The sequence below is a fragment of the Leptodactylus fuscus genome, chromosome 8 (genome assembly GCF_031893055.1).
Source record: "Leptodactylus fuscus isolate aLepFus1 chromosome 8, aLepFus1.hap2, whole genome shotgun sequence".
In the NCBI taxonomy this organism is placed as follows: Eukaryota; Metazoa; Chordata; class Amphibia; order Anura; family Leptodactylidae; genus Leptodactylus; species Leptodactylus fuscus.
In genome coordinates this window covers 60,159,854-60,304,032 of record NC_134272.1, presented here as the reverse complement: position 1 = coordinate 60,304,032, position 144,179 = coordinate 60,159,854, and the positions used below count along the sequence as shown (strand labels likewise).

General features: G+C 43.0%; 1 protein-coding gene across 2 annotated transcripts; it reads right to left on the bottom strand.

Annotated features, from left to right (window-relative positions):
* Positions 1-27,795: 27,795 nt before the first annotated feature.
* On the bottom strand, positions 27,796-131,519 carry RHBDF1 (rhomboid 5 homolog 1). 2 transcript variants are annotated; one of them, XM_075286036.1, is made up of 19 exons: positions 131,319-131,519; positions 92,634-92,772; positions 87,430-87,560; positions 82,322-82,432; positions 77,993-78,206; positions 77,703-77,909; positions 75,891-76,013; positions 74,552-74,718; positions 71,613-71,864; positions 68,724-68,835; positions 66,530-66,604; positions 61,464-61,625; positions 60,421-60,524; positions 59,795-59,858; positions 56,177-56,271; positions 55,019-55,094; positions 53,488-53,588; positions 52,443-52,596; positions 27,796-28,576 (listed from the first exon to the last, which is right to left on the bottom strand). In XM_075286036.1, exons 2-19 carry the CDS (start codon positions 92,745-92,747, stop codon positions 28,157-28,159), a joined length of 2,682 nt encoding a protein of 893 aa, XP_075142137.1. In that variant the 5' UTR covers positions 92,748-92,772; positions 131,319-131,519; the 3' UTR covers positions 27,796-28,156. The 2 variants fall into 2 exon arrangements, with proteins under 2 accessions (XP_075142137.1, XP_075142138.1); XM_075286037.1 differs by lacking the exon at positions 82,322-82,432.
* Positions 131,520-144,179: the final 12,660 nt, after the last annotated feature.

Genomic DNA, 144,179 nt, shown 5'->3' with positions numbered 1-144,179 from the left:
CTTGCCATAAAGCAAAGGTGATAACTAAATGGCTCAGGGAACAAAACATAGAGATTTTGGGTCCATGGCCTGGAAACTCCCCAGATCTTAATCCCATTGAGAACTTGTGGTCAATCATCAAGAGATGGGTGAACAAACAAAAACCTACAAATTCTGACAAAATGCAAGCATTGATTGTGCAAGAATGGACTGCTATCAGTCAGGGTTTGGTCCAGAAGTTGATTGAGAGCATGCCAGGGAGAATTGCAGAGGTCCTGAAGAAGAAGGGTCAACACTGCAAATATTGACTTGCTGCATTAACTCATTCTAACTGTCAATATAAGCTTTTGTTACTCATAATATGATTGCAATTCTATTTCTGTATGTGATAAAAACATCTGACAAACACACATAAAAACCAGAGGGCAGCAGATCATGTGAAAATTTAATATTTGTGTCATACTCAAAACTTTTGGCCATGACTGTACAGTGGCGGCCAAGAAAAATGCACAACCAGTGGATTTTGCCAAATGTATGTGATGCATATAAATTGAGTCCCTGCAGATGATATGTATACCTCCTACTACAAAATCAACTGAAAAATGTATTGTGACATCATGTACAAAACTGCCAAATACGCGTCATCTAGGAGAGAAGAAGATAGAAATGGAAAAAGACAAGAAATCATTTTCGCTACATTCATTACATTTTATGAAATGGTGCAGGTTTTTTTTGGCTGCCACTGTATTCTACATTGTATCACCTTCATTTCTTAAATTAAGGACTCTATTTCGGAGAATTTGCTATTTCTACTAAACATATTATATGAGAAGTGATGAGACAAAACATCACCGCTGAGATTCCCAATAAGTGGAACCTCAATGGAGGAAAGACCAGGACACTGGAGTGTTGTTTTGTTGTATACATGTTACTATACCTTATCATTTATATGTGTTTTATTTACAGTGAAAACCTATTGGTGATGTATACTACTAAATACTGTATCTACACAGTGGCATTTTAACAAGTAAGAATTACATACCTGTAAGCCGATGGCTGGTCTAGTAATGGAGGGGGTGTATATCTCTCCCAGACTACTAAGGTGGGTGAGATGAGAAAACTCCAGAAAGAATGTTTCTCAGCAGATAATTCTGTCTGCTGAGGGTTATTTCAAAGTTCCGGTTACTGGGCTGGATTTTTAGGAATGGCAGGTAGGTTGGTAGTGGGACCTGTCATTCCACCCCCCTCCAGTCCACACTTTGGGGATGTTCCGGCAGCGACTCAGCTGCAGAGAGTCTCCTCGTCAAGGAGGCTTAAGAAGTCAGCTCCAGCAGCAGACTGGGGGCAGAGCTTGGCTGAAGAGCCAAAGAAGGAGGTCATATTTTTGGAGCTGTGTCCTGAATGATTCTACTGGCTTTTGATTTCTGTAATTCTAGGTGAGGTAACCTATTCTATGTTTAGATAGAGATTAGCCGGGCAGGGATTTATTTTTGTATTGCTTCCTTTTGTTGCTGCACTATATTTTTGAGTGAAAATAAAACTCTACCTTTGTTTTGGACTAAAGAAACTGGACTTGTGTGTCTATGCCACTCCACCTAGCAACCCCAGACCCTGACAACCATAATACTGCAAAATTTAAAACAACATATAAAAAAAAAACCACATTGTTAAGAGTGTTAAATTAACCCCTTCCTGCTGCGACCATTTTTTTTTTTACTTTTTTTTTTTTTTTTTTTTAACTCCCGACTAAAAAAAGCCATAGCTTTCTTATTTATATGTTTTCATAGCCATGAGGAAGCTTTTTTTGTGGGAGAAATAATTGTACTTCATAATATTCCAGACAATGTACTAGGAGGCAAGAAAAACAAAATGGGATGGAATTAGACCAATACTGCAATTGATCCATGTTTAGATACCTAAGTATGTAGAATGAATGTCAAGACGTGGTTACAGATTATTACGTCATGGTGTGTAATAGGTTAAGTGTTAAGATTCCTTCCATTTTAAGGGAGCCTTCACACGGAGCTTATGCTCGCTCATTCTGAACATAAAACTCGTTTAGAGTGAGCGGCGTAAAAAACAGATCCCATTGACTTGAATGGGTGCCGGCATACGCGCGCTACCCATTGAAATCAATGGGAGGCTTTTTTACCTATTGCTTTCAATGCGATACGTGCGTATGCCGGCACCCATTCAAGTCAATGGGATCTGTTTTCTACGCCGCTCACTCTGAACGAGTTTTACGTTCAGAATGAGCGAGCATAAACTCCGTGTGAAGGCTCCCTAAGTGTAAGATCTATATTAGTTGCATTTAAATGACCTAAAATACCTGTGAAAACTTCTCTTCAGATCATTGTTCCTAAGGCTGTAAACTAAAGGATTTAGCACAGGCACAAATATGGCGTAGACCAAAGTGACATGTCGCCCTAGAGAAAAATGCATAGTGTTTGGATGGAAGTAATTTATAGCACTTGTACTGTAAAATATCAGAACTACAGTCAGGTGGGAGGTGCAGGTAGAGAAGGCTTTCCTCCTGCCTTCAGTCGTACTAATTCCCAGCACAGTCATTAAGATTTTAATGTAAGGGAGAAACGTAATAAGGAAGGCGGCCAGGCCCAAGACTCCTCCAAAGACAAATATAAGCAGGATATTGAGAAAACTACTGCTGCATGAGAGCTCCAGCAATTGTCGCAAGTCACAGAAGAAATTCTGGATAATATTTGGCCCACAGAAAGATAGATTCAATGTAGAAAGCGTATAGAGCAAAGAATATAAGATACCAACCACCCAGACAGCAAGAACAACCTGAATGCAGACCCGCCACTGCATAATCTCACTGTAGTGTAATGGATGACAGATGGCGGTGTATCTATCATAAGACATCGCAGCGAGAAGGAATGTTTCAGTGCTTATAAAAGTCAGGAAGAAGAAGAGCTGGACGATGCACTGGGCTACGGATATAGACTTCTTCTCTCGGAAAAAGTCAAACAGTAAGCGAGGGACGGTGACGGTGGAAGAGGCCACATCTAAGAAGGCCAGGTTACTGAGAAAGAAATACATTGGAATCTGAAGACGAATGTTGGTGATGATTATAAAGAACACCGAGAGGTTGCCAGTAAGTGTCATGATGTAGATGAGGACACACAAGAGAAAGAGGAACTTACCAATCCCAAAATCATCCAAGATCCCTAACAGGAGAAATTCAGACAATGCCGTGCTGTTTTCCATGTATGTATCTAATATATTTTCAAAAAAACATTTAGATCTCCTGAAACACACAGAGTAAAAGCCATAGATTTCATACTATTATATAAAATATGTATCTAGCAGGTACTGGCTGTGTCATGTAATATGGTATGGCAACTATTCATGCAAAATAACAAGTCGACTGCCCGAGCACAAGGCATTTATATGTAGGCTGTGGTCCTAGGGGCATGAATAAAGGCTTGTCTTACTTAGACATCTAAGTGTCCATTCACATGGAGGAAAATGGTGAGGAATATAGTGTTAAATTTTCCACGCTGAAAAAAAAGCCTCCCATTGATTTCAATGGGTTCTGCTGGCTTTTTTTTTTTTTCCACTAGCAGAATTTTCCATTAGTGGAAAATTCCGCTAGTGAAAAAAAAAAGCTAGCAGAGCTCATTGAAATCAATGGGAGGCTTTTTTTTCAGCGTGGAAAATTTAACACTATATTCCTCACCATTTTCCGCCGTGTGAATGCTAAACAGTGGAGCATTCATGAAGCAGCATCACTGAACTGTGGCTCCTTTACTACCCTGCCTTTCTTCCATTGTATTTCCCCTGACAACACATTACACTATTCTTCATTAATTAGAATGATACCTGACATCTTTTCTGTTTATCCTTCTCGCCATCTGTAAATTTTACCAGCATTTACATTTCTCTTTCCTACTCTACTTAGGCCTAAACCCCCAAGAAGACTTTATATATATACATATATATATATATATATATATATATATATATATATATATATATATATATATACAGTCCTATGAAAAAGTTTGGGCACCCCTATTAATCTTAATCATTTTTTGTTCTAAATATTTTGGTGTTTGCAACAGCCATTTCAGTTTGATATATCTAATAACTGATGGACACAGTAATATTTCAGGATTGAAATGAGGTTTATTGTACTAACAGAAAATGTGCAATATGCATTAAACCAATATTTGACCGGTGCAAAAGTATGGGCACCCTTATCATTTTATTGATTTGAATTCCCCTAACTACTTTTTACTGACTTACTGAAGCACAAAATTGGTTTTTTAACCTCAGTGAGCTTTGAACTTCATAGCCAGATGTATCCAATCATAAGAAAAGGTATTTAAGGTGGCCAATTGCAAGTTGATCTCCTATTTGAATCTCCTCTGAAGAGTGGCATCATGGGCTACTCAAAACAACTCTCAAATGATCTGAAAACAAAGATTGTTCAACATAGTTGTTCAGGGGAAGGATACAAAAAGTTGTCTCAGAGATTTAACCTGTCAGTTTCCACTGTGAGGAACATAGTAAGGAAATGGAAGACCACAGGGACAGTTCTTGTTAAGCCCAGAAGTGGCAGGCCAAGAAAAATATCAGAAAGGCAGAGAAGAAGAATGGTGAGAACAGTCAAGGACAATCCACAGACCACCTCCAAAGAGCTGCAGCATCATCTTGCTGCAGATGGTGTCACTGTGCATCGGTCAACTATACAGCGCACTTTGCACAAGGAGAAGCTGTATGGGAGAGTGATGAGAAAGAAGCCGTTTCTGCACGTACGCCACAAATAGAGTTGCCTGAGGTATGAAAAAGCACATTTGGACAAGGCAGCTTCATTTTGGAAACAAAAATTGAGTTGTTTGGTTATAAAAAAAGGCGTTATGCATGGCGTCCAAAAAGAAACAGCATTCCAAGAAAAACACATGCTACCCACTGTAAAATTTGGTGGAGGTTCCATCATGCTTTGGGGCTGTGTGGCCAATGCCGGCATCGGGAATCTTGTTAAAGTTGAGAGTCGCATGGATTCCACTCAGTATCAGCAGATTCTTGAGAATAATGTTCAAGAATCAGTGACGAAGTTGAAGTTACGCCGGGGATGGATATTTCAGCAAGACAATGATCCAAAACACCGCTCCAAATCCTCAGGCATTCATGCAGAGGAACAATTACAATGTTCTGGAATGGCCATCCCAGTCCCCAGACCTGAATATCATTGAACATCTGTGGGATGATTTGAAGCGGGCTGTCCATGCTCGGCGACCATCTAACTTAACTGAACTTGAATTGTTTGTCCAAAATACCTTTATCCAGGATCCAGGAACTGATTAAAAGCTACAGGAAGCGACTAGAGGCTGTTATCTTTGCAAAAGGAGGATCTACTAAATATTAATGTCACTTTTCTGTTGAGGTGCCCATACTTTTGCACCGGTCAAATTTTGGTTTAATGCATATTGCACATTTTCTGTTAGTACAATAAACCTCATTTCAATCCTGAAATATTACTGTGTCCATCAGTTATTAGATATATCAAACTGAAATGGCTGTTGCAAACACCAAAATATTTAGAACTAAAAATGATTAAGATTAATAGGGGTGCCCAAACTTTTTCATAGGACTGTATATATATATATATATATATATATATATATATATATATATATATATATATACAACATGTCTGTGCACACAAGCTCCCCATCATTCCCGCCTGCTGTTAGTGCCTCACACATAGCACTCTTTTCTCCTTTTGTATCACAGGCTCCACCACAGAATCCTCCTTGACTATATACTGCTAATTAACCAATATTCTGCTTATGGATTCTCCTTTCTGAAAGTGGAAGGTTGTATATATATATATATATATATATATATATATATATATATATATATATATATTCTCCCTCTAGATCCCCAGGAGGCAAGGATAATACATTTTCAAGCTGACAAAAGAAATAAGATAGGAGATCAAAGAAATGTAGCCATTCCTAGTGTGGTAAAGGTGACCATTGGGCTACCTTGGCTTTTAGAACTGGTTGAACTACGACCACTTTAATCCCTACAGTTTGAGATTCCCTCTCAAATACATTCATATTCCCTAAAAAAATTAAATTGCATGGGGTTATCTGTTGTCTAAATCAAAAAGGAACGCATTTTAAGACATTTAATAATAACACGCTGCTAAAATTCAAAAAGGTAAAAAAATTGCTTGTTTTTAAATTTTTTGAAACCTCTAAAACAAACAATACATGTGAGCTCCATCTGTCATGACAAAAGTACCAATATCATGTGGATAGACAAAAGATACAAATACCAAAAATCTGTGTACTAAAAACCATTGATGCTTAATGGGATGTTCACGTCTTAAACATCTTAAAATGACTAATGTACTTCTGATGCCTTTAACTACTGGAAAAACAGGATTCCCATCTAATGTCTCTCGATTTATTAGTAGACAGGGCTCTTATACACATGTAGAGACTATAACTAGTGAAATCTTTGCTCACAAATCTATACAGATGTAGCAGAGTTAACCCAAACTTCTCCAACTTGTTAAATTGTTGCAGCGCGTTAGCATATCACAAAACAAAAAAAAAGCAATAAAAAGCCATTGGAAAAAGATTTTTCATCATCTTTTGTATTGTTTTTTGACGTCTTCTGTGACAAGATATCTCGCTGCAGCAGTTTAACCAATTGCAGAAGTTCAGGTTAGCTCTGCTACATCTGTATATATCAATCTGCTCTAGTTAAAGTTAAACTGGATGCTTGTCTTTGCTTTTGATGCTCACTATGTTCTGCTTTAACAAAAAAATAGAGTATTGTGTAATTCATACCTTGGAGATTAGGAACAGCCGCAAGCTTAAAACATCAAATAGGTAAAAGGAACCAAATATCACAATATATAAAGCTGATAAATATATAAATGAGTTAACATGTAGAAAAGGAACCTGCTGCAGTCTGACAATGTGGCCATAAAACGGCGTACAGCAACCGAGCCATGTTATATAGACAGCAGTAAATCTCTAAAGCCTAATTGTTACTGCGTTACATATGTCATTCCCCTAGGCTCCGATCACTTGGTGGTTTTGTGTCTGAGTTTACACTAAACTAAATTAGAATTCTATCAATTTACTTATCTGTCTTACTATCTACCTGACAGCAGCAGAAAAAGTTATGTGTGCAAGTCTGATGCAGATGTGAACATAGCCTCCACATTAGATAAAAAATAAAGCCCTATTTAACAGTCTACATTCACTTTACAGTGTACCTAAACACTTAAAACTTTTTTCAGAAGCAATATGGGTTAAAACTATCCCTAAATAAAGCAGAACTTAAAGCTGAACAAACTTCAGTGTATAGATTTGATCTGAGAAAGGAAGAGGGACATACGTAAAGAAATCAGAACTTTTATTTGATACAATATACCGTATATACTCGAGTAGAAACCAAATTTTTCAGCATAGTTTTGTGCTGAAAAAGCCCCCCTCGGCTTATACTCGAGTCAAGGGGGGGGGGGGCGACTATGACCAGCCGCCATATCAATATATAGAATCTCCAATAAAATAGTGAAAAAAAAGAAGCTTTAAAAATATAAAATAAATAACATTTCTAAATCCCTCCTTTCCCTAGAATACATATAAAAGTAGAAGATTACTGTGAAACACACACATTAGGTATCCCTGTGTCTGAGAGTGCCCGGTCTACTGAATATAGGGTATCTGCAGTGCTCCTGTTCCATCAGGAAGAGGTTAATAGGAGCACTGCAGATACCCTATATTCAGCCACGCTGAACTCCAAGTGGGGGAAAAAAATCCTGTCCTCAAGCTCAGGGAAGGGGCAGACAGACAACCAAATCACCCCCTCCCCTTCCCCAGCATCTACTGCACCCAAAAACTCTGACCATGTTAATTTTTGAAATTTTCCAGTAGCTGCTGCATTTCCCCCCCTTGGCTTATACTCGAGTCAATAAGTTTTCCCAGTCTTTTGTGGTAAAATTAGGGGCCTCGGCTTATATTTGGGTCGGCTTATACTTGAGTACATACGGTATTTACAAAATTTACTATTCCGTCCTTTCCAAATGATTTATGAAATTTAAAAAAAACTTTTAAAAGTTTACACACACTTTAAAGGGATTCTAAACTCTGAAAGTCATGAATAAAAACATAGAGCTGCATGATACAGATTATCTCCAGATATGTCAGATATTTTGCAGACATACTGTAGATTGGGAAGACACTGTTTCCTGCCGCTATGCAGTGCCATTACTCTCTGGAGATTGGCTGCAATCATGAGCATGACAACATAGGAAGTTCAGGAGGAGGCGGGGCTTATTATTCAATCTAATGATGTAATTGAGGGTCATTGAGTGTAATGCATACAGTGCAGCTCCAGAGCATGAATTACTCCAAGAAGAAGGGAGGATTACATGTGGGTGATTTTCATCTAATGCATACAAATCACCTAGCATCCCCAGATTCCTGAAAGACAAAATTAGCTAGTTGTTTATGTATAGGTAGCTTTTGCTTCAGCAGCAGTCTGATTACACAGCTTTATTGGGGTCCTGAAATATACATTAATGAAGTTAAGGAGCAACTTATGGAGCAAGGAAGAGGGTTTACTTAGGTTAGCATTACTTGGCAGGGCCGCCATCAGGAATTTTGGGGCCTCATACAGCCTAAGTGTCTGCCCCCCCCCCCCATTTTAAAACTACCTTATTTTGCGACATACCAATTATGTATTAAATTTCCCTTTATTTAGCAGCATTACAAGGCTTAATCAGATTCTATTTGCAGGTAAAATCTGCTACGTGTGACAGCTCCTATAAAGAGCCAACACCATCTATAAGAGCCCTCCTAATAAATCCTCAGGGCTTTTTCACATTGCGTTTTTGGCCTCCCTTGCCGGGATCCGTTGGTAACCAGTCAGAATGAGCTGTCAACTTATCCCTGCACGAAGAACTGGGCATTAAAAAAAAGGGGGGCCTGCAGTTCTCCGTGCAGGGATAAGTGGGGAGCTGATTGTGACTGGTTACCAACGTATCTCAGCAAGGGAGGCCAAAAACGCAATGTGAACACTCGTTTAAAGTGAAAGTCCCACCCCCAAACAGGCTGCTATGCTAGTAACATATCAGCCTACATCATTATTAATACAAAGCACACATACCTTTGGAGGTATTTTGTGCTTTGTAGTTCTCCAGCTAAAAACATATATATTATATATTATTGCCCCAGTTCCCTCTCCGCAGTGCCGCACACCCGATGCCCCAACAATCCCCCCCCCTGACCACCTTCTAACATCTTGCCATTGCCCCCTGTACCCATACCTCCCAACTTTTGAAGAACCAAAAGAGGGACAAAATGTGCGGCGCGCTTTGCGCACTGCGGCAAATTTAGCCCCACCCACTGTTATGTTGACTCCGCCCATTCTCATTAATTTTTCATGTGCCCGCACACAGTACACTCCTACAGTCACCCGTAAATTATATGTCCCCCCTCTATCTCTCCCCCAGCTTCATATACACCCTTCATCTGCCCCCAGTTTCATGTCTCCCCCTCCATCTCTGCCCCCAGATTCATGTCCCCTCCATCTCTGCCCCCAGATTCATGTCCCCTCCATCTCTGCCCCCATATTCATGTCCCCTCCATCTCTGCCCCCATATTCATGTCCCCTCCATCTCTGCCCCCATATTCATGTCTTCTCCATCTCTGCCCCCATATTCATGTCCCCTCCATCTCTGCCCCCATATTCATGTCCCCTCCATCTCTGCCCCCATATTCATGTCTTCTCCATCTCTGCCCCCATATTCATGTCCCCTCCATCTCTGCCCCCATATTCATGTCCCCTCCATCTCTGCCCGCATATTCATGTCCCCTCCATCTCTGCTCCCATATTCATGTCCCCTCCATCTCTGCCCCCATATTCATGTCCCCTCCATCTCTGTCCCAGTGTCATGTCCCTCCATCTCTGCCCCCAGATTCATGTCTCCATATCTCTGCCCCCAGATTCATGTCTCCACATCTCTGCCCCCAGTGTCATGTCCCCCCATCTCTGCCCCCAGTGTCATGCCGTCCTCTCCATCTCTGCCCCTAGTGTCATGCCGTCCTCTCCATCTCTGCCCCCAGTGTCATGCCGTCCTCTCCATCTCTGCCCCCAGTGTCATGCCGTCCTCTCCATCTCTGCCCCCAGTGTCATGCCGTCCTCTCCTTCATCTGCCCCCAGTTTCACGTTCCACCTCAGCGTACACGACATTACACTTACCTTCTCCTTCGTTCCCTCGCAGCTCTCTGCACGCCTCTCTCTCACTGGCGCACAGCTGTAGACGCGATGTGACGTCATCACATCGCGTCTACAAGTCAGTAGATGCGGCAGCGCGAGGAGCTGACACAGATCAGCTCCTCGCTTCAGCCGCATATGTGTCAGCGAGAGAGGCGCGCAGCGGCGAAGCGAGGAGCTGACCTGTGTCAGCTCCTCGCTTCGCCGCTGCCGCCGGCTACTGGCTTGTAGACGGATGTGATCACATCGCGTCTACAAGCCAGTAGCAGCGGCGACGGCGAAGCGAAGAGCTGACACAGGTCAGCTCCTCGCTTCGCCGCTGCCGCCTCTCTCGCTGACACATATGCGGCTGAAGCGAGGAGCTGACCTGTGTCAGCTCCTTGCTTCAGCCGCGTATGTCTTCAACTCAGATCTGCGTCCTCTGGATGCAGATCTGAGTTGAAATAGGACATACACAATGACTGCTACGGGCGCCAGGGGGCCGGCACACGGTGGCGGGCCAAAACCGGGCCCCCCCCATTTTTCAATTTGGCCGGGCCCCTGACGCCAGTAGCAGTAGTACTGGCCTATCGGCGGCCCTGTTACTTGGTATGCTACTCAGTACTCTCAGGGTCCTGAAAATCACATCTGACATGATATGGCACAATCATGTGGCATTCCCATTCATTTCTCTTTGTGCTTCCATCACAGTATAATGCTCCTACAGTCACCCTAATATACTGTATGCTCCCACATTATAATGTTCTCCTCAATTTGACCTCACAATATAACATCTCTCTCCTGGTGCACCCACAGTTTAATGTCCCCTCCAGCTGCTTCATATTTTAATTTATCCCTCTAGCTGTTTAAACTGGGGTTGACTAGAGGGGGACATTAAACTGGTGGCAACTAGAGCAGGAAATTAAACAGGGTGCAACTAGTTGGGGCATTAAACTAGGTCAGCTGATGGGGGGACACTAAACTGGGTAGGCTGAAGAGGGCATTAAACTGGGGCAACTGGAGGGGGACATTAAAACATGGCGCAACTAGAAGGGGTCATTAAACTGGGTCAGCTGATGAAGGACACTAAACAGGGGCAGCTGGAGGGAGACATTAAACTGGGGTAGCTGGAGGGTGACATTAAACTGGGGCAACTGGAGGGTGACATTAAAATGTTGGGGCAACTAGAGGGGGACATTAATGTCCCCCTCCAACTGCCCCCAGTTTAATGTCTTCCTCTAGTTGCCTTCAGCTTTTTGTCCTCAAGTTTCTCCCAGTTTAATGCCACCCTCTAGTTGGTTCCAGTTTAATGTCCTCCTCCACTTGTCCCCATTTTAATGTCCTTCTCTAGCTGCCCCCAAAGTTTAATGTCTCCCTCATATGCCCCACCCAGTTTAATGTCCCTCTTTATATGCCCCCACAGTTTAATGTCCCTCTCATTTGCCCCCCAGTATATTGTCTCCTCTCACTCTGCCCCCACAGTTTAAGGTCATTGTTGAGGTGCAAAATTTTAACATAAAAAACACTAAGAGTGCTTTCACACGGAGTTAACGCTCTGCTCATTCTGACACGTAAACACATTCAGAGTGAGCGGCATAAAACAGAATCCCATTGACTTCAATGGATTCGGTCTTACGTGCGCTACCCATTGAAGTCAATGGGAGGCTTTTTTACCTATTGTTTTCAATGTGAAAGTAACAATTGAAACTTAGTTAAAGGAGAACTGTCCTGGTGCACTAAGAAAGCCCTACTACCTGCTGGTCTGATTTTCAACCATTTATGTACTGCCTTGACCGAGCACCACATAAATCCTGGAAAACTATTAATCAAGTAACCCCTTCCTAACTGATCTTTGATTTCACTAATCTAACACTTATATGATTAACTCCACTATGCACATTATCCACTAACAAACCAGACTTATTCATCCTGTTGGCTGACACTAACTCCCCAATTCTCAAAGCTGCAGAAATAGCTACTATGAAAGCCATCCTGAACAAACACACCTCAAAATCGTTCTTACAAACCCACGGAAGGATTTTTTTTTTGTAGATTCTGAGCCCCATTTAGGGATCACAATGTACTTTTTTTTCTTATCTGTATGTCTTTTTGTAGAATGGGAGGAAGATACGGGGAGAACATACAAGCTCCTTGCAGATGTTGTTCCTGGCGGGATTGTAACCCAGGACTCCAGCGCTGCAAGGCTGCAGTGCTAACCACTGAGCCACTGTGTTGCCCACCTCCCCTCTCCTCCCCAAACTAAAAGAAATAGGTCTCCTTCTAGGACACATGTAGGTTGCTCAATTGATCACAAAAAGAGATCCATTCCCTCAATGCGGCCGAATAATCAGCCCATGTTCTTGGGGTTAAGGATTTCCTTAAATTATCAAAAATCATTTATTTTTTAATTTTATTTATTGCTTAATTTTTCCTGATCTTCCCTGGCAGCACAATACACATGGGTTATAGCTCCCTAGGTACAACCACATAGAGACAGGTTAATTAAGCAGTAGTCAAACAATTAAACAATCAGACCCCAGGCATAAATAGGACACAGACAGTAGAGCACAGTCTTATTTTTCTTTCACAGGAGACAGACATGGAGAAAAGGATCTATATCCCAGGAAAATGGTGTATCAGCTACATTGGAGGCAGATGGGATGTTTTTTCTGCAATGTATACAGGGTTGATCTCTGTCCCTCTAGCTCCGTAGTTAGGTGGCTGAGCCAGACTCTGAGAGCCCTGGCCACTTGGACAGAGGCTAATGCTGTTTTACTGGTCCCCATTGCAGAAGTATATGATTTTCTGATAAGAGAATCAGCTTTGCGGTCCCTTGGCTCCCAGAGAAGAAATATTACATTCACTTCCCCTCTTGAAAACTGCTGTGAGTTTTTATGACTCACAATTAGAATTCATAACATTTTCTTCCAGGTCTCTGGCCCTCTCATAGGCAGAAGAGCTTTGTGTCTATCATTGAGGTCAGGTTATAATCTGTCCAAGAACAACTTTTGCAATTTACCATTCCAGCCAGAGTACCAATTGGGTCCTCAACTCTGTAAGATCCTTGAATCCTTGAGTGAAAACAAAGGCAAAAAATTTTCAAATGTGAAAAATTTAAGGAGTTCCTTTCCTTGAAAAAATAAAATAAAAGGAGGACATAAAAGACCATCCAGGTGTTCTGATGAGAAATAATTTTCAGGAACAGAAGTCAAATTTAATCTCCCCTCAAAAAGAAGTCCATGAATCCCAAGACATATGACGCCAGGCCCATAGGAGCATGACTAAAAAACTTTTGCTTCTCTTTGGTCACGAACCACTTCAGACACATGGGTCATGTCAACGATCAAAAACTGATACTCCTCAAATTCTGTAAGATTCCCCCCCCCCATCTTTTTATGCTGAAGTCACAGAAAAATCCAGTGATTCTTCAGTTAATATAAGAGTTATGAAGCAAAGCAGCCATAGAAGAAGTCATACCTGCAGAAAGATGGCAAGGTGTTTAACCCGAGGTGTTCCTGGTACTCAAGCCAAGGGGCAAGTAGAGGCTGGTGATAGATTTCACCTCCCTAAACCAGTTTTATGGATAAAAAAAAATTCAAAATGGAGACTATACTCTCAGTAATATTCTTATTGGAGAGAAACAATCAATAATCAATCTCACCTAGGCCTATCTACATGTTCCAATCCTTTACAGTCACAGAGAGTTCCTTCAAATAGCTATGCAGGGGCCTCAGAAAATTCGTCATTTCCAATTAATTTGCCTCCATTTTGGGATTTTGTCAGCCGCTGGAGTTTTTACCAAAATTTTGGTGGTTATGACAGCAGCCTTAAGGGTAAGAGGAGTCAGTGAGGTCCCATATGTGGATGACTAGTGAGAGCCTCCTTGAAAGAGCTATGCAAGGCCTTATGACATCATCCATAGAGGCTGTATCATGGGCAAAAGTGCACCTAAGGTGCCTGCAGATCTTGGGAGAGATTTCCAAAATCCCTAGATGCAACCTTCAAGAACTCAGCTGCCACCATCTTGGACCTAAAGTTGTGAATTATACATCAGTCTCTTCATCAAGGGTGACTTCTGGCTCACACAGCCCCAGAATGTCCTAATTTTGGATGCATCTTCCTGGAGTTGGGGTGCACATTAGATCACAAATGGGTTTGGAGAAGTTGGGGTTCATCAAACCAGAGCCAGTTCTCCAATCTAAAGGAGTTGAAAGCGGTCAGGTTGGCCTTGATTCATTTTCGCTCCCACCTACTCAGTTGCAAAGTCTTGGTCTAATCAGATGATCTTGCGACAGTTTTCTATCTGAATGAACAGCAGATGTGTTGAACTGCAACAGTCTTCAACTAGCAGAAAGGGAACTCAACTCTGAAATATTCTACAGGGTAACAACAACATGGGGGGGGGGGTTCCATCAATAACTGTAATTGCAACTTGCCAGAATGCCAAGTTGCCTCTATTCTAAGCCCTGATGGTGGACGGTTTATCATTTCCTTGGTCATGGAAACTGATCTCTGTCTTTACTTCGATCCCCCTGATTCCGAGAGTTCTGGAGGAAATCTGCATAGAGAAGGTGGAGGCTATTGATATTCTTCCATTCAGGCCCATGGGGACTTGATTCACTCTCACATTCAGGCTTTTGAGAGGCAGATTCTGGAAGCTTCCAAAGGCGAAGTATCTTCTTTCCCAGAATGGAGTTTACCATGAAGACTGACTGTGAGATGTGATTAACATCAGTGTCTCATGGGTTGTCAAGGATAAACGACCAGAATTCAGGAATAACACTGCGCTGACTCCAAACGTGTTTAATTCAAACAATGCACTTTATTGGATTTCAAACACACGACACCTTCACCAGCGTTTCAGGGATTACCCCTTTATCAAGTGTACAAGAACAATACACCAGTATCCTATTGATACATAAAACAATAAAAAACCACATTACCACATAATAAAATACAAAGTTCAATATACTATTCATTTGTCATATAAAAAACTGTTATCAAATATAATGCATTCCAGAAAAGTGCATTTATTCACATAATGATGCAACTAGGTGCTTCCCATAATAAAATACAAAGTTCAAAATACTGTTCATTTACCATATAGAATAAATGCACTTTTCTGGAATGCATTATATTTGATAACAGTTTTTTATATGACAAATGAATAGTATATTGAACTTTGTATTTTATTATGTGGTAATGTGTTTTTTTTATTGTTTTACTAGAGGGAGGACCCGGCTTCGCACGGGTATATTACATGTTATGTTTGTGTAGTGGCCTCATAAGAATTGTCCAGTTTTGCACTGGTGTATTTTGTATGTGGTTTGTGTGTATGTCCATAAGCATCATGTGATTATGTGTATCTCATTTTGGATATCAGTGAAAAACCTGTGATCAGTTGTTATGGATACCTGGAGTAAAGCTGTATCTAATCCTTCCCCATGCAGTACTGTGTTTAGACGCAAGTATCTAATCCTTGATGGTGTGGTACTGTGTGCTGAGACGCGTATCTAATTCTCTGGCTTGTGGTACTGTGTGCAGAGGCATGCATCTAATCCTCCAAAGTGTGGTACTGTGTTCACACACACGTATCTAATCCTCCCCTGTGTGGTATTGTGTGAAGAGGCGCATATCTAATCCTTCGGCGTGTGGAACTATGTGTAGTTGCGCGTATCTAATCCTACTGCATGTGGTACTGTGTGCAGACGCGTGTATCTAATCCTATGGCGTGTACAACTGTGTGCAGACGCGCGTATCTAATCCTCTGGAGTGTGGAACTGTATGTAGACGCGTGTATCTAATCCTACGGCATGTGGTACTCTGTGCAGACGTGTGTATCTAATCCTATGGCGTGTACAAATGTGTGCAGATGCGCGTATCTAATCCTCTGGAGTGTGGAACTGTGTGTAGATGCGCATATCTAATCCTACGGCAAGTGGTACTGTGTGTAGATGCGCGTATCTAATCCTACGGCATGTGGTACTGTGTGCAGACGCGTGTATCTAATCCTATGGCGTGTACAACTGTGTGAAGACACGTGTATCTAATCCTCCCCTGTGTGGTATTGTGTGAAGAGGTGCGTATCTAATCCTATGGCGTGTGGAACTGTGTGTAGACGCACATATCTAATCCTCCCCCGTGTGGTACTGTGTGCAGACGCGCGTATCTAATCCTCCCCCGTGTGATACTGTGTGCGGAAACGTGTATCTAATTCTCTGGCTTGTGGTACAGTGTGCAGAGGCATGTATCTAATCCTCCAAAGTGTGGTACTGTGTGCACACACACGTATCTAATCCTCCCTTGTGTGGTATTGTGTGAAGAGGCGCGTATCTAATCCTTCGGCGTGTGGAACTATGTGTCGATACGCGTATCTAGTCCTACAGCATGTGGTACTGTGTGCAGACGCGTGTATCTAATCCTTCCCCTGTGTGGTATTGTGTGAAGAGGCGTGTATCTAATCCTAAGGCATGTGGAACTGTGTGTAGACGTGCGTATCTAATCCTACAGCATGTGGTACTGTGTGCAGACGCGTGTATCTAATCCTCCCCTGTGTGGTATTGTGTGAAGAGGTGCGTATCTAATCCTAAGGCGTGTGGAACTGTGTGTAGACGCGCATATCTAATCCTACAGCATGTGGTACTGTGTGCAGACGCGTGTATCTAATCCTATGGCGTGTACAACTGTGTGCAGACGCGCGTATTTAATCCTCTGGAGTGTGGAACTGTATGTAGACGCGTGTATCTAATCCTACGGCATGTGGTACTCTGTGCAGACGTGTATATCTAATCCTATGGCGTGTACAACTGTGTGAAGACACGTGTATCTAATCCTCCCCTGTGTGGCATTGTGTGAAGATGCGCGTATCTAATCCTACTGCGCGTGGAACTGTGTGTAGACGCGCGTATCCAATCCCCCGGCATGTGGTACTGTGTGCAGACACGCATATCTAATCCTATGGCATGTGGTACTGTGTGTAGACGCGCGTATCTAATCCTCCCCCGTGTGATACTGTGTGCTGAGACGCGTATCTAATTCTCTGGCTTGTGGTACTGTGTGCAGAGGCATGCATCTAATCCTCCAAAGTGTGGTACTGTGTTCACACACACGTATCTAATCCTCCCCTGTGTGGTATTGTGTGAAGAGGCGCGTATCTAATCCTTTGGCGTGTGGAACTATGTGTAGACGCGCGTATCTAATCCTACTGCATGTGGTACTATGTGCAGTCGCGTGTATCTAATCCTATGGCGTGTACAACTGTGTGCAGACGCGCGTATCTAATCCTCTGGAGTGTGGAACTGTGTGTAGATGCGCTTATCTAATCCTACGGCATGTGGTACTCTGTGCAGACGTGTGTATCTAATCCTATGGCATGTGGTACTGTGTGTACACGTGCGTATCTAATCCTACGGCATGTGGTACTATGTACAGACGGGTGTATCTAATCCTATGGCGTGTACAACTGTGTGAAGACACGTGTATCTAATCCTACGGCATGTGGTACTGTGTGTACACGTGCGTATCTAATCCTACGGCATGTGGTACTGTGTGCAGATGGGTGTATCTAATCCTATGGCGTGTACAACTGTGTGAAGACACGTGTATCTAATCCTCCCCTGTTTGGTATTGTGTGAAGAGGCGCGTATCTAATCCTATGGCGTGTGGAACTGTGTGTAGACGTGCGTATCCAATCCCCCGGCATGTGGTACTGTGTGCAGATGCGTTTATCTAATCCTCCCCCGTGTGATACTGTGTGCTGAGACGTGTATCTAATTCTCTGGCTTGTGGTACTGTGTGCAGAGGCATGTATCTAATCCTCCAAAGTGTGGTACTGTGTGCACCCACACGTATCTAATCCTTCCTTGTGTGGTATTGTGTGAAGAGGCGCGTATCTAATCCTTCGGCGTGTGGAACTATGTGTAGACGCGCGTATCTAATCTTACTGCATGTGGTACTGTGTGCAGAAGCGTGTATCTAATCCTATGGCATGTACAAATGTGTGCAGATGCGCGTATCTAATCCTCTGGAGTGTGGAACTGTGTGTAGACGCCTGTATCGAATCCTTCGGCATGTGGAACCGTGTGCAGATGCACGTATCAAATCCTTCAGTGTGTGGAACTGTGTGCAGAAGCGCGTATTTAATCCTCTGGTTTGTGGGACTGTGTGCAGACGTGTGTATCTAATCCTCTGGTGTGTGATACTGTGTGCTGATCTGTGTATCTAATCCTCTGATGCGTGCATCTCAGTTTGGATATCAGTGTTGTATTGTGCATGTGGAGTGACCGTGTGTATTGCAGTTGGAATATGAGTGAAAGTCTTGCAGGTTTGTATTGGCTAAGGGGGGGGGGGCACTGTGTTTGGAATGCTGTATCTCAGCAACGGTACCTCTGAGTGAGTTGCAGTCTCATCTTAAACCTTCCCGGATATCTGAAGTATCTCTGTGCCAAATTTGGTGAAGATCGGTCCAGTCATTTGGTTCGCATTAGAGAACAGACAGACAGACGGACGGACGGACGGACGGACAGACAGACAGACAGACAAGAATTCATTTTTATAATATAGGGAGATGTATCAATAGGATACTGGTGTATTGTTCTGGTACACTTGATAAAGGGGTAATCCCCGAAACGCTGGTGAAGGCATCGTGTGTTTGAAATCCAATAAAGTGTGTTGTTTGAATTAAACACGTTTGGAGTCAGTGCAGTGTTATTCCCGAATTCTGGTCGTTTATCCCTGTTATACCACCCGGTGTGGGTGTTGGGTTTCCTGCTGCTCATCAGTGCTCCAGTTCATTACTGTCAATACCTCCAAAAGGACTGTTGGAGCGGACAGAATTTGGTCGCTCGGTACAATTGTTTGTTCCATGTTCATGGGTTGTCAACACTCTATTGCTTGCCAGAAGGCCATTCACAGTGAACGTTTATAAAGGGATATGGTCAATTTTTAACTCCTGGTGCTCAAAACATGATGCACAGGTGGTCCTGATGCCACGTCTATTTCTTGGGCTGAAGCAAGCTACATTCCTCTTGAGCAAATTTATAGAGTAGCCATGTGGTTTTCCATCTCAACTTTCATCAAGCATTCTAGGATTGATGCATTGGCAGCAGAGGAGGCATCATTTGGAAAACGAGTGCTGGATTTGGCACTTTCTAACCCTCCCAATTAAAAAGTACTGCTTCACAGGTCCCATGTGTATTGTGCTGTCGAGGACAACCAGGAGAATGAATATTTAACTCACCAACATTTTTATTTCATGTAGCCTGAGGCAGCACAAGTATCCTTCCCTTTAATAATTTTTTGCACTATAGTTTGCATCAGAATACACTGTATCCTACACTCTTTGTCCTATTTATGCTGGATAATTAACCTCTGATTGGTTAATTATTTGACTACTGCTTGGTTGTACCTAGGAAACCATAACCCATGTGTATTGTGCTGCCGAGGACTACAGGAAATAAAAATGTTGCTGAGTTACATTTTAATAATTTTATAATTATGGAATAGTTGAATATACCCCAAAAGAGAACAGCTCATCCCACAAAAATATGCTCCTACATAGCTTGATCATGTCAAAAATTAAAAAATGATGGCTCTTAGAATTTAGAATTTTTGTTCTTTAAAGATATTATATATAGAATAAATATAATATGTCATATAAACTGCACAGTGAAAAAGAAACACAAAAAGCATCACCAAGAATTTGAAGAATGGATCTTTTTGTTGTACAATTTTTTAGATGCATTCTATACACTCCAAAATGGTTCAGGTTAAAAATCAAACTTATGGCTACAGCAATGGACAAATAAAAAAAAAATCTTAATCCCTGAAGGTGAAAAGATGTCATTCAGGGGTTAAGAGACTGTGCCTCCATGTTTTGCGAGTGAATACCTAACTGTTTGAATGCTGAATGCACATTTTCAACTACCACAGGTCTCCTGCCTTTCATTTGCAATTAACATAAAAGGGGTTGTCCCATCACAAGGATCCTATCTATACTGCTAGTTTATGTGGATTTAAGACTTTTCCTAAATGCATTGCTTTATCAAAACTGCTTTGTTCGGCCACTACCTTAATTTATTCACTTCATTGTTTACACTCCGTTTCTATGGCCCTTGGGATTATCTGCTCATTTGTCAAGTGATGTAGCTGCCTGCTCTCAGAGGGGGAGGGAGGGGCTGGGAGCAGCTCTGAGCTGTTTGTGTCTTTTAAGTAGCAAAGCTTCTCAGAGAGCTCAGGGATTTCTGAGCTCTTATCAGTCGGTTTAATTGAATTTAGCTGACAAGGGCTGAGATAGAGAGTCCATTACCTCTGTATGTAACGATGTAACGTGGCGCTCATTCTGACATTTAAACACGTCAGAGTGAGCGCTTTAAAACAGAATCCCATTGACTTTAATGGGTTCCGTCTTACGCGCGCTACACATTGAAATCAATGGGAGGTTTTTTTAACCCATTGATTTCAATGTGTTACGTGCGTTAAACGGAACCCATTGAAGTCAATGGGATTCTGTTTTGAAGCGCTCACTCTGACACGTGTTTATGTGTCAGAATGAGCACTGCGTTACATCATGTGAACGGGCCCTTACTGTCTGCAGCGTTCCACTTGGTCTACTGCAAAATGAATATAGTTCTTCTGGTCTTTGGAGAGTGCGGAAGCAGAGAGACAGCTTAGAGGCTGATCTAGGGTTGTCACTCGTCTGGAGATCAGTCAAGTCACAGCAGACTTCTCCAGACAGAGAAAAGGATGAAAATACCCCTGTTGTGGCTGAGAGAAACCAAGCAATGTGTTCCAGCCTGAGATCTGAGGATAAGCAAAATTGCAAGATAATGTTGTCTGTTCCTGCAAACTTCATGTCTCCTGAGTCTTATTCTTGAAGAACCATTATGATGACTCCAACTCCATCAGGCACAGGAAGGCTGACCACAACTAAGACATGCCCCAGGAGAAAGACTTCTATCACTGTCTTGGCACACTGCAGACGGCAGGACCCCTCAGCACTACTCTAGCCCATAATGGGAGCTGGAGGAATTGGTAGAGTTCATAGCCACTATGAATTATCCAAGTACTCCTTAGTACAACCTCCAGGCTGATCATGCTGTGCATCTTGGGGGGGCCTAAAACATTCAATGTGTGTGCTGTATAGCTAATATTAAAATGACATGCCTTATATTGTGTAGGTCCTCTTTATGCTTCCATAAAAACTTTGACTCACTGAGGCATGGACTTCATAAAATTCTGATTGATGTCAAATGGAGTAGTGCTGAACTAATGTTGCCTGGCTACTATACATTGGACAGTGCAATCTGCTTCCGGCTCTGTACCCTGCATATAACATAGGCCAGACAAAAATCCTGAACAGCCCCTTTAAAGTAGTATTTTCAGCATAAACACCTCTAGGACCAACTTTATATTCAGAATGGGTGTCCCTCAATCCCAGTCTTGCCTAGTGAAGCAGGTGCCAAACATTACATTCAGGCTATGAAAAATATTACAGGTTATGGGTTCTAGATTTTGTTAAGGACAAGTTGATCCAAAGTTTTATACTGACTTCCAGATTGGAGTTGGGAAGGATTTGTTTCCCCTGACATGGGACAATTGGCATAAGCCTTCCTCTGGATCAACACAGGAGGGGACTGTAGGGTTATAGGTTGGACTTGGATCTGTGTCTTCATCCACCTTATCTATTATGTAACTATGTAATAAACATAAAAGAGCGCAACACTCTCCATACACTTCTATGATGGGGGGTTATGGAAACTGACATTTTGGAAATGACTCCTATCTAGTCCTCTAACTATTAAGATTTGACCCAAAATCGATCATATCCTTATAATGGTCATCAACTTTAAAAACCAGCTGCTCACTTGCTACCTAATATATCTAGAGAGGCGCCAGTGTCATGAGATAATCTATTGTATTGACTTCACCTGTCAATGGTTTATTGCTGCGACTTATCGCTTTGGGTATCACAATAACCAATTTAAAATTCATTCAAACTTACCAAAGTAAAATATCAAAATGGTAAAAGTGATGATTATTTTTTTTACATAAACCAGAGAGGAATTCAGTGTGGAATAATATAATGAGTCTCTGAACACAAAGAATTGGCTTTGCTACAGAAATTATTTTTATTCTACCTGTTTACTAACTATAAGAGTCCCAGGAGAAGCTACAAATAAATGAGACGGTCTTCTTACAGAAGGACAAAAACAAACTAATTGGAAAAGTACTAGAAATCTAGTGTATACGTCTGCCGGGTCAACAACAGTGTATAGAATACAGCTCATTAAAAGCGTAGTCTGGGCTTTATCATGTGGCCACTATGTCCAATGGAACCAGCTCTCTACTGTATATGGAAGAGATTAGAAGCCTAGAGTTGATAGGCCAAACATCCAACTCCTATTTTTCTACGTTCCAGTTCCGGCTCTTCATAAATGGCTGATTGTTTCTGAATTCTGATAAATCTATAGCAAAGTAACCCCTTGCCACCTTTTTAGGTCTCTCCCATGGTACAGTGACATGGTCCTCTCATTTGGGGTATTTGTAAAACTTTTTTAGGGGTTATTATATTAGTATAGCCTGATTATTATAGTGTTGCTTACATATCTGGTACGATAACACATCCCCTTTTTTTAGCCCTAAGAATATTTATTGAAAATTATATTTCATCTTTAGTGGTTGTTGTTCTTTTGTTTTTGTTTCACACCAAATATTGATTTGATTTAGATTTATTTAATTTTATTAACTGGCAAAAATAAACTATTAACACTTCTCGTAAGCATTCTTACTTTGCAGCAATTATATCCTCACATGCCTTAAACTTTTGCACACTACTGTGTAATGTAAAGTCACTACCTTTTAAATCTCATCAATTTTTAGAAAAGATTTTATTTTAGTTTTTTTAGATTTGATACTGTTACACTTTTAGTCAATAGAAATTTGTATGTATACAAGCATGAAGAACAGGGTATATCAAAGTAACTCATTTAAACAACATCTAATACCCACTGTAGATCATCAAATAATTGCATTTTCAAAAACCCAGAATGAGGGGTAAACAGAAAAAATGGGTAGAAAATGCTAAATTGAAACAGACAATTTTTGTTAAATATACAAAACTCCCCCGGAAGAAGGCTCATAGCCGAAACGTGCGTTGGGGCCTGGTGTGTGGGCTAAACCAGCAAATATTTTTACGATTCATCTATGGGTATGTTATACTTGTGACCTCAGTTACCTATTGTTTTTTGTCTACATCTTTACCTAGCATGTTATAACTACTACCTCCACCTCACTGACATGTGCACTACCTACTTTTAACATGAAGTGTATTCACCTGGATAGGCTTTCTTTGCAACATTATGTCTCCATTTGTATTAACTGACATGCACTTACTAGTTCACTGTGTGAATTGTGTCAGAGATGCATGAAGGCCATTGATGTTGAAATTTCTAATATACCTTGATAGGTTCCTGGGTTTATATCACCCTTACATTTGGGCAATTACTATAAGCTTATAACCTGATTTTGTACATATCGATTTACTCCAAACACTGGGAACAATAACTACCCTATTTTTACTCTCACTTTGCTGGATTTATCCCCCACACCTACTGCTTTTGCCTGGTGTGTGGGCTAAACCAGCAACAATCTTCACAATTTATCCATGGGTATGTTATATCTCTGACCTCATTTACCTATTGCTTGTTGTTTATATTTTTTCTTAGCATGTCATAACTACTACCTCCACCTCACTGACATGTGCACTACCTATTTATAACATGAAGTGTATTCACCTGGATAGGCTTTCTCTGTAACATTACGTCTCCATTTGTATTAACTGACATGCACTTACTAGTTCACTGTGTGAATTGTGTCAGAGATGTATGAAGGTCATTGATGTTGAAATTTCATATATACCTTGATAGGTTCCTGGGTTTGTATCACCCTTACATTTGGGCGATTACTATAAGCTTACAACTTGATTTTGTACAAATCCATTTATTTCAAATACTGGGAACAATAATTACCCTATTTATACTCATTTTGCTGGATTTATCCCCCACACCTACTGCTGGTAGATGTGGTATTGTCACCCTTTTTAACTTGTTATTGTGTTTTGTATATTTAATAAAAATTGTCTGTTTCAATAGAAATTTGACCTGATGAAGGAGAATGTTAGGACCAAACACGTCTCAATAAAATACACGTCTTGTGTACCTACCGCATCTATATCTTGATTTGGGCTGTGCAATTCTCTCATTTTCTTTATTCTCTGATTGACATTGATTGGGAAACAGAATGTGATACAGTCTTAGTTTTATTGAATACTAGAATCTGCCTGCGACTTCGTCTGCGGGTTGGCGGTGGCGCTGAGCCGCTTATATGGACACAATCGCTGTCGCTTCTGATTCGTGGTGCGCACACATGCCAACCCCTGCTCGCCTACGGCCCCCATTGCCCCTCGCTGGGCACCGCAGTCTCTCTACGGCTGTGTCTGCCCCCCCCCCCCCCGCAGTCCCTCTATGGCTGCGTCTGCCCCCCCCCCTGCACACCTGACCCCTTCGATTCCTGGGGCTGATGCTCCTTCTTACCCTGGCGCCCCCATCCCCCCTCTGTCTTGCATGGGCCCCCTTCCAGCACCCCTGTGGTGACCCCAACCTCACAGGCCCCCCCATCTCTCGTGCTGCACCCCAGCTCTCTCTCACCAGCCCCACTGTCCTGCGGCACCCCACTAACTCTTCCGCGGCCCCCACCCACCTGCCACCCTTAAACCCCCCCGGAAGCAATCCCCCCTTTCCCCCTACCCGCACCCTACAGTGTCCCGTTGTACTTACCACTCTAGCTGAGCCGATGCAGGCAGTGTCCATCGCTGAGTGCTGCGTGAGCTCTGGAGGGAGGTTGCACAGTCGCTGCCGGCGGCGAGACAGTGGTCTGAGCAGGCAGCATGGATGTGGCGCTCCGGAGCCGCGAGTAGCTGCTACGTTGGCTGTGTTGGAGAGCAGAATGCAACCTGCCCACAGACTGGCTTCTCTACAGGCCCGCCCAGAGCCTGCCGCGCACCAATGGGAGCACTGCGGACAGACCTGCGAGGACGCCATCAGAGGCCCTACAGCAGAGCCAGAGTATCGTTTCGCCGGTCCCAGTGGGGCTGTCAGGGGAGTGCGCGCCTCGGGAGGTGGCCTATCTTTCCTTCCGGCTAAATATCCAGGTATGTGTGAAATCTCTGCCAAATCCGTACAGGCGTTTGGCTGTGATAGTGGAACAAACATCCAAACACACAAACCCACAAACATGGATTTCCTGGTATCCCTTTGAAGCCTCTTTGTGACAAAGTGTGCCTCAACCCCAAGAAAATGGAATAATTTGGCATGTACTGTAATACCACTTAGGGTACGTTCAAACACCTGTTAGTGAAGTCTGTTGCTCTTATCCGTCATAGGATGAGAGCAACAAACTTAAACAACGATACAGTGACTGATGAAGCCCCCTTTGTCTGCATTCATTCCCATTCACTGAATTGTAGAAGCTTTTTTCCACCATGATTGTTTATTTTTTTCTAATAGAAGAAAAAGTCCTGCAAGTACAACTTTTTCTTTGGTTAGAATGAATGCAGACAGTGCTCCATCTCCATCTGTTACTCTATTGCTGTTTAAAGGAAGTCTATTACTGCCCCCGGCTACTATAAAACACTCCCATAGTTATGTAGATGCTACTAGCAGATTAAAAACCATACCTTTCTTAGGTTTCAGAGCCCCAGAAAAAGCACTTTTATTACCGTATTTATTTATAATATTAAATATTATTTATTTTCTGCTGCATCATTAAACACGCCCATCCTGCATTCAGCTCCTCTCCCTGGGCAGTGTGAAAATCAACTGACACTTGGAGGATCAAATCACACTGCTGAATGCAGGAAGGGTGTGTTTAATGATGATGCAGTAGTACTCAGTGCCTAAAGAAAACTTCCCCTGTACTCCAAGATCGCAATTGAATAAAGAATAAAAGTGCTTTCCTAGGCATTCCTGGGGCTCTGAAACTTAAGAAAGGTATGGTTTTTATTCTGTTAACAGCATCTAAAGCACTATTGGAGTGGTTTAAAGTAGCTGGGGGCAGTGACATACTCCCTTTAAGTCAGTTGCTCTCATCCTATGACTGATGCGTAAAATAGGTTATAATAATGGCAGTGTGTGCCTACCCTTAATCTGTGGTCACTCATATGCATTGCTGATGCATACAACTGCACAGGACTGTCAAATAGCAGCTGAGACCAGTCAGAGTTCAATAGATTGGCAATGCATGTTTGATGCACTTTTCTCAAATAGGGAGATTGGTGGGGGTACCAGTGGTTTGACCCCCACTCATCAGACACTTTACCCATCCTGTGGATAGTTGGTAAGACATAATCTTGTAACAATCCCTTTAAGACCTTTTGTGCTTTGACACATCATATTAACTATTAAAGATGTGAATGTAAACGTAGAAGATAAAAGAAACACTAAAGTCAATGTTCAATGGTTTGTTTTTCTTTAATTGTGGATAAAGTAGCTAAAACGCTACCCTCAGGTTGAATTACTGCAGCAAAAGTTCTGCAGAACAAAAAATAATAATAAAAAAACAATCATTGAATTAGTCCATCAAAAGACGTCACACTGTTGTTCAATAAAAGTGAACAAGGAAACAAATAGTTCTGTTTTCAGACAGTAAATTCATCTGAGACACATTTAACAAAGGTTATCAAATACTATATATACATTAAATTATCAATGTGCACTTTAAGAATATTGTTTTTCTTTATATGGATATATATATATATATATATATATATATATATAAATATTTCATTTCCCACAGCATATGTTGACCATCATTTAATGCCTGCTGTTTAATGACTGCTACATGGATAAAAAGCTCAATTACCATATATACTCGAGTATAAGCCGACTTTTTCAGCACATTTTTCATGGCTTATACACGAGTCAGGGTCCACGGAGCACAGAAAACTGGAAGGACCTGGAAGGGGGAGGTCCTTTAGTGCTACTGCTCTGTGATTGGCTTGTTATGAGGTCACGTGACTGTGATGTTATCAGAGGTCCTGTAGCCACTGGTATGTAACATCTGCAGATAAGGTCGAGTCTAAATCCTAGTAGCTCCGCCCACACCAGATCACATGGTCATGACGTCATCAGAGGTCCAGAGCACACTAGGATTTAGCATCTACCCTGCAGATGAGTGGCCAGGATTCATTGTGTCTTATGGAAGATGTCTGTTGTATGGAGGAGAGGAAGCTGCAGTAATGTGACACACACAGGGACCTTCCTTTAGTTACTCTGCCTATTACTGTCAGGCATTTGGGGTTATTAATTTAGTTTCAGTAACTCCATGTGCCTCACATTAATAACAGTTAACCCCATCATGTCCCTCATATTAACCCCTGTGTGCCCCATATAAGGGTTACTAATATGTGAGACACATGAGGGTACTAATGAAGGACCTTAATTATGAAGATACCTAATTATTACCTCCATATGTCCCACATATCAGTAACTCTTATGTGAGGCACACAGGGGGTTAATGTGAGGGACATGATGGGGTTAACTGCTATTACTATGATCCCCATGGAGTTACTAAGCTGTAATGCACATGACCAGACTGTTTATCTGCAATGGTGGATTCCCCCCCTCGGCTTATACTCGAGTCAATAAGTTTTCCCAGTTTTTTTGTGGTAAAATTAGGGGTCTTGGCTTATATTCGGGTTGGTTTATACTCGAGTATATACGGTGCTAAAAATCTAAAATTCAGCAGGTTGTGGGATAAAATGGCTATGTTATTCCTTCAGTACCTTTAATAACAGCAATATAACACAATATTTCTGAACCATAGAAAAAGAATCATTTTGTATAAAAATTCAATCTCTAGTTAACAAGTGTCAATGAAGTTGAGCGTCCAGGTCATACTTCTCACAAAATTTGTCTGTAAATGGAATACAGGTTAAATACTCGCACCATTCACACTTGATATGATAAAAATAGAATAAAACCACAAGTCCTGAGAAAAGTCCAAAAAATATTAAAAGAAAAATAATAATTTGACACCTTTTTCGGTACATATCAAACTTGCCAAAACTAATGTAAGGGAGAAATGCAAAAGACAAAAAGAAACCACTAATAAAACCGGAAATATGAGCGAAATTATCAATCCATGGAAGAAGACCAAATGTGAACAGGAAGATGACGACGGCAAAGAGTTTGAAGAATGCTCTCCACGGTCTTTCTAGAATTTGCCAGCTTTGAAAAAGCTCAACAAAAAGGCACGCCAAGATTCCGAACTGAGATCCAGCTGGTCCAACCTGAAAAAACATAGATGACACGATCTAAATATTTAACGTAAAAAATAAGGAGACACAAGTTTAACAGAGAGGTACATAAAATATTCAACACCTAAAGGTAATATTATTTTCTTGAGGACCCCAAACCAGGTGATCTAAGTCCCATCTCTCTCTGCTTGGCAGAAAATAAATAAGATGAATCCTGACTTTTTTCCAAGGAACAACTGAAGCCAAAGAGAGTACACCTCGCATGAGCAAGGACATGAGATGTACCTTCCTCAGCTTCACATCACCGATGGATGGGACTTAAGGCCCCAAACCCAGTTTTGGGGGATATTTTAAAGAGGACCTTTCATGGTTTGGAGCACATGCAGTTTTATATGCTGCTGGAAAGCCGACAGTGCGCTGAATTCAGCGCACTGTCGGCTTTCCCGATCTGTGTCCCAAATGAAGAGCTAGCGGTGCTGGTACCGTAGCTCTTCACAGTCAGAAGGGCGTTCCTGACAGTCTGTTCTTCTTCACAGCAGCGCCTATAGCGCTGTACAGTGTGAGCGGGGAGGAACGCCTCCTCCCTCTGCTCACAGTACTCGTCCACAGACTAGTATTATCAGGAGGGGAGGGGGCGTTCCTCCCTGCTCCACAGTACAGCGCTATAGGCGCTGCTGTGAAGAAGGACGCTCCTGACAGACTGTCAGGAACGCGCTTCTGACTGTGAAGAGCTACGGTACCGGCACTGCTAGTTCTTCACCCGGGGCACAGATCGGGAAAGCTGAATTAAGCACACTGTCGGCTTTCCAGCAGTGTATAGAACTGCATGTGCCCAAACCATGAAAGGTCCTCTTCAAATGCTCCTTATAAATCTCTCAAAGTTCTGCTGTTGAAGTGTTGCATTTGAATTATGTAAGTAATCCCAAATTCTGCTGTGTCCATTGGCTGTATAAAGCATATCTGGAGTTTGAGTCTCTAGTATGAAAGTTCTTTTTATGTAATGGGGACAGTGTTTGTTGCCTCTCTAGGTTGTGAGGAGTAGGTCTTTTAGGCAAAGCCCCCCCGTTGCGGAAACACAGTTTTTTTGGTTTTGTGTTTTTTGAGCCAAAGCCAGGAGTGTATTGAGCAGAAGGTAGTATAAAATCTTCCTAGATATTTCCCATAACTTTTCTAGCCACTCTTGGCTTTGGCTCAAAAAAACCCCAAAATAAACCCCCATCAAAATCTGCAACAAAAAAAAATCTGCATTTCCACAACGTGGGTCTCAACCTTAGGCTAAGGCCTGTGTTGCAGAAACGCAGTTTTTTTAGTTGCAGATTTTGCTGCAGTTTTTGAACTAAAGCCAAGCATGTGAGAACACACCCATCACTTGCTGGTTTTAAATTAGAAGAATGAAAGAAAGTAGAGTTCCAATATGAGCATGGAGAAGTAAAATACCATACTGATAGCGGTACTAGAATCTTAGTATATATATATATTTTTTTGTATTATACATAGAGATGAGCGAACACTAAAATGTTCGAGGTTCGAAATTCGATTCGAACAGCCGCTCAATGTTCGTGTGTTCGAACGGGTTTCGAACCCCATTATAGTCTATGGGGAACAGATACTCGTTAAGGGGGAAACCCAAATCCGTGTCTGGAGGGTCACCAAGTCCACTATGACACCCCAGGAAATGATGCCAACACCTCTGGAATGACACTGGGACAGCAGGGGAAGCATGTCTGGGGGCATCTAACACACCAAAGACCCTCTATTACCCCAACATCACAGCCTAACAACTACACACTTTACACACTCAATACCACCTCTCTGACAGTAGGAAAACACCTTGAAACATGTGTATTTGGCACTTGCAGTGAGGAGAGCTTGTCACCAGCAGTGAATTTGGCCCTTGTAGTAAGTTGAGGTTGGCACCAACATTTGTTTTGAAAATCAGGGTGGATTGAGCCTCTAACCAGCAGAGTTTGGGCAAATTCATGGTGGAGGGAGCCTCTAAAAACCCCAGTTTGGACCAATTCATGGTGGAGGGAGACTCTAAAAACCCCAGTTTGGACCAATTCATGGTGGAGGGAGACTCTAAAAACCCCAGTTTGGACCAATTCATGGTGGAGGGAGCCTCTAAAAACCCCAGTTTGGACCAATTCATGGTGGAGGGAGCCTCTAACCAGCCCAGTTTGGACCAATTAATGGTGGAGGGAGCCTCTAAACAGCCAAGTTTTGGGAAATTCATGGTGGAGGGAGCCTCTAACCAGCCCAGTTTGGACCAATTCATGGTGGAGGGAGCCTGTAACCAGCCCAGTTTGGACCAATTCATGGTGGAGGGAGCCTCTAAACAGCCCAGTTTGGGCAAATTCATGGTGGAGGGAGCCTCTAAAAAACCCAGTTTGGACCAATTCATGGTGGAGGGAGCCTCTAATTAGCCCAGTTTGGACCAATTAATTGTGGAGGGAGCCTCTAACCAGCCCAGTTTGGGCAAATTCATGGTGGAGGGAGCCTCTAACCAGCCCAGTTTGGACCAATTAATGGTGGAGGGAGCCTCTAAACAGCCAAGTTTTGGGAAATTCATGGTGGAGGGAGCCTCTAACCAGCCCAGTTTGGACCAATTCATGGTGGAGGGAGCCTCTAAACAGCCCAGTTTGGGCAAATTCATGGTGGAGGGAGCCTCTAAACAGCCCAGTTTGGGCAAATTCATGGTGGAGGGAGCCTCTAACCAGCCCAGTTTGGACCAATTAATGGTGGAGGGAGCCTCTAAACAGCCAAGTTTTGGGAAATTCATGGTGGAGGGAGCCTCTAACCAGCCCAGTTTGGACCAATTCATGGTGGAGGGAGCCTCTAAACAGCCCAGTTTGGGCAAATTCATGGTGGAGGGAGCCTCTAAACAGCCCAGTTTGGGCAAATTCATGGTGGAGGGAGCCTCTAACCAGCCCAGTTTGGACCAATTAATGGTGGAGGGAGCCTCTAAACAGCCAAGTTTTGGGAAATTCATGGTGGAGGGAGCCTCTAAAAAACCCAGTTTGGACCAATTCATGGTGGAGGGAGCCTCTAATTAGCCCAGTTTGGACCAATTAATTGTGGAGGGAGCCTCTAACCAGCCCAGTTTGGACCAATTAATGGTGGAGGGAGCCTCTAACCACCCCAGTTTGGGCAAATTCATGGTGGAGGGAGCCTCTAACCAGCCCAGTTTGGACCAATTAATGGTGGAGGGAGCCTCTAAACAGCCAAGTTTTGGGAAATTCATGGTGGAGGGAGCCTCTAACCAGCCTAGTTTGGACCAATTCATGGTGGAGGGAGCCTCTAAACAGCCCAGTTTGGGCAAATTCATGGTGGAGGGAGCCTCTAAACAGCCGAGTTTGGGCAAATTCATGGTGGAGGGAGCCTCTAACCAGCCCAGTTTGGACCAATTAATGGTGGAGGGAGCCTCTAAACAGCCAAGTTTTGGGAAATTCATGGTGGAGGGAGCCTCTAACCAGCCCAGTTTGGACCAATTAATGGTGGAGGGAGCCTCTAACCAGCCCAGTTTGGACCAATTAATGGTGGAGGGAGCCTCTAACCAGCCCAGTTTGGACCAATTAATGGTGGAGGGAGCCTCTAAACAGCCAAGTTTTGGGAAATTCATGGTGGAGGGAGCCTCTAACCAGCCCAGTTTGGACCAATTCATGGTGGAGGGAGCCTCTAAACAGCCCAGTTTGGGCAAATTCATGGTGGAGGGAGCCTCTAAAAAACCCAGTTTGGACCAATTCATGGTGGAGGGAGCCTCTAATTAGCCCAGTTTGGACCAATTAATTGTGGAGGGAGCCTCTAACCAGCCCAGTTTGGACCAATTAATGGTGGAGGGAGCCTCTAACCACCCCAGTTTGGGCAAATTCATGGTGGAGGGAGCCTCTAACCAGCCCAGTTTGGACCAATTAATGGTGGAGGGAGCCTCTAAACAGCCAAGTTTTGGGAAATTCATGGTGGAGGGAGCCTCTAACCAGCCCAGTTTGGGCAAATTCATGGTGGAGGGAGCCTCTAACCAGCCCAGTTTGGACCAATTAATGGTGGAGGGAGCCTCTAACCAGCCCAGTTTGGACCAATTAATGGTGGAGGGAGCCTCTAAACAGCCAAGTTTTGGGAAATTCATGGTGGAGGGAGCCTCTAACCAGCCCAGTTTGGACCAATTCATGGTGGAGGGAGCCTCTAAACAGCCCAGTTTGGGCAAATTCATGGTGGAGGGAGCCTCTAAAAAACCCAGTTTGGACCAATTCATGGTGGAGGGAGCCTCTAATTAGCCCAGTTTGGACCAATTAATTGTGGAGGGAGCCTCTAACCAGCCCAGTTTGGACCAATTAATGGTGGAGGGAGCCTCTAACCACCCCAGTTTGGACCAATTCATGGTGGAGGGAGCCTCTAACCAGCCCAGTTTGGACCAATTAATGGTGGAGGGAGCCTCTAAACAGCCAAGTTTTGGGAAATTCATGGTGGAGGGAGCCTCTAACCAGCCCAGTTTGGACCAATTCATGGTGGAGGGAGCCTCTAAACAGCCCAGTTTGGGCAAATTCATGGTGGAGGGAGCCTCTAACCAGCCCAGTTTGGACCAATTAATGGTGGAGGGAGCCTCTAAACAGCCAAGTTTTGGGAAATTCATGGTGGAGGGAGCCTCTAACCAGCCCAGTTTGGACCAATTCATGGTGGAGGGAGCCTCTAAACAGTCAAGTTTTGGGAAATTCATGGTGGAGGGAGCCTCTAAAAAACCCAGTTTGGACCAATTCATGGTGGAGGGAGCCTCTAATTAGCCCAGTTTGGACCAATTAATTGTGGAGGGAGCCTCTAACCAGCCCAGTTTGGACCAATTAATGGTGGAGGGAGCCTCTAACCACCCCAGTTTGGGCAAATTCATGGTGGAGGGAGCCTCTAACCAGCCCAGTTTGGACCAATTAATGGTGGAGGGAGCCTCTAAACAGCCCAGTTTGGGCAAATTCATGGTGGAGGGAGCCTCTAAACAGCCCAGTTTGGGCAAATTCATGGTGGAGGGAGCCTCTAACCAGCCCAGTTTGGACCAATTAATGGTGGAGGGAGCCTCTAAACAGCCAAGTTTTGGGAAATTCATGGTGGAGGGAGCCTCTAACCAGCCCAGTTTGGACCAATTAATGGTGGAGGGAGCCTCTAACCAGCCCAGTTTGGACCAATTAATGGTGGAGGGAGCCTCTAACCAGCCCAGTTTGGACCAATTAATGGTGGAGGGAGCCTCTAAACAGCCAAGTTTTGGGAAATTCATGGTGGAGGGAGCCTCTAACCAGCCCAGTTTGGACCAATTCATGGTGGAGGGAGCCTCTAAACAGCCCAGTTTGGGCAAATTCATGGTGGAGGGAGCCTCTAAAAAACCCAGTTTGGACCAATTCATGGTGGAGGGAGCCTCTAATTAGCCCAGTTTGGACCAATTAATTGTGGAGGGAGCCTCTAACCAGCCCAGTTTGGACCAATTAATGGTGGAGGGAGCCTCTAAAAAACCCAGTTTGGACCAATTCATGGTGGAGGGAGCCTCTAATTAGCCCAGTTTGGACCAATTAATTGTGGAGGGAGCCTCTAACCAGCCCAGTTTGGACCAATTAATGGTGGAGGGAGCCTCTAACCACCCCAGTTTGGACCAATTCATGGTGGAGGGAGCCTCTAACCACCCCAGTTTGGACCAATTCATGGTGGAGGGAGCCTCTAAACAGCCCAGTTTGGGCAAATTCATGGTGGAGGGAGCCTCTAACCAGCCCAGTTTGGACCAATTAATGGTGGAGGGAGCCTCTAAACAGCCAAGTTTTGGGAAATTCATGGTGGAGGGAGCCTCTAACCAGCCCAGTTTGGACCAATTCATGGTGGAGGGAGCCTCTAAACAGCCCAGTTTGGGCAAATTCATGGTGGAGGGAGCCTCTAAAAAACCCAGTTTGGACCAATTCATGGTGGAGGGAGCCTCTAATTAGCCCAGTTTGGACCAATTAATTGTGGAGGGAGCCTCTAACCAGCCCAGTTTGGACCAATTAATGGTGGAGGGAGCCTCTAACCACCCCAGTTTGGACCAATTCATGGTGGAGGGAGCCTCTAACCAGCCCAGTTTGGACCAATTAATGGTGGAGGGAGCCTCTAAACAGCCAAGTTTTGGGAAATTCATGGTGGAGGGAGCCTCTAACCAGCCCAGTTTGGACCAATTCATGGTGGAGGGAGCCTCTAAACAGCCCAGTTTGGGCAAATTCATGGTGGAGGGAGCCTCTAACCAGCCCAGTTTGGACCAATTAATGGTGGAGGGAGCCTCTAAACAGCCAAGTTTTGGGAAATTCATGGTGGAGGGAGCCTCTAACCAACCCAGTTTGGACCAATTCATGGTGGAGGGAGCCTCTAAACAGCCCAGTTTGGGCAAATTCATGGTGGAGGGAGCCTCTAAACAGCCCAGTTTGGGCAAATTCATGGTGGAGGGAGCCTCTAACCAGCCCAGTTTGGACCAATTAATGGTGGAGGGAGCCTCTAAACAGCCAAGTTTTGGGAAATTCATGGTGGAGGGAGCCTCTAACCAGCCCAGTTTGGACCAATTAATGGTGGAGGGAGCCTCTAAACAGCCAAGTTTTGGGAAATTCATGGTGGAGGGAGCCTCTAACCAGCCCAGTTTGGACCAATTAATGGTGGAGGGAGCCTCTAAACAGCCAAGTTTTGGGAAATTCATGGTGGAGGGAGCCTCTAAAAAACCCAGTTTGGACCAATTCATGGTGGAGGGAGCCTCTAATTAGCCCAGTTTGGACCAATTAATTGTGGAGGGAGCCTCTAACCAGCCCAGTTTGGACCAATTAATGGTGGAGGGAGCCTCTAACCACCCCAGTTTGGGCAAATTCATGGTGGAGGGAGCCTCTAACCAGCCCAGTTTGGACCAATTAATGGTGGAGGGAGCCTCTAAACAGCCAAGTTTTGGGAAATTCATGGTGGAGGGAGCCTCTAACCAGCCCAGTTTGGACCAATTCATGGTGGAGGGAGCCTCTAAACAGCCCAGTTTGGGCAAATTCATGGTGGAGGGAGCCTCTAAACAGCCGAGTTTGGGCAAATTCATGGTGGAGGGAGCCTCTAACCAGCCCAGTTTGGACCAATTAATGGTGGAGGGAGCCTCTAAACAGCCAAGTTTTGGGAAATTCATGGTGGAGGGAGCCTCTAACCAGCCCAGTTTGGACCAATTAATGGTGGAGGGAGCCTCTAACCAGCCCAGTTTGGACCAATTAATGGTGGAGGGAGCCTCTAACCAGCCCAGTTTGGACCAATTAATGGTGGAGGGAGCCTCTAAACAGCCAAGTTTTGGGAAATTCATGGTGGAGGGAGCCTCTAACCAGCCCAGTTTGGACCAATTCATGGTGGAGGGAGCCTCTAAACAGCCCAGTTTGGGCAAATTCATGGTGGAGGGAGCCTCTAAAAAACCCAGTTTGGACCAATTCATGGTGGAGGGAGCCTCTAATTAGCCCAGTTTGGACCAATTAATTGTGGAGGGAGCCTCTAACCAGCCCAGTTTGGACCAATTAATGGTGGAGGGAGCCTCTAACCACCCCAGTTTGGGCAAATTCATGGTGGAGGGAGCCTCTAACCAGCCCAGTTTGGACCAATTAATGGTGGAGGGAGCCTCTAAACAGCCAAGTTTTGGGAAATTCATGGTGGAGGGAGCCTCTAACCAGCCCAGTTTGGGCAAATTCATGGTGGAGGGAGCCTCTAACCAGCCCAGTTTGGACCAATTAATGGTGGAGGGAGCCTCTAACCAGCCCAGTTTGGACCAATTAATGGTGGAGGGAGCCTCTAACCAGCCCAGTTTGGACCAATTAATGGTGGAGGGAGCCTCTAAACAGCCAAGTTTTGGGAAATTCATGGTGGAGGGAGCCTCTAACCAGCCCAGTTTGGGCAAATTCATGGTGGAGGGAGCCTCTAACCAGCCCAGTTTGGACCAATTAATGGTGGAGGGAGCCTCTAACCAGCCCAGTTTGGACCAATTAATGGTGGAGGGAGCCTCTAACCAGCCCAGTTTGGACCAATTAATGGTGGAGGGAGCCTCTAAACAGCCAAGTTTTGGGAAATTCATGGTGGAGGGAGCCTCTAACCAGCCCAGTTTGGACCAATTCATGGTGGAGGGAGGCTCTAAACAGCCCAGTTTGGACCAATTAATTGTGGAGGGAGCCTCTAACCAGCCCAGTTTGGACCAATTAATGGTGGAGGGAGCCTCTAACCACCCCAGTTTGGACCAATTCATGGTGGAGGGAGCCTCTAACCAGCCCAGTTTGGACCAATTAATGGTGGAGGGAGCCTCTAAACAGCCAAGTTTTGGGAAATTCATGGTGGAGGGAGCCTCTAACCAGCCCAGTTTGGACCAATTCATGGTGGAGGGAGCCTCTAAACAGCCCAGTTTGGGCAAATTCATGGTGGAGGGAGCCTCTAACCAGCCCAGTTTGGACCAATTAATGGTGGAGGGAGCCTCTAAACAGCCAAGTTTTGGGAAATTCATGGTGGAGGGAGCCTCTAACCAGCCCAGTTTGGACCAATTCATGGTGGAGGGAGCCTCTAAACAGCCAAGTTTTAGGAAATTCATGGTGGAGGGAGCCTCTAAAAAACCCAGTTTGGACCAATTCATGGTGGAGGGAGCCTCTAATTAGCCCAGTTTGGACCAATTAATTGTGGAGGGAGCCTCTAACCAGCCCAGTTTGGACCAATTAATGGTGGAGGGAGCCTCTAACCACCCCAGTTTGGGCAAATTCATGGTGGAGGGAGCCTCTAACCAGCCCAGTTTGGACCAATTAATGGTGGAGGGAGCCTCTAAACAGCCAAGTTTTGGGAAATTCATGGTGGAGGGAGCCTCTAACCAGCCCAGTTTGGACCAATTCATGGTGGAGGGAGCCTCTAAACAGCCCAGTTTGGGCAAATTCATGGTGGAGGGAGCCTCTAAACAGCCCAGTTTGGGCAAATTCATGGTGGAGGGAGCCTCTAACCAGCCCAGTTTGGACCAATTAATGGTGGAGGGAGCCTCTAAACAGCCAAGTTTTGGGAAATTCATGGTGGAGGGAGCCTCTAACCAGCCCAGTTTGGACCAATTAATGGTGGAGGGAGCCTCTAACCAGCCCAGTTTGGACCAATTAATGGTGGAGGGAGCCTCTAACCAGCCCAGTTTGGACCAATTAATGGTGGAGGGAGCCTCTAAACAGCCAAGTTTTGGGAAATTCATGGTGGAGGGAGCCTCTAACCAGCCCAGTTTGGACCAATTCATGGTGGAGGGAGCCTCTAAACAGCCCAGTTTGGGCAAATTCATGGTGGAGGGAGCCTCTAAAAAACCCAGTTTGGACCAATTCATGGTGGAGGGAGCCTCTAATTAGCCCAGTTTGGACCAATTAATTGTGGAGGGAGCCTCTAACCAGCCCAGTTTGGACCAATTAATGGTGGAGGGAGCCTCTAAAAAACCCAGTTTGGACCAATTCATGGTGGAGGGAGCCTCTAATTAGCCCAGTTTGGACCAATTAATTGTGGAGGGAGCCTCTAACCAGCCCAGTTTGGACCAATTAATGGTGGAGGGAGCCTCTAACCACCCCAGTTTGGACCAATTCATGGTGGAGGGAGCCTCTAACCACCCCAGTTTGGACCAATTCATGGTGGAGGGAGCCTCTAAACAGCCCAGTTTGGGCAAATTCATGGTGGAGGGAGCCTCTAACCAGCCCAGTTTGGACCAATTAATGGTGGAGGGAGCCTCTAAACAGCCAAGTTTTGGGAAATTCATGGTGGAGGGAGCCTCTAACCAGCCCAGTTTGGACCAATTCATGGTGGAGGGAGCCTCTAAACAGCCCAGTTTGGGCAAATTCATGGTGGAGGGAGCCTCTAAAAAACCCAGTTTGGACCAATTCATGGTGGAGGGAGCCTCTAATTAGCCCAGTTTGGACCAATTAATTGTGGAGGGAGCCTCTAACCAGCCCAGTTTGGACCAATTAATGGTGGAGGGAGCCTCTAACCACCCCAGTTTGGACCAATTCATGGTGGAGGGAGCCTCTAACCAGCCCAGTTTGGACCAATTAATGGTGGAGGGAGCCTCTAAACAGCCAAGTTTTGGGAAATTCATGGTGGAGGGAGCCTCTAACCAGCCCAGTTTGGACCAATTCATGGTGGAGGGAGCCTCTAAACAGCCCAGTTTGGGCAAATTCATGGTGGAGGGAGCCTCTAACCAGCCCAGTTTGGACCAATTAATGGTGGAGGGAGCCTCTAAACAGCCAAGTTTTGGGAAATTCATGGTGGAGGGAGCCTCTAACCAGCCCAGTTTGGACCAATTCATGGTGGAGGGAGCCTCTAAACAGCCCAGTTTGGGCAAATTCATGGTGGAGGGAGCCTCTAAACAGCCCAGTTTGGGCAAATTCATGGTGGAGGGAGCCTCTAACCAGCCCAGTTTGGACCAATTAATGGTGGAGGGAGCCTCTAAACAGCCAAGTTTTGGGAAATTCATGGTGGAGGGAGCCTCTAACCAGCCCAGTTTGGACCAATTAATGGTGGAGGGAGCCTCTAACCAGCCCAGTTTGGACCAATTAATGGTGGAGGGAGCCTCTAACCAGCCCAGTTTGGACCAATTAATGGTGGAGGGAGCCTCTAAACAGCCAAGTTTTGGGAAATTCATGGTGGAGGGAGCCTCTAACCAGCCCAGTTTGGACCAATTCATGGTGGAGGGAGCCTCTAAACAGCCCAGTTTGGACCAATTCATGGTGGAGGGAGCCTCTAAACAGCCCAGTTTGGGCAAATTCATGGTGGAGGGAGCCTCTAAAAAACCCAGTTTGGACCAATTCATGGTGGAGGGAGCCTCTAATTAGCCCAGTTTGGACCAATTAATTGTGGAGGGAGCCTCTAACCAGCCCCGTTTGGACCAATTAATGGTGGAGGGAGCCTCTAACCACCCCAGTTTGGACCAATTCATGGTGGAGGGAGCCTCTAACCAGCCCAGTTTGGACCAATTAATGGTGGAGGGAGCCTCTAAACAGCCAAGTTTTGGGAAATTCATGGTGGAGGGAGCCTCTAACCAGCCCAGTTTGGACCAATTCATGGTGGAGGGAGCCTCTAAACAGCCCAGTTTGGGCAAATTCATGGTGGAGGGAGCCTCTAACCAGCCCAGTTTGGACCAATTAATGGTGGAGGGAGCCTCTAAACAGCCAAGTTTTGGGAAATTCATGGTGGAGGGAGCCTCTAACCAGCCCAGTTTGGACCAATTCATGGTGGAGGGAGCCTCTAAACAGCCAAGTTTTGGGAAATTCATGGTGGAGGGAGCCTCTAAAAAACCCAGTTTGGACCAATTCATGGTGGAGGGAGCCTCTAATTAGCCCAGTTTGGACCAATTAATTGTGGAGGGAGCCTCTAACCAGCCCAGTTTGGACCAATTAATGGTGGAGGGAGCCTCTAACCACCCCAGTTTGGGCAAATTCATGGTGGAGGGAGCCTCTAACCAGCCCAGTTTGGACCAATTAATGGTGGAGGGAGCCTCTAAACAGCCAAGTTTTGGGAAATTCATGGTGGAGGGAGCCTCTAACCAGCCCAGTTTGGACCAATTCATGGTGGAGGGAGCCTCTAAACAGCCCAGTTTGGGCAAATTCATGGTGGAGGGAGCCTCTAAACAGCCCAGTTTGGGCAAATTCATGGTGGAGGGAGCCTCTAACCAGCCCAGTTTGGACCAATTAATGGTGGAGGGAGCCTCTAAACAGCCAAGTTTTGGGAAATTCATGGTGGAGGGAGCCTCTAACCAGCCCAGTTTGGACCAATTAATGGTGGAGGGAGCCTCTAACCAGCCCAGTTTGGACCAATTAATGGTGGAGGGAGCCTCTAACCAGCCCAGTTTGGACCAATTAATGGTGGAGGGAGCCTCTAAACAGCCAAGTTTTGGGAAATTCATGGTGGAGGGAGCCTCTAACCAGCCCAGTTTGGACCAATTCATGGTGGAGGGAGCCTCTAAACAGCCCAGTTTGGGCAAATTCATGGTGGAGGGAGCCTCTAAAAAACCCAGTTTGGACTAATTCATGGTGGAGGGAGCCTCTAATTAGCCCAGTTTGGACCAATTAATTGTGGAGGGAGCCTCTAACCAGCCCAGTTTGGACCAATTAATGGTGGAGGGAGCCTCTAAAAAACCCAGTTTGGACCAATTCATGGTGGAGGGAGCCTCTAATTAGCCCAGTTTGGACCAATTAATTGTGGAGGGAGCCTCTAACCAGCCCAGTTTGGACCAATTAATGGTGGAGGGAGCCTCTAACCACCCCAGTTTGGACCAATTCATGGTGGAGGGAGCCTCTAACCACCCCAGTTTGGACCAATTCATGGTGGAGGGAGCCTCTAAACAGCCCAGTTTGGGCAAATTCATGGTGGAGGGAGCCTCTAAAAAACCCAGTTTGGACCAATTCATGGTGGAGGGAGCCTCTAATTAGCCCAGTTTGGACCAATTAATTGTGGAGGGAGCCTCTAACCAGCCCAGTTTGGACCAATTAATGGTGGAGGGAGCCTCTAACCACCCCAGTTTGGACCAATTCATGGTGGAGGGAGCCTCTAACCAGCCCAGTTTGGACCAATTAATGGTGGAGGGAGCCTCTAAACAGCCAAGTTTTGGGAAATTCATGGTGGAGGGAGCCTCTAACCAGCCCAGTTTGGACCAATTCATGGTGGAGGGAGCCTCTAAACAGCCCAGTTTGGGCAAATTCATGGTGGAGGGAGCCTCTAACCAGCCCAGTTTGGACCAATTAATGGTGGAGGGAGCCTCTAAACAGCCAAGTTTTGGGAAATTCATGGTGGAGGGAGCCTCTAACCAGCCCAGTTTGGACCAATTCATGGTGGAGGGAGCCTCTAAACAGCCCAGTTTGGGCAAATTCATGGTGGAGGGAGCCTCTAAACAGCCCAGTTTGGGCAAATTCATGGTGGAGGGAGCCTCTAACCAGCCCAGTTTGGACCAATTAATGGTGGAGGGAGCCTCTAAACAGCCAAGTTTTGGGAAATTCATGGTGGAGGGAGCCTCTAACCAGCCCAGTTTGGACCAATTAATGGTGGAGGGAGCCTCTAACCAGCCCAGTTTGGACCAATTAATGGTGGAGGGAGCCTCTAACCAGCCCAGTTTGGACCAATTAATGGTGGAGGGAGCCTCTAAACAGCCAAGTTTTGGGAAATTCATGGTGGAGGGAGCCTCTAACCAGCCCAGTTTGGACCAATTCATGGTGGAGGGAGCCTCTAAACAGCCCAGTTTGGGCAAATTCATGGTGGAGGGAGCCTCTAAAAAACCCAGTTTGGACCAATTCATGGTGGAGGGAGCCTCTAATTAGCCCAGTTTGGACCAATTAATTGTGGAGGGAGCCTCTAACCAGCCCAGTTTGGACCAATTAATGGTGGAGGGAGCCTCTAAAAAACCCAGTTTGGACCAATTCATGGTGGAGGGAGCCTCTAATTAGCCCAGTTTGGACCAATTAATTGTGGAGGGAGCCTCTAACCAGCCCAGTTTGGACCAATTAATGGTGGAGGGAGCCTCTAACCACCCCAGTTTGGACCAATTCATGGTGGAGGGAGCCTCTAACCACCCCAGTTTGGACCAATTCATGGTGGAGGGAGCCTCTAAACAGCCCAGTTTGGGCAAATTCATGGTGGAGGGAGCCTCTAACCAGCCCAGTTTGGACCAATTAATGGTGGAGGGAGCCTCTAAACAGCCAAGTTTTGGGAAATTCATGGTGGAGGGAGCCTCTAACCAGCCCAGTTTGGACCAATTCATGGTGGAGGGAGCCTCTAATTAGCCCAGTTTGGACCAATTAATTGTGGAGGGAGCCTCTAACCAGCCCAGTTTGGACCAATTAATGGTGGAGGGAGCCTCTAACCACCCCAGTTTGGACCAATTCATGGTGGAGGGAGCCTCTAACCAGCCCAGTTTGGACCAATTAATGGTGGAGGGAGCCTCTAAACAGCCAAGTTTTGGGAAATTCATGGTGGAGGGAGCCTCTAACCAGCCCAGTTTGGACCAATTCATGGTGGAGGGAGCCTCTAAACAGCCCAGTTTGGGCAAATTCATGGTGGAGGGAGCCTCTAACCAGCCCAGTTTGGACCAATTAATGGTGGAGGGAGCCTCTAAACAGCCAAGTTTTGGGAAATTCATGGTGGAGGGAGCCTCTAACCAGCCCAGTTTGGACCAATTCATGGTGGAGGGAGCCTCTAAACAGCCAAGTTTTGGGAAATTCATGGTGGAGGGAGCCTCTAAAAAACCCAGTTTGGACCAATTCATGGTGGAGGGAGCCTCTAATTAGCCCAGTTTGGACCAATTAATTGTGGAGGGAGCCTCTAACCAGCCCAGTTTGGACCAATTAATGGTGGAGGGAGCCTCTAACCACCCCAGTTTGGGCAAATTCATGGTGGAGGGAGCCTCTAACCAGCCCAGTTTGGACCAATTAATGGTGGAGGGAGCCTCTAAACAGCCAAGTTTTGGGAAATTCATGGTGGAGGGAGCCTCTAACCAGCCCAGTTTGGGCAAATTCATGGTGGAGGGAGCCTCTAAAAAACCCAGTTTGGACCAATTCATGGTGGAGGGAGCCTCTAATTAGCCCAGTTTGGACCAATTAATTGTGGAGGGAGCCTCTAACCAGCCCAGTTTGGACCAATTAATGGTGGAGGGAGCCTCTAACCACCCCAGTTTGGACCAATTCATGGTGGAGGGAGCCTCTAACCAGCCCAGTTTGGACCAATTAATGGTGGAGGGAGCCTCTAAACAGCCAAGTTTTGGGAAATTCATGGTGGAGGGAGCCTCTAACCAGCCCAGTTTGGACCAATTCATGGTGGAGGGAGCCTCTAAACAGCCCAGTTTGGGCAAATTCATGGTGGAGGGAGCCTCTAACCAGCCCAGTTTGGACCAATTAATGGTGGAGGGAGCCTCTAAACAGCCAAGTTTTGGGAAATTCATGGTGGAGGGAGCCTCTAACCAGCCCAGTTTGGACCAATTCATGGTGGAGGGAGCCTCTAAACAGCCAAGTTTTGGGAAATTCATGGTGGAGGGAGCCTCTAAAAAACCCAGTTTGGACCAATTCATGGTGGAGGGAGCCTCTAATTAGCCCAGTTTGGACCAATTAATTGTGGAGGGAGCCTCTAACCAGCCCAGTTTGGACCAATTAATGGTGGAGGGAGCCTCTAACCACCCCAGTTTGGGCAAATTCATGGTGGAGGGAGCCTCTAACCAGCCCAGTTTGGACCAATTAATGGTGGAGGAAGCCTCTAAACAGCCAAGTTTTGGGAAATTCATGGTGGAGGGAGCCTCTAACCAGCCCAGTTTGGACCAATTCATGGTGGAGGGAGCCTCTAAACAGCCCAGTTTGGGCAAATTCATGGTGGAGGGAGCCTCTAAACAGCCCAGTTTGGGCAAATTCATGGTGGAGGGAGCCTCTAACCAGCCCAGTTTGGACCAATTAATGGTGGAGGGAGCCTCTAAACAGCCAAGTTTTGGGAAATTCATGGTGGAGGGAGCCTCTAACCAGCCCAGTTTGGACCAATTAATGGTGGAGGGAGCCTCTAACCAGCCCAGTTTGGACCAATTAATGGTGGAGGGAGCCTCTAACCAGCCCAGTTTGGACCAATTAATGGTGGAGGGAGCCTCTAAACAGCCAAGTTTTGGGAAATTCATGGTGGAGGGAGCCTCTAACCAGCCCAGTTTGGACCAATTCATGGTGGAGGGAGCCTCTAAACAGCCCAGTTTGGGCAAATTCATGGTGGAGGGAGCCTCTAAAAAACCCAGTTTGGACCAATTCATGGTGGAGGGAGCCTCTAATTAGCCCAGTTTGGACCAATTAATTGTGGAGGGAGCCTCTAACCAGCCCAGTTTGGACCAATTAATGGTGGAGGGAGCCTCTAAAAAACCCAGTTTGGACCAATTCATGGTGGAGGGAGCCTCTAATTAGCCCAGTTTGGACCAATTAATTGTGGAGGGAGCCTCTAACCAGCCCAGTTTGGACCAATTAATGGTGGAGGGAGCCTCTAACCACCCCAGTTTGGACCAATTCATGGTGGAGGGAGCCTCTAAACAGCCCAGTTTGGGCAAATTCATGGTGGAGGGAGCCTCTAACCAGCCCAGTTTGGACCAATTAATGGTGGAGGGAGCCTCTAAACAGCCAAGTTTTGGGAAATTCATGGTGGAGGGAGCCTCTAACCAGCCCAGTTTGGACCAATTCATGGTGGAGGGAGCCTCTAAACAGCCCAGTTTGGGCAAATTCATGGTGGAGGGAGCCTCTAAACAGCCCAGTTTGGGCAAATTCATGGTGGAGGGAGCCTCTAACCAGCCCAGTTTGGACCAATTAATGGTGGAGGGAGCCTCTAAACAGCCAAGTTTTGGGAAATTCATGGTGGAGGGAGCCTCTAACCAGCCCAGTTTGGACCAATTCATGGTGGAGGGAGCCTCTAAACAGCCCAGTTTGGGCAAATTCATGGTGGAGGGAGCCTCTAAACAGCCAAGTTTTGGGAAATTCATGGTGGAGGGAGCCTCTAACCAGCCCAGTTTGGACCAATTCATGGTGGAGGGAGCCTCTAAAAACCCCAGTTTGGACCAATTCATGGTGGAGGGAGCCTCTAAACAGCCCAGTTTGGGCAAATTCATGGTGGAGGGAGCCTCTAACCAGCAGAGTTGGTGGAAATCAGGGTGGAGGGAGCCTCTAACCAGCAGAGTTGGGGGAAATCAGGGTGGAGGGAGCCTAGTATTAGCAGAATTGTGCAACGCTTATGGTGGATGAGTATGAGGATGCGGAGGAATTGGAGAGGTTGAGTACAGACATGGAGTTTCATGTTGGGGTGCTTTACACAGGTGGGCACAAAAATGACGGCTCTACCCAGTGGTGGTTCATTTTTATCAAAGTGAGCCGGTCGGCACTCTCAGCTGACAGACGGGTGCGCTTGTCAGTGATGATGCCACCGGCTGCACTGAACACCCTCTCAGATAGGACGCTGGCGGCAGGACAGGACAGCACCTCCAAGGCATATAGGGCAAGTTCAAGCCACAGGTCCAACTTCGACACCCAATACGTGTAGGGCGCAGAGGGGTTGGAGAGGACAGGGCTGTGGTCGGAAAGGTATTCCCGCAACATGCGCCTATACTTCTCACGCCTGGTGACACTAGGACCCTCCGTGGCGGCACTTTGGCGAGGGGGTGCCATCAAGGTGTCCCAGACCTTAGACAGTGTGCCCCTCGTTTGTGTGGACCGGTGAGAACTTGGTTGCCTACTGGAGGAACTGCCCTCCCTGCCGCCAACGTCACATGCTGGAAACATCTCCATCATATTCTGCACCAATTGCCTGTGGCAAGCATTGATGCGATTGGCCCTCCCCTCTACCGGAATAAAAGACGAGATGTTGTTTTTATACCGGGGGTCAAGGATAGCAAAGATCCAGTACTGGTTGTCCTCCATGATTTTGACAATACGCTTGTCGGTTGTAAAGCACCCCAACATGAACTCAGCCATGTCTGCCACAGTGTTAGTTGGCATGACTCCTCTGGCCCCACCGGAAAGTTCAATCTCCATTTCCTCCTCATCCTCCATGTCTACCCATCCGCGCTGCAACAATGGGACGATTCGAAGTTGCCCGGAAGCCTCCTGTATCACCATCACATCATCGGACAACTCTTCTTCCTCCTCCTCCTCCTCCTCCTCCTCCATTAAACGCAGTGAAGCGGACAGATGTGTGGACCTACTCTCCAGCTGTGACGGATCGGATGCTATCCCTAACTCCTCTGTGTGATCTGAGTTATCCCTGATGTCAATCAGGGATTCTCTCAGAACACACAAGAGCGGGATTGTAAGGCTCACCATCGCATCCTCAGAGCTCACCCTCCTTGTGGACTCCTCAAAGACCCGTAGGATGTCACAAAGGTCTCTCATCCATGGCCACTCATGGATGTGAAACTGAGGCAGCTGACTTTGTGGCACCCTAGGGTTTTGTAGCTGGTATTCCATCAAAGGTCTCTGCTGCTCAACCACTCTATTCAACATCTGAAACGTTGAGTTCCAGCGTGTGGGGACGTCGCACAAAAGCCGGTGTTGTGGCACATGCAGGCGTTGCTGGAGAGATTTTAAGCTAGCAGCGGCTACTGTCGACTTGCGAAAGTGGGCGCACATGCGCCGCACTTTCACCAGTAGCTCTGGAACATTGGGGTAGCTCTTTAGGAAACGTTGCACCACTAGGTTGAAGACGTGGGCCAGGCATGGAACATGTTGGAGTCCGGCAAGCTCCAGAGCTGCTACCAGGTTCCGGCCGTTATCACAAACGACCATGCCTGGGCCCAGGTGCAGCGGCTCAAACCATATTGCCGTCTCATCGAGGAGGGCATCCCTCACCTCGGAGGCAGTGTGCTGTCTGTCCCCCAAGCTGATCAGCTTCAGCACAGCCTGCTGACGTCTACCAACGCCAGTGCTGCAACGTTTCCAACTCGTAGCTGGGGTCAATCTAACAGCGGAGGAGGAGGCGGTGGCGGAGGAGGAGGCGGTGGCGGAGGAGGAGGCGGTAGAGGAGGAGGAGGAGGGGGGTGTTCTTCTCGTGTCCCTGCCAGGAATGTTAGGTGGGGAGACGAGGTACACCGGGCCAGTTTGGGAAGCAGTCCCAGCCTCAACTACATTCACCCAGTGTGCCGTCAGTGAAATGTAGCGTCCCTGTCCGCATGCACTTGTCCACGCGTCGGTGGTCAAGTGGACCTTTGTGCAAAGCGCGGAACTAAGGGCCCGCCTGATGTTGAGTGACACGTGCTGGTGCAAGGCGGGGACGGCACACCGGGAGAAGTAGTGACGGCTAGGGACGGCATAGCGAGGTGCCGCAGTTGCCATCAGGTCCAGGAAGGCGGGAGTTTCAACAAGCCGGAACGCCAACATCTCCTGGGCCAGCAGTTTAGCGATGTTGGCGTTCAAGGCTTGCGCGTGTGGGTGGTTAGCAGTGTATTTCTGCCGCCGCTCCAATGTCTGAGAGATGGTGGGTTGTTGTAAAGAAACGCCTGATGGTGCCTTTGATGGTGCAGGAGAAGGAGATAAGACAGGACCAGGGGAGGATGAGGTAGAAGTCAACAAAGTGGCGGAGGCAGATGAAGTGGTGTCCTGGCTCGTCCTCTGGAGTGCATCGCCAGCACAGTCAGCAGTGGCAGTGGCAGAGGCAGAGGCAGAGGCAGTGGCAGTGGCGTGAACGGCAGGCGGCCTTTGTCCTGCCGTTGCTGCCTGCCACTGATTCCAGTGCTTGGATTCCAAATGACGGCGCATTGAAGTGGTGGACAGGTTGCTCTTCTCAGAGCCCCTAATCAATTTCGAGAGGCAAATTGTGCAGACAACACTATATCTGTCCTCGGCGCATTCCTTGAAAAAACTCCACACCTTCGAGAAACGTGCCCTCGAGGTGGGAGTTTTTCGGGGCTGGGTACGAACTGGAACATCTTGGGAGATTCCGGGTGTGGCCTGGCTTCGCCTAAGCTGCTGACCTCTGCCTCTGCCTCTAGCTACCCTTTTTGGTGCTGCACCTGCCTCAACATCCACACTACTTTCCCCGCTTGACATCCCCCCTGTCCAGGTCGGGTCAGTGTCCTCATCATCCACCACTTCCTCTTCCAACTCCTGTCTCATCTCCTCCTCCCGCACAATGCGCCGGTCAACTGGATGCCCTGACGGCAACTGCGTCACATCATCGTCGATGAGGGTGGGTTGCTGGTCATCCACCACCAAATCGAACGGAGATGGAGGAGACTCTAGTGTTTGAGCATCTGGATACAGATGCTCCTCTGTTAGGTTCGTGGAATCGTGACGTGGAGAGGCAGGTTGAGGGACAATGAAAGGAGCGGAGAACAGCTCTGGGGAGCAGGGACAGTTTGGGTTATTGTTCTGTAAAGCTTCGGAATTTTGGGAGGAAGGAAGACAAGACTGTTGGGTAATAGGAGGAGAGGAGGCAGAGTCTGACTGGCTGCTGGACAATGTGCTGTAAGCGTTCTCTGACAGCCATTGCAAGACCTGTTCCTGGTTCTCGGGCCTACTAAGGTTTGTACCCTGCAGTTTAGTTAATGTGGCAAGCAACCCTGGCACTGTGGAGTGGCGCAATGCTTGCTGCCCCACAGGAGTAGGCACGGGACGCCCTGTGGCTTCACTGCTACCTTGCTCCCCAGAACCATTCCCCCGACCTCGCCCACGGCCTCGTCCACGTCCCTTTCCGGAGCCTTGCGCATTTTGAATTCCTAGTTAGAAATTGGCACTGTATACCAGTAGTAAAAATTGTGGGTGCACGTAACCCCAATATATTCTTTGAATTACCAGTCAGAAACTGGCACTATATGGCAGTAGCAAGAAATGAGGGTATTTGTATTCCCAATATACTCTTTGAATTCCCAGTCAGACAAAGGCACTGTATACCAGTAGTAAAAATTGTGGGTGCACGTAACCCCAATATATTCTTTGAATTCCCAGTCAGAAACTGGCACTATATGGCAGTAGCAAGAAATGAGGGTATTTATAACCCCAATATATTCTTTGAATTCCCAGTCAGACAATGGCACTGTATACCAGTAGTAAAAATTGTGGGTGCACGTAACCCCAATATATTCTTTGAATTCCCAGTCAGAAACTGGCACTATATGGCAGTAGCAAGAAATGAGGGTATTTATAACCCCAATATATTCTTTGAATTCCCAGTCAGACAATGGCACTGTATACCAGTAGTAAAAATTGTGGGTGCACGTAACCCCAATATATTCTTTGAATTCCCAGTCAGAAACTGGCACTATATGGCAGTAGCAAGAAATGAGGGTATTTGTATTCCCAATATACTCTTTGAATTCCCAGTCAGACAATGGCACTGTATACCAGTAGTAAAAATTGTGGGTGCACGTAACCCCAATATATTCTTTGAATTCCCAGTCAGAAACTGGCACTATATGGCAGTAGCAAGAAATGAGGGTATTTATAACCCCAATATATTCTTTGAATTCCCAGTCAGACAATGGCACTGTATACCAGTAGTAAAAATTGTGGGTGCACGTAACCCCAATATATTCTTTGAATTCCCAGTCAGAAACTGGCACTATATGGCAGTAGCAAGAAATGAGGGTATTTGTATTCCCAATATACTCTTTGAATTCCCAGTCAGACAATGGCACTGTATACCAGTAGTAAAAATTGTGGGTGCACGTAACCCCAATATATTCTTTGAATTCCCAGTCAGAAACTGGCACTATATGGCAGTAGCAAGAAATGAGGGTATTTATAACCCCAATATATTCTTTGAATTCCCAGTCAGACAATGGCACTGTATACCAGTAGTAAAAATTGTGGGTGCACGTAACCCCAATATATTCTTTGAATTCCCAGTCAGAAACTGGCACTATATGGCAGTAGCAAGAAATGAGGGTATTTGTATTCCCAATATACTCTTTGAATTCCCAGTCAGACAATGGCACTGTATACCAGTAGTAAAAATTGTGGGTGCACGTAACCCCAATATATTCTTTGAATTCCCAGTCAGAAACTGGCACTATATGGCAGTAGCAAGAAATGAGGGTATTTATAACCCCAATATATTCTTTGAATTCCCAGTCAGACAATGGCACTGTATACCAGTAGTAAAAATTGTGGGTGCACGTAACCCCAATATATTCTTTGAATTCCCAGTCAGAAACTGGCACTATATGGCAGTAGCAAGAAATGAGGGTATTTGTATTCCCAATATACTCTTTGAATTCCCAGTCAGACAATGGCACTGTATACCAGTAGTAAAAATTGTGGGTGCACGTAACCCCAATATATTCTTTGAATTACCAGTCAGAAACTGGCACTATATGGCAGTAGCAAGAAATGAGGGTATTTATAACCCCAATATATTCTTTGAATTCCCAGTCAGACAATGGCACTGTATACCAGTAGTAAAAATTGTGGGTGCACGTAACCCCAATATATTCTTTGAATTCCCAGTCAGAAACTGGCACTATATGGCAGTAGCAAGAAATGAGGGTATTTGTATTCCCAATATACTCTTTGAATTCCCAGTCAGACAATGGCACTGTATACCAGTAGTAAAAATTGTGGGTGCACGTAACCCCAATATATTCTTTGAATTCCCAGTCAGACACTGGCACTATATGGCAGTAGCAAGAAATGAGGGTATTTGTATTCCCAATATATTCTTTGAATTCCCAGTCAGACAATGGCACTGTATACCAGTAGTAAAAATTGTGGGTGCACGTAACCCCAATATATTCTTTGAATTACCAGTCAGAAACTGGCACTATATGGCAGTAGCAAGAAATGAGGGTATTTGTATTCCCAATATATTCTTTGAATTCCCAGTCAGACAATGGCACTGTATACCAGTAGTAAAAATTGTGGGTGTATATAGCCCCAATTCTATTGCTAGGGGACTTGCAGGGTATTTCTGGGGTGAAGGTGGGGGGGCACACCGTTGGAACGGGTATCGGGGTATATATCGGGTATACGGGAATACACTGACAGTGTATTCCATTCAGGATCCTGGGAAAGCTGGGTTGCGGCGATTGAGCCCGTCAGTGCCACGTTACACTGACAAGCTTCTCCCTGGAATTTAGCTCTTACAAGAGCTGTTGGTTGTCTTCTCCTTCCTATCCTAGCCTGTCCCTGCCTACCCAGAATCTAAGCCCTAGCTAGCTGGACGGAAACCTCCGTCCTCGGTGAATTGCAAGCTCAGAATGACGCGAAGCTGGGCATCGCTGTTCTTTTAAATTAGAGGTCACATGTTTTCGGCAGCCAATTTTTTCAACGTCACCGGTGTCGTAGTTCCTGTCCCACCTACCCAGCGCTGTTATTGGAGCAAAAAAGGCGCCAGGGAAGGTGGGAGGGGAATCGAGTAATGGCGCACTTTACCACGCGGTGTTCGATTCGATTCGAACATGCCGAACAGCCTAATATCCGATCGAACATGAGTTCGATAGAACACTGTTCGCTCATCTCTAATTATACATATTTCCATTTTTTTTTTTTTACAATGAAAAATGAATAGTTCGGACTAAGGATAATTGCAGATTTTACCTGAACAGAAATTAATAAAAGAAAGTAATTTGGATATGTACAAGCTAAAACAGAATCTTGTGTGTTGGTAAATGGGGTCAGAGGATACCCCTATATGTCTTTAAGTATGTCTTAAAAGTTTTCGGTTTCCCTTTTTTTTTTTTTTTTTAACTCGGTGTACATTTACAGAAAAGTGATGGCTATAAAAATTAGACACAACAATGTACGGAGTGTATTCAGGTACTTGCACATATTAACTTGTGGTGTTCCAGATCTCAAAATTGTACAATGTAAAGAAATAACACACTTCAAACTTGTGAATGTCTACTGACCCCTTCATAACCTCTCCCCATCTAACCAGAAGTAAGAATTATGTATTATGTTTACTTCTGAACAATGGGGAGATTTATCAATCCCTCTACCCCAGCTTTTTGGCATAGAGGGATGATACTATGGCACACAGGGTTCTTATACCAACCATGTACTACAACCTACGTTCTGAACTGCGCTTCCCACATTCTGCAAATGTGGGCAGAGCAGGACTGGTTGGACTTGGCCCAACATATTCATTATAACTCACAACAGTTTTTTGGCACGAGATATAATGGAAATCTACACCATTTCCTAACTGGCATAAATATCCTTTATGGCGCTTGGACGTGTGTGTGATATGTACAGAGGTTCGAGCCCCTTCATATATCAGTCGTTCCATGTGTCAGTCGATGCCTTTATTAAGACTGCTGTATGAAACGCCAGTCATAATGAATCTGCCCCATCCAGTATGTCTAGGTTTGGACTATGTTCACATTACCGTTAAAACCAGGTATGCTTAGCTGTTTATTCTTTATTACTATTGCCTGTATGAATGGCACCTTAAGTGGAACACAAAAATGGCATACTATTCTTACCTCAGCTCTATAAGGCAGGAAAATAGCACTTGTAAGATTACCAGTAATCCCACTTAAAATGTAAATAATGGAGATTCTATGCCAGCCTGCCAGCTTTTCCAAATCTCGAAGTATTGTCATCTGGAAACACATTGACACCAAACAGTGCAAGATGCTGCAAGTGCAAACAGATCAACAGTGAGTAAGAGAATGTCATACATTGTCCTGGTTATGTAACATTAGAAAGTCTGCAATCCTCTCCTACAGACATCACAATAACTTGTAATAACAATTACATTAGTTTTGCAAGGATTGTGGTTTACATTTTCACATGTCTATGTTCTGTTTTACACAGTAGACATATTCTAACCCAGGGGTAGACTTATCATTTCCCCAAGCAAAATTATGTTTAGCAAAAATTTTAGGCCAGGCCCCCACTTTACCAGAACCTACCCATCCATTTTTAGTTTAAAAAATTCCTCTTGTGTTAACCCACACGGTATATTTTACTGCTCCCATAGAGTATATTGCCCCACACACAATATATTAGTCTGTGTTATTGCCCCTAATTATATCCCCCATTTTATGGCCCCTGCACAGTACATTATCCCCTTTTAAAGCCCCCAATATAAGGTTACCACCTCTTGGATTATTCCAACAAGTAATGGCAGATATTCACTCACCCACCCATCCCTGTTCCTGCTCAGGGAGAGGGCTGTCTCCGCTTCAGCCTCCAGGGGGCACCGTGCACTATGTTCAGATACTGAACAACGTGTTGGCCTAGAGCGCAGCACCCCCTGAACAGGAGCTGACATGGGGGAGTGATATATCTGGTAATACCTGGTTAAATAATCCAGTAGGTGCTGGCCAATTTAGAAAAAAAAAAAAAAGTGTCCATTGCTGGGGGGCTCCTCTATTCTCGGGGGGTGGGGGGGCACACAATTAATTGCGTAGGTCTCATTATGGCCAAATTGGTCCCTGCTCCCACTTTAAAGATATGAATGATGGTTGCAATAGCCACAATGTATTATACATTCTAAACAGGACAACATATAATATTACATACCCAGCATGAAGGAACAGAGAAAGCCATAACCTATAAAACTGGTCTGGAACCTCTGGGTTCAGGAATGGCAGCAGACCACAAATCTCATCCATGCAGTGAACCTACAAAAACATGAACATTTCCATCAAATGATATTGTTCTGTCTCGTACTAGCCTGTGACACAGAGTTTTGTATATATTTTATCCATATTTGCAATATGAGGCAAAGTAGGACCAATGGAAAGGGAAGGATACATTCAAATTACAAAAACCCTCCCAAAATTGTCACTCTCTTTTATTGTAGATTTTGAATTTATGGCTCAAATAAATATTACTGACACATACCTCCGGCGCCTACGTACATTTTAACCCTTTAGCAACCTAATCCATTTTAACCTTAAACCTGTAACATTTCAGCCCTTTCCCATGTCCGTGTTCATAACCTTTTACTTCAATATAACTTTGCGAAACTTTGTATTTTGTGGGTACTTAAAGCTTTTTGATCATTCTTTATTACTTTTTGTTTCTCAGAGGTGAGATGAACAGAAAACATGTGAATTTTAAGGTTTATAATGTACAATATTAAGACACTAATTTTATTTTAGAGGGTGTTATACATGTGGTGATAACAAGTGTGTGTTTTTTTTGTTTTTTTTCCATTAACAAGGGATGAATTTTTTTTTTTTCTTTTTTACTTGTATTTTTGAGCAGTTCTGAATAATGTAAATCTTGACAAAGCAGGATTTCCTTACTAACGCTGAGATCAAATCTGAACCGGAGTCTCTGTTGGAAACTGTCATAGAAATTGTTGAAAATTAACGAAGAAAAAAGTCTTGCACAGAGGACTATACTCTCTGCCGATTGCAGTTTTGACACGAAGGACAACTGACAGAGCCCATTATGGGGTCCATGAGTAGCCACTGAAACAGTTGTCCAGCTCTCCGTCACTATCACAACACTAGTGGGAACCTAGAGTAAATGTCTCATCTAAGAATTTAAAGGGGTTGGCCACTTTCAGACCAATATTGAAAGAAAAAGGTTATGGTTTGTATAATAAAAAGTTGTATAATTTTCCAATATACTTTCTGTATCAATTCCTCACAGTTTTCTAGATCTCTGCTTACTGTCGTTCATTCTGTTAGTTTTAGTGGATAAAACTCTGACCACGGTCCATGCTCATGTGATTTACGGTCCATGGTCATGTGATGAGCACACAGGTCATAGTCACAGCCCAATAATCAGACATCTGCCTGGTAATCAGCTGTTCACCTGTGTGCTCATCACATGACCATGGACCGTAAATCACATGACCATGGTCAGAGTTTTATCTCCTATAAGTAACAATGAATGACAGCAAGCCGAAATCTAGAAAACCGTGAGGAATTGATACAGAAAGTATATTGGATCATTGTACAACTTTTTATTGTACATTTGTTTGTCAATACTGGTCTGAAAGTGGCCAACCCCTTTAATGTCTGGTTTCCTTTTATTCTTCTTATTGTGTTTTGGATTTGAAGCTTTTAATAAACATCTTCTAAAAAGTAAACGTTACCTGTGAGCACAATGTTGCCTCTTCATGGAAATATCCTTTCATGAAATCACAGTATTCTCTTGAAGTTATTTTACAGCTGAAAAAGGGAGGAAATACATTAGTAATGTTCAGTTATACCGGGTGTATTACATAGGAAGGGGGGCACAGAAAACAAACCATGTTTGTTTCCCTTCTGCCGTTTGTAGAGGATAATGCTTACTGGGCCTCATTCACTAAAACCATCTTACAGTAAAACAGTATTTATTGCCCACAGTAACCATTCAGGCTCCATTCACATGGAGGAAAATGGTGAGGAATTTGATGTGGAATTTTCCGCTAGTGGAAAAAAAGATAGCAGAACCTATTGACATCAATGGGAGGGGTTTTTTTCAGCGTGGAAAATTCCACATCAAATTCCTCACCATTTTCCTCTGTGTGAATGGCAGTAGTGTCCAACATGCCGATTTGTTTCCACAAAGGACTATTATATGGGAAGTGCATGTACACAGCGACTCAATCTAAAACTCAGGACTGCTTTACTGGTCAATTTCTAGCAACCACTCCCCCTGGATAAATGGTTTTGGTGCAGAACTGCTGTAATACAAGATCCGTAGATAGACAACCAAGTGTTTGGACAGCAGTGGTTATAGCAGACATCCAGAAGAGGATTATGAGAAGTGTGAAGAACATTATCCCAACCGGTGCACATCACCAGAACAATATGAACAAGAAAACTCTAAGCAAGGGATCAATCTGAACACGCCTCTTGCGCCACAGTGTGCGAGTGTAGGGCGGCACAGATGTTACACCTATACACTTCTATAAGTTTAGGTAGTAAAGTAAAATCAGTAAAGAGCTGAATGGTTATACACCTAGTAAATAATTCCAAATAGGAAGAAATCATTTTGTACACAATCCCACAAGGATGTGATGCAGTTCTTGGAGAGCGCAGTAATACAACACATACAAGGTCATGACCCAATGATTTCACAAGACAGAGCCATTTTCTGTATGTCCAGGCTTTGTACACAGCCACTCTCAATCGCTATAGACACCTGTATGAATCTTATTTATTAACACTGTCTCACACTACAGGTGTCAGTTTTGCCCATAGGAAAAAGGAAAGCAGTTCACCAAGAAAAATCCTAGAAGTGACATTTATCATGACAATATACTTACTTTCCCTTCGTTCCAATACAACAGGGCCTGCCTGTTATTTCACAATTCATGTGAAGATGATTCGGATAGCTTCCATTAGTGCTGTTTGTGCAGACCTATGAGAAAGAGATGGAAATATTTACTACATGCAAGAATTGTATATTTATTTTATATAGCCATGTGTTACTACTACTTTGCTACTATTGCTACCTTATGCACATTATAATCTTAATACATTTTATTAGGGTCAGGTGATAATCGTACACATCAGGGAGAGTGTGTGCCTACATAGGCAGTACGGAGACATACAAGTCATTCCTGCTCCGCTAGGGATTCTGGGTAAAAAAATATGCAAATCTATTCTCCAGGATGTAATTAGGAGAACAGTGCCTCTGTATGCTGCCCTCTAGAGGGCAGTCTCCTTAACATCATGCATGACTCAGTTAATAAGTCTACTATCATGATGCGGATTTAATTGCCAAATTAGTATTTCTATTCCAAAAGGCATCTGGGAATCTGTTCCTTTTGGAATAGAAATACCAATTTGGCATGATAGTAGACTTATTAACTGAGTCATGCATGATGTTAAGGAGGCTGCCCTCTAGAGGGCGGCATACAGAGTGCACCGTTCTCCTAATTACATCCTGGAGAATATATTAGCATAATTTTTACCTACATTTTATTAATATACCAAGATGGGGATCTGATTTTAGATAGATTCTGTGTCAGAGTCTCCTCCGCAGAGAATCTAGCCTAAGGGTATTAAAGAGTTAAACAGCAGTACCTGGTTCCCAAATGTAATTATGGTATTTAAATAAATAACAAATTGTGTATTCATCTGAAAAGTGCAGACTATAATATTTAGTCAGAATCCCAAAATAAACACATCCCAAAATAAACACATGCAGACGGTTTTTTCAGTGTTTTTTTTTTTTTTTCTCAAGATAGATTTATTTTTAGGTCATTTATAAGTTTTGTCTAAACAATGTACATGTTATGTTTTTACTACATTTACCCTGTAATGCTTATTAAAGCAATCTACAATACACAGTAAGTGTTCCCCAAGAGGGGTCGCATTTGATGTAAACACTTGTAAGTCTAAGAAAAAAAAATATAAATTTTATTATAGCCTTTTCTTGTAAACCAAAAATAGAATGACATGTAGGTGGATATAACCAAATAAATACACAAAGAAACACCCAGCAACAATGTAATAATAAAACAATACATTTTATTAATACAATTAAAATATGTGTACGAAAAAAAATCACAAAAATACAATAACAAAGGGGGAACAGATGAACCCAAGGACCAGGTTAAGAGGAGGTACTAAAGTATCAATAGAGTACTTATAAATCTGGAGTCCCGCATTCAAATACAAGTAAGTATACAAGTATATAGGTGTAATCACCCATATATGGAACTGATGGTGTGATATAATCACTAAATCAATTCAACAAGTAACCAGTCACAAGTAGGGTTGAGCCGATCTTGAGATTTCAGGATCGTTTTTAAAATCCGATTACTGATCATTTTCCATTTAAATCCAATCCCAATGCAAGTCAATGGGATTTTTTTTAATAAACGAAGATCGCATTTTAAAAACAATCTTGTTCACTTCACAGTGTGGAGTCCAAAAATTTAAGCCTCCACGCTGTGTAGTAATTAAAAAAAAATCCTCTGGCTACTTAGTCCCCCCTGGTGTTCACTCACCTGCACAGAAGCGCTGCCACTGGTCTGGTCCCTGCTATTCTTGCTCCTGTTCTCGCCCTGCTGCCCCCGCCTCCCATGTTAGTGTTACAGACCTAGGAAGAAGGTGGGGCTTGTGGTTTAGGAGAGTGTGGGCGGGTACAGGGCGCTCTCCTAAGCCACAAGCCCCACCTTCTTCCTAGGTCTGAGAACAAGGCGAGAACAGGGGGACCGGACCAGTGGAAGCGTTTCTGTGCAGGTAAGTGTTATGCCTGGTTCACATATGCTGATGTGTTCCGTCTGTAAGAGTCCGCATGAGGACCCCTAAGGACGGAACACAAGCGCATCTGCAAGCGCTGTGCAGTTCAAGCACACGGAACCCCTTTATAGTCTGTGGGGCCCATGCGCTTGAACTGCACAGCGCTTGCAGTTGCGCTTATGTTCCGTCCGTAGGAGTCCTCATGCGGAATCTTACAGACGGAACACATCAGCATATGTGAACCAAGCCTTAAGCTACTAGAGATGTTAGCTATTCTCCCATTAGAATGAATGGACGCAGCCGGCGCGCAGGGGGTTAAGTGGCTGGACGCCGGCAAAAGCTGTGTGCCGGCTGCATCCATTCATTCTTATGGGACCAAGCTAACATTGTTAGCTTTTCCCACAATGCTTGGCAAGTAGCAAAGCATTGTGGGAAATAACCTCCACTCTCGATCCCGCCTAAAAAGATCGGGAATGCGATCTTTTCTGATCCCGATCGCTCAACCCTAGTCACAGACAAAGACAAGTATACATATGTATGGGACCCCATGTAACCACATTACCTATACCTCTGTAGTAACCAAAGCGCACATCACCCGATGCGCATTTCGCCCTCTGGGTACTATGGAGGTATAGGTAATGTGGTTACATGGGGTCCCATACATATGTACACTTTTCTTTGTTTGTGACTGGTGACTTGTTGAATTGATGTAGTGATTATATCACACCATCAGTTCCATATATAGGTGATTATTCCTATATACTTGTACACTTACTTGTATTTGAATGCAGGACTCCAGATTTATAAGTACTCTATTGATACTTTAGTACCTCCTCTTTAGTACCTCCTCGTACACATATTTTAATTGTATTAATAAAATGTATTGTTTTATTATTATATTGTTGCTGGGTGTTTCTTTATGCATTTATCTTACGGTTTTATGTTAAAGAGGACTTTTGACTGCCTCCATGAAATCTGAATATTTTATAGTCTCTGCTCCACTGATACCAGCACAGTTGGATTTTTTTTTTCTCTAGCTCTCACCATTCCTGAGGAATCAGTGCAGTTAGTTTTGGCACTTGATATGGCTGTCTGTCACTGACCAAGAAGCGGCAAACAATGTAAGAGCTCATAATCATGTCTTCTTGTCTGCCCAAGACTGCCCACTTGACAGAAGGGAACCTAATTAGCATATTTGGCACAGAAACAAATGGCAACAGTTGTCTGGCAACAGTAGAGGCTAGAAAAAAAATCCAAATATTGTAATCAGTGGAGCAGCGACTATTAAAAATGCAAAAAGATTAAGTTTGTGGAGGAGGTCCAAGGGACTCTGTAATGTTATTGTTAGACTTTATATCTATAATACATTTCACTGAAAGGAACATTTAGCTGTAAGTTTATCCACACATAGATAATTATGTATCATTTGCTGATGCAGGGAAGAAGAGGATATCCTCCTAAAAGCATCTGGACATTTAAATGACAATGGGAAGGGGTAGGGGTCCATGCTTGAATTGGGCTACCAGTAACTTCTAAGACACTTGTCCAAATGGTTTTAATGCTACTTGAAGATTCTGAAGACAACAAGAATCTTTTATAACGTATATGACATATCAGAAGATGATTACAAACCACAACTTGTGGCTGTGTACTGTATAGAAACTACTTTTAAGACGCAGACGGATACCTACCGGCCACTTTGTGATGTCATCTGGCCACTCATGCGGAGGAACAGAAGCTGGCTCTGCACAAAACCTATAATAACATATACAATATGAGAAGCAAGAATTTACACAGTACAACATGCATCAGTTCAACCCCAAATTGTGCAACATTCATACCATGTGTTTTAATGGAGTCTGTGTTGCCAAATTTGGATCAAATTTACAAAATGTCACACAATGTTTGATAAATCTGGTTCATCTTTAAGTCTCCTGCTTCTTTTCGGAGGTTTTATTACACTTTGTACACCTCTCCCTTACTAGAGTGTGAGTGCAACAATTTTTGACAAATACATTTGATAAATGTAGTGTATATCAGGTGGACACAGTTGGGGCTTACAGCACCCACTTTACCACACAGGAGAAGTGGAGTGAGTGGTGTAATAATGTAAACAGTTGAAAAATGTTTGTGCGGAAAAATGGAAAATCATATTATGTGACTTTGTGACAACAGAATTCTGCCGTTCATTTCGTTTTAATTTTTTTTTACTAATATCTGTTCCCTGGAAAATTATGGATAAGTTAAAATATAAATATATATCAGTATATTACTGCTTACATGAATGTGGACAATATTTTACTATCAGTCATCCTACCTGGGGTCCTGGCGACAAACTGATCCATACTGTCTTGCACTTTTGTTTGCTAGCAGGGGGGTGCTCGGATCATGTGGCCATTTTACCCACACAGCAAGCGTAGACTGAAAAACGTAACAACAAAAGAATCAGAGCCTGACAATTGCTGAAATAAAATGTGTAATTTGTACAAATGGTACACTAAAGTCACATTGGCACATTACAAAATACAGTTCTTGTATAACGCATTGAAATACTTATACTGTATACAGATTAGCAATATCCATAAATAAATCTATCCGTCATTCAGCACTAACTGCCCTTTGTTCATGACAGATATATCCACTATGGAACATTAAGGTAGTAAATGAATAATTAATCCGGGATGTTTTTCAATAGAGTTCCCATGTCACAGTATCAAGTATCCATAAAGCTTGTTATCTTTCTAGAATAACTAAGGCCTGGTTCACACGCGTGCATGGCTTTCCATTTGGGGGAGTCTGCATAAAGAAGTGGTTAACTTAGGAAACCCGTGGACCCCGTAGACTACAATGGGGTACGTGTGGTTTTTGCTCTGTTTCACATGAAAAATTCAGAAAGAAAAGTGCTGCTTGCTGGACTTTTCTCTCTGCATTTTTCATACGGAGATGGAATTGGAATCCCTGAACGTAGATGTGAATCGGGCCTCTCCTGTAGACTATGTATAAACACCATAAGACCGGGCTCCACGGGCTGGAAACGCCGCGATTTGCCCGTGCCGGAAACGCCGCGGGAAAAATCGCGGCATTATACAGTACTTGCGGAAGAAAACCTTTCCGGTTTTGAAAATTGCAGCATGTCAATTATATCTACAGAAACGCTGGCGGTTTTCCCGTAGATATAATGGTAAGAGAAAGTCTGCAGAGGAAAACTCTGTGAACTTTATCTTCAAAGCACTGAGGGAGGAACCGCAATGTGTTCACGCAGCGGTTCTTCCCGCAGCGCTTTAGAGCAGCTTATACGGCCCATGGGGCCTTAGCCTAATAGTGAACAGGGCTATGATGATTTAGAAGACAATATCTTACAGAGCACTCCTCTTCCGAGGTCTGAATACATCCAGATTTGTCATTTCTCACACAGCATGCAGAGAACTTCTCTTTTTCTCTTTTCTTCTGGATTAGATTGTACACTTGTTGATCTTGTCTCATGCATGGCGAAAATTTTGCTCCAAGATGTATTAAATCTTCCTGGAAGAAATTGAAATTCACAAACAAGGACAATTTATTAATACAATAGCTTCAATACATTTTGATTTCTTCTTTTTAAGAGAATTTACATATTCTTTTTAACCTTTCTTCTTGAGTGAGATAACTTCCTTGTAAGGGGGAACACCTGTCTTTTGGATGCTGGTAGGAATTCAGCTTAAAGGGATCCTATCATTTAAACTTAACTTTTTGTCCCTATCACGTCGGAATAGCCTTAAGAAAGGCTATTCTTCTACTACCTTTAGATGCGCCCCCGTTCAGTATAAATCCCGGTTTTCGCCGGTATGCAAATGATTTCTCTCGGGCCCCAGCGCTCAAACAGCACTGAGGCATCCCCAATGCTGTGAGAGAAATCTCCAGCGCCGCCTCCATCTTCTTCAGGAACATCCTCTTCATGCATCTTCTACCGGCGTAGGCGGTAAAACTTGTAGGCCTCGGGCAGAGCCGACTGCGCATGCCCACAGGCCACAAGAAAATGGCTGCTTACTTAGTGTGTAAGTGGCCATTTTTCTTGTGGCAGTCAGCTCTGCCCGAGGCCTACAAGTTTCACCGCCTGCGCCGGAAGAAGACGCATGAAGAGGATGTTCCTGAAGAAGATGGAGGCAGTCCCTCAGTTATATCAGAGTTAAAACAGAAAGCATTACAATGGAAGTTCACACCTCTACAGATACCATAATAAAATCATTATATGACTTTAATGAGTAAATATTGGTGGATACAATCCATTAAATAAGAGCTACAGACTGAGCTGTCAGAAACCTTCTCCTTGAACTGGACATATACCGTAAGTGAAAACATGCAGGCTGCAGCAGACATAGAGGACATCACTATAGGACAAGATATTATTGGATTTTATAGATAAAATGGCACAATAAGAGGAAATTACATACTGAATGCTTATTTCCGAATTATATCATTTCCAGTCCAGTGAGAAAAATAGTTTTCCGTTAAAGATATGATAAACCAATATTTGCTTTGCTTTAAATAGCGCCATTATCAACAAGAACGTGCGTAAGAAGAATATTCTTGAAGAAAGAGTAGATTAGAATAGGGTTCAGGAAAAGGTGCATAGACAGAAGAGAAGATAAAAGTTTTTCTTACATTTTCCCTAATTGCCAAGGGAATTCCCTAATCCTCTAGCTTCTCCAACTGACCCCTGTGACAGGTTATTGCTGTTTGGCCTACCGTGCTAATAAAGTATGTAAAGCAGAGATGTCAATGGTTTGTAGGGACTAAATGTAAGTATGTACATACCCTTTCCACAGACAAAAAGAAGTCTGGGTATGTAATACTGTGTGTGTATGGGACACTGCTGGGCATATAATATTGTGTGTGGGGGAGGCACTGCTGGGTTATAATATTGTGTGTAGGGGAGGCACTGCTGGGCATATAATACTGTGGAGTGAGCACTGCTAGGCATGTAATACTGTGTAGTGGGGAACTTCTGGGCATATAATAATGTGTGGGGGAGGCACTGCTGGGCATATAATACTGTGGAGTGAGCACTGCTAGGCATGTAATACTGTGTAGTGGGGAACTTCTGGGCATATAATAATGTGTGGGGGAGGCACTGCTGGGCATATAATACTGTGTGTGGGTCACCACTGGAGGGAAGGGTGGGCGCTGTGGGGGAAGGGTGGGGGAAGGGGATGCAGGGGGTTCCCCGGACCAAAGTTTGTACTTAGGCTCACAAGAAACTTGTTATCTGGGGTAACACGGTGGCTCAGTGGTTAGTACTGCAGCCTTGCAGCACTGGAGTCCTGGGTTTGAATCCCGCCAGGAACAACATCTGCAAGGAGTTTGTATGTTCTCCCCGTGTTTGCATGGATTTCCTCCCATTCTACATAAAGACATACTGATAGGAAAAAAAAAAACAAAAAAAACAATGTACATTGTGATCCCTTTATGGGGCTCACAATCTACATAAAAAAAGAAAGAAACTTATTATGTCACTGCCAATTAACATGTTGTCACATGAACTGTGAAGATGAAGCGGTGCTTAAGGAGCGCTGCTGCCACTTCTAACAGCTGATCCGCAGGTGTCCCAAGGATTGGACCCTCAAAGACCAGATAGGTCATCAGTTAATGAGTACCAGAAAAGCCCCTTTAAGCTATAGATGGTACAAAAATCAAATTTTCATAGCTTTCATTATGAAGATATTAAAAATTCATAGTAAATGGTTAAAGGTAATGTCCATTGTGCAACCATTTTTCTCTATAAAGACTTCTGCATCTCCATGATAACAGACAAACAAACTGTAATGGCGCAGTCTTCAATCAGTGTGTCTAATACATCCAGCAAGTTACTATAAAGTGGAAGACTGATGAATGAACGTATGACGGCAGGATCAGACTGTGCAGGTTTTTATTTGTTGCCTGTTGCCTTGGAGACACATAGTTTTGCCTAGGAGCTGTATATAACAAGATAAGAAATGTTCACGCAAGACGTATCGAAAAGCGACTTCATTTTTCACTTTTGAAAAGAAGAACCTAGCATTGAAAATGTATTAGTAGTAAGTGCTGGTACTTATCTCTTACTTCTAGCAAGCTGCCTCACATATCCAAGACTGCACACTGAACTTCTTGATCCTGGGAATGACGCCTTAAGCTATATTCACAAGACAGTGACAAATGACCATATGACGTCTATTTTTTTAGTGGATGTCAAACGGTAGCATTAAATGCAACTCAAAATATCCATGACAATCAAAATATAGGTCATGTCCTATTTGTATCCATTTTCACGGAGCCCTCCATGCACCCAAATGTATGGGGAATCTGTAAAAACGGATGCCTCTCAGTTACAAGATGGCTGTAAAGACGGCCATTTTGCACCTCAGTCATCTGAATGTAGCCTTAGTGAGTACACTTGGACTGTCTCCATCAAAGATTTGCTGTGTTTTTCAAGAAAATATTCATTAAAATGATCCCAATTTTGCAAAACCACAGGAACTTTGTTGCATTTCTCTGAACATCTCTGCAAAATGCAGCAACAAAACCCAGAATGAATTCAGTATATTACTGGTGTGCTAAGCTGATCTACTGATATTCGGACAATAATCACTATATTTGCCTATACCCTACTAATTCAGCTGAAGCTTCCACTAAGGAAATCTTTATGGTACTGATAAGCAGAGACAATGTACACGTAGGCACCTTAACTTCTTCGTTGTCTGCTACATTGTTAGATTTCTCAGAAAATGTTGTTTGATGGAAGGTGGGGTCACTAACTGGTTAATCATAGCTGGCATTATAAAATAAGAATTGCTGGTGTGACTGATCAGGATATGCAAAACTTTTAAGGAACTTAAGAATGTGAAGAATAGCTTTCAAGTGAGTCATAGGAAAATAACAGATGAGATAAGCTGCAGCTGAATACAGTACAAAGTAATCCATCTTAATGCTGTTTGTAAAATATCCTCATAAAGTGTCTGAAGGCTCGGCCACACCGAGGTGGAAAAGAGCGAATCTAATTCTAGTGTGTAGCAGAAACGAGGAAAAATTCCACAGGTAGTGACTGCCTTGTTGCCTAATGAAGTTAAATGGTCTGGGTGGTTCACCAATGATTCGGTCAGCTGGGGACACATGTCTTAAAGGGAACGCAAAGCCCTATTTGAGGGGGTGAGGCGGTTCCAGGAGTATACAGTCTCACACATTTTTTATGCACTGTGGCCAGTGATGGTTTGAGAGTGGATCTCCTGGGTGTTGAGATGTCACAAAGGAAGCAGAGAGTAATGGAGGAAGTGTTAGGGCTAGTTCACACGGGGCATGGAATGGCGTATTTTGGTCCAGATTCTGATGCGGGAAGCCGCATCAGAATTGGACCAAAATGCGCCTGCCACGAATGTCGAGGTTTCCGACAGTTGCCGCTTCCCCCTCCAGAGTAGGCTCAAATGAATGGGCCTAGCCCCGAGGGTGCTGTCGTGAGGCGGACGCCGGGGCTGACTCATCTGTGGAATCCGCCTGAAGAAAGGACAGCTCGAACATACCACTCACAGAAAAAAAGAAGGTAGCGGTCTACATAGACCTCCATTGTGAGGGGGCAGATTCTGAGGTGGATTCGGCGTTAGAATCCGCCCCCTCTTGCCCCATGTGAACGAACCCTTAAAACTGAAGAACAGGGGTGATGTTATTTTTCTCTTGTTCTGTAGATCAGTATTTATTACATTTTCCCTAAAGAAACCTAATCCGCATTAAAAAGCAGTTAGTTAAGGAAACGCACGGACCCCATAGACTATAATGGGGTCCGTGTGGTTTCCGCTCAATTTCCACACGAAAAATGCAGAGAGAAAAAGTACTGCTTGTAGGAACGGAATGGCGGAACGTAGATGTGAACTGGACCAAACATCCATAAAGGCATTACATTACTGATTTTCTAGTCCTATGGATGATACAAGACCATACGCATTTCATAAATCAAAATTAGAATATTCCAAGTACAGTATATTAGATAACATGATGAAAAACTTTAGAATAATGTTCTTAGATAATACCCAAAACCCCATTTACACACTTCCACATACAATAATGCATGTCAGATTAAGCCAGCATGCTTATATGGAAGCAATTTGTTCTCTGCGAATCCAAATTTACTGAACATGGCAGAATCCCAAATATCCTCACCAAGAAAAACAGATATTGCTTCTTGGAAGAAAACATTTAAATTAATTCCTTAATTGTAAATATTTCAGCGGTTGCCTACATGCCAATAAAAAAAAAAAAGCATAAAGATCATTTCAGGACACGCTGAACCTAAAACAATATAATTTGAATGTTATTTGGTCTATTTTTAGTAGGAATACGATCTATGATCCATTTCCCAGCAGACAGAATTGCATGTACTATTTTGGAAGGGCATCCTCTTAATGATAACCTATATAACTTACTGAATTTGGTCCAATCCAAAAGTTTTCTTGTTGGATATATCTGACGTTTTCATAAACTCCCTTATTCATTAAAACCTGAAGATTAAAATAAAAAATGTTCATTATTAAAGGATCTTAAAAACATGTATTAAAATGAAATAAGAGACGTCTTAAAAGGCATAAGCAAAATATATGTAACCTGCAACTTACTATGTGGCCTTACAATGGACCCTTTCAAGAAGTCCTATGGCTTTCAATGGGGTTGCCCCCAAATAAAAATTAGTTTACACCAAGCAAGTAGAGATCAACAGTGGACCTGGGCAGCATCAGAACAAGACTGATGTGGATGTCGCCGCATTAAAAACACATTTACAGTACAAACTTTAGAAGAAAATAAAGAAGAAAAAAAAAAAAAAGATTCCTTCCATTTTGCGCTAAAATCAACAATACTTAAAGCTGGATAACAATATACTGTATAAAGTGAACATCAACATCTGTCTTATCTTATGACTTATTGACAGACAAACTGCAAGAATGTCCATATAAAATCTGTCCAACAACTCACTCAGCTCATATACAATCTATCAATCAATTCCAATAACAGATGAGATGAGAAGACATGTCCATATAACAAGATAGTACACGTCAACGTACAAAGATCAACAAAAGAAATCTTTATGGTCTTCCTCTGATAGTCAGTTGTGAATAGCATAAGAGACAATGGTAGGAATATGATTCTGGCCTTACCAATGAAGCAAAAGGATAACCTCCAGCTGGCTGGTACCAGCGAGAAATATATACTGAGATAACAATAGGTAAGCAATATGACATATACATGTCTTCTGAGGTTACTATAGGTATAGTACTTGTACTGTAAGCTATAAGACTTATACATGGAGGGTCTCCTGAGGTAACTATAGGTATAGTACTTGTACTGTAAGCTATAAGATGTATATGTGGAGGGTTTCCTGAGGTTAGTATAGGTATAGTACTTGTATTGTAAGCTATAAGATGTATACATGGAGTGTTTCCTAAGGTTACTATAGGTATAGTACTTGTATTGTCAGCTATAAGACTTATACATGGAGTGTCTCCTGAGGTTACTATAGGTATAGTACTTGTACTGTAAGCTATAAGATGTATATGTGGAGGGTTTCCTGAGGTTACTATAGGTATAGTACTTGTATTGTAAGCTATAAGACTTATACATGGAGGGTCTCCTGAGGTAACTATAGGTATAGTACTTGTACTGTAAGCTATAAGATGTATATGTGGAGGGTTTCCTGAGGTTAGTATAGGTATAGTACTTGTATTGTAAACTAAAAGACTTATACATGGAGTGTCTCCTGAGGTTACCATACGTATAGTACTTGTACTGTAAGCTATAAGACTTATATATGGAGGATCTCGTGAGGTAACTATAGGTATAGTACTTGTATTGTAAGCTATAAGATGTATACATGGAGTGTTTCCTAAGGTTACTATAGGTATAGTACTTGTATTGTAAGCTATAAGACTTATACATGGAGTGTCTCCTGAGGTTACTATAGGTATAGTACTTGTATTATAAGCTCTAAGACTTATACATGGAGTGTCTTCTGAGGTTACTATAGGTATAGTACTTGTATTGTAAGCTATAAGACTTATACATGGAGGGTCTCCTGAGGTAACTATAGGTATAGTACTTGTATTGTAAGCTATAAGATGTATATATGGAGTGTTTCCTGAGGTTACTATAGGTATAGTACTTGTATTGTAAGCTATAAGACGTACTGTACTAACAATAGGAATAGTATTTGAAGAAGAAAGCAGCCATGTTTTCAGAGCCCTTCACAAGCCCTTTAAGAGTACCATATATAAAGACAGCTCCCCTTGTGGATATATGTAAGTTAATACATCCAGGGATTTCTCCACAAACCAATACATTTCAAAGAACGTTCTGCAGTGTGTCTTTACATTATTTCAGGGACATCTGGGCTAGGGAATGTGTCACTGGGTTTGTTATCAGAAAATGAGTAGGATCTTACTGAAATGTCAGCTATCTCAGGTATGTAGACTTACTCAATAAGACATGAAATGCAGGTAAAATAATATCCACTAGTGCATTCCACTGCATTCAACTGACCAAAAGTTCAAGTGCATAAGATTACAGTCAGCCGCACACTAGAAAATCAATCCTTGTGAAATAAAGGGCTGAGGAGGTTGAATTACTTACCGATTCTACAGTTTCATGCTGGGAAAATCCAACAGGTGCAATACCATAGATGCATACAGTCAAGATGGTTATCAGTAGATGCACAACTGTAACCCAGTACGTGAAGAACGGTCTGAAAGAACAGAAAGTGTAAGCTGTATCACAGTTGTATGGCACACAATGGTGTACTGAAAAACGTGTTAGCTACAAATGGCTGTGAGCTGGGCCAACTAAAATGCACCCCTTACAAAAATGATGCCAGCCTCCATACCTGCTACATGTGATGTCAGCAAGAAGTACAAAGGCTGATATATATAAGGCTGCATATATAAGTACACTAAATCTACCGGGTAACAGTTTCAGTTTTATGACAAAGTTAAAGAGTGTCTAAAATTTCAACAATCTTTGTATAAATCAATAGCGCAGTGTGTGTACATTATTTCTCTCCATTATAAGGATTATATTTTGCACTTTTGGCAGTTTTCCCCTTTGCAGGCTTGGTTGCGAATGTTCAGTTGACTAAGAGCTGGTAGGTGAAGACTAGATGCCATGTTGTTTTACATTCACTGCACCGAAAAAGGAGAGGAGACTCTGCTCATCTAATCTTCATGCCCATCATGTGAACAGAGTATAAGAAAAAGCATGACAATTATACCTATGGAAACGCTGGCAGCTTCGATATAGGTATAATGGAAGCAGAAAGTCCGAAGAGGAAAACTCTCTGGACTTTCTGGAAAAAGCTCTGTGGGAAAATCCGTCAGGCATTTCGGCCACGTTTTTTTCTGCAGCGCTTTTTGGCTTCGGCTTGCTACGTGAGGCCTTAGCCCCATGTTTTTTTTCCCCACTTGGGAGAATGATAATTCTTTGATTTCTATCAGTTTGTGATTGTGTGTATGACTATGCATACACAGGCAAAGTATCATCCATGCTCCTAATGTCATCGCCTCCAAGGTAGCTTAAAAAAACTCTTCATTTTGTATATATTAAACAGGCGTCACATAATAAGGATAACCCTGGGATTCCTTAGCGTATGTACACATTTCCTGCCCATTCTATTCAATCAAAATGTCTGTACAAGAGAATCATCGCTCCATTTTAGCAGAGCAAATATTTGCAAATCCTAGTGTACAAATGTCTGTACAATACAGAGAAAAAATGCATAAAACAAACAGGATAACAGTACAATGTTTTCAATGGGAACATGACCTTTATGCCAATATTACAACACAGTGTTTACCCTGACCAGGGCAAGCAGCTATATGTAAATCTAGTAATAAGTCAGCTCTAGTAGCTGTGCCAGGAATGGCTGCACTGCCTCATCTACAGTCTCAAGTCTAACAATGTTGACGGATAATTGTATGAAGAGTCAACAATGAATGCGTACCTAACCTTTCGGATGATGATTCAGAATAGCTGCAATGTGTGTACCTGAGGAATAATACTATTTCTGCATATTGTATTACTTGTAATCTGCAGTTATCCTCACTGTAGTCCCTGATGAGAATATATCGGAAATATATATGCACAAATATTCTGCGGCTTTTTTGCGCTTTCATAAAACTCGCTCTACTTTTTAAAAAAGAGTAAGAAAGTAGGCATGGTTAGTCCGTCAGTCTGATCAATCCAGATTTATCAAATGCAACCTATTTTAATAGTCAAAAAATGAATGACAACCTCAGTCCATTGCAGGGCCTAGAAAGTAGGGTAATGCCATATTACCGTAGAGGACATTATAGAGAATTACTGACTAGTGTTGATCTAAATAAAGCACTTAAAACTTACTGTTATCTGCAGCAGGCTCTCCATATCTCTCACTCAGCTCCTCTTTCCTGCTCCCCTTTTCCCTTTCCATAGACTTTAAGGTGAATTTTAATTTGACTCCGCTGTAAGTTTACAGTTCAATCAGAATCAGCAAAGTTGCCAGGGTACATATCAGTTTAGGGGAGGAGTCAGAGAAGAGCCAAATAAGTGGTGAAAGAGGTTGTAACCTTAGAACATATATTATAAAGTTTCTTAAATTTGCTACAATTATGTTGCATACTTGCTGATTATGGCAACTCTATTTCATATAACTTTCGCATCAGTTTGTCCAACTTCTTCTACCTAACAATTGAATGTTTTTATCTAAAAATTGACACTTTTACATCAGGTGGATATGTTAACCAGTGGTCTCTGATTTTATATATGAGTGTGTGTGTGTGTGTGTGTGTGTGTATAATATATATATATATATATATATATATATATATATATATAGAGCACACAGTACATACATATATATAATAAATATACAAGTCTAATCTTAGCTTCCTTCCTAAATGCTACGTTAAAAAGAATACAGAAATCTTATTCTGACAAGTACATCAGTCTGGTCCTATAATATAAAAAAGGTAAAATGGAAATGAAAATGAAACTAAAATGTAAATAAGGAATTCAGTGAACAGATGTTTATAGGTATAATATACTAATAGAAGGAACCTAAGGTTCCATCTATCAATAGCTCTACAAGCACCGGATTGGAAAGCATTATGCCAACATATTACAGGGCGCACTCAATGCCTCCATGCAATGGCCATGTCAAACTGCAACTGCAAGCAGTACTTTTCTCTCTCCGCCTGATTCATGCGGAAACTGAACGGAAACCAAAAGGACCCCACTATAGTCTATGGGGTCCATGTGTATTCCCAGGTAACCGCTTTTCTATGTGTATAGGTTTCCATTCAGAGGGTCCAAAGACGGACTTCCCCAATGGAATCCCATACGCAGCTGTGAACCGGGCCTGAGTCTGTGAGCTGTCCCCGAACAGTCCTTGTGCTCAGAAACACTTTAGAATCTGCTAGGCTTTAACCAGCACCGCACACATCAATATCTACACAGCAGACTAATCTGCTACCTTTATACTGCGCTTACCGGTGATCATCCATATCTTCAATTTGCCTTTTAACATAGCTATCTATTCTCTTGCGATAAGTCCTATTTGTTAATCTTCCCACCATTCCCAGTCCATATGGCCTTTTTTCTTTTGCAAAGAGTTTCCTCACTGGGATGGTTATACGCTGCCCTCGCTTCTGTGGACCAACGCTGACAACTTCTTGGCACAGACGGATTTTTGGCTGTACAAGGTGTCCATCTTTTGTCTTTCGCCACCCTCTTTCTAAGGGCCTGGAAACACATGGAATGTAGATTTTTATGCATAATCTATGACACAGTTATACTTTCTCTGAAGAGCGAAACCTGTTCCACTGGCACAAATGACTCTAGCACTTTGGCATCTAAGCAAAAACATCTGCTCTGGTGGTAAAATGGAAGATTCTGCTCATAACTACGACACTGCCTGCCCAGTGTTACTGCATAACAGGCACTACTGTGAAGTGCCATGATAGATCTGACTGCAGATGTAGCAGAGTCGAGTTTGTCATGTGGCAGAAGTCAGTACAATATCACAAGGTGTTATTTTTATATTGTACTAAGTGGCCAATGAGTTTTTGTTCATGCTGCAGGAATTGTATGGTACTTATGAGTTATTCTCTTCTATATCTGTTACTGTAATGGCAGAGGATAGGTGGATGACAACCAAAAGGGTCACAATTATTGCAAATACAAGTGCTGTCAATAAGTTTCTATGTTGCAATATTTTATACTTATGATATAGACATAACAGATACAGTAATACATAAAAAGGCAAACTTGACATTCTTAAAGGGTTTTCCCATATATTTAAATCCATAGATAAAAGTTAAATATTTGCGCAAATATGAATAATTAAACATTTTTCACAGTTTTAGGCCAGGGACCTACATTGCAAATATGCGGCAGAACATAACATGTATTATAGTACCTGAAAAGTAGATAGAATTCTGGCTAATCCCATCCACACAATGCAGATAAAAATTTGCATTGGAAATGCTGCGATTTCAAAAACCATCGTGTATTTGGAAATCGCAACACGTTAATTATACCTACAGAAATGCGGGTGGTTTCCATACAAGTATAACGGAGGAAACCTCTGTGGACTTTGTGAAAAATACTGCGGAAAAAGAAACCTGAAGTGCTTCTGTTGCGGTCTTGTCCACAGTGTTTTTCGGCTGCGACTCCCTACGTGTGGCCTTAAACCCTAAAGATTTTCTCTCGCCATTTTATTGATGGATTTTGTCTAGATTAGGCACTAATGGTTGCGACCAGGAAGTAACTATGGTCTGAAACTTGTAAAGGAGAAAGTAAAGATTGGCACACCTATCTACTTATTGGGATAAATAAGAATATCTAGGACCTGTTACCCGCGAATACTAATAAACTCTGATCCTGTTCATCAGTAGAAAACACGTCTACGCTGGGTTCACACCAGCGTTTGATCTCAGTTCTGAGGTTTCTGTCTTCTGCATGCAGAAGACGGAAACCTGTCAGACAGTGTCCGGCCGTGAGCGCCGGTGAGCGTTTTGTACTCTCTGCGGCGAAACCGTTTTTTTTTTTAAACCAGACACAAAGTCCTGCATGTCCGACTTTGAAGACACTCACTGGCGCTCACTGCCGGACACTTTTCAAACCCAATCAAATGAATGGGTTTGAAAAATGCCGTCAGGTTTCCGTCTCCTGTCCAGTTTTGGGCAGAAAACGGAAACCTGCAGAACGGAGACCGGGCGCAGATGTGAACGAACCCGGAGCTTCTTTTTTATATCATTAGATATGCTTATGTAAGACTTATCACTTTAGAATATGGAGTCAATAATACTTTTTACGCTGGGTTCACACCTGCGTTCACGTCTCCGTACTATGGTTTCCGTCTTCTGCATGGCAGAAGACGGAAACCATAGACCGGGTCCGGCCGTGCGCGGCGGTGAGCGTTTTAGGCTCTCCGCCGCGAAACCGGATTTTTTTATCCGGACACAGAGTACTGCATGTCCGACTCTGTGTCCGGATTATAAAACCCGGTTTTGCGGCGGAGAGCGCAAAACGCTCACTGCCGCGCACGGCCGGACAGCTTTCTCACCCATTCAAATGAATGGGTGAGAAAGTCTCCTGCAGGCTTCCGTCTCCTGCATCTGTTTTATGCAGGAAACGGAAACCTGCAATAAGGACCGATGAACGCAGATGTGAACGAGCCCTTAGTCATTTTCATCTGGATGGCCATTTGTATGACCAGGTGGGTAATACTGATTAAAATACTGATGGCCATTTTTAGTTATTACCTAGTTTTCTACTAAAGCAGGACAGAAGGATCTGGATATATTCTGCCATGTATGAATGTACCGTAAGGGGATTTCTCATGAAGACAACAGCTTTTGCAATGATGCCAGTCTGGTGATGAGCAGATGGCCACAAGCCCAGCTTCTGCAAGTCAGAGCGATCGCCATGGCTAGCTGCACACAATACAATTTCTCCATTTGAAATAATGGCTTTCCATGTTATAGATGAATAAATCGGTCCGCCAGAGTGTGTGCCTCTACCTCTTAGCAATTCTCATTCTATGGGGGCATTCACATGGAGTAACGCTGGGCGTGTATCACAGCCGTACACGGCGGCGTTACGGCAGACTGCTGAACACTTCCCATTCACTTCAATGGGAGCGCTCGTAAACGCCGCTGTTACGAGCGCTCCCATTGAAGTGAATGGGAAGTGTTCGGCAGTCTGCCGTAACGCCGGCATGTACAGCTGTGATACACGCCCGGCGTTACTCCGTGTGAATGCCCCCTAATTCAGTAAAAGGGGGTCTCAAAAAGGCGACCCCTTTAATGATGTCCATATGCCCTAATAGGGAACACATAAATAAGTTTCCTTTTAAGGTTTGATCTTTTAATTATTTTTGCCTGAATAATAACACATTTATGTTCCATATTCACATGTCCACCTACAGCAGCAAATGGCTTTTTTCTAGCTCACTCTTGTCCAAAGCGCTTCCTGTACGTTCTACGGTCTCTTCTGCTTTTGCGTTCTGCTCAGCCTCCTTTATGGCAGCCTCCGAGGGAGATTCAAACACTTCATCAGGATAACTGGACAGATCTTCATGAAGAGCTCCTTCCTGACAAACATACAATACTGTGATACTGTGACGTGCCACACATAAGTAACATAATGATCATTATTAACTCCCACTTGAGAGATGATATCACATACGGACATTCTCCATCCAAGCAACCACATTTCTGCAATTTATAGCTAGAGTTCTTTCATAGTATTACTCTTGATTTAATAGTAAAACTAGAATAACAAATAGTTATTTTTAATATTTTGTTATAAATATCTTCCTATGTACAATTAGATTTTTTGCAAGGTTTTAAAGATTTTCTTTAACTATCTTAAGACTGAGGCCCCACGTTGTAGAACTGCTGCTTTTTTTCTTGCAGATTTTGCTGCATTTTTTTGAGCCAAAGCCAGTAGTGGATTGTGCGGAAGGTAGAATTATAAATACTTGCTATATTTCCTATATATTTCCCATTGCTGCAGTAGCAACTCTTGGCTACAATTATAAGGCCCCACGTTGCAAAAGCAGCATTTTTCTTGCAGATTTTGCTGCGTTTTTTTGAGCCATAGCCAAGAGTGGTTATAAAAGAAAAGGGAAATATAGGGGAAGCTCTTAGACTTCTCCCTTCTGCTCAATCCAGTCCTGGCTTTGGCTCAAAAAACTGAAGCAAAATCTGCAACAAAAAAAGCAGTTTTTAGGCTACCTGGGAAAAATCTCGATGTTTTACAGTCAGGGCAAAGTGGATAGTATTCTAGCAAATCCCATGCCCACTTTGTGGTAAAAACCGCTATGCAGAAATGCTGCGATTTGCAAAAACAGTGCGGTTTTGGAAATTGTAGCATGTCAATTATACCTACAGAAACGCTGGTGGTTTCCCCATAGGTATAATTGAATCAGAATGTCCGCAGATGAAACCTCTGCAAACTTTCTGTCTAAAGTGTTGAGGGAAGAATTTTGATGCGTTGCGGTTTTTCCTGCAGCGCTTTTTTTGATGCGGGATGTGCCATGGGGCCTTAGCCAAAAAGGGTTTTCTCATCTCAGTATTTCTTCAGCCCTCAAATCTCCTCTTCCCTCCACTTTCCTAGTTTTTAGCTCAGGCCAGCATCATGCTCTAAATTGCAGTTATCTCTTTATTTAGGAGCAGCGCCTCCTAAAGGATATAAAGAACTGAACTTGTTTGAGATGATGAAAGATCCTCTTTAAACATTCAGAATTTTTATAATACTCACCCGTGCAAAAAATGATGTATCTAATTCATCAGGAAAATCCATAGTGTCTTCTTCAAGAAAACTAACTGGAGTAAAGCTTCTTCGTTGTACCCTTCGTAACGTACCATCTTTAATTGAGCGCCCCTGTGTTTTTGTAAAGAATAAAACAAATTACATACATCATAGTAAATCCCTACAGTAGAAACCGTTTTCTAACAGTCATGTCGGCAAATGCTTATTCAATATATACAAACACAATGAGGGACATTTCCACTGAAAACATATTTACATAGAGATTTACATTCTAAAAATACAGACTTGAGGAACTGCTTACTTTGCCAGGTCATCATGGTTTCGTGATTTCCATGCTCAGAGTCTAACTTATCATAGATGTTTGCTAGACTGTGAGGGAAATGACAATTTCTTTGTGCTCGGCAGTTGTCACATTGGTTCCCCTATTATTCGCTATTGATATTTTACGCATCTCAGCATAGAACATATATATTCTTATATGATTGAACTGAAAACAATGCTTACACCTCCAAAGATTTTAGCTGACACTTTCAAGGTATTAGATTACATAATACAAGAAATGTTTACTTTTATTAAATAAAATAAATCCTACTCGAAAATTCAGTCCTTCTTGTGCCAGTGCTTACCTGGCACCCCATCTATGTGCAATTGTGTGCTGCAGCCAATGACTATTGCTAGCACAGTCACCGATGAGGACGATAAGATGGTGTTGACATAGTGCAAATTTACTAACACTGTCTAAAATTAAGACAGCTTAAACTTAGACTAGACAGTCTTAACTGCCAAATGTATTAATGTGCCTAATGCGGTTCGATAAATTGCTTGCATTACCAGGGAGACCGGACCTGCAAAATCCAATCACCCAAAAAGCGTGTCTAAATAGACGAAACAAAACACGACAAACGAATCAAAACAATTAGGGACAGACTTCCTTCCCAGAAACAGGGTAGAAAGAAAGAAGAAGGAAAGAAGGAAGAGAGAGAAAAAAAAGGGGGGGGGGATAACCCTGAGCTCCATCCACCAGCCTGCAAGCTATGAGGACGCCGCAGCCAACCAGGTCCTTGTGCATTTGGGTACCCTGAAAGAGAATCCACGGGGTCCAGGCTTCTATGTAGGCCTCCCTCATGTCCCGAAGAGACGTGCGGAGGTCTTCCATGATCCTAATACCTCCACTTTATGAAGCCAGTGGCAAAGGGAGGGGGGTTAGTAAACTTCCAGAGCACCGGAATACAAGCCCGGGCTGCGCTGATCACATGCCGGAGGGATGACCTATGGTACGTACAAAGAGGGAGATCCGACAGGTGGAGCAGGAAGAGAGCCGGAGAGTACGGAAGGGAAAGTTGGAAAACCTGGCAAACCACTCTATGCACCCCAGAAATCATGGAGTCTGGCACACTCCCAAAAAATATGCAGCAGGGTCCCCACCTCCTACCACAGTGCCAGCAGAAAGGGGAAGAAGACGGGAAAATCCTATGCAGTTTTGCCGGTACATGATACCAATGCGTCAAGATTTTATATTCCGCCTCCTGGTACTTACTAAAACTTGCCACATTTTTTGGCACATGGTGTTACAACTCAGACTACGTCCACTTTCCATGAAACCAGGCCTCTTTTCATACAAATTGTAGAAGTGTCTAAACAATATCTAAAATACTTGGAAAATGTGTAAGGTTTTTTTGGTGCAAATCACACTGATACATTGTGCTTAGTAAATCAGGAGCAGGCTGGAACAGAAACCGCTATACGGCTGCAGTAACACCTATGACACCCATGTAACACCCAATATATAACATATATTACCTTTACAAGTGCTGCTGCGGCCCTGAAACTCATCTTAGCCACGGACTCTTTTTTCCGTCTTCTGGGAAATCTGTTGAATCCGGATCTTGAGCTTGTGAATGAGCAGAGAGAAGTTGCTCCAGGAGTAATAGGTGTGTGCGGCATACTGTAACCATCAGTATCTTCCACCATTCGGAAAGCCCGTCCTCGCGCCAAAGGGTCGATAATCTAAGCAGGTACATAAAAAATTATTACACATCACGTAATAAAAAAAACCGGACAGTGTGTAAATTGCAGCAATAAAAAAATACCTTCTGCATATTAAACTGAGTTGGTCCCACATATAGAGGAGGAGGTGTTTCTGTACTTGTTAAAGATATATTGTCTTGGCTGGGAAGGTCCATTTCTCGTATCACCTGTGGTTTTAACTTTCCATATCTCTGGCTGCAATGTCTAAGGCTTTTCCGCTGCCATTTCTGTGTGGAATCGCTGTCTTTACTTACGCCAAACCAATCGGCAGTGCCCCTGCAAATACAGAAGTAGAAGTAAGCAACGTGCAAGGTTCTCCATAGCACTGAATACAAGTATCTCACAGTGTATAAGTGCTAATGGTTACGAATAAAGCATCCACAGTATAAAATACATATATTATATCTGCAGTATAAAATACAGACATCTACATTTGTCAGTAAAAGTTATTATGTTATTTATAAACCCAACTTCCTTCCTACTCATTGACTCTATCACCGAGTCCATTCGTCAAAAACAACACTAAAAACATGCATGTTTTTACTAATCTTACAGACTCAAGTCAAGACAACAAGCCGTGCAGAACCTGAGATATGTCATAGTTATGTAGCCATTGTTTAGCACTATTAGCCATTAGGCTGGATGCGCTCGCTACACAGACAGGAAGTCTGTAATGGAAAATATCTCTCAAAAACAATAACAAAAATACCCGGCTCTATTACTATAATGGTATGTCCACAAGGGATGGCTACACTCTGGATTTTCTGTCTGGATTTGTAGACTAAAAAGCTGCAGCTTATTACAGTAGCAGCAGAAAGAAAGCTATTTTAACAAGACTGATTCACTGACTATAGGAAAGAGACCGCAGCAGAAAGTGACCTGCAGTGGGGTATTGAAATCTGCAGCGGTGTAATTTATTCCGCAAATTGTACTGCGGATTTCACCTTATGTAATGGATAAGATGAATTCTGCAATCCTATTTGTAACATATTTTACTACAGATTTGATGTGGATTTTGCTGCAGTCTCAGCAGAAAATCCACTCCACAAAATTGCTAGACTTGGTGGACGATGTTCTCTGTCATGGCCATAAATGCTGTATGATAATCCATATGATGTACTGGAACACTGTAAAAAAACTTCAGAATTGGAGAGGGTTAAATATATGTATTTGCACCATTTACTTATGAGTTCTGTTTCAAAAAACGTTGAAAAAAAAATTCTTGGTTGTACCTTTTTTCATATTTGTGTATATTTTACTGTGTAAGGTGTCTTTGTTTATGGGGCCAATTGTACTTTTTATTTATACTACTTTGGGGAACGTTTGGTGTTTTGATCACTTTTTATTTATTTTTTGTAGGAAAAACAGTGAAAAAACAGTATTTGATCCATTTTAGGGCTAGTTCACGCGGGGGCATGGAGGTGGATTTTGACAGTGGATTTCGCCTCAAAATTCGCTTCCATACAATGGTGGTCTATGGAGACCACTAGTGTTCTTTTTACCGCTATTGGCATCTTGGCGCACCTATTTTCAGCTTCAGTAGGAGTCTCCTGCAGGTGTGGTGCAGGGGCAGCAATAATGAAGCTCTGTGATACAATGGCATTGAAAAAACAATTGCTTTGACACAGCAATAGTACATAGATATATGATCAATGCAAACTAGAGTGTAACACAGTCCTTTGTCACTTTGCATCTCTACTGACTATTTACAGTAATATAATCTACATGTTACACAACTTTTGTGTATATACTTTTAGTGAACTATTAATTTCCCTGTTTTCACAAGTGTCAGAATGGCATTTCGATCACCGTCATATACTGTATGATCTCGGCCAACTGCCAGCTGCGAGAAATTCCTGAATGGTGAAGATTTGTTGCTGCTACTTATGTAGTAGAACTGCAAACACATTAGACTTAAAGTGAACCCGTCGGGCGATTTTTTTTGTACAATGTGATTGAGAAAGAGAAGCCGAGCTCTGTTAGGGGGTATTCACATGGAGTTTCCATGCGCTGATTCCGAGGCGGAATTCACGTCAGCATCCGCGCGATATAAAGCTTCCCACTGACAATGGACTCCATGTGAAGAACAGAACCCATTGAAGTCAATGGGAGGCTTTTTTTCCGTGCGGATTCCGCGTCAGAATCCGTGCCAAAGTACTCCATGTGAATGCCCCTTTAGGGTCCATTCACACGGAGGAAAATGGTGAGGAATTTGGTGTGGAATTTCAACGCTGAAAAAAAAGCCTCCCATTGACTTTAATGGGTTCCTTTTTCTGCTAGCTTTTTTTCCAGCGTTGAAATTCCACACCAAATTCCTCACCATTTTCCTCCATGTGAATGGACCCATAGAGGATTCCTAAAAGAGAGAAACAATCTGCTAATCGGCCTGTGTGGGCGGGGTAAGCAGGACTCTCAGGTTTTCCTAGGTGTCCTGACAGGATTAACTCAGCTTTTTATTCTGTTCCAAAGCATTTAAACCAGTATAAAATTATTATGAATTATGTTCAATTATAATTGTATTTTTACTACCTACTAAAATTGGACAAAAGGTTATTATAGGGGTTAACTCCATACACCACACCAACTTTCTCCTTCCTTTTTTATTGTTAGCAATTACATTAATATATGCTGTCTATACATGTACATTATGCTCTGACTATACGCCTGCTGTGACCTGAACCTTGACAAGTTGCCCTTTTGATCTGGCAACTAAAAATCTATCTATCTTCAGCAATGCAAAAATGAAAAATATTCCACAACTAATATCCAGTATTAGATAAAATAGACCACCGAGATCTTATAGTTATAGCCACACAGAAAAGTCTGGAGAGTTAGATCAGGACGGATGTTAGAAGTTCTTCTGTTGTAACCACCCCATGTGGGGTATAGAAGTAATTAAATAATTGTCAGTGTGATCCTTGTTACAAAGATTAACCAACAGAATTATAGAAATACGGGAGAGGACGACAAAATCCCCAAATGACTGTGGGCAGATAAATGACTCGATTGAGGTATAACATATCAAATAATTTGCCGCTTAAGGGGAAGGCAAGTATTCCTAAACAATGGTCAAAAGGATTTTATTGAGGATCATCCAAATCCTGTTATAGCCAAAGATTACAGCTAACAAACCTGAAGTGAAAAGAGTGATAAGTAAGTAATGATAGCGACAGATACATACACAGATAGTATGCCCACTGCAGAGGAAGCCCCCCACCCTTTCAACTACCATTGCGAATGGCCTTATCCTTCGTTCACATCTGCATTGGTATTCCGTTCGGGGAGTCCGCATGAGGACCTTCCCCCTGAATGGAATATCAAACGCAACTGCAAACACTGAAAGCACATGGACCACATAGACTATAATGGGGTCCATGTGCTTGCCATGCGCTGAATTCATGAATCATGCATACTGGAAAGTAGATTGTGAACTAATTTCCTGTCCACATGATCCCTACGGAGATCTGGCAGTAAGCACACGGATCCCATTATAGTCTATGGGGTCCACGTGCTTTCTCTGGCACACCGCTTGCAGTTGTGTTCAGTATTCCATGCAGACTCCCCCAGATGGAATACCAACGCAGATGTGAACGAGGCCTTAGGAGAAATTGTCAGCTTAAAGGGAGTCTATCTCCTCCCACAAGGGTATTCCGCTATAGCAGTGAGAAGACCAACTTCCATTGCAAAGGGTCGAACAGGCAGAACATGGTAGAGGGCCATGCGGTAAGAGTAATGCTCCAGGGAAGTGAAGGCCCGTCCCCAGTGCACCATCTGCCTCATTTGCATAAGACTTCAATGTCGTTTTCCCAAAATCTACAACAGTGACAGACGTAACAGAGATATATTGTTATACATAACTGTATTAACAGTTGAGTATGCTTGGAGGAGATGGTAGACTCTCTTTAGTCTTCGCTTGCTGTCTATATTATACCATTTATGTTGCAAAAATAAGTGTATTCATGACGGTCTGGATCACATCAATTTACTAGCTAGACGATGAGCAACTTATTTTATTGCTTTATTATAATTTCAGTTTTTATTACTCTTTATTACTCTTCCAGATGATATTATTTTACAGGCTGAAACTTGAAGCCTGTTTTATTAGTTGAGCTGAAACTCTACCCTTAGTCTAACAGACAAAGGATAAATAATAATAATAATCATTTTCTAAATTATCGTCTTAGCGCGAAATATCCTCATCCTTCTATGACTAAGGGCCTTTGCTACTTTTAACTGAAACTTTTTTTTAGAATTGACTGACATGCAAAGTTAATTCACGTCAAACCAGTCATGTATTAGCCATATGAGTCTACCAGAGCGCCATTAACTAAGCACTGTCAGGAACTAGTCATGCAGTATTTGCAGCACTCTCCATGCACTTCATGAACTACCTGCAAAAGAAAGTAGAGAGCGTTTGACGTTTCCTATAATATATAGGTCTCCTGCGAGCCAGATGCCCCTTAACCGGCATAGTACTGATTCTGTCAAATGTAACATGCTTCCTTCCGGGAAAAATACAAGAGAAATATTGGTGAACAATCCTATTAACTTCTCATGAAAAGTCATCCCTACATCACAAATATATAATAGGAACTTCCCAGCCATTTTTCTTTTTAGGAACAGATCAGAATGGTTAAATTAAAAAAAAAAAAAAAAAAAAAGAATAAAGACATAATCGCCTTACTGATCCCTTGTTGCTTCCATATCCATGTCCTTGTCCCTGCTGGTCTCTACTTCCTGCTGAAGGAACAACATCTGAAGACAGACATGTAACTGCTGCAGTGGTTGTAGCGAGTCACTCACTGTACCATGTCATCACTTCAGCGGGAAGAACAGAGAGTCATGAATTGGTGGAAGAATAGCAGCAGTAGACGATCAGTGGGGTGAGTATGGCTTAAAGAGTCTGTCACTAGAACTTAGCATATCAACCCAGTCTCATGGATAGATAAGCTCAAGTAAAACAGAAACAAAACAGTACCGAGCTGTGTATAGTGTAATTTAACTCAAAATTAATTGGAGAATAAAACAGGTAGGACTCTCACCTTGGCAGGTTGCGAGCAGGGTCACAACCACCATGAGCACGTTGGAACAGATTGCAGAGGGTTCCTCTCTGGGTGGATACAGCCACAGGATCTGACGGTCACCCTAAGGGTGCATTCACACTATGGATACGCTGACTGATTCTGAACGTTAAAACACGTTCAGAATCAGCGCGTATAAAGCAGATCCCATTCATTTCAATGGGAGCCGGCATACGAGCACTCCCCATTGAAATGAATGGGCTGCTTTTTTCTCTATGGGCCCCTTCACACGGCATAAGCGCTCGGCCCATGCCGAGCCGTACACGCGAGCGCTTATAAACACTCCCATTCACTTCAATGGGAGCGCTTGTAGAGAAAAAAGCAGCCCATTCATTTCAATGGGGAGCGCTCGTATGCCAGCTCCCATTGAAATGAATGGGATCTGCTTTATACACGCTGATTCTGAACGTGTTTTAACGTTCAGAATCAGTCATCGTATCCGTAGTGTGAATGCATCCTACCGTGTCAGGAACTATGCTGATAGGACCAAAAAAATGACCTGAGGTTTGGGTTAGGAGAAAGGAAACGCACTTCAACCAGGATACATGAAATCTGAAGCTTCTTTATTGATCAACAAAACACTATGCATTTCGGGGTCAGTACCCCGTTATCAAGTGTGCATGTACACTTGATAAAGGGGTACTGACCTTTTCTTGTCCTATCAGCATAGTTAATGTATAGATAAGTTAGGGACACCTGCCTCAAACATTGTTTTTCTCTTAAGAATTGCTGCCTCTGTTGTCAAGATGTCTCTGTTTTTGTCAATATGCAAACAAGCTCTATGATGCAATGAAGAAAGTTGACTTACCTCTTTGGAGCAATGATACTGTGCTGGTTGATCCAAATAGCTCATTTGCATACTGAGGAAACAATGATATATCGGCAAGAAAGGTTTTAATTCACAAGCGGAAAACTATTTGATTTAGGCGACCCTAACCTATCTATCTGCAGGGCTGGGTAGATATGTTGGTCTGCTGGGTTTTGGTGGCAGACTCCCTTTAAACAAAAAATCTTGGCTGGACACCAACAAATTCATCAGGTGCTATGTACAAAGCATACCTGGCTGTAAGCGGTAACATTTACCAATAGGATGTGTCTACTTATGATTTAAAGCAGAAAAATAAGCTAAGATTTCACTAGGACACCTGTACCGGATGGACTTGCTCCATTAAATAAAATCCTGTTTTATTTGCCCCCTCCCTTGCCCATATGAGTTAAGGTAGGATCAAACTAGAATCAGCAAGGAAAAAAAATCAGAAAATGAAGTTTTGAATGTATACTGTTGAGAACTTATTTTTTTCTGGGGGTTTCCTGAAATGATATAATTGATGACTTATCCTTAGGACAGCTATCAGATCGGTAGGGTCCGACACCCGGCACTCCCACCAGTTATTGGAAGAAACTGCAGAGCTCAGATGAGTGATGCCCCCTCATTGTTCACACGTCCCATATACCTACAAGCTGTGCATTTACTAGTGGCTGGGTGTGGTACTGCAGCTTTGCCCAATTCAATTGATTGATGGGAGGTTGGTAGTCAATAATGGAAAGGGCCAACAAGACTGTAATCCTAGAAACCCCCTTTAAAGGGGTTGTGCTGTTATGGACACGTATAACCTATCCATCCAGAGGACATGGAATAAGTGTCTGATAGCTGGAGCCCTGTAGTGATGAGATGGACGGGGGAATGAAAGTCCCTAAAGCCTCCTTATGAATGAACCACCACTGCACTTGCATGACCGGTCCTCCATTCACTTCAACTGGACTGCTGAGATTGTAATCTACAGAAGTGTCCGTAACCCCATAGAAGAGAATGAAGGACTAGTCACACAAGAGCACTGGTGCTCAGCTGATACTGAGGCTTTAGTGGGACTATAGGAGATTGCAGTCTCACCATTGTGCTGCATGGTGTTGGACAGTTTAAAGAAACATGACCCCAGCAGTTACTAATCTTTACACCCTTTTGATGCTGTCTATAGAATATTGACAGCGGAAACATGTAGGCTTTTAAGACTGATGCCCAACAATGCAGAAATTGAGCTTTTTTTGCTGCAATTTTCTGAGCCAAAGCCAGGAGCAAACTGACCAGAAGGTCGAAGTATAAGAGCTTCCTATATATTTCCCATTCCTTTCACACCCATTCTTGGCTTTGGTTCAAAATGTACAAAAAAAGCTCCGTTTCCACAACGCTGGGCCTCAACTTTAGGCCAGGGCACAAAAAAAACTGTGTTTTTTTCAGTCCCTGTAAAGTGGATGGGATTCTAGCAAATCCCATCCACACATTGCAGAAAAATATCCACAGTGGAAATGTTGCGATTTCCGAAATTGTTGCATTTTTGAAAATAACCATGTCAATTATACGTACGGAAATGCTGGTGGTTTCCGTCTAGGTATAACTGAAGCAGAAAGTCAGCCGAGGAAAACTTTTACTTTCTGTAAAAAGTGCTGAGGGAAAAACCGCAATGTGTTTCCGCTGTAGTTTATCCTGCAGCACTTTTTCGCTGCAGCCTGTTACGTGGGGCCTTAGCCTTAAAGTGGGAGGTCTGATTTGCTGCAGATGAGCCTGGAAATCTGGCTTTACAAAACTGTTAGACAGTAATAAGAATTTCATCTTTTAATATCGATTTAATAAAAAATAGTTTCTTTGAAGTCCTAATCAGGCAGATTTTTGACACTTAGGAAGGGACGACTACATTCAGTACTAATTATAGTCTATTATTATAATTATATGTTTAGCATTAGAGATGAGCGAACAGTGAAATATTCGAGATTCAATATTTGTTTAGAATAGCTCCTCAATATTTGACTATTCGAACGAATATCGAACCCCATTATAATCTATGGGGAAAAATGCTTTGTTTCAGGGGAAGCCACACTTCGACTCAGGAGAGTCACCAAGTCCACTATGATACCACAGGAAATGATGCCAACACCCTGGAATGCAACTGGGACAGCAGGGGAAGCATGTCTGGGGGCATCTAACATGCCCAAGTTCCTGTATTACGCCACTGTCTCGTCAGGATCCCTGTCAGCTTACGATATGCGGGAGCTGACTTTTTCCCATAGGAATGCATTGACCAACACGATTGGCCGAATGCCATACAGAGTACAGCATTCGGCCAATCAACGCTGGTTCTGCTGGAGGAGGCGGAGTCTAAGATCAATCCACAGCAGTCTCCATTCTGGTCCGATCTTAGATGTAGCAGTGTTGAGTGCACAGCTCTGCTACACCAGAGATTTAGCAAAGCTGGCCATGCACTGAGCTCTGCTACATCCCGAGATGTAGCAGGGCTGAGTGTGCGCTGAGCTCTGCTACACCCAAGATGTAGCAGAGCTGAGTGTGCGCTAAGCTCTGCTACACCAGAGATGTAGCAGAGCTGAGTGTGTGCTAAGCTCTGCTACACCAGAGATGTAGCAGAGCTGAGTGTGTGCTGAGCTCTGCTATCCAGAGATGTAGCAGAGCTGAGTGTGTGCTGAGCTCTACTACACCAGAGATGTAGCAGAGTTGAGTGCTGGAAGAGGCGGAGTCTAAGATCGGTCCACAGTCCGATCTCAGATGTAGCAGTGTTGAGCGCACAGCTCTGCTACACCCGAGATGTAGCAGATCTGAGTGTGCGCTGAGCTCTGCTACACCCGAGATATAGCAGAGCTGAGTGTGTGCTGAGCTCTGCCACACCCGAGATGTAGCAGAGCTGAGTGTGCACTGAGCTCTGCTACATCTCCGGTGTAGTAGAGCTGTGCGCTCAACACTGCTACATCTGAGATCGGACCACAATGGAGACTGCTGTGGACCGATCTTAGACTCCATCTCCTCAGGCAGAACTAGCGTTGATTAGCCGAATGCTATACTCTGTATGGCATTCGGCCAATCAATGCTGGTCAATGCATTCCTATGGGAAAAAGTCAGCTCCCGCATATCGCAAGCTGACAGGGATCCCGACGAGATAGAGCCCCAAAGAGCTGTGTGAGTGACATTCCCACCTAAATAAAGGTAATCCCTAGCTAACCCTGCAAGTACATCTATCCCTGTCTCACAGTCACATAGTTCACAGTCTCATATGACCCGAATCTGAAATTGACCATTCGTATAAAGTGGAGGTCACCTGATTTAGCCAGCCAATTACTTTTTCTGATTTTTTTTTTTTTTTTTTTTTTTTATGCCTTCGTTGTCATAGTTCCTGTCCCACCTCCCTTGCACAGTTATTGGTGCAAAAAAAGCACCAGGGAGGGTGGAGGGGATACGAATTTTTAGTGCATTTGCCTCGTGGTATTCGATTATAATCAAATACCTCGAATGGCCTGATATTCGATTGAATATCAATTCGATCGAACGCCGATCGCTCATCTCTATTTAGCATCATTGTCCTTAAGTGCAATATACATATACATATAACTTCACAATATTTACAATCTATTCTTACCTTTTAATAGTCTGGGTGATTGAGGTCTGTCGTTGTAAGATTGGCCGTTTTGGGTCATTGGGAGGTGAAGGGATTCTTGTATTCTCAACTGGCATACTAACACTTCTTAAATAGGTCTGACGCTTGAAGGGCTGGAAGAAGAAATGTCTTTCTTATAACAAAAGTTTAAATTGTTTATCTTTATGACATATATTATTAAAGAGAACTTACTAGATCTATATAGGACACTAAATCATTCGCAAGTCCTTATGGGCTGGTGGCTTCGTGTCCCAAACAGTCCTGTCCTAACTGTGTTCGTGGCTACACTGAAACAAACCTTCATATTTACTTAGAGATGGTACTCTATGGTACTACTGACGCCTGCCTAGCGGTTCATTGAAGCCAGGCAAGTACATCGGGGCTTCATGAAAAGCGAAAAACTAAAAAGTAAGCTGGCTCACAAACCCATGGCCAGGAAATGAAGGCTTCACTCTTTTACATAAGACATAAAAATAATAGAAAAAAAATGGCACCCCAACGCACATAAAAACTTCTTTATTCCAAAAAACATAACCTACACAATAAAAAAGCAGACACAGTAAATTTAATGAAATTCAATCTAAAATTCTTAATGAAAAAAAAAAGAAAAAGCGGACACAAGAAAGATGGAGTCTGCTTAAAAGCGGTTACACACACGCCTGCAGACCCCATAGACTAAATGATTGCCCAAGAATGGTAGGAGCTAGAAAAAGGAAAAAAATCCAACTGTGCAGGAATCAGTAGAATAGTACACACTGAAGCATGCAAAGAGTTAATGTTGATGGAGGAGATGAAGGGTCCTTGAACTGTTGAAGAAGAGGCTGAATTATTATATTTCCAACTCAGCCGCTGCTACCTCCCAAGTTAAGCCATTTGCTCACCTCCAAACAGTCTACATGATCTATTACAGTGCCTAATGAAAATCTGTGTTCAGAAGGTCTACTGTTACGGCTATCCATAGAAGCAATACAGTTCTAGCAACAAAGACATGTTCTAAAATCCACTTTATCAATAGTGAGAACTCTTATTGGCCTTACAAAAATGACCTGAACCCAACAACATCATTCATAATAACCACTGACATCATTGACAATAAGCCCATAAGCAAACACAGCTCATCCTGAGTAATAGGCCACATTTACAGAAAGAACATCTATTATGTTATAATGTGTAGAGAGGTCGCTCAGGTCGATGAATGGGTCAACCCAGTTTTCCTCCAATTGTGGTCACCATAGGGTACAAGCTGACGGGTATTGTCCTGACATTTGTTTACCTTCTTTACCCCATACTATTTTGGTATAACTGTACGCTTTCATTATATTCTCCAACAAAATTCCATTGATAGTTGTTTTTTCCTAAATTATTTTTCGTTTATCAAGATTTAGTAGATGTGGTGCCTGCCGTACAATGGAAAATATCAGACATGCGCCAAAATGGAAATGTGTTGACTTGTGCAGTCCGTGTCCAATATTAGAATTTGTTTCTAAGCACCTATTTCCTCTCTTTGTCCTTGGCACTACACTGAAGTATAGAAGTACAGAGTGTTAGCACATGTACGAAGAAAGGGGGGAGTCATATTATTTATTTGGAAACACAGCCTACATCTACATTATAATTGGCCGAGTATTCTTAAGGTTAAAGCTGCACAGTGATCTTGGATACAACTCCCATTGCGTGACCAAAGATCACTGGGTGTATAACTGGCAACCAAGTCCATAAAGGAACAACTTTATCAGGGCTGGTCAACCATCTAATATGTAAGGGGGATCTCAACTCTCCTAAGACTTCATGGGAAAGAAGAATCCATTGTGGGAGCTTTTTGATCTCAAAAAGCTAGATCTTTTAATCTCAGGGAGATAAGCTACCTCCATAGGTGTCTTTCCTTATTGTGAACACATAGATGACTGGTCAGGTTGAGCATGGATGTGCATGGAAAGTTAGAGGAACTGTTAAGATATATGGCTAAGTTTACACTTTAAGGGTCCATTCACATGGAGGAAAATGGTGAGGAGTTTGGTGTGGAATTTCAGCACTGAAAAAAAGCTTCCCCTTGACTTCTATGGGTTCCTTTTTCCTCTAACAGAAAAAGGAACCCATTGAAGTCAATGGGAGGCTTTTTTTTCAGCGCTGAAATTCCACACCATTTTCCTCCGTGTGAATGGACTCTAGGGCTAAGGCCCCACGTAGCAGGGCATCATGGTTTTTTTTTTTATCTCTGCAAACTTTCTTTCCCTATCATACCTATATGGAAAACAGCTGCGTTCCTACAGGTATCATTGACATTCTGCAATTTTCAAAAAAAACAGGCGTTATTGAAAGTGCAGCTTTTCTGCGGAAGATTTTTTCTGCAATGTGTCGATAGGATTAGCCAGAATCTCATCCGCTTTGCAGGTAATGTAAAACATCACGCTTTTTCCAGCCTTCCAGACCCTTATACAATTTTCATACTGATGTCCTATCTTCTAATCCTATGCTTCCCAAGTATGTGGCCTGAGAAATAATCTGGCAGATGTTTATTGCCCAGTTAGTTCAGCCAAACTGATCATGTACAGTGGGGCAAAAAAGTATTTAGTCAGTCACCAATAGTGCAAGTTCCACCACTTAAAAAGATGAGAGGCGTCTGTAATTTACATCATAGGTAGACCTCAACTATGAGAGACAAAATGAGAAAACAAATCCAGAAAATCACAGTCTGATTTTGTAAGAATTTTTTTGCAAATTATGGTGGAAAATAAGTATTTGGTCACCTACAAGCAATCAAGATTTCTGGCTCTCACAGACCTGTAACTTCTTCTTTAAGAGTCTCCTCTTTCCTCCACTCATTACCTGTAGTAATGGCACCTGTTTAAACTTGTTATCAGTATAAAAAGACACCTGTGCACACCCTCAAACAGTCAGACTCCAAACTCCACTATGGTGAAGACCAAAGAGCTGTCAAAGGACCCCAGAAACAAAATTGTAGCCCTGCACCAGGCTGGGAAGACTGAATCTTCAATAGGCAACCAGCTTGGATTGAAGAAATCAACTGTGGGAGCAATAATTAGAAAATGGAAGACATACAAGACCACTGATAATCTCCCTCGATCTGGGGCTCCTCGCAAAACCTCACCCCGTGGGGTCAAAATGATCACAAGAACGGTGAGCAAAAATCCCAGAACCACACGGGGGGACCTAGTGAATGAACTGCAGAGAGCTGGGACCAATGTAACAAAGCCTACCATCAGTAACACACTACGCCACCAGGGACTCAGATCCTGCAGTGCCAGACGTGTCCCACTGCTTAAGCCAGTACATGTCCGGGCCCGTCTGAAGTTTGCTAGAGAGCATTTGGATGAATCAGAACAGTATAGGGAGAATGTCCTATGGTCTGATGAAACCAAACTGGAACTGTTTGGTAGAAACATAACTTTTCGTGTTTGGAGGAAAAAGAATACTGATTTGCATCCATCAAACACCATACCTACTGTAAAGCATGGGGGTGGAAACATCATGCTTTGGGGCTGTTTCTCTGCAAAGGGGCCAGGACGACTGATCCGGGTACATGAAAGAATGAATGGGGCCCTGTATCGTGAGATTTTGAGTGCAAACCTCCTTCCATCAGCAAGGGCATTGAAGATGAAACGTGGCTGGGTCTTTCAACATGACAATGATCCAAAGCACACCGCCAGGGCAACAAAGGAGTGGCTTTGTAAGAAGCATTTCAAGGTCCTGGAGTGGCCTAGCCAGTCTCCAGATCTCAACCCTATAGAAAACCTTTGGAGGGAGTTGAAAGTCCGTGTTGCCAAGCGACAGCCCCAAAACATCACTGCTCTAGAGGAGATCTGTATGGAGGAATGGGCCAACATACCAACAACAGTGTGTGCCAACCTTGTGAAGACTTACAGAAAACGTTTGACCTCTGTCATTGCCAACAAAGGATATATAACAAAGTATTGAGATGAAATTTTGTTACTGACCAAATACTTATTTTCCACCATAATTTGCAAATAAATTCTTACAAAATCAGACAATGTGATTTCCTGGATTTGTTGTCACATTTTGTCTCTCATAGTTGAGGTCTACCTATGATGTAAATTACAGACGCCTCTCATCTTTTTAAGTGGTGGAACTTGCACTATTGGTGACTGACTAAATACATTTTTGCCCCACTGTATGTGTGTGAGTGTGTGTGGGGAATATTAACGCTTAGTTGAGCAATTGTTTCATGATGATCAATAGAATGCATAGAAGATACACACACACATTATTATATTATATATATATATATATATATATATATATATATATATATATATATATATATACACACACACACTTATTTTATTAGACATGTTAGAAACAGGAAAGAAGACATGTCCTCTCCAACACAACTGTTTTGACAGTATGCTCACTTGCGGTAGTAGTGATATAAAATATAACAATGAGATACTGCAACATCTGGGGCAGAAACTACATGTTAATCCTTTATTTTTTACAATCACAACTATATGACATCTGTCCGGTACAGCAACATTCCCCAGCGGGCCCACATAATGCACTGGTCTCCTGTCACTATGCCATTGCTGAAACAAGATAGTCTGGGGCTTGTTTCATGACATATTTCATGTTGAATGAAAGGGACTTCTCTTCCATTATTTGCAACTGTGGAAGTCCTAAGAGACTCAGCAAATTCTGAGGAATTTCTGCCTCAAAATCAGATCCAAATTCTGCCACAAATCTGCTTCCCATTTCCATCCCTTTGGCCAGGTTAACACGGCCAAAAAACGTTCCAAAAAACGGCTAGCCGCGCCTGGGTGCAGTGCATACAGTGCACCAGCATGCAGTCACAGCATTTCTCTCCAGATTAGGCCCAAATGAATGGGCCTAGTCAGCAGGGGGTGTTGCCAGGCAGACGTCCGTGGCTGAATCAGCTGCAGAATCCACCTCAAGAAAGGGCATGTTGCTTCTTTTTTTTCTGTGAGCAGGAACCAACCACTTGCGGAAACAGGAACCCATTGAATTCAATGGGAGGCGTTTTTGAGCCGGATTTTGATGTGGATTCCGCGTCAAAATCCAGACCACAAACCCAGTGTGAACCCAGCCTTAGAGATGCAAAATAGACAAACACCAGCATCTCCATTCATGTGAACTGATCTCAGCCTGTAGCTATGGAGGTAGAGCCATAAATGACCAGTATTATGTCTTACCTGGACAAAGACTGGCTCCTCGCTTGTAGTAGTTACCGATGGTATTTCCAATTTTAACCATGGCGGCTTCTTTCTTTGTAAACTGCTTGTACTGTCCCGACGTACTTCAGTCATCTTTGCTCTTTAATATTTGCTATACCTATAGTGAAAAGAAACAAAAATATCCTTAATATTGATAAGTAGTGAATTTTATTAAAACAGCAAGAACTGTGAGCCAATTCTCTGGATGTCAGACTGAAAGAAGAATTTACATCAAGGTATATTTTGCTGCACAGCAACGGGTAAAACTATTGTCATCACAACACCATAAAGCCCCGCACCTCCCCATAATGTGGCTTCCATCCCAATCGCTAGGTGTACCCACTGCTGTATCATAAGACTCATCTGCTGCAGTTCCGTGACTTGTGTTGGTACTTGTATTTTTTTTATTTTTTAACCCTTATGGGAAATTAATATCTCATTTTCGTAATATCCAATATGGGACCTGCAGGCAATTATCCTCCACTGTTCAAAATGAGTCTTTTTTTTATAAAAGCCAATGTTACGTGCGATGGTCAAGGTTTCCTGCACATTGAAACTAAAAATAAGCTGTTGGAGAAGAACGTATTATTCTCTTTTGCGTGTGTCATCTCACCTCTACAAAGGGATGACATTTAAAGCAAACCTGTCAAGTGAATTCTGCTGCCCCATCTTAGAGTAGCATATGGGTGAGGGAGAGACACAGGGTGCACAAGAGCGCAAGTGTGAACGCCCCCCTCGTATAGATTCTTCTTTAAGGCCGGGGTTTCTTACATTACCTGCAAAGTGGATGGGATTCTGTTTATGGTAATCTCATCCACACATTGCAGAAAAAAAAATCTGCAGTGGAAAAGCCGCGTTTTCAAAAACACATAGTCTTCTCTTAGTTAGGGCACCAGAAACCAATGGACGGGTTCACTTTAAGACTGTGGAATCAAAGTTCTGTTCTTCCACAGAAGACAAAGGGGCCAGTATAAAATAAATATGTGCAATCTATTCAATATAATATTTCAGAAGCCTCAGTCTAAAAATTAAAGGGGCTCTATCAGCAAAATCATGCTGATAGAGCCCCACATATGCGTGCATAGCCTTTAAAAAGGCTATTCAGGCACTGTAAAAGTTAAATTAAACTACCCCCCCCGTTTTAAAATAACTTATATAAGAATGTTCTCTACTTACGGAACGTGCACGCTGGGCGGGCATTCAGGGTGTGTCTTCATCTTCTTCCCCGCCTCTTCTTCCTCCGATGTCTTCGGGTCCCGTCCTCCTCCGGCGCTTGCTCGCGGACACTGATAAAAAAAAATAGCCCGGGCGCATGCGCAGTAGCACGCGGCTTCTACTACGGCCACTGCGCATGCGCCCGGGCTATATTTTTTTATCAGTGTCCGCGAGCAAGCACCGGAGGAGGACGGGACCCGAAGACATCGGAGGAAGAAGAGGCGGGGAAGAAGATGAAGACACACCCTGAATGCCCGCCCAGCGTGCACGTTCCGTAAGTAAATCACATTCTTTTTTAAGTTATTATTTTAAAACGGGGGGTAGTTTAATTTAACATTTACGGTGCCTGAATAGCCTTTTTAAAGGCTATGCACGCATATGTGGGGCTCTAGCAGCATGATTTTGCTGATAGAGCCCCTTTAAAGGGTGATTCCCATCTTTGAAACTCCCTGGTGGGAATAACAACTCCCAAGCGTAGGACGTAGGAACAGCCAAGCAGTGTAGAGTAGAATGGGAGTTACAGAAACAAGGTAGCCCATCTAACTACAATGTTTCTGCAACAGTAAAGCTTTGGAAACAGTGCAGCGTAGTTGTGCTATGCTGTTTCCGTAGCTTTCATCCTACTCTATGGGAGCAATAGGAACAGTATAGAGCACCAATACTTGGAAATTCACATAAGGTCCAGTCATTGGGGTTGGGATGGGAAACATTTATTCTTATCTCAGCAGCAAGTTAGGAAAAAAAGTTCAAATGAAAGAATAAAAGCATACAAGAACAACAACATTATCACTTCAGCGATTCTTATAAGGCATGATCCTCCCATACATGACATATGCATCCCTATGTATGGATTTTATTTTTCTAATGTTAAACTAGATGTTCTGTGTAGGACATAGAGCTCATTACACTGAAGGAATTGTAAGACTTGTTATCCTTAATACATATACACAAAGATGTTTGTATTTCCTAAGGAGGAATTAGAAGTACACCTGTAGCAGGAGAGAACACGACCCATCTCATTCCAGCACACAGCAATTGTGCTAGGAAACAATAGATCATTTGACGGGACCTTCTCTAAAATCTGCCTTGTCCTGTCATAGCATTCAGAAGACGACTCCTGCGTGGCATCCACCTCCATGCCTGACAATGGACACATTGTATACAAGCTGGTACATGACCCAGACAACTTCTGCTTAATCTTCCTTGAAACTGGTTCATCTTGTTGCCAAACATGAATTGTTAAAAGAGTTACGCACTCCCAGTGAATGTTTCAGGGGTATGTATTTTATTATTTATTGTATTGTATTATTTACACGCCTTCGGAGCATTCACTATTACCATTAACCTGCATCTGTCACAATTCAGTTCCCACCACCTCCTGGTACACGGATGGCTTTAGGTTGCAAACTTGTTTTAAAAGATGTTCATATTCATGTTTCATATTGTTTTCACATTATTTTATGCAGCGACCAAAGTCACAGCAGAAAACTATATAATGACATTGACACATTTTATATAAGAAAATGGGATCCAGAAACGAGAACCACAGGCAAACCAAACCCTAGTAGAAGGAGGAGGAAACAGATCAGGGGGATCCCTTGTGGTGTACAAGTAGAGAAAAGAAGAGGTGAGAGCCAACGGGAGGAAGAAAATCCAAAAAGTGGGGGTGGAGATGGGGTTGATGATGGGGTGGGTCAAGGCAACCAGAGGACACAACAAAACAAGCTTTAGAAATGATTTCTACATATATTCCAAGACGGAGATGAACTGAAGTCACTACAACTCAGTAGATCAGGCTAAGTTATAAGGGTTGTTGGTGTAACAACATTATACAGTATAGTATATTATATAGCTGATACGGAAGGTCCAACAGCAGGGACCCCACTAGTCAAAGGCATAATGGAGCCTTACCAATTTCTGAGGATCTGGACTGTAATGTGACATTCAAGTAAAACTGCGCCCTGCTTGTCTTCTGGAGACATTATGAGAAAAATACAGTAGCAAAAACACAAAAAACCCACAACTGCATAAATATAACTCATATTTATTAATTACATATATAGACATGGATAACTAACTATACATCACAAAGGGGACTAGGAAGATACCACATAAATAATATATCTTGGAAGGTGGTATGGGGCAGTCCGTCATGGTGGTAAGCGAGATCCAGAAATGTAACTAGCATAGTGTGCATATAAAAGTGAAACAGAGTGTGTGTGTGTGTATATATATATATATATATATATATATATATATATATATATATATATATATATATATAATAGAAAATTAATTGCAGCAGCACCAGCAAATGTGGGGATTATCCCACAAATTGCACAGCAGAAACCCCTCTCCAGGCAAAAGGGTTTGCAATAGAAAAAACAATCCACACTTGCACTTGAGAAAGGTCCCAGTGTGGACCGATACGTGGTATACTGCTTTTTCCAACAAATTGACATTTTCCATCCATACAAGTAGCTGAAAGACCGGATTGTTTTATATATATATATATATATATATATATATATATATATATATATATATATTATATACACACATAGATAATAAAAATGGATAACACTAGGTTCACACTAGCATATTTTCATAGTCCCCTTTGTGGTGTATGTCCATTTGTATCAATATATTTAATTAATAAATGTGAATTATTTTTATACGTTGTATATCTTGCATGTCATTAGCCTCTGTCAGTCATTTGTTCTGCAGTCGAGCTGTAGACACAAAACAAATGGATAGGTTTTAATTAAAATTTTTAAAGATAAAACAAATTTCAATTATTTTTTACTTTTATGTGGACTACAACTATAATATAATGGTTGCCGGGGTGCACGTAACCTTTAAAGACTTTTACTGATGCATGTACTAATATATTTATGCAGATTTCTATGTATTCAGAATAAATTATTTTTTCTCATTGATCAGTTTATTCACTTACATGGGGCTATAAAGTATATCTACACATAAATATATTTACAGTTCTAATGGTGGAGATAAAACGGTGAGAAAAGCCGACATAACAGAGCGCGATGTGAAATATTAGTAACATAATAACTGCTGGAGATTCCTCCGTCTTGGATATGAACTATAACAGTACATGAGGAAGCTTAGGACAACATTATGTCAGGGCATCACAATCCTGAGAACTATATTTACTCTCTACTTCCCACAAATGTCTTTGCAATGCTATCACTTTTTGTCTGGCGTCACTTTACACATCAAACAAGGGTTTGTTTACTAGTCAAGGGACAGGTGACAAAAAGATCCAGGTGTTGGGTTTTGTCACCATGAAAACCTAGAATACGCCACAAAGGGTTTTAATGAATGAATGCAAACAGATGAGACTAAAAAATCTTAAACATGTAAGTTACATGTAATGCAAGTCTGCATTATTATTTTATAAGGCCGGGCCATCTCCATGACAAGGGGGCCCTCAATAAGTAATGATGTTGTCTGTCTGAAGGTCATTTCTTTTTAATGTAGATTGCGAACCCCATAGAGGGCTTACATTGTACACTTTTCCCTATCAGTATGTCTTTGTAGAATGGGAGGGAATCCACGGAAAGAACATACAAACTCCTTGCAGATGTTGTCCTTGGCAGAATTCGAACCCAGGACTCCATCGCTGCAAGACTGTAGTGCTAACCACTGAGCCACCGTGTTGTCCCCGAACATCATTTCTTATCCAGTACAATCACCTTTCTATAATGTACTAACCTAAGCCTATGATCGCCGAGGTCCTGGTCAGGGCAACATCTGCATGGAATCTGGGTCCGTATGTCATGAGGGTTCCCAAAATTTTCTGGGAAATGTAGTTTGTACCCACACTTCCAAAACATCCTTAGGTGGCCCTGCTTTGATGACTGAGGAAGTGGGGAGGGGCGTCTGAGGAAATAGATATCTACGGCTCCATGCACACAACAGTGAAGAGGCATGTTTTTTTAACGTATGTTACCTTGCCATTTTTAGAACAAGGAATGTCAATGGGGTTACATGCATGTCTGTTTCTTTGTAACTGCGAATAATGTCAGATAACAATAGGACATCTTCTATTTTTGTCAGTTTCTCCGGCATGATGGACCCAATACAAGTCTATGTGTCGCTTTTTAATGTTTGATCTTGGCTAATGGGATGAGTGAGCTGAGTAAAAAAAAAAAAAAAAAAAAAAAAAATATGAAGTTCATTTTTTTGAACAGACAGTTAAAAACTGATGACATACTGAAGAAAATCGGATATTAAAAACTGATACAGAGCCAGAAAACTGATGAAAAATGTGTGATAATGTGTAATGTCCGCTTTTTTTTTTAAACTGTTGTGTGCATGCAGCCTTAGGCCTGGTTCACATCTGCGTTCGGGCCATTCCGTTCCCCTCACCGCATCAAAAATGTGCACAGAAATGTCCTGCAAGCAGCACTTTTCTCTCTGCATTTTTTGTGCGGAAACCACACGGACCCCATTATAGTCTATGGGGTCCATGGGTTTCCTTAGGTAACCATTTTTTTATGTGGATTAGGTTTACGTTCGGGGCGGTCCCCAAGTTTATGAAAATCCAAACACAGGTGTGAACCAGGCCTTACTGTAGCTACTGGAGACATGTGATGGGCATTATGTACCAACTATTGCTTCTAAGAGGAAAGTATGGAGGGCTTTGGTTGTGACTACTAGGGAAATGGTGGGGCTGGTGACCAGGGCTAATGGAGAATAGGGGACCTGGGACCAATGAGGAATAAGGGCTCCTACAACTGATGTCTGGTGTCTGGTAGGTAAGTAGTGTGGTTTTAATAATATAAAACCAGATGACCTGCTGTGACTACTGAGGAAGTAGAGGGGGCTATCTGTAACAATTTTGGAAAGGCAGTACAGTGATTGAGCCTTGGTGTGACTTCGTATTAAAGGTCCAGCCACTGATCCTCAAATAGGTTATATATAACAATACAAGTCTTACTGCAGACTCTTCACTTTTAGAGTTGGCTTGTAGACGTGGCTATGATTTCCCATGCCAGGAATAAACATGAGTATAGCATATGGGAAGAGTGTGTGTAAATCTGTTTACATTGCCTCCCTATGTGATGATACATATGTATAATAAAACAATTATTTTTATTGTAGTGCAACACAATTCAACATCATGTATAGCTTATTACTGCAGCTGAAAATAGGTGTAGGACAATGAAAATCTGCAATATTTCTCAATTTCTGAAAGATTTTTCTTTTCAGTATACTATCTATCTATCTATCTATCTATCTATCTATCTATCTATCTATCTATCTATTCATCTATCTATCCATCTACCTATCCATCTATCTATCTACCTATCCATCTATCTATCTATCTATCCATCTATCTATCCATCTATCTATCCACCCATCTATCTACATAATAGTATTTTCTTCTTTAATACAGTTTTGCTCTGTAACAGTTCCCATAAAAGATGGCTTTGATAGTAACATTGTCACCTTGTACCCCATGTCGAAGGGGTTACTTACACTGGACGGTTTACATCAGTCACAAGTTAAAATGATAAATGATACCACCTCTGTCTCCTGAAACACACAAGATATGTCACTGACGGCCCCGAAAGGATTAATGCCATTAAAGACTACAAGATTACAACGACGACATGATGTAACCGGTGATGACAAGGACACAAAATCATGTTGCATTTGCAAGAAGACCACACAAGCCCAACCATGTGAAAGGAAAACAAGTTGGGGAAGCTTGTGGTTATAGAAAAAAGTTGAGATGGTAGCCGCATTCTGTGGTGCTTATGTCATGTGTTTTATTTATGCTCTCGGCTTGCCGTCCTCAGAGAAACTGTGTATTCTTCAAAGACTATCATTAAATAGGATTTTATATCCTGTCCTAGACAGTGACCTCTATAGTCATCACAACATAGTGAGGAGAGGTATGACAAAGATGTGTGCTTCTCTCCAGGACATTCGTAGAGATGGCGTCTCTGGAGACTCGGGTCACATGAAGAAGTCTTACATATCCCACATTACGAGACTCCAGGGTCACCCGCAGACCATGCCATCTCTATAGAGGGAGTGATCATTTTATGAGTGGATGACGTACATGTTATACATAATAATGCGGCTACTTTCAGGCGAACCCGTCATGTTCAGTCTGCAGGCAACATGTTATAGATCAGATTGAAATATAGTTTTGTTACAAATGTTTCATTATAACCTGTCATTATATATTTATATTTCTGCTCAAGCTAAACCACAGCCAAATTCACATGTCCATTGTGGACTCCACTGCAGAAATTGTCAGAAATCAGTCTTGTATGGAGGACTTTTCTCTCCACCAGTTTCAGTATAAAAATGGAGGACACCCGACAGAATTTTCAGTGGGCCTCATTACAGTTTATGGGAAATGCCAATTTTCGTGGGTAACTACTGTTTTGGCAGTCCGTTTCACCATGGTTAGTGTCCCCTGGTGGACCTGAATGACAGAGAGCCCAGCGCAAATATGAACCTAGCCTTAGGAGTTATACTGAATCAGGAGAGTCACGGGGTCTTCTAAGAAGACCCTACTGCAGCCTGCATGTATGCTCAAGCCTTGGGCAGCCTAACCAGGCTGACCCCTCGTTCACATCTGCATTCGGTATTCCATTTGGGAAGTGCGCATGGGGACCCCCCTGAACAGATTACCGAATGCAACTGCAAGCGGTGTGCAGTGAAAGCACACGGACCCCATAGACTATAATGGGGCCAGCACGCATCCTCATGCCTGCTTGGCCATTACAGAACCATTGCTGATTGGAACGTTTTATAATGCTTATTCAGAAATATCTATTCCTCTAATAACACATCTAACAATGGTCTGAAGATAATTTACATTTTATCAGTATTTTTCCAAACAACTAGTACACTAACCATATTGGATAGTTCTGAGCGCAGTAAACAGCGGTAAATGAAATAAACACAAGGCGATCAATCAGGCTAAAATATATGAATAACATACTCAGAATCACATCTGCATTGTAAATTCTGTAGTTTTGCAAGGAAAAATAAAGCGGCATACAGCGCTATTGTTCCCACCTAAAATACAGGATTTACAAAACCTGTTGGACTCTATAATAAGTCAGTGGTGTCCGTGGGACGGCACAGTGTGTAATACAATTATATGTATTTTCTCCACTACTCTAGCAGAATAATAGAAATAAAAGGGAGTTATCCAATTTTATACAGTTCCAAGAACAAAAGGCTTTTCTCATTACATGAGGGAAAGTTATAGCGTGAAAGTGAATGAAAACGTAGCCTGTTCTAAGCTGCCATACAATGCGGCAAAAATCACCCAACACAATGGCACACCAATGATGTAGCTATAGGGACACAATAGTCACACTTCCAACTGGGCCCATACCCAGAGTAACCCCACGGACGACATTGATGTCCTTTGATGTCAGATGTTTATGTATGGTGAGGTTCATGGTACACAGGATGCCCATCACGCCCTCTGACCTGTCAGGAAATCATTAACCTCTTAATGCCAAAAGTAGAAATAAGTCAGTATAAAAAGAAGGGCGGCTGTGGAGAACAAACTACAAGACTGGCAGAGATATAATATTCTCTTAGAGACATGTAGGTTTTTGCTGTCCGCTTGAAAAGTCGGACATCTTTGGGAACGGACACTTAAAGGACAGGCATGGACAGTAAAAGAACGCACCCGATCTCCATTTAAATCAATGCAAAATGTCACGGACACAGCTAGTGTCTGATGCTAATGTCCGCACAAGATTTTGAACGGACATTAGCAGCGGACACTACCTGTCAGACACCGACGGTAGTGTGAATGCCCCCTAAGACTGCAATACAAAGGCATATTGCCATAGTTTATTGAAATCTGCCATTATATAGGAGGTATGCTACCGTATACAGGTTGCATTAAGAGGTCACTTAAGAGCCATGCTCAGGTATAGACTGAGAGTGGCTGCCAACTGTGAGGATAAGTTGTGCAGGGGGCCCAAGCGTCTTAAGATACACCCCTGACTACAGCTGTATCACTTGTATACGAAATCCCTTGATAAATGCCTGAGGTCTGCCAAGAATGCCAAGACAGTAACTGGCATGCAGACATAGCACCTATCCAGCCTCTTCAGCTGTGCAGGGGCCCCAAAGGGAGAGGGCCTGGCCAGACGGCCGGATGGACAGGTTTAGGAAGGGTAAGATCAGCAGTGGTTTTACGTTTAGTGCCAGTGGGCAGAGCTAAGCAGGTATGTGATATTTTTTTCGGCTATTGACAATGAATGGCAAAGAGCCCACCCACAGGTCTAGCACATGGGCCCTTTACTGTACAAGTATCCACCTCTGCTTGTATGGAGTGTGAGCAGTTAGAAAACACAAACTATTGAATTTCCTTACTAAACCAGACAGTACACCAAAGCACAATACATCTGGTTCTGATCTTCTCAGCCAAAAACAAGGAAATACAGCTGTTGTCAGTGGCCTGCCAAAGGCTTTGCCAGGTCAGATGCGCCCACGTTTCTGGAGATACAAACAGACGATCAGAATGTGGCACGAGAAGAAAAAAGCCCCAGCGTGGTTTATACTATCACAGGGACGTTCTAGCTAAAATACCATTGTATGCTTCTCCAGGAGCCCTTGTGAACTGTACAAGAAAGTGGGGGAAGTTCAAAGGGCATTAAGCCTGGTAACTGAGTAATCTGCTGCTATTATGAGGAATATGACATGCAGTATGAGTAATGTGTTACACCCAAAAACGTATTAAGTCTTTAGTATGCTTTGTCAGTGGTACGTATTTGGATGATTGATTCTACAAGGGTTCAGATTTAGGTGGAATATCTTGGTAATAGAATTCAGCATGCTCTGGCTGGTGCTATGTAGTATGTAAGGGCATGAAGGAGTGAGCAGAGTTCAGCTATCAGTATAAGACTCTTTCCAGTCACGTGAAGAGGACACAAGGTGGATTGTGATAAAGAGGATACATCATTTCAGGGGTAACACTATGTCTTCTCCAAAACTTAAGAATATTTACTTATCTTAGGGATACATCATCAATCATCATCTGACACCTAGAACCCCCGCTGATCAGCTGTTTGGCACAGTTTAAGGAACGAGAAACAGACTCGGGCTCAGGAGAGATTTAAGTAACTGCAATAACATAGCATGGCCAACACGTATTTCCGAATCCATACTGTGTCTTGGAAATAGCTGTTGGACCCACCAAACCGTTATGGGTGAACTAAGGATAGAGCATCAGCAACTAGACCAGAAGTACTCTTTTAGGCTAAGGCTTTAGCTTAGTTCACACGGAGTTAACGTGCGCGCATTCTGACACGTATAAACGTGTCAGTATGTGAGCGCTCAAAACAGATCCCATTCATTTCAATGTGTCGGCTTACGGGCGCTACATATTGAAATCAATGGGAGGCTTTTAGCCTTCACACGGAGTAACGCTCCACGCATTTTGCCACAAATTACACGTGTAAAATGTGGTAAGCCATTGAGTTCAATGGCTTTTTTTTTTTTGTATAACGCGCGTAATACGCCCGTAAGCCAACACATTGAAATGAATGGGATCTGTTTTGAGCGCTCACATTCTGACACGTGTATGTGTGCCAGAATGCGCACGTGTTAACTCTGTGTGAACTAGAAACAGTTTACAGCACCGGCAAAGTGAATGAGATTCTGGCTTATCCCATACACACTGCGTGAAAAAAACCTCATCAACTCATCACAGTTTTTCCTACAGCGCCGATCACGGAAAGTCCACAGAGGATTTCTCTGCAGACTTTCTGCTTCCATTTTACCTGTAGGTAAAACCTCCAGTGTTTCCGTAGGTATAATTGACAATTGAAAAAAGCAATGGTTTTGGAAATCGCAACGTATCCGCTACACGTTTTGTTCTACAATGTGTGGATGGGGTTTGCTAGTTGATCCACTGATTCGGACACAGTTGGAGCTGCTGAATGGTCCTCTTTAAGAAAGGTTAGCAGTACACTATACTATGTGCATAAGAAGAAGACACATTCCTTCCAAATTGGAGACAATTCTAGTCTAATACCAAATCATTGGAAGAGGGAACCAAACACATGAGATTTCTTTGCACAAGAAAAAGTAATGAATGGTAAAACGTATTCTACTTTCCACTCACACATCCAGAGAAAGGATCTAGGGCTGATTTTATCTAGGTTCTTTAGTATCAATATCACAAGGTTTTTACTTGACTGGAAAGGAGGCATTCCCATTACCACCGAAATACCCAAATGATATATGTAGGCTCACATGTTTCATGTAACCACAAGGCATGTGACTGTGAACATGCCAGTGCAGATCTCCTTCAGGATTCTCTTTGTTGGGCTGCGCTTACTAACCAGAGGAGTGACATAGCAATGCTCTACCAGCTGTCCGCCCTCATATTGCTGGGCAGCTGAACATGAGCCTTGCGCTGTTGAGTATGGGGGTTTTTCTCAGTGAATCTCTGACATAGGGGTTAGTGAAGGCAATCTTAACCTTAAAGGGATCCTATCACTCAGACATGATTTTTTCTAAGTACCACATCGGAATAGCCTTAAGAAAGGCTATTCGTCTCCTACCTTTAGATGTCTTTTCAGTATTGGAAGCGGCCATTTTCTCGTGGCCTGTGGGCATGTGCAGTCTGCTCTGCCCAAGGCCTGAGGCCTTAAAAGTTACAAGCCACCACCGGAAAAAGAGGCTGAAGATTAAAGAGGACCTTTCACCATATCCGGGCACAGGCAGTGTTATATACTGCCAGAAAGCTGACAGTGCGCTGAATTCAGTGCACTGCCGGCTTTCCCGATCTGTGCCCGGTGTGAAGAGCTTACGGCCCGGTACCGTAGCTCTTCTATGGTCAGAAGGGCGTTTCTGACCATTAGCCAGAGACGTCCTTCTGCCTCGCGGCGCCAATCGCGCTGTGCTGTGGAGCGGGGAGGAACGCCCCCCTCCCTCTGCTCACACAGCTTGTCCGTAGACTAGCATTATCAGGAGCGGGAGGGGGGAGTTCCTCCCCGCTCCACAGTACAGCGCGATTGGCGCCGCGAGGCAGAAGGACGTCTCTGGCCAATGGTCAGAAACGCCCTTCTGACTGTAAAGCGCTACGGTACCGGGACCGATAGCACTTTACACCGGGCACGGATCGGGAAAGCCGACAGTGCGCTGAATTCAGCGCACTGTCAGCTTTCTGGCAGTATATAACACTGCCTGTGCCCGGATATGGTGAAAGGTCCTCTTTAAGCTGCTGAAGAAGAGGAGCCGGAGCTGGAGAGAGTTCTCTCGCAGCATTGGAGACGTCCCCAGTGCTGTCTGAGCGCTGGGGCCCTCCCCCAGTGCTTCGAGAGAGCTCATTAGCATACCAACAAGAACCGGAATTGTAGGTGAACGGCGGCACGGAGAAGACAACGAAAGGTAGGAGACGAATAGCCTTTCTTAAGGCTATTCTGACGTGGTACTTAGAAAAAAACATGTCTGACTGATAGGATCCCTTTAAGGTAACCACTTGGAAGTGCGGTGAGAAAGACACAGTCAACTGTGCAATTCTAGGTCAGCAAAATATCTATATAGTACAGCAGGGATTCTTAACACTATAACAAAGTGATGGCCCCCAGTTCCTACAATGCAAAAACTACACACTCTGCTTATAGTCCTTTGTATTCTGCTGTATCATATAATAATGGCCTAGTTTGTGACACAATGTTACAAAAATATGGCAATAAATGTTGTGTTTCAAGCTATGCCCTTTCCTCTTAAGCCCCCATTTTAGGCCAGCCACATTCTTTTATCAAGCTAGTCAGAAAAAATGGCCTAAATGATGCAACATTTTGTATTAAATTTTGGAGCTTCTAACACCATATTCTAGGCACAAACACTTTAATAAATCTGCCCCATTGTGAAGGCAGAGAAAACCTTATATACCATGCTAAGGGGGCGTTCACACTACCGTCGGTGTCCGACATGTAGTGTCCGCTCCTAGTGTCCGCTCAAAATCTGTCACGGACACTAGGAGCGGACACTAGATGTGTCCGTGACACCTGTCATTCACTTGAATGGGCATCGGGTGCATTCTTTTGCACTCCGTGCCCGTCCTTCCCTGTCCGCAAGAGATGATGTCCGACTTCTCAAGCGGACAGAAAAACCCTGCCTTAGGCCTGGTTCACATCTGCACATGGGTTTCCGTTTGGGGAGTCTGTTGGGGACCCCCTGAATGGAAACCTAAAAAAGTGGTTACCTTAGGAAATCTGCGGACTCCATAGACACTAATGGGGTCCGTGTGGTTTCCGCACAAAAAATGCGGAAAGAAAAGTGCTGCTTGCAGGACTTTTCTCTCCGCATTTTTCATGCAGAGAAGGGAACGAAATTCCCGAACACAGATGTGAACTGGGCCTAAGTGGATTCAGAGCTTGTGGGGGAGACTAAGTGCTGTAATGTGGTCCTTCCATTGCATACAGAAAGTAGAAGAGTATCTGTTTTTTGACTTGCTCTCATTCAGAAACATTGGCAGGATCATGGATGACATTTATAGAGAAGTACTAAGCAGTACTGATGTTATCCTGTCTGTGCCTCTGTCTCTCCTCTCACTAGATCCTGCTCACACCTCTCTCTCCATAGACTTCTTGTGTGACCTATAATTTCTTACCCCTCTGAGCTACTGTACATCTTGCTTTAGAAAAACTTGTTATAGAAGACCGTTCACCACTTACATCAAGACCAGTGTTTTACTTTATATGTGAGAGAGACGTAATATTGAATAGTTGAAAAAAAAACAAAACAACCCTTTGGTGCACAGTAAACATACTGTATGACAAGTGTTTTTTAACATAAAGCATTTATGACAAGTACAGGCACCAGCCTGAGGCTGCAATTCTGATGACATTTCCTGGTGTTATCTTAGAAATCTTGTATGGATCAAATCGCCAAACACACTCATGTCCTTGCATAAACACACACACACATAAACACACACAGACACAAGTCAGACAGGACAGGATGTTGACACTGAACCGAACTGATAAGGTCAGATTGACAGGGTACTTAGATAAGTCAGAAGGGGACAGGAAGCCATCCCAGTCTCTGAGAACTGCAGTTTCAGATCTTAGGCATGTCAATTCAGGCAGTCTCATCAGAGCACAAAAAGTAAGTAAGATAGATTAGAAAACATTTGGAAAAAAAAAAAAAAAAAGTTTTCTGGGACTTTAATACTGATGACCGATGCTTAGGATTGATCATTAATATCAGACTGGTGGGTGTTCAACTCCTGTCACCACTACTATCAGGAGAAGTAGGCACAGCGCCATACACTGTGTAGAGGACGTGAATGGTACTGCAGCTCTCTCTCTCATTCATTTGAATGGCACTGTGCTTTGACTGTGTCTGTGCCTAGGTACTGTAGCTCAGTCCCATTTAGAACAAATGGGAGAAAGCTGCAGTACCAATGACAGTCTCTGCAGAATACGCAGTGCTTACACAGATGCCTGGGTCAGAAGCAATGTACCCCTTTAAATAGCTGTTCTGACATTGATGGCCTATCATAATGTCATTAGAAACTGCTTTAACTTCTAAAAATATACATGATAATGCTGGTGGGACAAAGGATTTCTTTTTTAAATTGTTTATTTAAGAGGATTTTTCAATAAAAGAACACAAGACCAAATGGCCAGTGCCAACCCCCCAAAAAACCACACAGACATATTATCAATGCTATGGAGAAATGAGTAACAAGCCATATGAAGAGGAAAAAAAAAAAGAAACAGACAAGGACAAGACAAGACAAGGAAACAAGGGACAAAGGAGATTTCTGAGGACCTCAGAAGAACTACTGATGCTCTTCAGACTGGAAAAGGCTACAAAAATATCTCCAAAGAGTTTGGACTTCAGCATCCCATAGTCACATAGTATATGGTTGCCCGTATACTGTCCTTCTTAGCAGACTTAGCCTACTGGCTTCCTCTGCATGTGCTCCTGTCTCTTTAAGTATTAGTGTTTGCACCTACTAAACTTCCTCCTGTCAATCCTTGTGCATCTATATTAAAACGGAGTCTGTCAGCACCAACCAGTCACAGTATCTTACAGGGCTCAGAGCTGTGAATAGTGTTCTCACTTATTTGTAGAATAAATGCGCTGATTTTTATTCCTATGCAAAGGTCATTATTTACTATAAATAACAGTCTAATATTTTTTACTCTTTTGTTTGATTTGGTTTTCTTTATCTACTTTTTGGACTTGATTAAAAATCAGATATTTTAAAGGGGCTCTATCAGCAAAATTATGCTGTATGAGCCCCACATATGCGCGAATAGCCTTTAAAAAGGCTATTCAGGCACTGCTAATCTTATTTTAACCCCCCCCCCCCCCCCCGTTTTAAAATAAAACCATAAAAACATATATGCAAATTAGATTTATCGTGCACGGTGGGTGGACATGCACAGTCCGACGTCATCTTCCGGCACGCTTTCCTCTTCTTTCGGCGACGCCCTCCGGTCCTGGCTCTTCCCCAGCTTCATCGTCCTCTTCTTCCAGCGGGATTGGTTCAAATCCGATGCATGCACAGTGTCTCTCCCTCCGGAAAATTTTTCTCAATTGCAGTACGCTCATGTCCTTGAGGCAAGCGATACTGAACCAATCCCACCGGAAGAAGAGGACAATGAAGCCGTGCAAAAACCAGGACCGGAGGGCATTGCCGAAAGAAAAAGAAAGAAGAGGAAGGCGTGAAGAAGACGTCGGATCGTGCATTACCGCCCACCGTACATGATAAGTATAATTTGCATATATGTTCTTATGGTTTTATTTTAAAATTGGGGGGGGGGGGGGAGGTAAAATAAGATTAGCGGTGCCTGAATAGCCTTTTTATAGGCTATTCACGCACATGTGGCGCTCATACAGCAAAACTTTTCTCATAGAGCCCCTTTAAGTCAAATTCAGACAGAAATAGAAAATTTTAAAAAGATCACAAACTTTCAAGCATCACTGTATGAAGCAAGACAAACTAGTCTCCCCACGATACATAACTCATCTTTTTGTTAATGTCATTTTTAGGATATTGGATTCAATAACAGTATGTGATATTTCAGAGCAGAGACGCTCACGGCTCACAAACTGTTTTACGTAAGCGCCAAGTCCCTTTAAGGACAAGTGAATGTAAATAAAGGAAGATTTATGAAGCCTTCTCTGCTATTTCCAGCCTATTGTCAGACAGAGACACTGCTGTCTATTCCACAATAGCCCGTACTCTTCTTACGTCACGCGCAGCACTACTGATATTTGCACAGAAATGTTTCGGCATTTACAAGTAGTAATAAATGTAGAGTTACTATTCTTAGAAACATATCCTGTACTTGAACAATAACTATCATATCAATTATTAAACATTTTTTCTGCAATATATTAGAGGAAAAATGAACAAGTTGGAATGTTATACTTCCTTAAGTGAAACTATAAAGGGATTTTCCAAATGTGACAACCCCCACAAGGCCACAGGGTACTGAATTTTCTCAGAAACAACAAGCCGGGGAAATTGTTTGCGCGGTATTTTGTCTACTACAGGAAGGTGACTTTAATGGAATCAGACTGACCGAAGAGCTATTTAAATGTTTCACGACTATAAGTGGCTACATTGTGTCTGTGCGAGAGCCTAAGGCTACACTGAGATGACCGAGGTGCGCAACGGCTTGGAATAAAGTCCATTTTTCTCGTCTGCCTTGCACCCTAGGGGCACCTGTTTTCATTGATCTCCAAACTTTTCAGTGTATATAGGGATCTGTAAAACTGGACAAAAATAGAATCGACTTATATTTTGACGGTCCGTGGCAACAAACCGTCAAAACATTGGTCATGTGAATAGCCTCCATTCACGGACATAGAATTTAATGCTGCTGTGTGACACGTGTGCCATTAATCATGTGTGAATGTGGCTTTATATCAAGTGCCAAAAATTATACCGGCTTGCGTCGGGGAAATGCAAGATGACTTTACAATAAAGTCTACTGAAAGCTCTCTAAATAGTTTTTTGGGGGCAACACATTGCTCCTTTGTATGCTGCCTCTCTACTCCATTACAATCGTATCTTAACAGGTAAGACATGTATTACATAACACAGTGATGAGCGGGATTTCATGGATGTGTTACATTGGCTTCAGGGTTATATATTGTTTGACTTCACAACAGTGAACAGATGTCATAAACTCCTGTGTAACCATAAATACTGCATGTGGAAGGTTCTTGAATAGTTTCCTCTAGACATATAAAATTCTTAGGGTTATTTTTCCCAAAACAGATGTTGTTACGTCAACCATAACCGTCTAGAATTAAAACAGCTTGTGGACTTCAGTCAACCGAAGCAGGTGTCTATGGAAGTCTATGGGCCACTGCAGTCCTACAGATCACTAGTTATAATATTTGCAGTATTTACGAACCTCATTTCATACAGATCTGTATTCTATACATCCATCTCCTGCCATATAGTCATGTAACCACTTCTAGTGCAGAGGAATGTGCATGTCATACCTTAAATGAAAGATCTTTAAGTTGTGATATCCCTTCTACTACTTTTTTACCTTTACCTTTTTTCTGTACCTACTGTCACTGTAAAGCTTTTGTACTTGTATTTTGTATTATTATTGTATTATCTATGCTGCTAACACACTGAATTTCCCCATGGTATGACTATTAAAGGATTATCTCATCTTATCTTACTACACCTAATTATTTCATCTCAATTATTATTTTCGTTACAGGTTACGACCCTGTTACTGAAAGTGGAGATGTATTAGATTTCTTAGATGGGCGGTAAATGAGAAATTTTATAGCTATAATAGAAAACAACATGACTTAGAAGCAATGAAATACAGCACGAGTTTAGGAATTAGGTAGAACACCGTAAATACTCGAGAATAAGTCGCCTTTTCCAGCACAGTTTTTATGCTGAAAAAGCCCCCCTCGGGTTATACTCGAGTCAGGGTCCACACAACTCTCACTGCAGATAGCACAACAGACCTGAATAAAGTTGTGCTGTGTTGAATATGCCGCTTGTTGTTGTGACTGTGAGATTGTGGAGCGGACCCAGATCGCTCTGCCGGGGCTGCTGCCGCAGGACCCTGCGCTGGGGCCTAGCTCTGAACTGGGCAGCCTGATCCGACGTATTAGAGTGCTCAGCTCCAGACAGGTACTTGGTCTGCTGACTACTCGGGTACTGCTGGTGTGGGGTAGTAGTGAGGGAGACAGCTGTCAGTATCTTCCTGTCTGTGATGTGGGGTAGTAGTGGAGGTAGCTGCTGCATTCCCCCCCCCCACTCGGCTTATACTCGAGTCAATAAGTTTTCCCAGTTTTTTGTTGTAAAATTAGGGGCCTGGGACTATATTCAGGTCGGTTTATACTCGAGTATATACTGTAAATAATGAGCATAGCCAAATAATTATTTCTGGACTGAGAAGAGGCCAAGTGATATGAAATCATTGTTGTGGCTCATTGAAAATCCACAGCTACTTCCAGGGATCTCTAATGTACTTCAAAATTAAAGGAAAGCTTGGGACCTGGTGATATCTCCAGCGTCATGTTGGCAGATTCCATTCGGAGATATGACAGATCTGGCACTGCCATTACTTTCGTTTGTCTGTGAGTTCTATGTTTAGCATACATGGATACAATGGGGCAGATAAACTATATACTGTCTAACTTTAGACAGTTTAAAGTGTCTAATGCTGTTAGAAATTGTATGTACTTTTAGTCTGCCTAGTCTAACTTTACATCACTTATTAATCGGCTTTGTTTCCAACAGAATTCTGGGGGGATAATCTGGCATAAAATCTAAGCACTTTGGTTCATTGTCCAGAATTGTGGTGCATTGTCCAGGGCACACTGTTGCATAGTAAGATCCACTCCTTTTCAACAAGCCCACTATTCCTACAAATGAGGTGCAGGAAATGTTAGAAAATTATCTAACCCCTTGTTCACATCGGTGTTTGGTAATCCATTTGAGGAGTCCTCCCGGTGACCCCCCCAAACAGACTACCAAACGCATTGGCAAGCGGTGTGCAGTGAAAGCACATGGACACCATAGACTATAATAGGGTCCGTGTGCTGCCTGCACGAATCATGCAGACATGCAAGTAGATCACTAAGTACTTTTCTGTCCGCATGACTCGTGCAGACACCGCGTGGAGAGCACACAGACCCCATTATAGTCAATGGGGTCCGTGTGCTTTCACTGCACACCGCTTGGAAATGCGTTTGATATTCCGTTCAGGGGGGTCCTCATTTGGACTCCCTGAACGGATTAGTAAACGCAGCTGTGAACGAGGGGTAAAATAATAGAAAATGAGGTCACTAAAGGACACGATGTCCCATTTAAAACCATGCAAATTGCAAAAGGACACAGCTAGTGTCGGATGCTAAAATCTTCCACGGACATTAGCATCGGACACTAGCTGTCGGACACCGACGGTAGTGTGAACACCCTCCTTGGGGAGACTCGTGACAGATACTATCTCTATTACTTCTAGATATATCATCAGTTGAAAACAGTCAGGATTACAATATTTATATGTAGCTGCTCCCATTCTTCACTGTGTTTTCAATCAGTGATCTCTCCGAAAATAATATGGGTAGTACTGCAACCTTAGTGTTAAGGAAAAGAATAAAGTAATGCAGGATTTCACAGAAAGGAGACATTTGCTTACAAAAAGTATCTAACACTTATTAATGACACAAATACTGCCAGAAAATCAAAGGTTGTTCCAAAGTTTAGTTACACTTTAAAGAGGACCTTAGACCACCCTTACCAATTCAAGTTCGCAGAATCTGAGAATAGCTCCCACTCCTTAGATTCCAGCACAGTTGCAATTTTTACTCTAGCCCCAACTATTCCTGAGCAACAAGCATATGTAGTTTTGATGCCTTATGTGCTATTTAGGTATGGTGAGGATGTTCCAGATCTGGAGCAAATAATATGGAAGGAGGGGCACAAAGAGTATAAAGAAAAAAAATAAACAGGACATGTATCTAATGTCAGGTAGGCGGTGTCAGGCAGGGGGTGTGATTCAGAGCTCCAAACAGAGGCAGTCAGTGTCAGGGCTCAGAATCACTCCTCTTGTTTGCTCCTGCCTGATGCCGCCCACCTGACAGTACAGAGCCTAAATAGTATATAACTAACAGCATTGATTGTTTGGGAATGGTGGGGACTAGAGAAAAAAATTCCAACTGTGTCGGAATCAATGGAGCAGCAGCTATTAAATGATGTAAAGAGCTGGACTTGTTGGAGATCCTGAAAGGTCCACTTTGACGTGCTTGACCAAGTTACAAACCAGGAGAGCCTACATTCTTGAAGTTAACTTGATTTGCTATAATGTAAAAATACACACAGATTCAGCATAACAGTATTTGATCATCTTGATAAACCTACACTGTCAGCCCACACACATCGCTACAAATTGTTTGAAATGTAACTCAATAGCAAAATATATCCCTCCAATTAAATAGGTATAATAACATAACCAAAGAACAGAATACTTAACAAATGCAACAAATGTAACACAACTAAAGGACATAATGTCAACAATGCAAAAACACAAGACATCCTGGTGAAAGAGGATGCCTGGCAGCGATATACCGGTATAAAGACATACGTCAGCCCATACATATATAAGTATTGATATTAAACCCCCGTCACCTGATCAAACAAGTCAAATGTCTTCCAGGTATAAGCAATACTTTGCAGCTTAGTATTCTAAGTCACGTTCACACTAATATACTTGTCTGGAACTCCTATAACAATGGAGATATCAATGATCTCATAAGTGGATCCCACAAAGGCTATGTATCCAGCTAGCAGCGCCATGTTAGGTGAAGAAAAGTGTGTAAGTCTTCAAGGAGCACTTTTCACCCCACATATTTCCTGTGGAAACCGAACAGAACCCATATGGATCCCAACATAGTCTATGGGGTCCACAGGTTTCCTGAAATTAACCGCATTTTAATGCGCCTAGGTTTCTATTTGGGGGGTCCCCAAGAGGACTCCCCGAATGGAAACCCAAACGCAGATCTGAACGGGGCCTTAGATGTGGGCAATGGACACAAATAGCTTATTCAGATAAAGATAATGATGGCAGTGAATACCACATAACGTATTACCAAAAACGTGAACCTTAATCCAAGACCCTATAATATCAGAGGGGTACAATTCTTGCACACTGTTATATTGCCGAGAAAGGCTGCTTGAGAGCGGAAACATTGAATTCGGCCAATCAACGCTGGTCAATGCATTCCTATGAAAAAAAGTCAGCTCCCTCGTAATCGCAAGCTGCCAGCTCTCCCGACTAGCAAGGACAAGCCTGCTGCAGAACCAGCATTGCTTTGCCGAATGCTATAGCAGTCAGCAAATCAACGCTGGTTATGAATCGAATCTTTACTGCGAATAGCGAGTAGTATTCGATCGAGTACGAGTATTTCGAATACTGTAGTATTCGTTCGAATACCTACTCAATCAAATACTACTCGCTCATCTCTAGTAAGTACACAAAAATACAACAGATACAGACACAGATCAAGCAAAAGTACATATCGCCTTCCTCCACTTCTATTTAGGGTATTTGGGTCCCCCTGCCCTTGTGCCTATTTATGATCACAGTATACAGTATTACACCATTACACCAAAGTTAACTCCATAACACAAGAGTAATATAAATATAATAGAATAGAATATTACACCTGTCTTGATAAACAGGGTCAGGCTTCTTCCTTTTCCCCTGAACAGACTGCACCTCCAGTTCAGTAGACTATAGTCTTGTGTAGCGGAGATGTAGCAAGGGAAGCTTATGGGCCTGCAAGCCCTATATAGCTAGGCACGATGTCAGGCCACAAGTACACTTAAATTGCGACATTTTAATATTTTAGAAATGTATGTGACATTCTAGGCCCAAGTGAGTATGCTCCGCTTTGTAGCCTTTGCATACTTATGCGCCAATTTTGTGCAATTAATAACAACAACAACAAAAAAAACAGTCTAAGGGTGAATTCACACTGAGTAAACGCTAGCTTATTCTGAACGTAAAACACGTTCAGAATAAGCAGCGTCTAAAGCAGCTCCATTCATTTCTATGGGAGCGGGGATACGAGCGCTCCCCATAGAAATGAATGGGCTGCTTCTTTCACTCCGTGCAGTCCCATTGAAGTGAATGGGGAGTGCCGGCGTGTACGCTCCGGCATGAGCAGAGCTTGCCGTATACGCCGGCACTCCCCATTCACTTCAATGGGACTGCACGGAGTGAAAGAAGCAGCCCATTCATTTCTATGGGGAGCGCTCGTATCCCCGCTCCCATAGAAATGAATGGAGCTGCTTTAGACGCCGCTTATTCTGAACGTGTTTTACGTTCAGAATAAGCTAGCGTTTACTCAGTGTGAATGCACCCTAAAAACTAGTCAACATATGTATTCATTTAGGATAGATCGGAAATGAGAAGCAGCCCTCTCCAGTATTAGCACACAGTCAGCCAGCACACTATGGCTTTTGCATATAAAGTCTGTTGGTGGTATTAAGTTAAAATGTGACAGTGTTTTCCAGCCAACTAATATAATGGTTTATTCTTTAACTCACTACAAAGCATTTTTTTTTTAAACAAGCTGGCCAAACTACTCCACTTTCTATCCAAACCTCTTATTTCTGTCTTTCTCTGCAGCAGTAAGGCCATGCCAAGAAAGGATAATAAGCAGAGCCATTGCCAACAGACGTGAATTACACCGGAATTAACTGCGAGCCCAACAAAGCAAGCCCGATTCATGGCCGAGAGGAAGCTGATCTTCTGACAGCCTCTCCGTCCTGAGTGGGCAGTCACAATACACGCCTTGCTCTTTAACATGATGAGAATCCGGTTTATAACCACGGGTGACACACTCCTTAGAGTCACCTTACAGTCACAAGTGACACACTGCCTTATAGTCACCAAAAGTGACACACTGCCTTATAGTCACCTGTCCTCTTATAGTGACCTCAAAAGTCTCTGTATAGTAGAAACCTCTGAGCCCCTGTAAGACAAATCCTCATGACTATATCAGCCTTGTCTACAGCAATTCCATTGTAGTTACAGGTTTCACCTTCCAAATATTTCCCACGTTTCCATATGCTGGAAGCTATTACAGTACTTGATGCCAGTGGCGTGGACTGAAGGGATGTGGTTTCCGATAGCATGTATGAACTCCAGAGCTTACTATGAAAAGCAGAGACTTGCATGTCTTTACATTGTCTATATGCTTTATAATATATATCAGCAACACCTAGAACACGCAGACAAAGTTGCAGGCAGAGGCTAGTATATATATATATATATATATATATATATATATATATATATATATATATATATATATAAAACTAGAGTTCACAGCTTCAGTCTACAGTCTATAAAAATGTCACCGAAATTCCCCCATCTGCCTGTTTTTTTTGATAACCACATTAGGAAACTGTTGACTGTATATGTGAAAGATAGGCTGTATATCTGACAGCAAATGAAAACGGATACTGATACAGAGTATGTCCATAACATACAGTGATCTACATGGTATTAATACCCTGTGTTATTAAAGGATATTTCCAAGATTATGGTATCAAATCAGTGGCGGGCTGACTCTCAGTACCCCTGCCGATCAGCTGTTTGAGTGGGCCACTATATTGTTTACAATGGTACAGTTATATCTTACGCTTAGGTCCGATTCGCACAGCGAGTTCAGCCTGGAAAACACAGATTATGTATCTTTAGGGTAACTTCACACAGGATTTTTTGGCCTCAAAATCCTGACCAAAAAGATGGCTCCCATTGAAATCAATGGGGGTCGGCCAGTTCTTTGTACCGGGAGCGGTTTGTTCCAGTCCAAAAAATCCCGTGTGAACTTACCCTTAGATTTACTGAAGTCAGTATGTCAGTCTAGTTCAGCTGACCTATGTTTGGGTTGGAAAATACAGCTGATGAGCCAAGATTTCAAAGCTGAACTTGACCATATGATGCTAGCCTTAGTATTGGTTATTTTAGGCACTGCACTTCTGTCCCATTCACTTGACCCAAATCTCAGCACCCTGCTGATCAGTGTTGACCTCATCATAACAACTGTTGAATGTTTTAGCAGATCCATAAAGGTGCATCATGAACTTCAAGACAAGCACCCCTATGTTCAGAATAAACCTTGGATGTCCCCGTTTTCATTTGCACAGTCAGAGCAGCAGTTTGTGCTCCAGAGCTGCTCTTCCAGATGACGGGAAGTTACAATTACAGTTGAGCATTATTTAGGTTGTCTCTAGCACAAATGTCTGGCAGGTTCTACTTTTTAATAAAAATTACAAGCATGAAGTTATAAGAAAGCAAAATAAGCTTTAGTGCCTACAAGACAAACCATGTAAATTTCTTTACAGAAACTGTGACACTATTTGTACAATTGCAACATGGCAATGAAAAATACATACATGTTATCAATGCATTTCTGTACATATTCCTGACGTTAATAATATTATTCTTACATGTCCTACATACTCTTCTGGATTAACATCTCGCATTTAGCCTGGGAAATATTTTACATTGTACAGTAGGTAAGCGTAGTCAGCACCGTGTGCATAGCCCAGACAGAAATGTTAAAATAGGAAACTGACACTCGAGTCATTCTGGAGAACAGCAGGCCTCAAACAACTACGACTAGATTTATTTTTACTATATTTTCCATGGCTGACCTCTTGCAGCTCCACTACTGGAAAACTCAAATGTACTTTCCATATCTTCCACTTCTACATTGGGTTACAAGGACGGAAAGAGCAGGAAGTAGGGAGCAGAGATCAAAGTCAGAGGAAGAACTTGCCTTCCTGTCTAGATTGTTGTTTCTCAAAGATAATTCTTCCCAATCCTGACAGGCTTGAACCTGCACAGACTCCACTGGAGGAATATGTGGGCACAGGGGCTTCTGTCTCGAGATGTGGAAGGAGCATTACTATTATTCATTGTTTGTATATAAGAGAATAAGAGCCAAGCCTGATGCCTTTCATTATTCTCTTGTATACGAGGTGTGGCCATGTGTTATATATGACACTTTCTCATGAATACATTGTACTGCTAGGGACTGTCCTGTAGTCCGTATCCATCAGTTGTCTATATATGCATTCTCTCTTATTATTTTACTGTTTATTTAAAATATAGGATTTTCTTTAATCTTTTATACAAGTTATAATATAGTTGTATTAATTAATTTGACATAATATAAAGATTGATGTGAAAACCATATACAGGTGCCTGCACGGACTTCTAGACTGCATCAATCACATCACGGATGCTGGGTCTATGCCCCTATATAGGCCAGTTATCGGGAAGAAGTCTAATAATAGGGCTGTGCAAATGAGGTTTTAGACGCCCAATACCAAATGACTTTCCTCATAATATGGGTAAGCTGACACTTTTTTTTTTAGTTTTTCTTCCCCAAAAACTGCTCAGAAAATCTGAGAATTCTCCCATTGATTTCAATAGGAGTCTGCTAGCTTTAGGCTGAGTTCAGACAGGGTTTTTGGCCAGGATTTTGAGCGTCAAAATCCTGACCAAAAAAAAACGTCTTCTATTAAAATCAATGTGTGACGGTCAGTTCTTTTTTTTCCGCAAGCGCTTTGTTCCCGCTCGCGGAAAAAAGAAGCAACATGCCCTTTCTTCAAGCGGATTCCGCAGCCAGTTCAGTTGCGGACGTCTGCCTGAAGACACTCCCTCCCGACTAGGCCCATTCATTTGGGCTTAATCTGGAGCGGAGTGCCGGAACTGGATGCCATTTTTTTGGTTCAGAATCTGGGGCGACCTCCTTGTCAAATTTCACACCAAAAAATCCTGTCTGAACTCATCCTTATTCAGCACTGGTTTTTCAGCTAGATGCATAAAGGAGCATTCTGCCCTATCTTGAGGCAGGAAAAAAATACTCTAAATCCCATTGAAATCAATTGAACAACTCAAGAAATGTTTCCAAAAATGCTTTGAAAAAACATTCAAAAAAGGTCTGAATTAAAAAAAAAAAAAAAAAAAAAGACAAAGCTGCTATTTGAGGCTATTTTTTGCAGGTTTACAGCAGAAAGCAGTGTGAACCCACCCTATTACTGTCAGACAAACAATCATCTGTCCACCTGATGGCTACTTTCATGTCTATGTCATGTTTAAGGCTAAAGCCCCACATTGCGGAAATGCAGCTTTTTTTGTTGCAGATTTTGTTGCGTTTTTTTGAGCCAAAACCAGGAGTAGATCGAGCAGAAGGTAGAAGTATAAGAACTTCCTATATACTTCCCATTCCTTTTGCAGCCATTCTTGGTTTTGGATCAAAAAACTGCAACAAAATCTGCAACAACAAAAAGCTGCGTTTCCACAATGTGGGGCCTTAGCCTAAGTCTCCATGTACAGTATCAGACAGGCTGACCAGAGTTAAAAATAACTTTTCATTGTCTATGGCTGGGCTCAACCGCTGCCTTTATTGTATATACTAACATTTACATGCTTTGAAGGAGCTGCTAATGAAAGGGCTCCATGTCTAACTACAGCCTAGTAATACCCTATTCCTGCTGATCCCTGCACCCTTTGAGAAGATAAAGGGATTATCTGACGTGCAAATATAAAACTTAGTAACTTATTTGTCGTCCAACAAAATGCTAAGTAATAATTATAGTAGTGATCTAGTATAATAGTGATATAGTAGTGAAGCATTCAATAGAAAAGATTACTATACACCTACTGTCTCTACAAGCAATAGCATGGAGAGGATTAAAACCAAGTCATTGTTTCCCTATGAGAACTATACGCCCTGACAATATACTGTATGTACTCGAGTATAAGCCGACCCGAATATAAGCCGAGGCCCCTAATTTTACCACAAAAAACTGGGAAAATGTATTGACTCGAGTATAAGCCGAGGGAGGGGGGATATGCAGCAGCTACTGGAAATTTTCAAAAATTAAAATGGTCGGAGTTTTTGGGTGCAGAAGTTGCTGGGTGCTGGGGAAGGGGAGGGGTTGTTTTGGTTGTCTGTCTGCCCCTTCCCTGAGCTTGAGGACTGGGTTTTTTTTCCCCCACTTGGAATTCAACCTGGCTGAATACAGGGTATCTGCAGCACTCCTATTAACCCCTTCCCGACGGAACAGGAGCACTGCAGATCCCCTATATTCAGTAGACCGGGCACTTTCAGACACAGGGATACCTAATGTGTATGTGTTTCACAGTAATTTTCTACTTTTATATGTATTCTAGGGAAAGGAGTGGTTTAGAAGCTTTTCTTCTCCGCTATTTTCAGGGAGATTCTATACATTACTATTGAAGCTAGTCATACACCTCCCCCCCCCCCCCAAAAAAAAAAAAATATATATATATATATATATATATATATATATATATATATATATATATATATATTTATTTTATTTTATTGCTTGATTTGAGTATAAGCCGAGGGGGCTTTTTTCAGCTCAAAAACTGCTGAAAAACTCGGCATATACTCGAGTATATACAGTACTGCAAGTCATTTGTAAGTAGTGAGTGTAGCTCTTCCACTTAGCTTGTAAAATAGAGATATGGAGGTTTTATTCCCTCTGTAGAGATGGTTCTGTAAAGAGAACTAATTATTAGCAACCTATAGCTATATACAGTGGAAATTACATTGACAAGCGGCCTTTTACTGGGGTGGCCATTTCCATCTAATCTCCTGATTTACAATAATTGAAGTTTACTTATAGATCCTTCTACAATGTATTAACCTCTCAAAAATCTCATTTACAATAATAGAAGTTTCCCTATAGATCCTTCTACAGATTGTTGTGAAGAAACCAAAAATAAAAGAAAGAAAAAAAAAACAAACAAAAAGAACAAGTGTTTGTCAGTCTGTACGGATGTCTGCAAATTCCTGAAACAAACAGCCATTCAGAAATCTGGCGGAGATTCCCCTGATTCTGTCTGTTTGCCTGGAGCATAAGGAGTAGCGCTTAGTTAGGGGGTGGAGCTTATCCATGTCTTACCATCTCTGCATTCATACTGGAGTAAAGCAGGGCATATACTATAGATTAGCTTCCTAGCAAACTCTCCACACACATGCATGCTTAGTTCAGCTGAGCGTCTATGCATTCAGGTGGGAAAATGGAAGCCGCTGTCACATACCACTGGAGGTGACTTATCTCCCTTCAGAACACAGAATCAGGCATGCTGAAATCAACATGCCTGGTCTTTGCTTCCCTTGACATATGACAAATTAATGTTGATTGGGCATTTCAAGCAGCCCTTAGTAAGACCCACAGTTCCAGTAATTCCAAGTTATCTCCTATCCACAGCTTGTTTATTCCCCTCTGTATGTCTGCAAAGGGGAAATAATCAAAGGGTTATTCCAATATTTACAAGTTATCCCCCATCTACAGAGTCCCATGTGCCCTATAAAAATGCTACCTTCAATTCTATGGGAATGCTGGTGATATCCAAGATCTGCTCTCAGCAGTCCAATCCCTATTCTTGAGATCAGCGAGGAGCCCAGCAGTCAGACCCTCACCGATCAGACTGTGATCCCCTATCCTATGCAATACAACTTAAGTGTATTGCTCCACTGCAGACACATAGAGGAGGAAGGTTTCTAAGACAGCAAACTGCCTTCAAGAAATAAGCAAAACAGTATCGGGGTCTGTCCATTCACAATGTTGCCTTATTGGGGGTAGGAGAAGAAAATGAATATTCCCATTACTATGTACAAAGACTGTAGAGGAGGAAATCACTGAGCGCTCTTTCACTCAAACATATTCACATGAAACGTTATGGTCTGTTCATCGCATCTCCTGTGAACTGAACTTACATCATACTGTTTTATGATGCTGTGAACGTCAGAATTACTGCAGCTTTGGTAGTTGGAATTTAGGCCCGATTCACATCTGCGTTCAGGCCATTCTGTTTCCCTCTTCACATGAGATATGTAGAGAGAAAAGTCCTGCAAGCAGCAATAATTCTAGTCTTACTTTTTTATGCTCAGCCTACATTTGGACAACTTTTTCAGTACTGTTCCAATAGCTCAATAACCCGGTTACTGTATATAAAAGTCGACCTGAACAAGTCCATATCTACGAACATTCCAGGTCACAATAAATAAATATAGAAAGGGTTGGATCATAGACATCATCTTCCCACTCAGCAGGCTAATCCATTCAGGAAATATTTGTCAGGGCCACACCTGAAATGGATCAGATCAAGTCCAGATTCCAGAAATGAAGAAGTTTAGAAAGGAGACAGAATATCCTTTGGATCACTGTCTGTACATGTACACAGAAGAGAAATATATATCTTATCCTCTCAATGTATTATTTAAGTGTTATATCACTTTAGAAAGGTATTATCTTTTGTGCATACACTATAATATATATCTATACACACGTGTATATATACGATAAGATAATCCTTTAATAGTTCAACCATGGGGAAATTTATATATATATATATATATATATATATATATATATATATATATATATATATATATATATCTTCCAACTACACACACAACTACACACATTCCAACTACACACACACATACACATATGGCATACAAATATATGTATATAAATGAAAATAAATAAAATACATATATGAAACCTGCCAATAACACAAGTTGAATAATGACTCTCCATGTTACTGCTCGCTTATACATTGACCCTCCCTCCTTCATATGTGTATCTTGGCACATTATACGTATTCATTATAGGCTCCGCCCCGTCCAGCCCTCCTATAAGACACATGTTAGAAGTCGTCTCCAGTTACTGACAGCTAACTGCTCTGTTATGTGACCTCACATACACTGCCGAGCTACAGTCAATGTGATCAGATAATGAACAAGTCTTCAAGGCAGCCAAACTACATAGACTTATATAGTGAAAAGTCATGCAGCAACCCTCTAAGGCTCTGTTCACGTATTATGCAGGTGTATATTCTGAGTATTGCTGGTCATATACGTCATATACATAGATGGCTAGTAGTTCAACACTTTTAAGCTAAGGCCTCATGTAGCGAGCTACAGCGAAGAAGCGCTGCGGGAAATACAGCAGCAGAAATACATTACAGTTTTTCCTGCAGAGTTATTCTCAGAAAGTTTGCAAAGTTTTCCACTGCAGACTTTCTGCTTCAATTATTCCTATAGGAATCCCACCAACTTTGAAGGGACTGTAAAAAGTTATTTTTGCTGCAGTATTTATGTCATGTAGGGCCCCGGCCTTAGGCTGAGGCCCCATGTTGCAACTTTTGCTGCTTTTTAAGCAAAAGCCAAGAGTGGCTACAACAGTAATGGGAAATATATAGGAAACTTCATATACTTCTACCTTCTGCTCAATCCATTTCTGGCTTTGGTTATAAAATTGAAGTAAAATTTGCAACAAAAAACGCTGCATTTCTGCAACATGGGGCTTCATCCTTAGACTAGGGTCCCACGTGGCATGAACATAAGAAATGCCACAACAAAAAACACAGCGTTTTATAGTCATTGCAGCGAATCTCATTCTCACACTGCAGAAAAATACAGATTTACAAAACTGTTGCATTTTTTCTTCCCCTATTAAACATATAAGGAAAATGCTTGTGATTCCGCAGCTAAAGCGAACATGAAGTATTTAAAAAAAAATACGTATTTTCGGAAGCCTTTTTTTTCCCAACAATGTGTGGATGAGACTAGTGAAATCTCATTCACTTTGCTCATACTGTAAGGGCTCGTTCACACAGGGCAAGAGGGAGTGGATTCTGAATCCGAATCAACTCAGAATCCGCCCCCTCACAATGGAGGTCTATGTAGACCGCTAGCTTATTTTTTTTCCGTGAGCGGTATGTTCCGGCTCATGGAAAAAAGAAGCGAGCTGCCCTTTCTTCAGACTCTGCAGCTGTTTCAGCCCCTGTATTCGCCTCGCGACAGCACCCTCCGGACTAGGCCCATTCATTTCAGCATACTCTGGAGGGGGAAGCCGCAACAGTCGTGGCAGGCGCATATTGGTCCAATTCTTATGCGGTATCCCACATCAGAATCAGGACCAAAATGTGCAAGGCTTATCCCCATGTGAACTAGCCCTAAAATGTTTCTTTTTCTGCTACATTTCCACAACAGCCCCTGGGGTTGAGGTGTTGTATAAAATTAGTATCTTTGTTTTAACTATTGCAGTGTTTTTGTTGTTTGTTTTTTTTTGACCGGTCAGGAGCAGGAGTGGATTTAAATGGTCACTGACTTTTCAGGCAACTTATGTGGCGTTCACGCCTTTCTGGCGCAAAACCGTATTTTTTTTGCACAGACACAAAATCCTGCATGTCAAACTTTGTGTTCGTGAAAAAAAAAAAAAAACAGTTTCACTGGGGAGAGGCTGCATACGGACACCGGCGGGGATCAAGGCGCAAGTGTGTACGCCGCATCAGTCTCATTTCACATAGCATGTGCTTCTGGGCTAAAACATAATACACTTTAATTAAAAACGTGGCTGCTTTATGCCTGAAATACCTCTCTAAAGTTATTGACACTTGGTGTCTCCCTTCTAGCTAATCTATAGTTGACATCTGTGTTACTAGAGAAGTAAGTCCATAGATACAAAATAGAGGCAAGACAAAAAGACAGTGGGAGGGGTGTTTTTCCCTCTTCATACAATGAATGCTAAGGGGAGGGGGGTGATTCTCCTCACAACATGCCTGCAAATTGCTCCGTGCAAATGACTGAAGATTCAGAAAATGTCACAGGTTACGATCTATAAGCCTAAATCTGCGCCTAAGAATAATATACCAGCACAGAGGACATTTTCCTCCACCAGTTTCAGTTTCATAGTCAATGATGTAACCACTATGTTAGCGGTTTGTCTATCTGTTGTTCTGGTAGTCTGACAGATCAGAACAATGAAGAGGCAGTGTTCTGATAACCTAGCATTACAATATAAGAGACGTCTTCTCTTTAATTGTATCTACTTCCGGCTGCTTCTGTGGTTACAGATGGAAATTATTCACAGACAGCAGCAGCTTTTCTGTTTCTGCTTATATATATATATATATATATATATATATATATATATATATATACACACACACACACACACTTTTTTTTTTTTTAATTTTCTTTTGCTTTGTCATGTATTTATCCTGTATTTATATTCCAATGTTCCCAGATCTCTTACATTATGAACACTTGGACTAATCTCAGCTATTTGTTTGATATTGTACAGTTACTCCTGGCAGAATGCGGAGAGGGACAGACTGCTCCTTACTGTACACATTCCCTGCCTGAGACAGAAATGTAAAATCAGCCACAATGTGATTATTAGCAGCAGAAAAACTGATAGAACACAATGTATGAATACTTATACAGTCATAGGACAGACTGCTCAGAGAGACCATGCACATATTTCAAATTTTCATAAAAATTCAGTACTCTTTATACAGAAGGGAGTAATATAAGTGCTTCCTTTATACTTCCTAATCCTTTTAGTCACTCTTGATTTGGACTCCAAGGAAAAAAAAATCTAAATCTACGCCAAAAGTCTACAAAAAATATGTGTCTCCACCCCAGCCTTAACTGCCTTAAAATTGAAGTGAGGCCTCGTTCACATCTGCGTTGGCATTCTGTCCGGCGGAGTCCGCATGAGGACCCCCCCAAATGGAATACCGAACGCAACTGCAAGCGGTGTGCCAGTGAATGCAAAAGGACCCCACAGACTATAATGGTGTCCGTGTGCTTGTTGCCAGATCGGTGCATGGATTATGCGGATAGGAAAGTAGTTCCTGTTCCAGTTTCCTGCCCGCGCGTGGCAAGCACATGGACCCCATTATAGTCTATGGGGTCCGTGTGCTTTCACTGCACACCGCTAGCAGTTGCGTTCAGTATTCCGTTCGGGGGGGGAGAAGGGGTCCCCATTCGGACTCCCTGAATGGAATACCGAACGCAGATGTGAACGAAGGATAAGGAATAAGTGTTGTTAGTGGGGAAAACCCATTTAAGGAAAAACCCTTCAAACATGAAATATACAGTATTTTCTAATCTTTTTAAGAAATACCCAGTGTTATCTTTACTTGCTTAAAAGGGGGTTTCCAAAAAATATAAAAATACCCTGCCTCTAATATTAAAATAATAAACTACTCAATATATGTCCTCACCGCTTACATGTCTGTATGCTGACCAGTATGGTGACGCTCGCTTGAGCAGACCAGGTAGTCACTATAGTGATGTCACTATGGAAAGCATATTATGGTGCCAGCATATAAACTGATGTGGTGGGAGATTAATGGCATTAAATGCGTCAGAAAGAATAAGTTCTGTATCTAGAGAAGTATTTTAACATTTTCGAGTGTTTTTATTTTTAATCCGGAAAACCCCTTGAAGCAGGAAAAGAACTGTCATGTTGTGCTCTATGGTCGGGAACAGAATCTGCTTTGTGATAGCTGAGTTGTAACTAGAAGCACAGACTGGCTCCAGCTATCTATCTCGTGAGAAATTCTTGAGGAACCAGACACACACCCAGTGTACTGTGAAACTACTGAATTTACATTTTTCCTAAACTCTTACGCGCTGCTATGTAGATGACTGGAACCCGATTAAGATCCAGAAAGATCAAACCAAGACTTCTAACTACGGAAGGTTAATCGTGTAATATACAGTATATATACAGTAGTCACAGCTTCAGCCTAAAGTTTCCGAGCTCTTCACAACTTCTTGATGGGAGGGCTCCAGGTGACTTTGCATGTTGTGACAGAGCAGTTTCTATGGCACATGTAGAAACTGAAGAAGGGAGTGTACTGAGCACATTACACCCTGCCAATCTGATGGGACTGCTCTCCTCCACACTTCACAGGTACGCTGACAGCAGGCCACCATGAAAGAGCCTACTGTCAATAAAACACTGCCCGGACATGTCACACAAGGGGACATTGCAGATAAAGAGACCAAATGGAGAAAAGAAATCATTCAGTATATTGTAGAAATAACCAGTAAGGCCTGGTTCACATTTGCATTCGGTATTCCGTTCGATAAAGCACACGAACCTCAAAGACTATAATGGGGTCCGTGTGTTTTCCGTGCGGTGTCCACACGAGTCATGCGGAGAGAAAAGTACTTCAAGAACTACTTTCCTCTCTGCATGATTTGTGCGGACACCGCGTGGAAAACACACAGACCCCATTATAGTCTATGGGGTCCGTGTGCTTTCATTGCTCAACGCTTCTTAATGCATTCGGTATTCCGTTCAGGGGGGTCCCCAAACAAAATCCGGAACGCAGATGTGAATCGGGCCTTAGTCATTCAGTGTCCCTTATAAATACTTTGTTAGGCCTGGATTTAGCTAGACATCACCCAAATATATTTAGGTCACGGCCTAGCAACAAGTACAGCAGCCAGCAGGTGACTACTATGGATAACCACGCTCCGCTGGAGTCACAAGAGCTGACACTCATCTTGGAGACTGCAGCCCCTACTACGACAATTCTCAAGGAAACATGGCCTTTATTCCCCCATATTGGACGGATGAAATTGTTTTCTTGGGCGCTGGGGAGCGGCATAGATCTTGTCGAACAGCTGACTTCTAGGAAAGTAAATGTCTTATTTAGAATATTGTTTTCATTTACAAGAACCTGTTCTCGAAGACAGACACTATGGAGCAGATTTAGTAAAATGGTCTCAAAGCAGAACTGTCTTAGATGGCCAAAGCAGCCAATCACAGTGCAGCTTTCATTCTGAATTCTGCTCCTTAAAAATGAAAGCTGTGCTGTGATTGGTTACCATGGGCATCTAAGTTCTGTTTTGAGACCATATTAGTAAATCTGTCCCAATGTAAGAGAAGAGGAAGCCATTATAATCGTGGCAACCAATTACTGGAAAGAAAGCTGAACCCCGATTAGGTATTAGGTTAAGGTCCCACGTAACAAGCCACAGCACAAAAGCACTGTGGAAAAAAATGTGATAGAAACGCGTTGTGTTTTTCCGCACTGCAGTGTTTAAAGGGGTTTAAAAGCGAGGCCCCGGCTTTAAAGGGGTTTCGCCACAAATATAGTTAAACACCTATTTACAGGATAGATGGCAAAAGTCTAAACACTGAACGCGCCACCACTGGGAACCCACTGATCTCTAGACAAGCATGGCTTCCGACATAAAAACCTCCATCTGGATTATTGCCTGGTGTCACATATGGGTTAGCACCAAGGCTCCTGACTCTACACTTCATCCAAACAACTACAAAGAAGTATTAGCAGTATTTTTCGGCTGCCATTGATCTGATATTGATATGATGATCCTGGAATACATTTTAAGGCTCGGCCGCACGTTGCAAAAATGCAGCATTTTACATTACCTGCAAAATTCTGGCGATTCCCATCCACACATTGCAAAAAAAGATCTGCAGCAGGAACGCACTGTTTTCAAAAACGCTTGCATGTCACTTATACCTGCAGGGAGGCTGGCGTTTTCCATATACACTCACCGGCCACTTTATTAGGTACACCATGCTAGTAACGGGTTGGACCCCCTTTTGCCTTCAGAACTGCCTCAATTCTTTGTGGCATAGATTCAACAAGGTGCTGGAAGCATTCCTCAGAGATTTTGGTCCATATTGACATGATGGCATCACACAGTTGCCGCAGATTTGTCGGCTGCACATCCATGATGCGAATCTCCCGTTCCACCACATCCCAAAGATGCTCTATTGGATTGAGATCTGGTGACTGTGGAGGCCATTGGAGTACAGTGAACTCATTGTCATGTTCAAGAAACCAGTCTGAGATGATTCCAGCTTTATGACATGGCGCATTATCCTGCTGAAAGTAGCCATCAGATGTTGGGTACATTGTGGTCATAAAGGGATGGACATGGTCAGCAACAATACTCAGGTAGGCTTTGCAACGATGATCAATTGGTACCAAGGGGCCCAAAGAGTGCCGAGAAAATATTCCCCACACCATGACACCACCACCACCAGCCTGAACCATTGATACAAGGCAGGATGGATCCATGCTTTCATGTTGTTGACGCCAAATTCTGACCCTACCATCCGAATGTCGCAGCAGAAATCGAGACTCATCAGACCAGGCAACGTTTTTCCAATCTTCAATTGTCCAATTTCGATGAGCTTGTGCAAATTGTAGCCTCAGTTTCCTGTTCTTAGCTGAAAGGAGTGGCACCCGGTGTGGTCTTCTGCTGCTGTAGCCCATCTGCCTCAAAGTTCGACGTACTGTGCGTTCAGAGATGCTCTTCTGGCTACCTTGGTTGTAACGGGTGGCTATTTGAGTCACTGTTGCCTTTCTATCAGCTCGAACCAGTCTGGCCATTCTCCTCTGACCTCTGGCATCAACAACGCATTTCCGCCCACAGAACTGCCGCTCACTGGATGTTTTTTCTTTTTCGGACCATTCTCTGTAAACCCTAGAGATGGTTGTGCGTGAAAATCCCAGTAGATCAGCAGTTTCTGAAATACTCAGACCAGCCCTTCTGGCACCAACAACCATGCCACGTTCAAAGGCACTCAAATCACCTTTCTTCCCCATACTGATGCTCGGTTTGAACTGCAGGAGATTGTCTTGACCATGTCTACTTGCCTAAATGCACTGAGTTGCCGCCATGTGATTGGCTGATTAGAAATTAAGTGTTAACGAGCAGTTGGACAGGTGTACCTAATAAAGTGGCCGGTGAGTGTAGGTATAATAGAAGCAGAAAGTCCGGAGCACAAAATTTCTGTGAAAAATGCTGCAGAAAAAAAACGTGAAGCGTTTCCAACACAGTCTGGCTGGCTACATGGGGCCTTAGCCTTAATCATGAGGCCGCACATTGCGGAAAAGCTTTTTTTGTTGCAGATTTTGCAGCGTTTTTTCGAACCAAAGCGAATGGCTTCAAAAGGAATATGAAATATATTGAACGTCCCTATAGTTCTGCCTTCAGCTCAATCCACTCCTGGTTTTGGCTAAAAAAAAAAAAACTGCAGCAAAATCTGCAACATGAAAATGCAGCTTTGCTGCAACGTGGGGCCTCAGCCTGTTTTGTGGATGAGATTAAATAAAGTCTCATTCATTTTGCTGGTACTGTAAAATGCGGCACATTATTCCGCTGTGTTTCCCCAATATGGGGCCTTTGCCTGAGGCTCACAAGAGCTGACAGGCCACAGGTGGGAGACTTCTGCCATAACATTTTTGGGAAAAGTAAATTTTTTTTTAGCGGTTCCCTCTTTGCCCAAGGGAAAACTCCACCATATTATACTGTCAATTCAGGTTATTTTAGACATTACCACTATAAAAACTGGGGGGTTGATCTTTCCGTATACCTTTACATGTATTACACACCATAAAAGAGCAAAGACCAAAAAATTCTTCAAAAAATAGCAAAGAAGTGAAAGTGAAATAATACAGTCTATCCATAGACAACTTACACATGTGTATGGTAATAGTATATAGGCCACATATGGCGATATAAACTGTCAATATTCTAAAATACATCAATATAGAGCCCGGATCCTGCTACAGACCCTCTTGGCCCACCAGTCTCTAGCCCCAGTGCTAGGCCCCTAATACTAGCGGGGCCTGTACTCCTAGTAGTGGTGATGAAGATGGGTACACAGGAGGTTACATAACCTGAGTTAGGCAATTACTGTGGTGACATGAAGGGACAGTTGTTTCTGCGTCGGAATCTCCCGCAGATGTGAACATAGCCAGAGTCTGTCGTGTGCTGACTCAGGCCATGTTCACATTTGTGGGGAAACTCAGTCGCAGTGTCTGCCTGGAAATCGCAGAGAACTTTTTCCTCTGCCGGTTTCAGTATTGTAACGATGGACCCCATCATAGTCAATGGAGTCCGGCAGACTCTGGGGGGTTTTTTGCGATCCGTCTGTTGTTCTGGTTCTCAAAAAAAAACAGAACGGATAGGGACGCTAGTCTGAACCTAGCGCAAGCACAAAGACAAGTAATAACTGCCCGGATGTCTCATTCACAAGACTGACTGTATGAATTGTGCTATATACATATATACTGTATGTACGTATGTATTCACAATCATATACAAGAGTAGAGAGATTTGTTACATGTCATCCTACTCGGGACTGACTCTTTTGTAATGAATGACCGGCACTGGGTAACTATTACCCCGGTGTATTTATTTACCCCTCACATGACACACAGCAGATATTGTATACTATGTAGACTTGTGCTGTGTATGTATATAGTATATCTGTGGAGGTATATTAGTATTTACATATAGAGTGGTGTTTATGAATCTGTGTGTAAATATTATACAAGTGCTTTTATCTTGTGTGTATGCTTATATGTATGTGGTGTGGCTGTATGTTTGTGCATACACATGGTGTGTAGCTGTATGGACATGGTGTATATGTGGTGTGTGCACATGGATACAAGCACATGTGAGTATGCCCTCCTGGGCTGAGGGTGAACTTCCACTCGGTCCCTGCACGGTCTCTCCATGTTATTTCACAGCCGTCTCCTCGGACTTGTCACTCACCAGTCACAGGCTCTGCTCATCCTCCGGCAGGACAGTAAGACACAGAGCGGGCTCCGGGCTCTAGATCCCTCGGGCTCCCCAGTGTAAATCCCAGGAGTGTCCAGAAGTGGATAAAGTGTGGAGGACGAGTAATAATCCCCGGTCCCGGCTCCGGTAACTTTCTGCAGTGCACACAAGTCTGGAGAACAGGGACACCCTCCACATCCACCTATCAGCGCCGGCAGCCGGGACTAGTACACAGGGCGGGGCCTCATAAATGTCACATTGTTACAGCAGCCTAACCAGTTCAGCGTGTCTGCTGTGCTCTAGCGGCCAGCCAGCAGGGGGCGACAAGGAGTCCCAAACTTTGCTGAGCAACTTTCCAGAGGAAAACTAAAGGAGTAAAACTGCTGCTGTACTATAGGTGTGACAGAGGCTATAGGGGGCACAACTGTACTGTACTATGTGTGTGACAGAGGCTATAGGGGGCAGAACTGCTACTGTACTATAGGTGTGACAGAGGCTATAGGGGGTACTATAGGTGTGACAGAGGCTATAGGGGGCACAACTGCTACTGTGCTATAGGTGTGACAGAGGCTATAGGGGCACAACTGCTACTGTACTATATGTGTGACAGAGGCTATAGGGGCACAACTGTAGTGTACTATAGGTGTGACAGAGGCTATAGGGGGCACAACTGTACTGTACTATGTGTGTGACAGAGGCTATAGGGGGCAGAACTGCTTCTGTACTATAGGTGTGACAGAGACTATAGGGGGCACAACTGTACTGTACTATATGTGTGACAGAGGCTATAGGGGGTACTATAGGTGTGACAGAGGCTATAGGGGGCACAACTGCTACTGTACTATAGGTGTGACAGAGGCTATAGGGGACACAACTGCTACTGTACTATAGGTGTGACAGAGGCTATAGGGGACACAACTGCTGCTGTACTATAGGTGTGACAGAGGCTATAGGGGGCACAACTACTACTGTACTATAGGTGTGACAGAGACTATAGGGGACACAACTGCTACTGTACTATTGGTGTGACAGAGGCTATAGGGGGCACAACTGCTACTGCACTATAGGTGTGACAGGCTATAGGGGGCACAACTGCTACTGTACTATAGGTGTGACAGAGGCTATAGGGGCACAACTGTACTGTACTATAGGTGTGACAGAGGCTATAGGGGCACAACTGCTACTGTACTATAGGTGTGACAGAGGCTATAGGGGGCACAACTGCTTCTGTACTATAGGGGTGACAGAGGCTATAGGGGGCACAACTGCTACTGTACTATAGTTGTGACAGAGGCTATAGGGGCACAACTGCTAATGTACTATACAGTAGGTGTGACAGAGGCTATAGGGGGCACAACTGCTTCTGTACTATAGGTGTGACAGAGGCTATAGGGGCACAACTGCTACTGTACTATAGGTGTGACAGAGGCTACAGGGGGCACAACTGCTACTGTACTATAGGTGTGACAGAGGCTATAGGGGGCACAACTGTTACTGTACTATAGGTGTGACAGAGGCTATAGGGGGCAAAACTGCTTCTGTACTATAGGGGTGACAGAGGCTATAGGGGCACAACTGCTACTGTACTATAGGTGTAACAGGCTATAGGGGCACAACTGCTACTGTACTATAGGTGTGACAGAGGCTATAGGGGACACAACTGCTACTGTACTATAGGTGTGACAGAGGCTATAGGGGACACAACTGCTACTGTACTACAGGTGTAACAGAGGCTATAGGGGGCACAACTGCTACTGTACTATAGGTGTGACAGAGGCTATAGGGGACACAACTGCTACTGTACTATAGGTGTGACAGAGGCTATAGGGGGCACAACTGCTACTGTACTATAGGTGTAACAGAGGCTATAGGGGCACAACTGCTACTGTACTATAGGTGTGACAGAGGCTATAGGGGACACAACTGTACTGTACTATAGGTGTGACAGAGGCTATAGGGGCACAACTGCTACTGTACTATAGGTGTGACAGAGGCTATAGGGGGCACAACTGCTTCTGTACTATAGGGGTGACAGAGGCTATAGGGGGCACAACTGCTACTGTACTATAGGTGTGACAGAGGCTATAGGGACACAACTGCTACTGTACTATAGGTGTGACAGAGGCTATAGGGGGCACAACTGCTACTGTACTATAGGTGTGACAGAGGCTATAGGGGACACAACTGCTGCTGTACTATAGGTGTGACAGAGGCTATAGGGGGCACAACTACTACTGTACTATAGGTGTGACAGAGACTATAGGGGACACAACTGCTACTGTACTATTGGTGTGACAGAGGCTATAGGGGGCACAACTGCTACTGCACTATAGGTGTGACAGGCTATAGGGGGCACAACTGCTACTGTACTATAGGTGTGACAGAGGCTATAGGGGCACAACTGTACTGTACTATAGGTGTGACAGAGGCTATAGGGGCACAACTGCTACTGTACTATAGGTGTGACAGAGGCTATAGGGGGCACAACTGCTTCTGTACTATAGGGGTGACAGAGGCTATAGGGGGCACAACTGCTACTGTACTATAGTTGTGACAGAGGCTATAGGGGCACAACTGCTACTGTACTATACAGTAGGTGTGACAGAGGCTATAGGGGGCACAACTGCTTCTGTACTATAGGTGTGACAGAGGCTATAGGGGCACAACTGCTACTGTACTATAGGTGTGACAGAGGCTACAGGGGGCACAACTGCTACTGTACTATAGGTGTGACAGAGGCTATAGGGGGCACAACTGTTACTGTACTATAGGTGTGACAGAGGCTATAGGGGGCAAAACTGCTTCTGTACTATAGGGGTGACAGAGGCTATAGGGGCACAACTGCTACTGTACTATAGGTGTAACAGGCTATAGGGGCACAACTGCTACTGTACTATAGGTGTGACAGAGGCTATAGGGGACACAACTGCTACTGTACTATAGGTGTGACAGAGGCTATAGGGGACACAACTGCTACTGTACTACAGGTGTAACAGAGGCTATAGGGGGCACAACTGCTACTGTACTATAGGTGTGACAGAGGCTATAGGGGACACAACTGCTACTGTACTATAGGTGTGACAGAGGCTATAGGGGGCACAACTGCTACTGTACTATAGGTGTAACAGAGGCTATAGGGGCACAACTGCTACTGTACTATAGGTGTGACAGAGGCTATAGGGGACACAACTGTACTGTACTATAGGTGTGACAGAGGCTATAGGGGCACAACTGCTACTGTACTATAGGTGTGACAGAGGCTATAGGGGGCACAACTGCTTCTGTACTATAGGGGTGACAGAGGCTATAGGGGGCACAACTGCTACTGTACTATAGGTGTGACAGAGGCTATAGGGACACAACTGCTACTGTACTATAGGTGTGACAGAGGCTATAGGGGGCACAACTGCTACTGTACTATAGGTGTGACAGAGGCTATAGGGGGCACAACTGCTTCTGTACTATAGGGGTGACAGAGGCTATAGGGGGCACAACTACTACTGTACTATAGGTGTGACAGAGGCTATAGGGGGCACAACTACTACTGTACTATAGGTGTGACAGAGGCTATAAGGGGCACAAATACTACTGTACTATAGGTGTGACAGAGGCTATAGGGGGCACAACTACTACTGTACTATAGGTGTGACAGAGGCTATAGGGGGCACAACTACTACTGTACTATAGGTGTGAGAGGCTATAGGGGCACAACTGCTACTGTACTATAGGTGTGACAGGCTATAGGGGGCACAACTGCTACTGTACTATAGGTGTGACAGGCTATAGGGGGCACAACTGCTATTGTACTATAGGTGTGACAGAGGCTATAGGGGGCACAACTACTACTGTACTATAGGTGTGAGAGGCTATAGGGGGCACAACTGCTACTGTACTATAGGTGTGACAGGCTATAGGGGGCACAACTGCTACTGTACTATAGGTGTGACAGAGGCTATAGGGGGCACAACTGCTACTGCACTATAGGTGTGACAGAGGCTATAGAGGGCACAACTGCTACTGTACTATAGGTGTGACAGAGGCTATAGGGCGCACAACTACTACTGTACTATAGGTGTGAGAGGCTATAGGGGGCACAACTGCTACTGTACTATAGGTGTGACAGAGGCTATAGGGGGTACAACTACTACTGTACTATAGGTGTGAGAGGCTATAGGGGGCACAACTGCTACTGTACTATAGGTGTGACAGGCTATAGGGGGCACAACTGCTACTGTACTATAGGTGTGACAGGCTATAGGGGGCACAACTGCTACTGTACTATAGGTGTGACAGGCTATAGGGGGCACAACTGCTATTGTACTATAGGTGTGACAGAAGCTATAGGGGACACAACTGCTACTGTACTATAGGTGTGACAGGCTATAGGGGGCACAACTGCTATTGTACTATAGGTGTGACAGAAGCTATAGAGGGCACAACTGCTACTGTACTATAGGTGTGACAGAGGCTATAGGGGTACAACTGCTACTGTTCTACAAATGTGACAGTCTATAGGGGGCACAACTGCTGCTCCACCATAGATGTGACAAAGACTATAGAGGTATAACTTCTGCTCTACTATAGGCGTGACAAAGACTATAGTGACACATCTGCTGCTCTATGGTAGGTATGAGAGAGTATAGGGGTATAACTGCTGCACTACTATAGGTGTTAAAAAGACTGTGTTTTGCAATGTGAATTAAAAAACCAAAGGGCAAACAATTCCCTAAAAATGCAAAGCATTCTCTTGAGAGAAAAAAAAAAGTCATTGAAAAACTGTGTGTGACTGCAACCTAAATCTGATGTTTTTTCTGTATTTCATTTTACATATTAATGTCTGTACATGGTTGTAAAGGTGACCATACATATTAGATGGAAGTAGGTTGATGGCTTTATTTGGCATCTTAAAGGAAACCTGTCACCATGAAAATTCTTTGTAATCTGCAGGCTATAGAGGAGCTGAGAAGATTGATGTATAGTTTATTTTCATGCTGTTTAATTCTCTGTTCTTTCTATGCTTAAAAGGAGTAGTCAAGTCCAGTGGGCGGCTTTATCAGTGATTGACAGCTATCATGATATTCATACTCATATAGGGGAAGATATCAGTCACTGTCAGGACCCCCCACTGGACTCAATTACTCTAAGAATAGAAAGTAGAGAAATAAAAGAATAATTGATAGGTTATTCTAAATTAAGAACACTAAACTTACCTGCCAGCATTAGTGAATGTGATTTAGTGAAATTCTTTGAATAAAATTTGTAACACGTTTTAGGGTGGTGATTCATATGACAGTCAATATATGATGCAGCCATGATCCAGCCAAAAACACCAGGTCAGTACACCAATGCCAATGAACCAATTAACTTGTTGATAGTTAATGGTTATGTCTTTTGTCTAAAACCTTGTGACCATTATAAGACCCCACCCATTGGCTACATACAAGCTTCACGTATTACAGTTGCAGTATAATAAAGGAGCATTTAATTCAGTGAGATTTTGTTATACTCACATAATGGAGATTATTTTCTTTGCTGAGACCCTATGTTTTAGAAACACAGCTTTTATGTTGCAGATTTTGCTGCTATTTTTTTTTTGAAAATCTGCAGCAACCACTTCTACGCATTCATGCAGCCTTAAAGGTTAAAGGGGTTGGCCACTCATGTGATGAGGACACAGGTGCTGCTTGTTATACTCACAGCCCAGTAATCACACATCTTCCTGGTAATCAGTTGTTCGCCTGTGTATAAATCACATGACCATGGTCAGACTTTTATTCACTAGAAGTAACAGAATGAATGATAGCAGACAGAGAGCTACAAAACCGTGAGGAACTGATACAGAAAATATATTGGAAAATTGTACAACTTTTTATTATACAAACCATAACATTTGTCTCTCAATATTAGTCTGAAAGTGGCCAACTCCTTTAAGGCTAAGACCCCACGTGCAGTGTTTTACAGTACCAGCAAAGTGAATGAGATTCTGGCCAATCCCATCTAGACATTGCGGAAAGAACAATGTTGTGGAAAAGCTGTGTTTTCAATATGTGGGTTTTACCTGTAGTAATGTTTGTGTTTTCCCAATAGAGTAAATAACAAAGAAGCGCAGAGAGAGACAAAGCAAAAATGCAATGAAAAACACTGCAGAAAAAAAACAGATGCATTTTTGCTGCATTTTTTTTCCCTAAGTGTTTTTTAGCTGTGTTCCTCAACGTGGGGCCTTAGACTATCCACACATTGTAGAAAAAAATCACAGCATCTCCATTATACCTATGAAAATGCTGGTGTTTTCCATGTAGGTAAAATAGGGCCAAAAATATAAAGAAATAGGGTCTGTGGTCTTTTATGCAGCGTTTTTTGTCTACGGCTTGCTATGTGAGGCTTTAGCCTAGGGCTAAAGCCCCATGTGGCATCCCACAGCAAAAAACTGCTGTGGGAAAAACCGTGGTTCTTCTCACAGTGCTTTAAACAGATAGCTCTCAGAGGTTTCCTCTGCGGACTCCCTGTTTCAGACATACCCAGCACTGCACCTCTAATGAGGCGACCGCCTCAGGCGGCGCTAGGCCGGGGGGCGGCCTTTTTACCTACCTTAGCCAGTCCAGGACAAGCTGCGTGCGAACTGTCCTGGACTGGCTTAGCGTTACGGCAGCCCGGCAGGGAAAGCAAGCGGTGGCTTGGGGCGGGCCTGTGGACAGCAGCGCTGCTCCAGCGGCCGCCCCTCATCCTGACCTTAGCAGAGAGCAGGTCGTCTCCCTGCCTGCTCTCTGCATGCTAACGCTGCCCCCTCCTCCCTCTCCTCCCACTCCTCCCCACACGCTGGGTGACGTGGCCATGAAATCAGGCCTGCACCTGACGTGTGTCTGCGCTCCCACATGGTCTCCAGTCACAAGACCGCTGCTTAGGCTCAAGATCAGACAGCAGTAAGTACGCTGCTGAAAAAAAGCACGGAGATAAAAGTGATTTTTCAAGTATTTATCCCCTATCCGTAACTCTTCACTGTCAGAAAGGCGTTTCTCACAGTCAGTCAGGAACGTCCTTCCTCACAGCAGAGCCTATAGTGCTGTACTGTGAGAGTGGGGAGGAACGCCTACTTCCCTCATGATAGTTCCTCCACGTTCCCACAGTACAGCGCTATAGGTACTGCTGTGAGGAAGGACATTCCTGACTGACTGTGAGAAACCCCCTTCTGATGGTGAAGAGCTACGGTACCGGCACCAATAGCTCTTCACTGGGGGCACAGAACGGGAAAGCCGACAGTGCGCTGAATTCAGTGCGTTGTCGGCTTTCCAGCGGTATATAAAACCGCATGTGCCCCAACTCATGAAAGGTCCTCTTTAAGAGGCTTTGTGTAGGTGAGGACAATATGGGTCAGGTGCCTGGAGAAGTGAGTAGTCAATGATGTCTGTGTTGCAAACTTTACAGAGACAAATCACAGCTGGAAGAAGTGGTCATGGCGGTCCAGAGGAAAGAGACGGGAAATGTGAGCGATTAGTCAGGGACGTCTCCAGTAAGTCACCACAAAATGTTACGCACTACTATACCACTGTATTCACTGTAATGTTACCGCTAGCAGCCGCTAGAATGTTTCCCCTTCACTACAAGGATACATACACACAGATAAGAGCAGTCGTCAATCATAGAGTGCCAGACATTGACACTCTTCCTCTTGTAGGATATCCATATTAACCTCAGGGTAGATAGTTGTTAACTGTGAAAGCAGAAGGTTTTCACTAATCTGCTTTTCCTTTTTCAGGCAAAGACAGACAGCTCAAAGTCACAGAGTTTACAGAGGTTGTACTGATCATCCTGAGTGTAATGGCATAATGAGGGTTAATGAAGAAGGATACTGAACAGAAAAGAACCAGAGATTCTTAGTGGTTTAGGGCCGGTGGAATGTAGACACATTCCTCAATGAGATATTGATCAAATGTGCATTAGATGGATGAGAATGTAGGCAGTGGTAGACGCAGAACTGTATTCTAGACATTATTGCTCTCCAGCAGGTAACGAGCCTATTTACTTACCAATCCTGGCTCCTGATCACAACCGCCTCCGCAGAAGGGGAAGCATAAAAAACATTGTTACTTACCCCTCCTGGGCTCCGGAAGGCTTTGGGCCTACTTGGTGACATCAAAGACCCGGATCAAGTGACGTCTCTTCCATCATTGAAGATGGCCGACATCAGCGGTGAGTGCATCGGAGCCAAGCAGAAGTAAGTAAAAATGGTTTTTATGTTTCTATCTGACCTTGGGTGTCCGATCATTATACTCTGGGGTATGAAATGACCTCAGAGTATAATAATTGTTCATGGGTGGTCCACTATGGGGCATTATAGAGTGTGCAAGGGCCATTATGGGGCATAATACTTTGTGCATGGGCCACTATGGGACATAACAAACAATGTGTGCAGGGGCCACTATGCGGTATAATACTGTGCACAGGGGCCACTATGGGGCATAATATTGTGCACAGGGACCACTATGGGGCATAATACTGTTTGCAGGGGCTACAATAATGTGTGCAAGTCCACTATGAGGCATAATACTTTGTGCAGGGGCCACTATGGGACTTAACACTGTGTGCAGAGGCCACTATGCGGTATAATACTGTGCACAGAGACCACTATGGGGCATAATACTGTGTGCAGGGGCCACTATGAGGCATAATAATGTGTGTAGGGGCCACTTTGGGCATAATAGTGTGTACAGGAAAGCAGGGAGAAGGGGTCAGTTGGGGTCTTTGGGGGAAGGTTGGTCGGTGGTTGTGTGAGGCAAGGGCGGTCAGGGGTGTGCCATGTCAAATATTTACCCCGCCATTCCTAGTTACGCCACTGGTAGGGCCCTCCCAATCCCTGTCAATGGGGGATCAGTAATCGGGTTGTTGAACTTCAGCACGTCCGATCTTTTTTATTCTCAGGTAAACTACTGCCAGTTGTCTGACAGTGACTTATTTCCCTCTCTCGATTTAGATGAGCTATGTGTTCTCGTGTATGGGGGACAGTCAGCAGACATAGCTGTTGTGTGGACCCAATAGCTATCTAGGCTCCGTTCCCACGGAGTAACGCAACGCTCATTCTGACACGTAAACATGTGTCACGGTGAGCGCTGTAAAACAGAATCCGATTGACTTCAATGGGTGCCGACTTACGCGCGCTACACATTGAACTCAATGGGAGGCTTTTTAACCCATTGATTTCAATGTGTAGCGCGCGTAAGACGGCACCCATTGAAGTCAATGGGATTCTGTTTTACAGCGCACTCTGTGTTTACGTGTCAGAATGAGCGGCGCCTTACTCCATGGGAACGGAGCCTAAAGTTTAGGGCCAGTTTTAAACCAATCTGTGTAATCCCCAATGGTGCCATCCACAGAGCATCTTCATAATGCCCCCCCAAAATGTCAGCTGGTGTCGAGATAAAGACGCAGTCCTCATGACTAGTTACAATGTACCCTAACAAATGGCTGCTATATACTAATATATGACACTACTACACTTTACCACTACATATGAAGCTGCTCACATCTGGCTACATAAGAGGAAAGGCGATAGCTTCTGCAGTGTCTAAGTAGCGCATCTCCATATAATAAGCACATCAGAAGCTCTGGTTATACAAATGGATTTCACATGACGTCAATGACAAATGTCTATTGGTGTGTAATATATGGGCTAAGTGAGAAAGGCATCCATATGTCTAGATTTAGTATTAAACTTCCTTACTGTTGCACCCACCCCCAGCCTCTTTGAGCGGGTTGCATCCATGATACCAGATGGATTCAGTCAGTCAGAGAATGTGATCTCTATCTCCCTGACTCACAGTGTGAGAATTCTTTCAGGAATGATTCATCTGCTGCCACATGTAGCAGGACGGAAGCAATTTCTATGTATCGCATACCCCCAACAACAAATATACAACTAGGGCCTGCTCACAACTTTCCATAGTCACTCTATAGATTTATAAGAAGTATTAAACACTTACACATACAGTAGATATTACTTGTCATCTGTATATAAACACCAGCTATGAATATATACATAGATTATTGTGATTAGATATGTTGCAGTCGGCTGACAAATGTGTATTTAACTTTAAGTTTTATGTTTGCTTATTATCCACCATTAGGCCAGGTTCACACATTGTATTTGTAGCAAAATTTGGGTTGAGAAGTCTTACAGAATTAAAGGGGTTGTCCAGGATAAACTAAAAATTAACCCCTAAACTGAACCCCCTCCCCCCGCCTAACTTCTAATTTACTTCAATTAAAAAAAAAAAATCTATAATTACCCATATCCCTGGAGTGGTCATATGTCTGCTCCAGGGAAACTTTCTGATAATCTGGTGATAATTCCATTTCACCACTTCTGAAACGGAATGTCACAAATTCTCCTCCCCCTTTCCCCGTCAATACTTATCAAGCCTTCGTGTGTCCGGGAATAGCTCCTCCCCTCTTTCTGTCTGCTAATAGTGGGCAGCATAGGATAGCTAGGGAGATGGGGAAGTGTGGGAGGGGCTAGTAATGGGTGGGATCGCTAGGTGAGTGAGACAGTGAGGGGGAGTGTAGGAGTGAGAGAGGAGAAGGCCTGAGTGAGAAGGTGCTGGTGTACACTGGAGCTGCACAGCAAGAAGCTAACACGAGTAAACAAAGGCAGAGAATGCAGCAGCAACCAGAGACACCCAGAAATCACTCCAAACACTGCTAAAGGTATACGGTTGTACTTATTAACCCATTATTAGCACTAACACACCTTTATAAAAAAAAAAAAAAAAACCTTTTAAGTATAAAATGACTTAAGAGTATCTCAAGAACCCCATCCACAGGAACAGAATGTATATGCAATAGATCAGCATGTGTATTTAGTTGTATAGCCATAGGTCAGTGTAATATCTACGTAATGGCCCATATTTACTACTGTGGTTATGACCATAACATAATGCTTCTTTGACACAATGGGGCCCATGATTCGCGCATCTAGTTGGGGGGTAATATTTTTCAACTTGCTAGATATTTGGATGTGGCTTATCACAAAAAAGGGCTTGACCTAAATGCACCAAGATGGCCAAAAATATACCACAATTGTGTCAGAAAATTCTGGCTCAAAGTAAGCCGACTAAAAGATGATCTAAACATAGACTAGACAGTCTAAGGATACATCAGATTTATCATCCAGCATCCGCCACTGTGACAGATCTGACGCGTTTTCAGACTTCCTGTCTAAGTTTACACTGTCTAACTATTAGTAAATATGGGCTTGTGTGTGAACCCGGCCATAGGGAAATATTTAAGTAGCAATTCTCAAATATACAGTATATTTATGTTCACTCCTTTTCAATGATTACTTATTAAAGCAAGGAGTAGGGAACTGAAATACCTTACAAATGACCTTCTATAGACCTTCCCTACAGATTACAGAATTTAGATTTTTATCCCTGGTTCGCCAGGCCTAGATCATGTGATGCCCATTTGAACTTTTAGTTTACTGAAAACTAATGTTTATAGTCAGCTTGAGACTCCCTCCAGTGGTCAGGAAGGTATTCCCTCTCCTTATACTAAATCATATCTACAGGCTGCTCCCTCCCATACCTGTAACCCTCTGTAGTGATAAGATAATGCTGCCCTCCTCCTTTGCAGCTGAAGTGAGTAGCACAGAGAAAGTCATCTGTTTTCTATATGGATAGTGATGTAGTAATTAAAGGGATCCTATCATAGAATATCCTTTTTTTTTATGAGTAACACGTTGGAATAGACTTAAGAGAAGCTATTCGTCTCCTACCTTTCGTTGTCTTCTCCGCGCCGCCGTTCCGTAGGAATCCCAGTTCTTGTCGGTATGTAAATGAGTTTTCTCGCAGCACTGGGGGCATCCCCAATGCTGCGAGAGAACTCGCTCCAGCGTTGCCTCCATCTTCGTCAGCAGTGTCTTCTTGCAGAGTATTGCATTTTCTCGTGACCTGTGCTCATGCACAGTCTGCTCTGCCCAAGGCTCGAGGCCTAGAAGTCGGGAAACTGCACCAGAAGAAGAGGATGAAGAAGCTGCTGACGAAGATGGAGGACTGTTTGAGCACTGGGACCCACCCCCAGTGCTGCGAGAGAACTCATATGCATACTGACAAGAAGCGGGATTCCTACGGAACAACGACGCAGAGAAGACAATGAAAGGTAGGAGATGAGTAGCCCTTCTTAAGGCTATTCCAACGTGTTAGTCATAAAAAAAAGGGTTTCTATGATAGGAGCCCTTTAAAAAGACAATCCCACCAAAATGCTTATAATAGAAAACACTACAGATTACCTTTACATTGTAATTCCACACAATTCCTGAAAATAGAGGTGTGACAATAAGTAGGTCTTGTACCCTACAACCAGCAGAGGTCCAGAAAGGTATGGTATAAGGATTTATAGTTCAGTGTTGTAAAACTGGATCACTAGTGGTCAACTGGTAATCAAAATGTCAGCCTTGAATGTTTAAAGTGGTATATTCATCTGAACCACTAACATCATATATCCCACTTACATCATATATACCTAATAGACAAACTTAGATTTTTTTACAAAACTGATAGACTTAAGTCAGAGAAGCAATCAAGAAAAGCCACCTCTCCAATGTAAAATGTCTTGAGGCAACTTTTTGCAGCACTTATCAATTGATAATTGATCCTTAGGGTGGGTAATCAATTAAAGATTGGTAGGAGGCTGATACCTGGGACCCAGATGATCAGCTTTATAAAGAGGCTGCAGTATTAATTTGAGCACGGAAGCCTCTTCAGTGCTTACCAAACACAGAGCTGTACATTTCTGCAATGGCTGTGCTTGGTTTTGCAGCTCAGCCCATTCACTTCAATGGAAGTGAGCTGTGACCATGTGACC

Bases quoted from the DNA above. Each gene is read 5' to 3' on its own strand.
- RHBDF1 (XM_075286036.1), bottom strand. From the start codon at position 92,747: ATGACTGAAGTACGTCGGGACAGTACAAGCAGTTTACAAAGAAAGAAG. The intron at 60,525-61,463 runs GTAAGATATTGT...TACGTTTTTCAG, and splicing joins CCTCGGAAGAGGAGTGCTCT to TCTACGCTTGCTGTGTGGGT. The intron at 55,095-56,176 runs GTAAGTATATTG...TCCCTTTTTCAG, and splicing joins TGTATTGGAACGAAGGGAAA to CTGTAAAATAACTTCAAGAG.